This window comes from Vanellus vanellus (assembly GCF_965231255.1).
Source record: "Vanellus vanellus genome assembly, chromosome: 22".
NCBI classification, from domain to species: Eukaryota; Metazoa; Chordata; class Aves; order Charadriiformes; family Charadriidae; genus Vanellus; species Vanellus vanellus.
In genome coordinates this window covers 924,319-1,067,066 of record NC_138927.1, presented here as the reverse complement: position 1 = coordinate 1,067,066, position 142,748 = coordinate 924,319, and the positions used below count along the sequence as shown (strand labels likewise).

The window sequence follows — 142,748 nt, the reverse complement described above, 5'->3', positions numbered from 1 at the left end:
TTGGCTCTGGCTCCTGGTGGCATGAAACACTGTCCCTGAAACCGGCCAGTCTGCAGAGGTGATGGCATTAGGATGAGGTTGGTTGCCCAAGCTCGGGTTGAACGCGCCGGGTGGGCTCTGCAGCGTCTTGAGGCATCGCCTAACAGGCGCTCCCCTCCCTGCTGTCGCTGCTGCAAAGAGGCCCTCGCCTCCCCGCTCCCCTCTCTCGACGGAGCGTGGCCTTTCCTGCCCAAGCAGTGTGCGTAAGGTAGGAGAAACTTCTGCTCTGCGCACACAGAGCGTTATTTAAGTGAAGGCGCGGTGAGCAGGCAGAAGAGCTGGTGAAGTCTGATGTGGACCAGGGAGGAAGTTGCACCAATTCCACTTTCTAAAAATAAGTCGAGCGCATGTTCCCGCAGCCCGGAGGCTGCCGCTCTCTATACACTGAGTTTGTTTGCCTTTTTTTTTTGTGTGTGTCTTGTTCTGGCAAATTTAAAAAAAAAGATGCTACAGTCCATCAAAATACTGCAGTGGTTGTGTGATGAGATACATGCTTATGAAGAAAGTCTTGGTTGTTTCAGTGCTTCTAGAAGTGACCTTGAAGGACTGCCTACACATAATGTTTCCTAGAGGTTTGTCTAAGCTGTTCTTAAAGATTTCCAATGACGGTGATTCAGGCTTTCCTCGGCAATCTACTCCAGTGCCTGACTATTCTGATGATTAAGGAGCTTTGCTTGATTTCAGGCCGGTATTGCTGTACTTCAACCCCGTCATTTTGACATTTCACCTTCTCTCTGGCAGGCTACCAAAGAGAAGAAAAATTCTGTAAATGCAAAAGAAATAATGTGTAGAGCTTGATCTTCCTGTCTACCTTTCCCTTCTGTGTTCAGAGAGTGTCTGCTGGCTCCCATGCACTGCCAGGTATTTAATCACATGTATATGGCTCTGGGAAGCCCTCGTCCCGACTCCTCGTGTTGTGTTGGCCATAACTAACAGTCCTTGATCTGTGCTGATAGCAGTGAAAATGGCTTGAGGTGACATGTGTTTTTTTAAAATTGTGTATCACAAATTCCCCAGTTGTCTCATACTTCTATAGCAAAATGCAGGACTCAAACATCTTACAGAGTTTTTGGTTAGTAATACATTTTACAAAAACCAACAAGATGACATTCCAAGTTATGTTCCTTCAAAACGTGATCTAGAGATGCTGCTGATAAAACTGTTGCTGAGTAGGAAGGAGCAGAATATTGTTCTCTGTCACAGGGTGAGGTTTTGTCTCCTGTGCCTGTGGTTGAATATTTAAGAAATGTGCATTTGCTGTGGAACTTCACGATCTGCAGCTGATTTCCCATCCCTTCCCATGCTGCAATGGGTCTTCCTAATAACTTCAAGGCATTATCGTAACATTTCTTCATTTCAATCATTGATAAAATTGTTATGATGCATTTCAGGGAGAGATCTACAGTTGAAATAGTCTGTGATTTTTTATTTTATTTTTCTGAAAGGGAAAAAAAAAGGGATGAGGCACTCAAATTCTTTCCTGGCATGAGAGTTACTGCCTCATGCAGCGTGGATGGGCTGGGGTGGACTCCTATCCATAAAGCACTAACGATATTGAAGCTGTCTGCATTGCACGAGGATTTCTGTAACACAGTTATCCTGCTTCCTTACTGTATTTTCTACCAACTAGTGTCTGCTAATTGTTATCTCTGGGGCTCATGTGGTTACATGGATTGGGTTTTTGTAGTGGCACCGTGTGACTGTTCGTGCAGCCCTGCAGGGAGAGACTGCAGCAACAAATGTGCGTGCTGCCTTTACGGTGCCCCTGCCCTCCTGTCTGCCCAGTTCCTGGAAATCGTTGCCACTGCAGTTTTTATTCTCATTATGTATTAAACCTCTTAATTTTATTTCCATTTTGCTTCTGCAGAAGTTCTTGGTGAAACTCTTCACTGGCACATGTACCTAGAGCACATTCGTGTTGTCAGGCAGTTGTTTGAATGCGTCTGGATGTCTCCACAGTCTGCTAAGCCATGCTCCTCTGTGTGTGCAGACGCTACGCTCCCCAGACCTGCAAGACTGGTGAATGGTACCTGGCAGGTGGAAAGAGATATTCCCTGCTTTTTGCTGATAGCAATCCCAGTGCAAGGCAGCCCTGGACCGGGAGCCTTGCAGCTGCGTGATGGGCTGCCTTTGGGCTGGGCAGCGGTGTGCTGACGGCAATTGCACAGTTGGAGTTTCTGATATCTGGCGAGCTCGCGCCTGCCTGCAAAAAGGCCGTGGAGACATCCTCGTCATCAGCTCAGGTCCCGAGTTGTTAGTCAGACTCTTAAAGAAAAGAACTCTTGAGGTAGTGCAGCATCATTAAAAGATGTTTTCAGGTGGGGGCTTCCTCATTGAGTGTCAGTTGCGGATGGAAAATTGAAAACTGCTAATGTAGTGATGTGCTATCAGCCACCAAATGTGGCTTCTTGTTATTTTACATCTGTGTTAGTAGTTCTTACTAGTTCAGTAGCAGTGTACTGCATGGGTCCCACGTTGTTCCCTAGGTAGTGGTAGTTTACGTTGTTTTGGTGCTATTAGTATTTTTGTCCTTGTGTGCAGACTGGTTTTGGCAGTGTTAGGTTAATGGGTGGACTCGATGATCTTAAAGGTCCCGTCCAACCTAGACTATTCTATGATTACTCAGTAAAATGATTTTTTTTTTTCCTGTAGCAGAATATCTGCTGTGCCTCATGTTATGTACAGTTGGTGTGACATCATCCAGAAGATATTGGTGACTGATTGGCAACAGGTATCAGCTCTCACCACTGAGGCTACCACCTCACTGCTCGCCTGGAGCCCTTGACTCTTACTCTTACAAGGAAAATAAACCATGGCAGATCCTCCTGGCTTGTCACATGTCTCCAGAGGTGAAGTCCATGTTGTCATTTCCACAGTCCCAAAATGGAGGTTTTTGGGAGACGGTACAATGCCATACGTTCCCTGGCAGGGCAGGAGGTAGCAGCTCGCTTGACGGTGAATTGCCTGTGCCCCAGACAGGGCGGGAGGAACTGATTCCACCTGGGCATTGTCCAAGGGCCTACACTGTAAATCTGGGCAGTCCCGCTGTTGCTCCAGCATTGCAGTGAGGCTGAGGGATGGCTTTGTTATCTTGGCTCCTTTTCCATCACCATGAGCTTTGCTCTCATCTTGTGCATTGCTGGCACGATTTCTAGTTGTGTATGTGGCGGTATATATTTAGCGTTATCCGCTGTGCCTGACCAGAGGACTCAGTCTGTTCTGGGTCTGTTCAGTTATTTCATATTGTTGTCAGCTGGAAAATCTGTAAATGTCCTGTGATATTTTATGGCTTTATAAGCTGTACAAAATGTCCAGCAGGTAGTTTAATGTCTAGCAGATACAGTCTGTAGGAGTGCGTTTTTTTCATTAGCTCGTTGGCAGACACTGAACATACTTTCATAGCTGCAGGATGGACTTTTAGTTGCTTGTGGTCATGGTTTGTTGTTTTTTTTTTTTTATATTGGCGTCTACCGTATGTACATGTTGTTGCCAAAATAAGAGATTTCATAGTGTCTTGTACAGACAACAGTGGAGGGCCTCACAATATATTTTTTAGTTTTCCAAACTCCTGGCCCTTCAGGAATGTAAAGCAGCCTAACAACTTTTTCTTTACATAATTAAAAGCAATCTGTTCAGGGTTTCTTGCAGGAACTGGCTAGTGATTTTTCCTCTCTGGGAGTAATTCTCTTGAGATAGTATTTCTGTGTACTGCTAGATTGCTCTTTCTTTTCTTATTAAAATTTACAGAAGTTTTGATGGGCACTTGTTAGAATTTCTTTGTATTCAGACTTTGCAGCCTGTAGAGGATATTTCACCTATTTCAGTAGATTTACAGTTCTGACTCCTGGGATTTTAGCTCCTCAAGTCACAGACGAGACCAGAGTTATATACAGGATAAAAATAGAAAGCAGTAATTAATATCCATCCTCGGTGAGCCTGGCTCTTCTAGTCTCTCGACATGTTGCACTGCTGCAATTTCCTTTCCTTTTCCTAAGAAATAGATGAATTAATATCTCTCTACATGAGTGAGATAATAAAACCAAGATGCTTGCTTCCTGCCCTGGCTTGCCATTCCCCTTGGGGTACGGTGAGTTTCCGTGAGCTCTCCTCTCCCCTGCAGCCCTTTTCCTCAGCAAGCTGCTGCTGGGCTGGAGGAGGCCAGGCAGAAGAAGTCATGGCACAGCCTCTGCCTTCGCCCTCCCGGCCACTGCTGTCAGGGACTCTGTCTCCATGCTCCAAGCCGCAGAGACCTTTTTAACTCCAGCAGGGGTAAATCCAGGTTTGTGTGGCTCTGCTCCGTACCGTGAGGGTTCAGATATTTTTTTGTCATTTCTTTTGTTGTTCAGCCTGGAGAAGAGAAAGCTCGGGGGAGACCTTATAGTGGCCTTCCAGTACCTAAAGAGGGCCTACAGGAAAGCTGGAGAGGGACTTTTTACAAGGGCATGTAGTGATAGGACTAGAGGGAATAGCTTCAGACTGGAAGAGGGGAGATTTAGGTTACGTATTAGGAAGAAATTTTTCACTCGGAGGGTGGTAAGGCACTGGAACAGGTTGTCCAGAGAAGCTGTGGCTGCCCCATCCCTGGGTTCAAGGCCAGGCTGGACGGGGCTTGGAGCAGCGTGGTCTAGTTGGAGGTGTCCCTGCCCAGGGCAGGGGGTTGGAACTGGATGATCTTTAAGGTCCCTTCCAACCTAAACCATTCTAAGATTTTGCAGGTGGGGCAGATCAGTAGGAAGTTTTCCTCATCTGTCCTCCATTTGCACGAGAAGAATCAGCTGCTGGGAGTGTTGGAGGGAAGAACTTGACTCTGAATCTGGCTGTACTGCTTGGCAGGGGAGACCCTGAGTTTTGTAAGTCTAAGGATATATATACTAAAGGGGCCATCTTACCTTGTCTTCTCTGAGAAAACAGGTTCAAGAGGGCAGAGAGAGATGTATTTGGCAGGTCTGGGAGGGACGGCTGTGGGGATGTTGAGTCAGGGACAGGGTTTTGTATACGAATCTATGAAGAATTCACCCTTGAATGTGACTTGAGTCTCAGCCCCCCAAGTGCTGCTTGCCAGTTGGGACATGACTGTGTTGGTGCTGGACCCCAGGAAGCTAAAACTCCAGAGAAGGTCATTACTTTGTGCTGGATGAAGGAAGAGAGCACTTTACATACTCTAAGTAAGATGCTTAGCAGTTGCTTTGATACCATGTGAGGCTTAAGGATGAAAGTTTTCAGCCTGTGTGTTTTCCCAAGGGTTATCGCTAAGCATTCAATTTAATTGTTAGGATCGGTTATAGAAGGAAAGCAGAAGACAGGAAAATGCAATTATAGGTGTATGTAACCATCATCATCCCCCATGTCTCTAGTATTTTAGCTTATTAGAGTGGTAATTTTGTCCCTTACCTTTTCTTCAGGGCTGGTTTGCTCTTGTCTGCTCCCTGAGCTCTCATCTCTTTCTGCCATTTCAGTGGGAACACCTTGTCCCGTGTGTCTGTCCCTGGAGAGCGTCCCCCTGCCTTGGGCTGGAGTGCTTGCAAGGTACAGGGATGGGGTCATCTCCTTCCCCTCCTTTTCCAAGGCTTTCCTCATTTACATTTCTGTTGTGTCCCCTAATTACCATCCCTTTGTGTTTTTTTTTATTCCACATCAAGCTGCCTTTTCCTGCTTATGATCTCCTGAGGATGTTATGCTGAAACTTTATCAAACTTAGGTTACTGGAAATAGTTAATGCAAAATCTTCTTTCAGGAATTCTCACATCCAGCTTGCAGCATTGTTACACAGTCTGTTGTGACATTTCCAATAGAGACACAACTGGTAGTGAGACCTTCCTTTCTGGATTACCTCCTGTTTCCCCTTGCTAGGGACATGGGTATATATTGTCTTCCTAGAGTTAAGGTTCATTCATTTAATTAATTAGTATTACAAATCATGTATATATTTATCGACCTGATATTTCCTTCCCATCCCATAAAGAGCTTAGTTTTTAATAAGATACAGTCCAGCAGGAATAAATATAAGGTTTATTAAACAGTTTTTTGTAGAATATATATCCCGGGTGTTGAACAGAGACCTATGAAGAGTTTACACATTGGGGCAGATTTCTGGGGCCACATACATCACGTGTGTAATTGCTGTCTGGAAAAACCGTCGTGATTTACTGCGGGAGGGCTGCTGTATTAGCCTGTTGTGTAGCTGGGAGAGAAGGTTGTGCCTCTGTTACAGCCTGGTGATGATATGGAAACCATGCGCTGTTAGGTTGGTTTTTTTTAGGTACTCCCATTTAAATTCTTATTTAAAGACTTTGAAGCATCCTATTGTGTGCTTTTGTATGGGGTGACTTTGTAACCGTCATGGGCAGAATCCCATTTCAAGGTCTTCTGTAAGCCATCTGCTTTCATTAATAGCTTTTGGATTTGGCATGTGGCTCAGTGCAGATTAAAATAGCCACATTGCTGCAAACTTTCTTTACCGCCTGCATCAGTTTGGCCTCCCCGTTGAGCATCCCTGGGCTGGGTGCAACCCTCACGGGAGAGGGTGCTCTGCATTATGCCCTGCTCTGTGTCTGCCCTCCAGCTTGTCCCCCGGTGATGGGGGATGCCTAACCCAGCGTGGAGGCATGTTGGGGCGCACCATGTCTCTGCACCTCTCTATGCTTCCGGGATTGCTTTGAAAGGAAACCCAGGTATGCGCAAAGGCGGCACGTTGCCTGGCTCCCTGCCGTCAGGGTATCAGGATACGCTGGGGTCAGGACCACAGAGTGGGATAAATGTTCTCCTCCACTTTGAGACGACCTCTGTGGGTTGGGTGTTGGGTACACTGGCATGCCACTCTAGATAGCTTCTGCTGCTGTAGCCCAAGCCATTCCTCTTCTAAAGGCAGAAAACTTTAACTTTTGACTGTGGGAGTCCTGCTGACACCAAATAGTTATAACCCAGATAGATCAGTGGCAGAAACATCAGACTAGGGCATTCAGGGTCAATTCCTTGCTTTGGCAAGGAATTTTTTGCACATTCTTCCTATACAGCACTTGGTAAGTCCATCAGTCCCTCAGTTTTCTGCATGTAGAAGGTGTCTCACTGGTTCAAAAAGTCAGTTGTCCATTCTGTTAGAGTGCATCTGGGAGAGTTGCTCTGGAGGTACGGTGGTGGTACGCATCAGAAATATCTCTGCTTAACACCCAGAAACAGACACCTGCTGCTTTACCCAAAGCACCTTCAGAACATTTATGGTGAGCCTCTTGGTGGCCTCATTTATGCTGGGATGTGGTACGTGGGCACTGCTCACCCAAGGAGAAACAATGGCAACACAAAGTCTGAAAGTCAGTTCAGCAGCAGCAGGACCAGCGATAGAGGGATCTGCTGAAATAATTCTGGAGCATAATGAGGCTTCCTTAACCCCAGCTGTAATGACAGGGGTTTGGTTTTGTATGGTTAGCTTAAGTCTATGCCACATCAGCCAGACTTCATGGTGGGCCATTCCCTGTCTCCCTGGCAATGGAAGGCAGCCTGGGTCTTTGCTCCAAGCCTTGAACGTAACGCTGCCTTGGGGAGAAGCAACACAGGGTCCTCTGCTTGTTGTTTATCCCTGCCCACAGCAGGGGGATTTCAACTAGATGATCTTTAAGGTCCCTTCCAACCTAAACCTTTCTATGATTCTATGTTGCCCCGTGTCGTGGTTTGGTTTTACCTCAAACCAGGACACCCTGCATGGGGAGGCTTTAGGTTTTGCAGGTTTTTAGGTTTTAAGAAGCAAAGCAACGCTGGTCTTAAAACAAAAGCGGTTCTGATTTATCAACAATATGTAAATGTCTTAGAGCAGTCAAGCCCCATCTTTCTAAAGAGGATTTGAAGGGCCAGAGGGCTCACTCCCATTGCTACGGAAATGGCAGACGTGGAGCAGGCCAGCTTTAACTCCCAGCTCATCAGCGGAAAAGTCTGTACTGAGAAGATTGAACATGTTAAGGGGCTTCCTCTTAGCAGAGTCAAGCCAGACTACCTCACCTGGCTTTTTTTTTAATGCCCTTTTACCCCCTCTGTTTCTCTCAGCCTGGGTATCCTGTTCCTGGAGTGAGCCAAACATGTAGTTTTTATTGGAACCTCTTGAATCTTCATGGAGAGCAAGGTCTGCTCGCAGCGATACACAGCAAGATGTTTCTATTTTGAGCCAAGGCCCACGCTGGGATTTTTTTTTTCTTTTTTTTTTTTTTTTGAGAGAGAAGGAAACCTTTATTGGAATCCTGCAAGGTTTTATTTCATTTCCTCCGCAGTCGGGAGAGGTGGTAACTCCTGCAGCCTCCCTCATGGTGGTGAGTGATTCCTTCCAGTGGTCCCTGGTTTTCACCCCCACCCTGAGCCGTTGGCTTTCCCTTGAGCTGGACTCAACAGTGTCTGGTGATCCAGCTGACATTTGCTAAGAGGCTGACCCATCTCCTCTCCCCTTCATCCTGAAGGTGTTCAAAAGGAAGTCATAAAGTTGATATTCTCATTGTAGAGACATGGTCTATCCAAGTTTTTTGCATGTTTGTGTCTCTCTTAAAATATGTTTTCCCGTGAGATTTGGCTCGGGGGCTAAGGAAGTGCGTTGCTCAGAATCACATCTTTGAGACACCTCAGTGTCTTAACATCTTTCACAAGAATGTGTTTCTGAAGAGCCAGTCATGAAATCTGGAGTTTATCAGTCCACTTCTTACATGGTAGGAAGATAAAATTAGTTCCAGAGAGGGAGGGATGTTGGAAATGACACAAAATCCTTCTGGTAGAAAGAGGAGTAATGGTTTGCAGCCATCAGATATTTCAGATCACACAAGGGGATCAGTACTCCAGATGGAAATACCAACATTCATTGTTACAGGGTTTCTTTGAAAAATTTCCTAGTATGAACGTAAGGACCCTCGAGACCTAACGAGGAGAGATGCTTTCAGAGGTGCTGTAGCTTCATCAGCCTTCGTTCAGAGCTGCCAAAACATGGCTCTGCACAGACAAGGAGAAATAAAACTCCAGTCTTCTCCAGGACGATGATAACAGGGATGTGGAAGGAAACAAACTCATGGGCCAAGATAAATTCTGACTCACCTCTTCAAAATTTGCAGTTACTCACTCTTGAGAGTTTCTTTCAGGTCCCGTGTAAGCATTTGTTTGTCATTGCGGTTTAGTCCTGCTTGTCAGTCATGGCTGGCTCCGAGGAGGTTGGTGCTCAGGGTGGTGCTGAGAGCTCTCTGCTGGCCATTGGTTTGCACCCAGGAGAGAGGTCAGTCTGGCTCACCAGAGCACGCTTTGAGGGGGAAAACCATGATTTTAGACCAGCAAAAGTTATGGTGTCCGCAGGCAGAAATCTGAGGAGCGTATGTGAAAGTCCAGTGTGAAAACCAGAAGAGGTAAGAAGTGTTCCAGATCGCATGGGGGCAGTCCGCTAATTTCTCAAGTAGGCTAAAAGCTCCTCTCCACCATAGAAATTAAAAATGGCAAAAAAAAAAAAAAAAGATATTAAAGGAGCGGGCTGAGGTGGTCATATGCATGTGCTCATTGTGTCTCTGTGCCTGGTGCAACTGGACACTCCTGTGTAAGCTGTGGTGCACGTATGGGCTTCCAGAACAGTGCTGAAATGGGACCGGCACAGCCTGAGCCCCCCCAGCTGGGAAGGGGGAATGGCAGCACCGCCAGCACCCCTGACAGGCAGGAACCCATAATGCTGCCCTCACATTTCCCAAGGGAATTTGTAAGGGATAGCTCTGTATTGTTGGAAACATTGATAGTGTTTGATGGAAAGATACCCGTGAATAAAAACTCAGTTGAAGCAGAGGTTACGTTGAAGGGATTTTTACTATCTGGACTGGTCGCGGTGCTCAAGACCCATGCTTTTGAGGGGGAAAAAAATCAATGACGGCAGGCATTTTGCATTATGAGATTCTCTTGTCGCTGTCCCATGGGATTTCCAAGAAGCGTCATTCTCACAGTCTTCTGGCAATATGCAGAGTTTTCTTTTTTTTTTCCTTGATCCTAATCTGTGGGGTATGTATCCGACCTAATAAAACCATTTTTCAGCTTCGCTGTTGGTAGTTTTCTTCCTCTTCTTTCTCAAAACATCTTGCCTGCTGGCAAGCGCATTGTCCGAAGAGGTTTGAAGCTTGGCACGCTGTCAACAAAACTTCAGTTACCCTTTCAATCAAACATGGTAGCGCTGTGAGCTGACTTGGCCTCCATCCCAAGGTTCACCATAATCTTCCTCGTATAATGGGAAGTCCAAACAACCCCAGGAAATAATTCAGATGCGAGTGGTGCTTTTAGTGGAATAAAGAAGTGCCTAGAAGAGACATTAAGAACCTCAGCTTTAACTCTTTTCATAATTATGCACTCCGAAGGAGCGGAGGCTTTGTAGATAAAGAGATTACATGCATTTTATGAGGTCTGTATAGCTGTGACAGTATCTTCCACCCACATTTTCTCACTTTTTTGTTTTACTGACATTGCAGTTGCAACATTTAGTGGAAGAATATTGCCGAGCAGGCTACCCTATAACCCTGAAGGTCCCTTCCAATCTGGCACAGGTAAATTGAATCATTTTCCCCTTAGGGATGATAAGGATGAGCTTTTTGTTGGTAAGAGCAGTGGGGGGGAGAACTTAATTAGATTAAGATGCAGTTTGGCAATGTTTGTGCAGAGGGTTGTGCGGTGTGGCTGCCAGAGTGAGTGGCGGTCTGAGCTGGGGATGCTCTTCCCGGCCCTGGCTACCTCTGTGCTGCCTTTATTTTTGAACAAGAAAAAAGGAAAATACATCGGAGGTGTAAATCTCAGTGTAAACCAATGCGGGGGGTCACTGGGCTGCTAACGAAACCACGTCTCAAGCTGGTGTCCTGCCTCGGGCCGTGACCCGCTGCCGGCAGCCTGGCAGCAAGGCAAGTGCTCGGCTTTTCCTTGCCAAAATGCAGCAGCGAAGGCGGTAGTGTGGTGGGCAGGATTCGGCTGGGCACCCCACCCGTCAGTCAGCTTTTGCTTGACTGATGGCCTGTACTTCGTACTTCGGTGCAGTTGTAAATGCTGTTTTGCTTTTGAATGTCTTTGTCCTTTTTTAGTGTTACTTGTCTACTTGTCTTGATAACATCCTCCATGAGGAAGCTGCATGTCAGTTAGTTTCCAATAAACAAAATTTCCTTCTCCCTGGTATACACTTTTTTCTTTTTAGTATTATAGGTTTGCCCTGCTGCACTGTGGAAGGGATGATTTGGAGTCCCCAGTTCACTCCCTTGGTGCTATTCATTATTTTATATACCTCTCCTGTGGTCTCTCTCCTTTTTATTACTAATCAGGTCTAGTCTTTTAAGTCCTTCTTTCTGTGATAGTTTCATTTTACAAAAGCTGAACTAGTTTATATCAATTCAGTTGATGTCATCTTACTTATATCAAAGGTGTTTAACAGCTGCAGTCCCATGTACTCGTTGTGAGCTGAACTTAAATTGTGTCAAGTTCTGCGCTGCTTTGCTACGGCAAGTGGGAATGTTTGTTGCAGCTGTCTTTAAATTTAAATTTGGATGTTTTAAATGAATTAAATATGAACATGAATAATGCAACTGGTAACCTAGCCTTTCTGCAATTAAATGCAAACTTTTTCATTTTGTCTCTATGTTTTCAGGTTTTGATATGCCACAGTATTTGTACTGACTTTGCTGTCTTGTAGGAATGATGGGGAACTAGAGCCCATGACAGTTCAGTGGAGCCGTTGGCACTTTTGATATCTCGGTGAGTGGAAGTTGTTTGAAACTGTGGTAAAGGCACTTTTATCTGCTACAAAAGGCAGCAAATGTGTTGACCTTCTTAGTTTTTAAGGTAGCATTCTGCTGAAATGAATTTGCACATTGATCTGTCCTTTCAGGGTGTAAATTCTGGAAACCAATGCCACGTAAAACTGTGGTCCATGCTCACAACATTATCTTGATATCCACAAGTATGAGAAATACAGCTTTTGAAAAAGAGGGGAGTTTTAACTCTGGTATATAGCTTTGTACAAGTGTCAGGTTCTGGAGATGGAGTGTTGCAGCATGTGCTGGGCTATGTAAATCTCAGATGCTTTCTTTGATGCAAAGTAAGATTGTCTCCTTCATGTCGTTGACCCAGCCGACAGGTTCTCGTCACGGGCATGTTTGTGTCTAAGGTCATTCAGGAAGATCTCTCTGTGTGGAAACCCCCCTTTTCCCCCTTGGATACCAAACTGTAGCTTCTGCTATTTATTACTTTTAGATTATTTTTTTTAGCCTTCATTCCCTGAGCAGTGTAAAGACCACACACATCCGTACTGCGTTTCTCCCTGTCCTGCAGTGCCTGTTACCTTGCCTGTTCTGTAGTTCACTTTCTTCTCTCTAGGCTGAAGTCTGTCTTCTTCACTGGGGTGTTTCAGGCTTGCGAAAACCTCTAGGGCGATTCCGCTTGCCTTCCAACCAGTTGTTAGTGAAATAAAATCATTTCAGGTTGGAAGGAATTGTTGGAGGTTGTCTGGTCCAGCACTGCACGCAGAGCTGGGCTGGCTTTGAACTCGGACTGAGCTTCAAGGTTAGGTCAGGCTGCTCGGGGTGGCAGCCGGTGATGCTTGGAGCATCTCCAAGGATGGGGATTCTACAGCTTCTCTGGGCAACTATAGAATGAAATTACAGCCAGTGGGAATTACCAGTTCCCAGGCCCTATGTTAGCAAAGCCCACCTCACACCAGTTTCAGGAGGGCTGAGGTACACAGGCTGTGTCTCTGTGGCTAAAGAAAAGAGGGCAGGGACCGGTCCCTGTCCTTGGGATGTAGTGAGGCTGGTGGCTGGCATCCATGCGGTGCAGGGCTAGCTGCCACCGGGGCAGGCGGGCTGAAGCCATGCATCGTGGAGTTTGGCTCTGGCTCCTTTCTGAGCACTATGTGGCCCTGAAGCACACTAATTATTTTGCATATTTTACTTCATTTTTATGTTATGATCTTGGAGGATGAAATTGCGTGCTGCTGTCCTGTGGTGTGAGAACGTACAGGGGAGCTGGACGGTGCACAGCCATGGTGGAGGGCTGTGAAGGGTGGTGGGAATCATGCTGGGGCCATCTCATTTGGACAGTTTCTTGGCAGCGTGTTTTGGAGTGCGCTGTCCCCAGGCTGGCACCCACCTGGCTCTCAGCAGAGTGGGAGTCCCCATGCAGCCGAAGTCTTCTCCTGTGGGGAAGAGTCAGCTTTTTCTTTTTCTTTTTTTTTTTTTTTTTAATAGGAGCAACATTTACAATGTCTCATTCTCTTCCATGACATGAGATCTTGCTGCGAGCCACTGCAGTGTTGGCTGAGGGACACCAGCAGTCATCTGTGTGCTTTACAAGTAGTTAGGGTTGCTGCCGTTGCCCTCTGCACGAGGATGGAGGGTGCAGTAGTTTCACCTCTCCTCCTGAGCCGCAGCCTGCCACACATCATGTCTGAGCATCTCCTACACGGTCACCAATTTTTCCTCCAAATATTTCTGCAGGGAAGGGTTAACGCATCCCTGCCGGGTAGGGCTCCGAAGTGCTCAGGCTGTAGCAGCTTTTCAGAAGCCGCCTGAGTGGCACGAGAGCGCCCGGCCCGTGCCAAACACGTGAGATTTATGATTAGTGTTTAGGTACGTCAGAAAGTCCCGCGTCTGGGGGAGCCAAGCAGACAGCGAGGTGGAGAGCCAGAGATGGTGAATGCTTGTCTGGTGCCTTTATATAACACCTTTCACCCTGGGTTTTATGGCTGGGGGACTTTTCCTACCATGACTGCTAGCTTTTAGTAAAAATGACTGAAGAAAATTATGAAAAGAAGCATTAAAAGTTGTAAATAAGCTTTTGCATGTAGATTACCTTCTGCTATTGAAAGGAAAAGAAACTTTACTCCTTTCACAAGTATGCACAAACACACACGCTATTTATGAGAGAGGCAGTGAGACTACTGTGTGCCTTTTGATTTGGATTAAAAAACACCTAGGTTTTTGTTTCCTTTAGTATTTAATATTCCTTTCCTATTTTCCTTCTCAGAGTATTGCTCAATGTTGCAAGCACTGCCCATAAAGTCTGTAGTTTGTAGAGCTTTTATAGAAAATTAAACTCTTAGTTTCTCTTAGGTTTGGAAAAAGCCTGGTTTTCAAAACCAGAACTTCTCGCCAAGTTGGGTCTGTAAATAACCCTTTAAACAGAAACGCGGCGTTGCGTCCTGGGACAGCTTCCTCTTATGTCCTCCAGCCTGACTGCCCCACTGTGAACAAAATGGAGTTATATTGACACAATTAATCTTTCATTAGTTACTGTAGTGTCAAAACATGCTTTTACTAGCTTTCCTAAGGGTTTGTTTGCAGCTCAGCCATTCATTTAGATATTTTCTGTCAGGCCTTGGCAAGGCTCGGTGCGTGCAGGAGGCACTGCCCTGCGACAGCGGCTGTGCGGGAGCGCTGATCTCCATGTACGTGCCCGGCACGCATCTCCCAAGAGCTCCGATTTTCCGTAACGTTTGCTTATACCAAGAATGCAAATGCTCTTTCTTTTGGGGGACAGTCCAGCCAGTTTTCCTCCAACCAGGAAAAAAAAAAAAAAAGCAGCGCAACTTGGACATTCGTTGCAGTACTAATAGCAAAAATATTTCCTGGGTCATTGTCCAATTTCTCATCCTTATTACCCAGAACTGCTGTGAGCAATTTGAATTGCAAGTGGCGAGCTGGGGATTGTGGTGCTGCTTTGCCAGAGTTAATGTTATGTTTCCATGTGTTTCCTTTCATAAATTTCAGCTCTGCCTCCCTTTGTTAGTGAGCAGGAGCAGCCCCTCCTTCCACGCACACGCTCGGGACCCACCGTAGAGTTAGCACGGAGACTGGCATATGCTCCTCTCGCTTATTTATGCCCCTCCCGCTGCCATAAATTTGAAGTTGCCCACATAGTGGAGAAAGACTTGTAGTTTCAGAGGGGTTGAAACGAATTGCCTGTGTTCAATAGGAGATGTTCTGTACAACCCAGGGTGAAAGAGCATCTATTTTCTCCCCGCTGTGTGATTAGTTAACGTTGCAGATGACTCTGTGCTCCAGAATGGGAGAATTTTCTCATGTTTATTTCTTTTGTCCTAGACATCTTCAGTTATCTAAAAGCAAGCCAGTCCCAGGATAAGGACAGCAGCAGGTGATATAATGCGGAAACCAGGCCCTCAAAAAGGTGAGCGGTGATGCTTGGCACAGCCAAAGGCCCGGTAGCGAGCCGGCGCAGACCGAAGGGCCGAGCACATTGGGAGGATGGAGATGGGGTGGGACTATGGGGGACACACTCATTGCACGCTCAAAACGGAGTCGTTCGTTTCTCTGGCAGCGTGCAGAGAAGGCTTCATCCATCCACCCCCAAGACGGGAGAGGAAGAGTCCCTCGCTGGGTGCACCCCCGTGGCTTGTGGGGCACAGTGTCAGGCGGCGAGGGTGCTCTGCGGAGCCCGCGGCACGCACCATCTGCTCGTGCTCCCAGCGTGAGGCAAACTGCTGCTCTGCTGGCATAAGCTTCCCCCTTCTAATGAGGCGTGAAACCAGAGACCAGCCTACCTTGTGGAGATGAAATCTGTTACGGACGCTTACCTCTCGCCGCCCGAGTCTCTTGTCCCGTTACACGCAGCGGCAGCCGTGGTGCTCAGGGCGACCACGTGCATGCTATGCATGTCCTGCTTGCCCCAACAAAACGGGTGAAGTCAGGCAGGCTGCCTGCAGCTGAGCTGCTCGGACTTCTTGTGCTTAACAAAAATATTGATTTCCTTTAGTGTTGTGCCATGCATGTGCGTTCGACTGGAGTGATCTCATCACATGCGCGTCGGAGGGTGGGGGAAGGGAGAAGCGTAGAGGGTAGAGCATCCTCCGCAGTTCTTTGTTCACATCTGCTACGCACTCACAAGGTTTATTGCAGGAGATTTCTATGCTCAATTTCTCTCCTCCCTTTATTTTTTTAAAACGTCTCCTTTGCTTCTCTGGTGGTTCATCTTACAGAAGCATTATCCTCTTCCTAACACTGCTTGTCCTTTAATGAAGTGAAAATAAATGAAGGAAAGCAGGGAATGGGGAGAGCCTGCTGCGAGGCAGCTGGAGGGCTTGGTAATAAAAGAGGCAGGTTGATTAGTCAGCAGCGTGGCCGCAGACCGGGCTGGCTGAATTTAGCCTCTTACACAGCTTGTCCTCCTGCCTCGTGGAGCACGGCACCTCCAGCCAGCGTGGCTGCGTGACCTCTGCTGTGAATGCTGTGCCATAGGTTACAGAAGCAACACCTGCATCGTGCACACGTGGGTTTCTGTCCTACTTACCTGCTTTTTTTAATAATGCATTGAACTTTTCCTTTTTCTTTATTTGCCTGCAGAAATTCTTGCGTTTCTTTCCCTCTCTGCTGCTTTTGCAGCCTGCTTAATGAGGATTTTTGCATGTTAAAGGTTAACAATAAGATGTAACTTCACCTGCAGAGCGTGGTGAGGGGCTACTTTGAGTGCACGGATGCTGTTAGAGAGCTGTTCTGCAACACTGAGGGGAGCATTACCCATCCTGGGGGGCCTTTTTTAGCTCCTGACTTAAATACTTTGTGTCCTTTATTCTTGCTTTCTTAAGGAGATGGCAGAATACTGTCCTTCCTGGGAATACATTTATAGGAAGGGTGCCCTTCCAGCTTTTTCATTCGTTTGTGTCTCTCCAAGGAGACTCGTTGACTGGTCCATGTCTAGTGATGCTGTGGCCGCACTCTGTATGTCTCATGTTCATTTAAGGGATAAAACCTACATGCAGTCCTCCTGTCCACTGTATTGAAAAGAATGTGTCAGGAAGAGAAGATTGCAAAAATAATGGTCCAAAAGCAATTTCAGACATCTTAGGACCCACCAGGCCACTCTGGCAGCAGCTCGTGGCCTGCCTCTTTCAGCTACTTGCCGGGAAATTTTAAAACTTTTCCTGCTTTCTTTTTTCTTCCTTTCACAAGGAACTTATTTTCATGGGGGCAAGGTGCATTTTGTAGAGCACTACCATGTTTTTTTATAACAGCCCTAAAAATGCTTTGTGAAATAAATGAGCTGGACTGCAGCAGCACTGCCAGGGGTGCGTCGGTCAGGCAGCAGCGGGTGGAGGAGCTTGTTCAGGGCAAGCTTTGCCGTGGCACGCTGGCATCCCTCTGTTGGGCTGGAGGCAGCAAGGCAGGGATGGGGCATCCCCTGCTTCTTGCTCTATCACTTTCCAGAGCTGTCTTGGGAATTGTGCAACTCTGAGGCCCAAAACTGTCATGAGCAAAGAGAACTCGGATGAGATGTTCTTCAGAGCTGGTGCTGCTTTGCGGACACAGGGTGGTAACCTGGTGCCGTGCGTGGGAAGGGCAGTTGTGCGGACTTTGGGAGAAGTCCTCTCCCCATCACCAGAGAGGGTCAAAGCTGTTTGTATGAGTGAGGCCAGCTGAAATAACCTGGAGTTGATAAATAAGGAGCAATTGAGGCTCTACTTCTCGACGTACAAGATCCACGTGTGCCATTTTTAGTGGCTTTCGCATTTGTTCCTCTCAAGCCTTGCCAGCTCTTCACATAGTTAAAATGATGAAGCTCTAGCAGTTTGCTGCTTTTTATGTTATTGCTTTCCATTGTGGGAGAACACAAGTTGGTGAGGACTAGGCAGAACTAAAATGCAAATGCAGATACCTCATGTCAGATCTTCTCTGGAGCTGTGTGGAGGAAGGGAGCACGCCTCGTAGATTTAAGCGAATCATCCATGTTACCTGGGGTCATGACAGGGAGGACAGGGAGGTCACTCCTTTCCTCTGAGGTGACTGTAAAGCAGGTGACATGAGCAGATAACGTTGAAGAGTGTGTTGGGCTGTCTTCCTTCACTGGCATAAATGCTTTATTTCTTGTCTCAGGCATAGACTGGAAAGATGGTAAAAAGCACAAGTACGGCCGCCCATCAGAGTCTCCCTCCCAGTACCAAGGTAAGAGAGCTCTGTCCCTCGTCCCTTCTCCGCCCGCCCTTCTCTGCCCTTCTCCTCCCTTCGTTTTTTATTCCCTCTAAAAGTTTTTTGAGTTGCTTGGATGTGGAAAACTGCAACATGCCAAATTAGTTTACAGGTAAAAACTGCTTTTGGACAGTCCTCGTGTGTTTAATTTTGACCACAGTCAAAAATGGCTGAGAAGACACCAGGGCAAGCTCATAGCTGAGCTGGCTTGTTTTTAAATCAGGTAGGATCAAGTAGATCTGTTTCTTACTGCCCAGCCACGAGTGCCAAGGGGTGACTATGACCACCTTTTCACGTGCATCCTGGGCATAAGGAGCTTCTTACTCCTCCACGAGTTCCTCTTCCACATGCACAGCAGAGTCTATCCCAGTCTTTGTTGCTGTAGGGGATACATGGTGGGACCTGCACTCCCATTTCCCCAGCGGTAGGAATTTGGCCCTTAGGCAAGGGCTGCTGGTAGCAGCACAGGAGTAGGTCGCTTCTCGCTCCCTTTGGAGATGAGGTGCCTTGCTGTGCTCGGCAGAGCGGGCTGTGGCCCTTTGCACAGCATCTGCGGGTTGTGTTCGTGAAGCTCAACATGAGCCAGCAATGTGTGATCGCAGCCCAGAAGGCCAACCGTATCCTGCGCTGCATCAAAAGAAGTGTGGCCAGCAGGTCAAAGGAGGTGGTTCTGCCCCTCCGCTCTTGTGAGACCCCACCTGAAGTACTGCATCCAGCTCTGGAGTACCCAACATCAGAAGGACATGGACCTGCTGGAGCGTGTCCAGAAGAGAGCCACAAGGATGATCCGAGGGCTGGAGCACCTCTCCTATGAGGAGAGGCTGAACGAGTTGGGGCTGTTCAGCCTGGAGAAGAGAAGGCTCCGGGGAAATCTTATTGTGGCCTTCCAGTACCTAAAGGGGGCTACAGGAGAGCTGGGAAACGACTTTTTACTGGGGCATGTAGCGATAGGACGAGGGGGAATGGTTTTAAACTGGAAGAGGGCAGGTTTAGATTAAACATTATGAAGAAATTTTTTCACTTTGAGGGCGGTAAGGCGCTGGAACAGGTTGCCCAGAGAGGTTGTTGAGGCCCCATCCCTGGAGGTGTTCAAGGCCAGGCTGGACGTGGCCTTGGGCAACCAGGGCTGGTGAGAGGTGTCCCTGCCTGTGGCAGGGGGGTTGGAACTGGATGATCTTCAAGGTCCTTTCCAACTCTAAACCATTCTGTGATTCATAAAACTGGCAGCTCCTGATATCTCAGGGGGGATGTGAAGGTGACTTCCAACTTCAGGAAGTTTATGTAAGGCTTGTGAAATTTTGTAAAAGATTTTAGGGCCCATATTTTAGTTACAGAGTATAATGATGTCTGTATGTCCTTATATTCCCCATGTCCCCATATTAAGGTGATGTCCATACTTCCCACCAAGTACAGAGAGACAAAAGCGAAATGATTGCCTGATTTAAGCCATTTCTAACAGGAAACGCATGTTTGCCTTTGTGAAAGGCTCACCTGTGTTTCTTAGAGCCCCTGGGATAGCTGAAGTGGCTGCTGTGCTTCAGGGGTTGGTTTTCCTGGGCCCCGAGGTGAGACTCAAGGTGGTGGTTCTCAGGCATGTTGGACTGTGGGCCACCATCAGCCCTCGTCGTTCTCTCTTGGGGCATCTTGTCTGTCCTTGTCTACCCTTATACTGCAGTACTGTGGATCACAGTTTGGGAAGGACCTTCTCCAAGGGGACGAAGTTTATTAGCACCTCCAATAAAGTCCTGGGTCCTCTGTCACCCCATGCTGATCTCCACATGACATTATGGGGCACCATCAAGCTCATGTGGCCTGTGTATAAGGTGTTAAGAGCTCCACTGAAGTTTCGCCTCTGCTCCGCACTGCACCATTTGCAGACGTCAGAGGATTGGCTGTTGTTCAGTGGCAACACCGACCTAAAATGAAGCTTTTTGTGAAATTCAGAGGTGTGCTTTCCCATCGGCGCTGACGGTAACCTGGCACACTGACCTCTGCACCTCACTGCATCCCAGGGAGGAAACACTGACGCTGATGTGCGTGTGTCTGCTCAGCAAGCACGTGGTGTAGCAGTGGGGGATCGGGGATTGCCTCCCTGCAAGAAACTCTGAGCAGCTCATCACTGCCCGAAGCTCGGGTACGCAGCGAGGGGCGGGAAACTGCGGCAGCTTTTCTGGCACAGAGCAGCCCATAGTCCAGGCTGAAAGGATTTCTGCTCAAAGTTAGTGCTGAATTGGGACACCTCTGAGAAGAAGCAAAGCAGACAGCGTGGTAGTGTGTTTTGGCTCGCACGTTCTTGCGTTTCTTCTGAGCAAGCGGGATCACGTTATCAGTTGTAGCCATTACCCATGGAGAATGTGCAGCCGGATTGATGGCTGAGCAAAGTGCCTGGAAATTATAGTGGGTGGGACGTGCAGGAGCTCTGTCATCGCGGTGGGAGAGCTGACCCCTTGGGAGGCTGCGCTCAGACATCAGGGAAGGCCACCGTCGCCTTTGGATCTGCGAGCAGAGACGATATTCTGCTAATTTTCATATCAAGTTGGCTCAAACCGTGCTGCTTTCATGTGCTGCCTTGATGCTCGTTAGCAGACACACATATGGGCTGCAGACTTTAATGGGATGCCTTGATCTGGGTAGGGCACGTTCTCCTTCACAGATGTGACCTGACCTGCACGTGTATCGTTTCAGTTGGATTGATGACCCCTCGGGAACTGAAATGCTAATGGAGCCCAAACCAGACTTTGGTTAAAGATATAAACAGAAACTCCGTCTTCATTTAAATTCTGGGCAAAAGATCAACATTAAATGCAACACGATGAGAATCCAAACACAAGGGTGCGGAGTTGCATTGTTCGCAACTACTGTAGTTTGACCCTTTGGGTGTGTGGAGTGTTTTGTTTGTAGTAAATATTTTTGAAGGTTAAGACATCAGAGCCCAAATCTGACACTCTGCCTGCAAGTAATATCTCCCTTTGGCTCAAGCATGCAGTAAGGAGCTTTCCAAAGGCAAGCAAAAGTGACAGACAGTCACCCTTAGTAGGCATTTTCACAGCCAAGTTACAGGGAGTCATATAGGTTTACAATCCTTGGCTTTTGTTTGGCTCACAGATGTAATTACAAAAACGTGGTGTTTCTCATTAAGCGTCCTTCTCTCATTTCTTCCTGTAAAGATCTGATGATGTATGTTATACGGAGGACCACAGTCTGTTCAAAAGATGATCCTTCCAGTCTGTGGGAGTACGGTGTGCCCTACAAGAGGCGGAGGAATGAAAGAGAAGGCATAGACCAGGCAAAATAAAGGGTGTTTTTAGGGCTGGTAGGACATTTTGCATATTGTACTGGAACCTGCGGGCAGCAGCAGAGTATGCGTTCCCCTTTGCTTTTCAGGGTGAGAGAGGATTTCAGTCCCTACAGTCAGTTCTGTCCTTGGACACTCCTGCTCCATCACCAGCAAAAGGGACACTGTAAGACCAGCTGAAGTGCTGTTTTTTCATGAAGCAAAGTGATTCACTGGGAATTGGAGAAAAGCCACCAGGGTTTTTTGACCAACACTCGGAAACCATTCTCCAGTGTTACCTGCACAGGCCAGATAAGAAACAAGCATCTTGAAGACTAAAATGATCAGTCCCTCTACAGTAGGGCATCCAATTTATTAATATGAATAAGAATATTGAGATAATATAAAATACAAGATAGTCCGTCTGTGCTAGTGAGAAAATGAAGCAAGGTATTCTCAGCGTTACCCTCTGGCGGCATAACCTCGCTACAGAGTGAGACTGGAAAACGGCATCAGCCGGCACCCGGCAGCTTTGGTGTCCTGGCCGGCAGCACGCCTGGCCTGGAGGCTCCGGAGCGGATCTCTTCAAAGCTGAGTGTTGGAAGTGAGTGGGGTTAGTATGGCAAAGAGGATTTGGGCACGGTCCAGAGGAGCCAAAGTCGAGAGGGCCAAGTGTGATGTACCCATCTTCAACTTTACGCGCTCTTTCTCAAGTACAGGGCTCGGGGCTTTTTCTCTACTCCCCTGTTAAAAAAGCCTTAAGTGCCTCCTGTTTTTTTCTATTTTATTGGCAGCTTTCCCTTTGTTGTAAAAAAACCCCAATTTTTGAATTATGCCATTTTCTTCTGATTCTTCCTGCAGTTCTTATGCTGAAGCTGATCATATTTCGTTAGGTTTATGTGTACTTTGAAATTCCTGCTTGATATATTGTGAGCTAAATACTATTACTGAATTCATTTAAAACCACTCCCTATATTCTGTGCAGGGCTTCCTCTCGCGCTAAGGCAACGGTGGCAGCCTCCAATTTCAGTATGCAGTTTCTGTCCTGATTTGAGGGTAGCCCTGAAAAAGAAGCGCAGTCTTTAATCGTCCATGTTGTGCCATCTTTATGTAAAGAAATGGCGAATAGTGAACAGAGAAGGAAGGCAGGCTTAACTCTGTCTTTTCTTAGAGTTTAGAGAAGTCTTTCTGCTGCTCCTGCTTTTCTTTGCAAAATAAGTCACCAAACCATGAGTCGTAAGTAGCTGCAGTTGTAGTGGGGTGTGTGTGTCTTCATATGGTGGTTGGGTCCCAACAGGCTCTAGAATTAATCTCAAATAAGTTCCATGTCCAGACACTATTTTTAGAGGCACGCAGCTGTCTCAGAAATTTACTGCTCCTGCTGGGATCGTGCAGCGTCAATCTCAACTGTGGCGTGAGCTGCTGTGGGGAGCAGAATGGCCTCGCTTGGTTCGGAGTGAGTGAAAAGTGGAAGGATTAAAACCATGACTACTTTTAATAGCGAGGGATTGAAACCAGCTGAGGGGAGGGTAGATTTCTTTTTTAAAATAAAACTGTCAAGCCCAGCTGATCCTTTTTAAGACGCTTGCTCAGGCCCCGGGGCTGTGGCTCGCACTCTTAAGGGCTGTCACCGAGGGCATCCTCTGTGCTCCGTGGACAAGGGCCTCTGAAGGGCCACCCCAGTCTGAGATGAGCTCAAATCAGCAATCAGAGTTAAGGGGTGGGATGCAGCAAGGCATTTCCACGCCAGGAGTGCCTGGGTTTGCTTTGGCTGGATATTTATTACACATCATTCGTACAAAGAGTTTTATTGACGTAACCAAGTGTAAAATTACATCTTCAATTAAAGCAGAAGAATTCTGGTTTTGTGAGAGCATCATTGTAGTGAATCACTGAATGTCTTCATTCATGCCGGTGCGATACTGTTGGCTGAAAAGAAAATGCGTGCCAATGGATGGAAAGGCGTACTCTGAGGAATGAAGAGCTGCTGTCAGAGTCTGTAAACAGAAATATATTCAGGCAGTGTGGCAGCAAAACTGTATTTTTTTCTCTCCATTTCCACTATACTTAACAGTGTGCTAGTCATCTGCATGGGAGGTGGCAAGAAAACAGCGTTTCTTTTATTTATGTGAAGCTAGTAGATTACTGAGCCCTCAAGCCTTCTCTGTGCATGCAAGGCAGAACTAAAGTAATGTGTGCTGACCTTATTGCTTGAATTTTTAGAGGTGTGGTGTACGCTGCAGTAGCTAAAATGGCTCTTAATGTAGCTTTTGTTTTGAAAATAGTCTGATTAAAAACTTGACGTGAATAGGGGAAGCGGTAGCTGACTCTTTAATTGTGCTGCCACCAATGCTCTTGAAATGACTTGAAAGCAGCGGTCTCCCGGGAGCCATTCAGATGAATACAAGCTAATGTCATGCTGGAAGGATCCTTTCCCAGCTGCTCAGTTTAAATGGCAGAAGTCATGATTTGCTCGGATCATGAGAGCTTTTAATTCCTCATTTAATAACAGGTTCCCCTGGATGGCATCTTGCTTTTACCCTTCCTGCTGTACACGGGAAAGGTGCAGGCAAGGATATAATGCGCTTCCCCCAGCAGTGGAAGGGGCTTTGGTGTGGACGTGAGCCTCCCTGTTCAGTAAATCTCCCTTTGGAGGATCTCTGCTTCCATCCTGCCCAAGCTATGGGCTCCGTGTCTGCTTCAGGAAATTAATTGCTGACCTGTCCACTAATTGCTGGGGACCTGCTCCGAGCTGCTGGCTCATGGGGGGCTGTGTGCGTGCCAGACCAGGGGAACCAAGAAGTCAGCAGAGTGCCAAGTTTCCTGTTGACTTGGGCTGCTTTTAGCCAGCAGTGACTTGTTCTTAATCCCCAGACTGAGCAATGTGTTTAACAAATGATTTTTAAGGGGCCGTTGCCTGGAAGACTCCACGGATTCCAATCTGTGCTGGGTATTTTATATTAAGTTGTAGGTTGTTATCCTCACTTTTTGCAGAGCCTCCTTGGCAGCGCAGGGGCAGTGAGATGCCGTAGGCAGCACTGTGCTTTGTTCTGCCTGTCAGCTGCGGTTGTAAATATTCTGTGGCCACAAACATCAGAGGATCTTGATGAAAACATGTTGCCTGTGAGCACCTCCTCTGTGAGAATTGGAGAACTGCCGGTGTTAGGAGTCCAGGCATCTCTTTTTCTGAGATTTTTGCTCGTCAGTTCCCATTTGAATCCTTTGCTTTTCTCTTTTCAGGTCACTTCACCTGGGAGAAATACCTGAAAGAGACATGTGCCATCCCAGCTCCTGCCCATTGCTTCAAGCAGGTAAGAGGGTGAATGAAAACAAGAAAGGCCAAGGGCGATGGTCCATTGGTGACCCAGGAGTTCTGTGCCTGGAATAGGCCCCGTTTTTTGGTAAGGAAGATGCTTAAGGGTATTGGAGACTCAAAAGAAATATAAGTTTGCTGAAGCAAAGATAAAAAGATGCATTCAGGCGCTGCAAATGTTAGAGTAGTTCAGAAGACTTAACTCTCAGATGTGCATAGGTGGGAACACGAGAATGCTTTTTCTCTCTGCGGAGCACAGCATCTTGGAGAAAATGTTCCCAGTAAGCTGTGATCGAGGTTTTGGGGGATCATGCCCAGCAAGGAGATTTTTGTTAGAATTCGCCAGATCTTTGTGAATTGAATAGCATCCCGGCAGGCATCGGGTACTTGAGCATAGAGGTGATAGCGTTGAGGAGAGGGGATACAGAAGCGACTTGGCATGGCACTCCTGGGTCCGGACAGAGGGGCAGCAGCACAGAGGAGTGTCTGTTTGGGTCTTGGCTCGGGTGGGTAATTCTCCTGAGAAGAGGGCTAAGAGAAGAGGGTAGGTCTAGTTGTCTAGATGATGCAGTACTGAAAGACGGTGGTCTAGGTCACAGATCTGCCAGGGCTCACCAAACCTTTACTGCTCTGTGGTGTCTGCTCCTATGCTGTGCTTGGAGAATGCTGTCAGTCTTCAGTAGAATCGGTTTTGATGCTGTTAAGGCTTAAGCTTTATGACTGAGGTGGTGTGTCTATTGGAAATCCTGTCTCTAACTGGATCCCTGTTCTTCTTTGCAGTCATACACTCCACCTGCAAATGAATTCAAGATCAGTATGAAACTAGAAGCCCAGGACCCCAGGAACACCACCTCCACTTGCATTGCCACGGTGGTGGGTCTGACAGGCGCCCGCCTCCGCCTGCGCCTTGATGGCAGCGACAACAAGAATGACTTCTGGCGGCTGGTGGACTCTGCTGAAATCCAGCCCATTGGAAACTGTGAGAAGAATGGGGGGATGCTGCAGCCTCCACTGGGTGAGCTGAAGTTCAGCTGTCCAGCAAGCACCTACATTATCTGCGGGGAAAGCCCTGGGGGCTTTTATATTTCTGTGCTCGCCACAGAGACCCGTGGACTGCTCCTGCCTACCACTGTGATGTAGACCAGCCCTGTTAGCTTGGGCTGTTAAACAGATGTATCCCACACCAGCTCTATATTTCCACGTGGACATTGTGGCATGGATAGGGAGATGTTTTAGAGTGTAGGTGAAAGAGCTCTTTGCACCTAGGTGAGCTGCTTGCACTCTTTGCAGCTCAAGCTAAGGATTAGCGTGTTCTAACCATGCTCCTACACCTTCTGAAATTCTCCCTGTGTACCTCAAAGGAAAACCACGTTTTTTTTGTGTGGAAAAAATGCCAGAGCTACTCCGTTTCCCAGTGGATACACAAGCAATCGAGGGGCAGCCCAAAATCCTGGTGACCCGGGGGTGTGGGCGGTAGCGTTGAAGGCAGAGCGACTGTGATGGCCTTTCCTGGGGGAGTGCCTGTACAAGGGCAGAACCAGTCAGGCTTTTTTTTTTCTGGGGGACACCACACAGTGGCACAGGCAGTGCTGGCCCGTAGCTCTACCCATGGCTTCATCTCTGGCCGTTGCCCTTTGCTTCAGGCTTCTGATCCTGCTTGCAAGCGCTGTCGTCTCAAAGGTGTGCTTGACGTGAAACGGCTGCCATCCGTCAGCGCTTTCCCCTGCGCTCCTCCTTCGAGCTGGGCACAGTACTGGTGTCTGGGTGGAGGTGCTGTGCTGGGGATCGGTAAATCTTGATGTAGAGAATAACCAAGAGAGCAATTAGGGCTGAGGCATCTGCTGTATCGCTGCTAATCCTGACACTGTGATTTCAAAAGCATTTAAATTTTTCATTCATGCTGTCTAAGTGTATTTGTGCCCAAGTGTCTTTAAGGCAATAGCAGGTTACCTGGAGACCATCTGATGGGGAAACATAATGTCTGAAAAGGTTCCCAGTGATTTAAGTCCTGTCTCACGTGAAGAGCTGCTTGCAATATTTCATCTATTTATTTATTTGATTTTGCTTGGCTAGAGCTGTATAGATAACCTGGGCAGTCGAACACTTCCTCCAGCCTTGTTTTCAGTTAAACACACGTCTTTTTCTTCTTTTTTTTTTTGTTTTTTTTTTTTTGACACTGGCCAAATGATGAGCTGATTCACTGCTTCTTTCCTGATTAAGCAGCAAGATTAACCTGCTTTTTCATTCTGCTGCCCTTTATTTTTGAAGTGTCTTCATAAATCTCTCTCTCAGTTGGCAATATCAAGCTAATAATGTCAAGCCGGTCTATAGTGATGCAAGAAGCCTTCAATAGGATACCTTGAGTTAGGAATATTTTTACTTGTGTTTTTTCCTGGAGTACCGTTTGTAAGCTTTGGTGGAAGTGTAGTCTAAATTGCAATGGGACACTTGGGACTGAGCTTTCTGAAGAAGGAAGAAACATCAGCAGGTGCACGTTTTGGCACATCGCACCACACGGAGCTGTGTGTATCTGAGTCTAATTATACTCTTTCCCTTCATAATTGCTATGGACAAAACCTGCTGCGGCTATTAACATTAAAGCTGCCAGTTTTTATGTTGCTTTCATGCATGCTCCTGTCCATTTGCAGACATCTCTTTGAAACCCTGGTCCCAGGGTGCCACGCACAGCGACGGTGCAGCCTGCGCAGCCTGGCCTCGCTGGCAGAGATGGGTTTCTCCTGTGCCTTGTCTGGGATTTGCCAGCAGATGGCAATAAGTGTAGTCGAGTTGCAAAGCAAAACTAATTTCTGAAATTGCCAGAGGAGAGGGTTGGTAGTCTGGAAGAAGTCTGTGTGCCCAGCTCCGATCAGTATCGCCTGCTTAACCTTGGGCCAGACAAGAGTGGTTGTCTTGCAGCCAGCATAAAGACAGGTAACAAAAAGCTAGTTCTGCATTTGTCCTTTCTGCCTGCGGAGTGCAGAAAACATGGCAAGGATTTTCTGTGCTCCTTGTAACATTTTCCATTTGTACACATCTGCTGCTGCTCCCCTTCTTTACATAGATAATTCACGTAAAAGGTTATCTTTGCCTCTCTGGGAGCTCAGCTCTCCCATCCCCTGAGGCTTGTGGCTACCTTGTTCCATGTCCTGGCTGCTTTGACGGAGTTGCGGGGCTGGTGGGGTGGCCTGTACTGAGCTGACTGAATTCTGGTTTTTCGGCCCTGGCAAAGCTTTGCCATGCTAATCATTATGGGATACTCTCCATCTAGGTCGAGCCCCAGGATTCCTTTCAAAACACAGTAAATACAGAAAGTGCAGCGCCGTGTTCAGCCGAGCAGCAGAAATTGCCTGTACAGGAAGATGCACATTTAGCAAAGATGGTGTTTTGTGATACCTGCAGACTTTCATCAGTTGTGCAGTCATACTCAGTGCATGTGAATTTACTTTTTTCTTCCCATAAGGTCCTTCCTGGTTTTTCTCTGCTTGTTTTCACAGAAGATGTTGAGCCAAAACCTGGCATCCTTTCCTGTAATGGTTAAATCTGTTTCCCAGCCTCTTTATTTCTTCAGGTTAGGTTGCCTGCAGCTCACTCTAAAAGGTGGAGGAGGCCACCCAGAAGCTGATATTCCCTGTTGAGGAAGAAATTTCATAGTCTGAGTGTGCACTTGCTGATTCATGTCTCTCCTGTAGTAGGATCACTGAAGCTGCCAGCACTAGCGCTCCACAAAGCGCTCTGCCTGTATGGTCAATGTACAGACTTTTGTTATGATAAGCGAATATTGCAGCCAGGCATCCATTTCCAGATGTTTCTTTTCAACAACATAATGTTTTGCGTTCAGAGTATCTGGAAAAGGTCAAACCCGACTCTCCAGCATGAGGAGGAGGGTGGTGTGGGATCACAACGTGTACCCGCTGCAAAGTTCCCATCAGAGCAGGCATGTGCTGCCGGATCCAGCGACCTCCACAGCCTTAAAGTCTTCATCTCTGCTTCCTTCTCTGCAGGCTTTCGGCTGAATGCCTCCTCTTGGCCCATGTTCCTTCTGAAGACTCTGAATGGAGCAGAGATGGCTCCTGTCCGGATTTTTCACAAGGTATTTCACTGTACTGTTTGTGAAGACATCCTTCTGGCATGTCCCCTTTACTGCAGAGCACCAAAATCACAGCTGGTGTCTGATGTGAGATCTGCTGATCCCAGAGGAGGTGAACATTGCCCAGCTTTGCCACGCTGCTGCTTCTCTAGGACAGATCCATACCTTCTGCTGCTGTGTCGTAGCAGTGTCCAGATGCAGACAGAGGTCTACTAAGAAAGTGGTTTGGGTTTCAGTGCTTGGGCTCGAGAGGTGTGCTTGTTTTTCACTGGGGCTGCAGGTGCTGCTCGGAGCCAGGAATGCAATATGTGAAAGCCAGCACCTCTCTGAAGCTTTTTAATGTACCAGAGCTTGCAAGGAGTGCAAATATTGCTGTGAGGCAACCCTGCAAGTATGATTTCATAGTTTTTATTCTCACACCCTTAGGGAAGTCAGAGAGAGACAGGAGCCAGTCTAGAGGCGTGTGCTGTGGTACGGGATGGCTGGTGTGGCTTTAGTGTATCTCAAGTATAAAAGACCAGGAAGAGCAAGCCTCAGATAAGGATGGGTGGCGGATCTCTCACATGTATAGCAAATCTGAGAGTGGGGCAAGAATGATGGAGGGAGACTCTCATATCTCAGGTTTTCCTGCTCTGAGATAACAAGGTGAGAGTACCCTACAGAGGCTGTTTTCTTTGGAGCTTTATTTTCTGCCTCTGTTGCATGACAGACTTGTCACAGGGTGCAGTGTTAATGTAGCGCTGTCTGGATTTGGTCCAGGAGCTGGGTGATGGCAGAGCAGTTAGTAGTGGACTTTGTTGCCTCTTGACTTAAAGGGCATGTGGCTGCGTAGCGGGGCCAGCACGTGCACACCTACTTGGGGTTCAGATCCAGCCCACTAGCTCCCTTCTTCATCTGCTTGTGGAGGTGAGTTTGCTGATGGAGGGGACAGCCCTAGTCTGGGGAGGCACTGGCATATCCTCTTTGAGCACATTTTCAACTTCTCCTTGTAGGAACCACCATCTCCATCCCAAAACTTCTTCAAGACAGGTATGAAGCTGGAGGCAGTGGACAGGAAGAACCCTCACTTCATCTGCCCGGCCACCATTGGGGAGGTGAGAGGTTCTGAGGTCCTCATAACATTTGATGGCTGGAGAGGTGCCTTCGATTACTGGTGCCGATATGATTCCCGGGACATCTTTCCCGTAGGCTGGTGCTCGCTGACTGGAGATAATCTGCAGCCCCCTGGAACAAAAGGTAAGGCCCACGTTGTTGCTTAGCTGTCTTCCTCCTTCACTCAGCTCTTGAAAAGTAGCAAAGCAGGCAGAGACTAGCAGCAGGGATATCCGAGTGCCCTGTCTGGCTTTCTTACTGCTGCTTCACGTGTGGTAAAGGTACAGATGATCATACCTGTTAGCAGTGTAACAGCCTGGTGTCAAGGTGCTGAGAAACAGCCATCTGTAAACATGGGCAGGATGATGGCTCTTTGGAGGGATGGTGGTGCTGTACAACATTGCTGAGGTCTGCTCCTCTTCAGGAATTTCCTTGGAGTCTTTCCTGCGTCTCTGGAACACACATCCTAGGGACTTTTTCTCAGGGGGGACTGGGCTGTTTGTGGATATAATAAGGGAACAGCAAGAACTATTAAGTTGCAGGATTGTGCGTGTTTGTACTACTGACAGTTATCTTGCTCTGCCTTATGCTGTGATCTATGCTGTGAACATGGAAAAAGCAGGTCTGAACCAGGTCGTGCCTCCCTTGTTTCTTGAGCTGTGATGGTTGGTTAGGAATGGTATTGGGGAACTTGCTGCCTTGCAAAGGTCCGAGTGTTGTCTGTTGAGGTTTTCAGACGTGTCTCTAGCTTGCATTGCAGTTGTGTTTAGGACCAGGGGAGCTGTCATTGTCCTCATGCATGTCCTTCTGGCATTTGCTGGCTGGCAAGTCCAGCACACATCTGTCAATGAGATGAGAAGCAGGAGAGCAACCTCTCTACTGGAGCTGAAGCATTTCTACTGGAGCATTTCTCTGACGAGACTGTTCCTGCTGAAAATCCTGGGTCAGCTTGTGCTAACCCGTCAGGCTGGTGCTTTCCTGCTGTCCCTTGATGTGAGCCTTTTCTGTCCCCCGTGCTGCAAGGCTGGTGTTGGGGGGGATCCCCTGAGGTCGTCTCGCATGGCCTGTCCGCAAGCCAGGCTGCGCGCTCCCCTCGCGTGGGGATGATTTCTGTTATGGCTGGGAACTGAAAGGCGCTCTCGCTGTTTATCTTGGATTTCTGCATTCGGCCTTGATGTTCCCAGCCTCTCCCTCCCTTCCTGCTGTTGGTTTGCGTCCTGCAGGTTCCGCAGAGCTGCTGGGACCTCCCAGCTGGGGGCTGACCTCTCCAGCAGTGCCCTGGAGTCAGAGGCTCTTGCCCAGCATCACCAAGGTCCTTCTCAGGTGCTGCAGGAGTGGCTAAAGACATGTCTTTGTTGGGTGGGAGCTTTCCTGGCAGTAAACTGGGGGTGGAAGGTTTCAAGAGCAAGGTGGAAGCCGCCTTCCCAGGAGAAATGAGAATCTCCGTCTCATCCGTGGCACCTGGTGCAGGCAGCCCTGTTCCTCTCCAGCATCCCTGTGTCAGGGGCTGAAGCTGTGAGCGAGCAGAGCATCCAGAAATAGTGTCCCATGCTGGGGATGCCACCGTGGTAATTTGGAGCCATCCTGAGAACTGTTTGCTTCTTCCCCTTGGCAGGCAGCAGTGACAGGCTCTCCCTCTCGCATTGGCTCTGTCTGCAACGACAGCAGTTCCAGCTCATGTACAAAAATAGTGATCCCCAAAAGTCATGTCTCCCCACTCCTAAGCAGAGGCAGCCCTTGCTCTCAGGCAGATTTCTGCTCTCTTTGCCGTGTTTTTCAAGTACTGGAGCAACAGCAGGGGTTGGCAGAGGTTGTGTGAGCCATACAAAAATGCCATGGAGTCAGGATCAGCCTTGTCTTTGTGGTATTTTACTTTCCTCTCTGTGGCTGCCCCCTCCCTTTCCTGCCGCAGACTTTCCAATTTCCACTTTGTGGGATTAAACCAAAAGAAGGGAGCGCTGGGAACTTTCCTCATCTGTAATTAAATTCCTCCCTCGTTCCTTTACTCCTCAGCCCTGCTGTGGAGGAGGGTTGAGCACAGTCCTCCCAGGACCTGAGAGTGCTGCTCTTGGCAGGGTTGGAAGATGCTTCACCACAGAGGGATCCCCCTTTCCTTCAGCTCCAATAAAGCTTCCCTGTGTGCCAGCCTGGAGCCTGCAGGAGCACGCGATGGAGTCGGGGAGCTTCCCTTTCCTAGTGGGAATTCCCCTTAAGTCAGGGAGACCTGGGGAGATGTGGAGGAGGTCATTGCTAACCGTGGTTATACCGGGCTCTGCTCACATACTGGACTGACCATCTTGCCCTGAGCCGATGGGTACCGGTGGGGTGAGATGCTCGGGGGAGCTGAGAAGTCCTGTGAAGAGTTAACTCCATCGAGACCGATGGCTTCCTGGGGCTGAGCGAAAAGAGGCCTGGAGAAATGAGCTCATGTTCAAGGGAAGCAGAACTTCAAAGAGGCCAGGCATGTTTATTTAATGCTGGTAACTTAATTCAGCTCTAATCTGTCCCTTCTGCTGGTTGCCAGCAGAGGTGGAGGAGTGCGGTTCTTCTCCCAGGCACATCCCCTCTCCGGCTCTGGGGCCTCCCACTCCCACCAGTGTTTGCTTAGCTGGGGCGGCTGGGCAGGGTGCTGGTGGAGCTGGGGCCCGGCCAGCCACGCCGAGGGGAGCTTTCAAGAGGGCACGTGTGTGTGAAGGGAGGAAGGGGAGGTCAAGCGGTGAGGAGGAACAGCTCTCCGCATGCCAGGTGGGTAATTACATCGCTGTCAGGATGCGCGCTCTGTGCGGTGGCCTGCTGGGAGAGCTCGGCCGCGGCCGGCGGCCAGATGGCTGCGGGCTCCCGAGTGTCTCCTGGAGCTCCTCTCTCGATACAGCACAGCTTGGAGCTGAGGGATTCAAATAAACAGGCGCCGCTGGGGAAACATAACTCCAGGGATGCCTCTGCACGCGGTCAGTCCTGATCCTCTCTGCTCCGTGCCAGCCTGGGATCGGAGGTCAATTCTGCAGGGCTTACAGTGCAAGGGACAATGCGGCAGAGCTCGTCATGGGCATCCTCAGCATCTTTGTGCCAGAATGGCAGCAGTCGGGGAAGGCAGGTCTCCATGACCGTCCTGAAGTGAGGGGGGGTTCTGTGGGGGCTCCGCCAGCTTCCCACCCGTGCCGGCTGGGCACGCCACGTCCCTTGGGCAGGAGTCCCCACTCCACTCCTTGCATGTAGTGTACAGCATCTTATATGTCTTTTCATGCCTCTTACCTATGTGTTCTTTTACCCTTAAACACATATCCCGGACTTTTAGCAGTGTAAGGTGAGATGGACTTCTTATTAAACTAAGTGCTGGATGGCAGCTCTGAGCTGTGCTGAAAGGGCAGACTGTCTTCGTGTTAGGTTTTGCAGTTATCCTGCACTGGGGGTGCTCATGACTTGTGGGTTTACTTCAGAGTTTTAGAAATTTAGAAATTCAGAACTTTTTCCAGAAGAGCTGTTTGCACGTCCGTTCTTACTGAGCCAAGCAGTCATCCTAGTGAAATATCGATTGAGAGATATTAATCTATCACAGCACATATACATAAACCAGCTGAATTAAGGTTGCATGGGGCATCAAACCCAAACTTACTACATAGATTTTGGACTTGCCTGTTGCATGGTGGAGTCAGAGTTTCAGAATTATGGCAAAACAGAGGAGAATGGTGTTGCCACATCTTTAGGTATTGCAGCACATGAAAGCGAGGTCAAAATATGTTGCGTGCGCGTTACTAACGACGTGGATTTTTTCAACAGAAGACCCTGAAGGTGTGTTGGGTAGGGAAGGAATCATCCCCATCTGCCAGGCCAGCGTGCTTTTCCGTTTGAGTCATATAGTGACTCAACTGACACTGTAGTAGATGCAGGGCAGGAGGTAGCTGATATTTCTCAAGCTGAGAGCTTCAAGGTTTAGATTGTGACCCACATAAGCAGTGTACGAGTCTGTGCACTGTAGCAATGTTGGGTAGAGATGTAATTTGGGAGGAAAGCAGAGATTGAAGGAGTAAAATCCGTAGGTCACCTGTTGTGGGTTGTCCCGGCGGGCAGCTGAGCCCCCACCAGCCGCTCGCTCACCCCCCAGCAGATTGAGGAGGAGAATCGGAAGGGTAAAGGTGTAAACGGGTGGGTTGAGATCCAGAGAGTTTAATAGGTAAAGCAAAAGCTGCAGGCACGAGGCAAAGCCGGGCACTCGTTCGCTGCCCCCCATCGCAGGTGGGCGTTCAGCCGTCCCCGGGAAAGCAGGGCTCCATCGCGCCTCACGGTGACTTGGGAAGACAAACGCCGTAACTCCCATCCTTCCCCCATCCTCCTCCTTTGCCCCAGCTTCTCTTGCTGAGCACGGCATCGTGCGGTCTGGAATATCCCTTTGGGAGTTGGGGTTGGCTGTCCCGGCTGTGCCCCCTCCCAGCATCTTGTGCACCCCCGGCCCATCGCTGGTGGGCGGTGGGAGGAGCAGAGATGACCTTGGCACTGTGCAGGCCTGGCTCGGCAACAGCTAAAACGTGGGTGTTATCAGCACTGCTTTGGTCACAGATCCAAAACACAGCACCATACGAGCTATTATTAAAGAAAGTTAACTCCAGCCCAGCAAAAAGCAATACAGTGCTTTTGGAAAACTTTTTGCATGCATTTTACTTTTTGTAAACTTTCTCATCTTGAGGAGCCCGTGGGCAACGCAAGCCTTCGTGGCTTTTAAGCAGGACAGAAACAATCCTGCTCTCAGGTCACTGATGTAAGTGGAGCGCAGATTTGGAAAGCTGCTTTGGAGAGTCCCTCTCCGTTATAAGCAGTACAGGAAATCAATATTTAGGATCAGTCTAAAGAACGAGGATTGTTGCTTAGTTACTTTAAATCATGTCTGGGGAGAAAGAGAGCGAGAGATGCACACACAACTGGAGGTGCTGCTGCTAAGGTTCAGGGCAAGACAGATTGAAGAGGGAAATAAGAGACTGTGACAAAAAACACTGAGAAGAAAGAGATAAGAGGCTGGTTAATGATTATAGTTTCCGGGGCCACCTGCCCTCAGCAGGGAGGTGGGATGAGGGAAATTCCCCCTCAGCCAGGGCATGGTCTTGCAGAGAGGAGATGTGTCTGCTCCTGTTACCCATGGGAAATTTGGGGGTTCACAACCGCTCACAGACTAGAGGAAAGTTCACTTCTTGGTAGTCAGGGAAACACACCTTGGAAGAGGATCCATGAGAAGTTATTTTCCTTTCTGAAGTGGTTTGTGGGATGGAGAGCTGTGAGCCCCTGGGGGAAGAGAAACCAAACCGGGGTCTTCTCAGGTACTTCCGCAAGATGCCTTCCAGTTCTGAGCTCTTCACCCGTGGAGGTGATGCACTGAAGAGTCTGTCTATGCCAAGTAAAGGGACACAGGCTGGGAAAAAGGGACTGAGCAGATGGGATTGGGGCTTTCTGCCTGTACGTGCACAGGAATCTAAGATTTTCTGCAAGGTCTAGGTCTTTACACAAGGAAGCATGTAGAACTCCTACTTAAACATTAGATTTAAATTTCAAAGAAGTGCATGCATTTTTCTGGGGTTTATGCTACAGTATCAGGAACTTTAGCTGTGATTTGCCTCAGAAAATGTGAGACCCCCCCAGGAGCCCTGCTTACAGCTGGGCACTGGTGGCTCTCTGCGTGATCCCACCAGTACTGCTGCTGGAAGATGCTGTGGCAGGGACAGTCTTCCCTCACGTTTTGAAAAGCAGCTTGTTTTCCAGGTCCTGAGAAATCCGGATTTAATCCATACCCGCACAAGGACCTTCCGCACACACACAGATGCATACACACACCTCTTCCACTGTAATAGTGTCCCTTAAGTCTGCTCGACCATGTTTAGTACATCACTGCTGGAGGGCAGGAAAATACTGTAACCTTAAAAAGAAGGTTGCAGGGACACACACAGCCCGCAGCAACCACAGTCACAAGTACAGTCGTGAAAGGCTGTAACTCTGTAATTCAGACTATGGGTTGGGCTATGCCTCCCGCTGATGCTGGGTTCCTCTGGAGTTCCCTGGTGGGTTCGTTAACACTCTTTTCCACCCTTCTGGATGCTCCGTAACAGAGAGGGGTGACGCCGTGCTGGCTGTGGAAGAGGGGCAGCAGTGAAAGCGTTAAGGCTGGGCGGGCAGAGCTGGAAGCAGCTCCAGCGCTGGAATTTGGAGGAGTGGAGCTGCAGCCTTGGCACCAGCCCAGCTGGCCGAGAGGCCCAGCGCCCAGCCGGGTCGGGGAGAGCTAATGCGGAGCATGTCCTCCTCCCGCCCTCTGTGCCGAGGCTGATGGGGAGCTGCAGCGAGGGCACAGGAGACCCCGGTGCTCGGGTCTTGACCGCCTTCGCCCTGGGTCTGCTGCGAGCTGTCAGCCTGCTGCTCCCTCTCCCTGGGCTTGGCTGCCTCGAGAGCGTTTCCCTCTGCTCGCAAAGCAAGCAAAAGTTAATAGTTTTAGATAGTTACCATGGGGATATGTTGAAGTGGAGCTCACATCCACTCCTGGACTCGCCATCTGTTGCATGCGTTACACAGCCCGCCCGTACTGCCGAGGAGACCGGAGCGTGCCGGCAGCGCCTGGCCTGCCCTTGCGCGGGCGCTGCACCAGGAGCGACAGCTCCAGGAGGTAACAGAGAGGCACCAAATGCTGACCCTGGATAGAAAGTCCATGAAGTTCCTCGTCTCTCGCCACTGTTGCTGCCGTGTGCTTTATTGGTTAACTGCATGGTGTCTTCAAATGAAGATGATGATCAGATGCTAGATGTTCTGCCAATGTGTGAAGGTAATGTGTGTTTTATGACTATTTTTGATGTTGCTTGGTTTCTCTTCCTCCTTTGGGGTGAGAACACGGCAGTGAGTGGAGGAGCCTCATGAGGAGTAGCTGGCAGGGGGACACTCAGGTGAGCTTCTGTGCTTTACTGCTTGGAGGAGATGGGAAAATATTAATTAGTGTAAGTTAGGACTGAGCTGGGAGTTGGAGCTCGTACATCAAGCTGGGTGGCCTTTGTTTGTGTAGGAGTGGCTGGATTTGGGGCCACACAGGTAGAGCTTATGTACCAACTGCAGGAGAAGGTTACACAAGGAAGTTCAACATTTTCTCTTTTATCCGCGAGTCTAATGCATGTGCAGCCATGGTGCCTTGGTGTTGCAGCCTTTGGGACCGCTGTCAGAAGATCCCAAGAAAAAACTCTTGAGTTGTTTGGAGCACAGAGCCAAGGCGCTTAGCAGTAATCCTGGCTCGGCTTGGATGTGTGTCCTGGAATACGCCTTGGCTTTGGAGGTCTGGGGGCTTGGACAAGAGCAGCCCAGCACTGCAGGAGGGTGTACTGCTCCCCCAACACTCTTTGGATGCTGACGGTGCCTGAGCATGTCAGAGACCTGATGTTACTGTGCCGTGTCTTGGGACTGGCAAGAGCATCTGAGAAGAGGAGCTGCCCTGGGAAAGGCAGAGTTTCCACCATCCCCCAGCGTGTCCTTAATCTCAGTGTCTAGGCCTTCCTCCCAACTTGACTTTTCCTCATCTGTTTTATTCTAAAATATTTCATAATCCAGAGAGACTGGGTTGTATTCAGGACATTTCCTTCCCTTTTCCATCCTGCTTCCTGGCCAGAAACAGGATTTCGACATTCCAGGGCATTCCTGAGTCCTGGCGGGACGTTTCTACAGGACCATCGCTGTTGAAACATTCCTCTCTTCAGGCGAATATCCCTGGGGTCGCCGCTCCGTTTCTGCATGATGTCTGCCCAGTAACAGTGGTTCTGCTGATGGGAGGTGGTGCAGGGCTGTGCTTGTGTAGGCTGAAGGTCCGGGTGCTTTCAGAATGGAACTGGACAGGCTGAAGGAAGAGCAGCAGTCCAGGGCTTTTATTTCTGGGGGTCTAAAAGTGTCTGACTCGGGGTGTGCTGAGCTGCTGGTTACAAGCAGTGCCGGTGTCTCTGCCTAACCCTCCTCTGCTGCCAGCTTTGGAAGCAGAGTTAAAGAAGGTAAAAGTATGCCCAGTGTAACAGTTTGTATATCTTTAGGAGAGCCCCAGGGAGAGCACAGTTTCCCACGTAGATGAAGTGTTTTAAACAGTACTAAGAGGCTTCGCATCGATGATTTAGGGCTCCACACACAGTTTCTGCCTGTCGGCAGCACACATGTGCTAGCCGTTGGTGACAGGAGCTCGGTCCCTTCTAGGGATGCCGCTTCTGATGCGGACGAGTGCTGGAGGAACCAGAATCATCGACCAGGCTCTTCTCGCAAAGGTCTGTAAATTCTGTGCATGGTTAATGGGATGGTTCTGACTGGAGCAGCGTATGCACGTATTGGAGAAATTGGCCTGTTTCGTGGTATTTTTAACATTCGTGTCTCTATGGGACATTACATCATCCTCTCGTGACCTGCTGGGTAGGTTCTTCATTTTTTTGTTTCCTCCCCGTTTTTTGGAGAGGGGAAGTAAATGCTGTTGAGCCCAGCTCTGACCCTGTTTTCGGTGAACAGGTACGTGTTGCTCCGGCATACATTTTATTGTATCTAGGAACTTCATATGGAAGATACGGCCCCACTTGTTATAAAGATCGGACCTTTTGCGGCTCGTCACAGTTCTCCTCTTGATCTTCGGTATTTTTATGACTTCTGAACAGCTTTAAAAAAGAACAAAAGGTGGAATAAACCGCACCCACCTAGCAGTCTCCTTGTTCCTTGTGCACTGATATGTTGAAGGTGTTCTGGTAATATTTAACCAGGAAGCCAAAGCTTAAAAAAAAGAGCTTCAGGGAAGATCGGAACAAGCAGAAACCCCAGGAACAGTCCTGAATAGGCTGAATACGACAAGAGCACAGAAACATTTTGATTCTCAACATGGGGTTTTGGAAACCCGTTGATAATTAACTCTCAGGGGCAGAAGACGTGATCAGTCAGTAGATTGACTGTGGTGGCCTCTCATGCCGTGTATTTTAACTGGATGTGTGTCCTTCAGCTAGCTGGATATAAATAGCAGTATAGCCGTGCCCTCGCAGACCTCCCACGGGCTGTGAATCTGTGAAGAAAGGAGCGATCTCTGTCCTACTCCAGCTGTAGTTCAGGTTGGCTGGGACGTGCCTGCACGAGCTGGAGTCTTTCCCAGTCTGCAGGCTGGTTGCTTCCTAAGACCGTGGCTCTGGGATTTTCTTGAGGACTACTACGTGGACCAGACATGTGTCAGTCATCCCGGGTGCTTTTGGCATCCCTCTGCTGATGGCCTCTCCTGAAGCACTAAGCCTGGAAGAGGTGCAGTACGAGGGTTTTCCTGAAGTGTGGAAATGAGTTTATTTATGTTGTTGGTGTCTTGTTTCAGGACCAAAGGTGCCAGTTCTGCTCATGTACCGTGTGCTGAACAGCTGGGCTCTTGTGGTTGCTGCTGGAGAACTCACCGCGTGTCCACGGGCACTGTCATAGAATCATAGAATGGTTTAGGTTGAAAAGGACCTTGAGGATCATCCAGTTCCAACCCCCCTGCTGTAGGCAGGGACACCTCCCACTAGACCAGGTTGCCCAAGGCCACGTCCAGCCTGGCCTTGAACACCTCCAGGGATGGGGCCTCAACAACCTCTCTGGGCAACCTGTTCCAGAAGGAGATGATCCCAGCCTAGTTTTGGGGTAATCAAATAAAGCTTGAGTATTGAAGTTCAGCTTTTTACTTGATTTTGTTCTGCCTTTGCCAAGAAATACTGGCGCTGCCATTTCTCTTGGCGCTCCCCGATTGCCCCTGTATGTCTTCTCCCACTCGCTGGCGCGTCCCCTCAGTCAGGAGCTTGAGTTTCAACTCTGCTGATGCGTTTCTCACATTGGAGCTGCTCAGCTCAGTTCTCATCTCTCTTTTTGGAGTTCATAATTTCTCTGTTTTAATTCCATAGCTGCTTCACAGGTGATTAAAACAACACACAGTTACAACAACTTTATTTGTGCAGTGGGTGGGAGAAGATGAGACTAACAGGGGGATGACAGCAAGCAAGAACCCAGGTTGTGTTGCAGCCGGTTTATTTGGAATAAGAAGTAGTGGGATGGGGACAGGGGGGAAAACTGCTAATTTGGGATGTGAAGAGGGTGATTGTACAAATTTGGCGTTTGTTTGTCCATTTGCCATTTGAACCATATGCCCCAGTAGGTTCGTTGCAGCTCCTTGTTGTCTGACCTGGTAGCTGGGCTGGGGGAAGGAGCTGTGCTCAGACGGGCTGGGGGAGCGGGTAGCCCGTGGGCTCTCGGCTGCGCCTGCGAAGGAGCATCTGACTGGCCTTGCAGAACCAGAGCCAGAGTTGAGTTGTCCAAGCACTGGAGAAATAAAAGACAACAAAGGTTGTACAGGTTGGTACAGCAAAGGACTGTAAAGATAATTAGGGGACTGGAGCATCTTTCTTATGAGGAAAGGCTGAGGGACGTGGGGCTTTTTAGTCTGGAGAAAAGATGACTGAGAGGGGATCTCATCAATACTTATAAATATATAAAGGGAGGGTGGCAGGGGGATGGGAACAGTGTTTTTTCAGTGGTGCCCAGCTGTGATTCTGTGATGCCGGCACCAAGAGTGCAAGCCAAGGCCACCAGCTTTGCAAAAACGAGCTGCAAAGATCGCTGGACACTGGCTCATACAAGCAGGTATTTCTCTAAGAGTGATGAGCGTACTCCGTATAAAATAAATAACAGCGCTGTTGCAGTGCGGGCTGCAATTGTGTTGAGGGCTTCCTGTGCAATCCAGATCTGCACACTAAATCCCTCGAACCAGCCCCACTGTCCAAAACTGCCATTTTTTTCTGCAGTGTAAATGTCTGTGCCAGGTCCGTTCCCAGCATGGTCTTTCTGCTCCTTTGCTTTGCCTTCTGGGAGCTGGAAGAGGGGATGGCAGGGAAAAGAGGGGCTGAAGGAACTGCTGGAGAGAGTCCAGCGGAGGCTATGAAGATGCTCAGGGGACAGGAGCATCTTTCTGGTGAGGAAAGGCTGAGAGCCCGGGGGCTGTTCAGCCTGGAGAAGAGAAGGCTGAGAGGGGATCTCATCAATGCTCATCAATACCTAAAGGGCGGGTGGCAAGGGGATGGGGCCAGACTCTTTCCAGTGGTTCCCAGTGACAGGACAAGGGGCAATGGGCACAAACTGGAACACGGGAAATTCCATCTGAACATGAGGAAACACTTCTTCCCTGTGATGGTGGCAGAGCCCTGGCACAGGCTGCCCAGAGAGGCTGTGGAGTCTCCTTCTCTGGAGATATTCCAAACCCGCCTGGATGGGATCCTGTGCAACCGCTGTAGGTGACCCTGCCTTGGCAGGGGGGTTGGACTGGATGACCTTTAGCGGTCCCTTCCAACCCCTGCCAGTCTGGGATTCCATGAAGAAATAGGAATGTGCTGCTCCTCCAAGCAAGCTCCAGCCACGTAATTGGCAGCGTGAGATGTTTCTGGCTGGTTGTGCAGATGTTCCACAGCAAACGTGCTGAGAGATGAGGAGCTTATGAGCTGCTATTTGGGGAGACGCTTGCTTGGCTGCTCCAGGGGTGGCAGACATGATTCCAAATGCCACCCTTTGCAGTATTTTATAAAAAAGATACATAATGCAGTTTACCCATTCATTTTATAAAGCTACCCAGTGGATAGAAAGCAGTTAATTTCTTTGCTGTGTGGGGGAGAAAATAAGACCTGGGTTTTGGAACTAAGGAAATCTGCGTGCTCAGCACTAAACTGAAAATGACTTTTGCTGAGGACAACGATTTGGGCATCCTTGCTCTTCACAGCGCTGTCACTGTCTGTCTCTAATCATGAGCCAGTCACTTATCTCTGTTTATTTTGCCATCAGCGGAATGGAGCCTTTGCTGACCCCCAGGGCGTTTTGATGAATAAGTCTATTGTGGTGCACATCCGTAACACTTGTTGTACCGGGTCTCAGAACACTCTCCCCCTGTATTGAGGAATAGCTGCACACACATGTTTATACTCAAAAAATGGTCAATAACCGCTAAGTAATAATAAGAGTAACCGTCTCTGAAATGATGCTGGAATCCGGTTACAAACACTAAAAGATATTTTACATTGTATGCTAAGCAGGAGAGTCGAAGAGGTGTGAAGGAACTCGTGAAAATGCTCAATCTGATCAAAGAGTTTTCTTCATCAGAGCGTTGAAGGGCGGACTCGGGGTGGCTCTCGGCATGCAGCGGGGCAAGGCAGAGCTTAGCCCTGGCTGAAGATCTACCGGAAAGGCTGGAACTCTGTGGAAACGAGACTCCAGGGATCAGCTGCAGGTTTGAGGGCTTTTTGCTTGATTTTCAACCAGTGCAATGAGGATTTCTATTCAGTTGCTTTCTACTGTGCTCTTATTTTTCCAAAGTGGAATCTTTTTCCCTGGCTCTTTATGGCCACTGCTGTGCTTTGAGCTGATGTTCTTGTGTAGTGATCGTTATAGACCAAGTTCGCCCTCCTGAAGGAGCACCAGGCAGCTCGGAGCCCATCATATTGCATCTGAAGGTAGGAGTGGTTTTCTCCATGCTCATTGCTTTATATTTATTGGTGCGACGGTCACCTGCTGTTTTCATGCCCTGGAACTCAGTCTCCTAGCTTATCTCTGGAGCTGCTCACAGGCTGCCACCATCCTGTCTGCCCTGGGATGTGTGAATCATTAGCAAACTTTCTCACCTGGCTTATCCCCTCACCAGGTCACTCATGAATACGTTGAACAGGGCAGATTCCGCTGTGGATCCCTGTGCATTCCACGTAGACCTCTTTCTTCTGTAAGAAAGACTGTTTGCCCCCACCTCTTCTAACCCTTGATTATCCCTATAGAAACCTTCCTTCTCATCCCATGGGTCTTTAGTTTTCATAAAAGCCTCGGGTGAGGATCTCAGAGGCTTTATGGAAAGGCAGGCAGGCTGGGTCACGTTCCTCCACATGGTCCAAACTCTTCCAGGATTGCAAGGCCGGGTTTCTGATAGAGAGGCTGTATTGACGCTGCCCGAGGCAGTCCGATTCATCGTGGGGGCCGTGTTATTGGATAAAGCCTCAGTTTTGTTTCGGAAAATGTTTTAGCTCATTTAGGTAAAATGAGCTACTTGGGATTAGCAAATGACTGGGTGAGTGGGGCGAACGGTGATGCAGAGAAGAAGAGCCGTGGTGATGGATGCAGAGGTCTCTTTGGGGTGAGTTCTGGGGTTTGATCTGTATAAGCAGATCGTGCAGGTCTGGAATAGGGCTTTTCTGGTCTTCAGCTCCAGTAGTGCCCACTGCAATCTTCCGCTGTTCTTTTTTGCCTGTCCATGTGTGGTTACGATGGGAGGTGGGACGTTTGGGATGTTTTGCAGTAGTGTTATGGCTCTGGCACTTCAGGCTGTCAGTGTGTTGCCCAATGTCTCTGAGATGCGTTGCGAGGTGCGGTGAACACCCGGGATGGTTTCTAGGGTCCCTGGCTGCGCTGCCTTCGGAAAGTGCCGAGTGTAATTACCAGTGTGGTTTAGGGTACACAGGAATGCTGCCTTGAGAACTGTAAATGTACGATTTGTGCTAAAAGCAAATAGCAGTTGGGGGTATCACTGGGACTCTTGAGACACTTTGGTTTTTTAGTTGGTTTATATTTGTAAATAAAACAACCATAAAAATGCCACAGCTTGTGCCAGTGGGATGTACAGTGGCATCTGCAGTGCACAGAGCACATCCAAGCGCATGCAAACAATTAAAATAAGAAAACTGCTGCTGCAGACTGTGCAGGTTTGTAAGCCTTTAAGAAATGGGACGCTCATGATGAATGTTCAGAGCCTTTCTCAGGTTCAACAAATGCAAAAGGCATTGCTTTAGTTTTAAGATCTTCATGTGCCTATGGATGTCCTGCTCCAAAACAGACACTAAAATGCAGCCTGGACGTCAGGACGAGCAGGATGGAGATAGTTTTAGGGACCGTGGTTTTGCATTCTTGCGTGTGCTGCCGTGTAAGCACTGGCCAGTGAGGTCTGGGAGGGGATCGGTGAACGAAGAACCTCATGGCTTCCAGCGAAGGCAACAGCAAGTTTCAGTAGTCGAAAGCTGAAACTAGACAAGTCCCGTGTAAAAAGAATATGCGTCTTTGGGAGTTAAGATAACTGATCATGAGAACACCTCGAACATGATGAATCATGCAGCGCTTAGATCCTCTCGCTGTATGATTGTATGAGATATATCCTCTCATCTCTCAGCAGACGTTTTAGGCTGGAGAGCAGGAATCCCTGCAGAAGATAAGGAATTATCAGAATAACTGCATTCTGACTTCTAAATTCCAGGATTTGGAGGATTCTTCTTAATCCCTGTCCTTGCAAGGAGCCCGTGTCTCCCACTCGTGCTCTGACCTTCCCTGCTGTGTTATGTCTACCTCACCTCCCGAGAGCTCAGCATGTAGCAAATACTGAGCCTTCCCAGACCCCTTGTCTAGGTCCCAGTCCTGCGTGTGGTGGCCTGTGATGACGGTCTCTGCTTTGGGAAGAATTGCAGAGGTTTGAAGCTTTTACATCTTACTCTTGGGCAGGCACCGAGCTCTGGTTCCTGTCCAGCTCCAGCCTTCAGGATGTCTCGGCTGGAACTTGCAGCCAGGGAAGGATTCAGCCAGATCACGACAAGATTTCTGTTCTCTGGCAAATTTGCTTATCTTAAACCTGTCTTTCTAACCCACCTCGTTGGGTCGTGCTTCTGACCGTGCAGTGCTGAAGAAGGGGCAAGGGGCAGCTGGAGCACCAAAAAATCACTGGATGAGTGGCCTACAGGGCATTCTTCATTGGTGCTTTAAAATGGATGTGAAGGGGATTTTCAGTTTTCTCAGCACCCACCCGCTGTGTTTTGGGACACTGTCATGGCCGTTACTGGTATCTCTAGAGAGAAGGGGTGTGAGCTACGGTTGCATCTGAGAGTACAGTAGCCCTTAGCACATAATGTAGAGATTTCGGGTTTTGTGGTCCAGCAGCTGTTGGTAAAGGCAGACGGTTGAATAGCTGGTGTATTGGAGAGAAAGGTAAGAAACTGTTCTCCATCTTCAACTCTTCTGTTCCATATTATCCTACATGTTTTGGCTTTGTTGTTCTTATCCCAAGGACATAGTTTTGTCTTCTTCAAGCTGTGGCAAGACTGAGATAAGCAGCTGAGTGACAAATGCTGCTTTCTAGTGTTGGCTAACCCTCAAAGTGGGGACAGCAACTGTGTGTTGGCTGGCAAGGGATGGTTCGGCGTTAGGAAACAGAGCCTGAAGTCTTGAATTCTCTGTCAAGTGTCTTCGTTTCTGCAGGAAGCTCAGAACTCTCGTTTAAACTAATCCTTCAGTGATTAATAGCCCAGTCAGTGGTGTCCGTCCTTTCTTTGGCTCTGAGTTCAGCGATGTTTGATCTTGCATCTTTAGGGTGATGTTTCTCGCTGCAGCCACACTGAGTCGATGCCAGCCGGCCCGTTCCTCTGGCTCTGCCCTCATGCTGGATACCTGTACGACCCAAAACAAGACAGTTCAGCCAGCACAAAACTTCTGTTGTTTAGTTTTCTGTTCCATTAATGAGCTGAAATGATTAACCACGAGTTCAGATCACTGAATAAATCAGGTCGGAAGGGATCTCTGGGGGTTGTGTGACCCAACTCCTTGCTTAAAGCAAGGTCAGCTTTGGGGTTGTCTTAGATTGCTCAGAGCTGGTGTGAGCACCAAAACTGTGGGGCAGAAACACACTGTTTTCCTCAGCAACGGCAAACTTAATTTTTTAAGTAACAGGGTCTCACTTGATTTTCTGGAAATTTGGCCCCTCTCAATGGCTCATGGTGGGGCGAAGACAGTAAGAAGAAGGTGGGGATGTCCCTGACAGATGCTTGCTGTTGGGCTGGCACCATCACCAGCTGAATAACACGCAGTAAATCAAAGCTTTTGGCAGTTAAAGGATATGCGGGCAATGGTTTGCAGCAGGGAGAGAAGCCGGCTTGCCGGGCACAGCCGTCACACTGCTGGAGCTCGTCAGGCACCAGGGGAGGGGGTGGAAGTGGGGCTGAGAGCTCTGCACTGCTCCTTCCCGCAGCAGTCCTCTGCTCCTTGGCCATGGCCTCGTAACATCAGGGGCTGAGATCCTGAAGGAAAGTAACAGGCACCTGGTAAAAACTTTAGGCTCCTTTAGGAATTGGTTATAAATGCCACGGTGAGGAGCCAGCAGCGGGGCTGGCCATAACTCTGTGGTTTCGGGGCTGCGCCGTTGGTGTGCTGGTGGGATGAGTCTGCTCTGAAGTGGTCGGTGTCTCCTCGTCACGCTGATCGCGTGCAGCCCACTAGGTCTGGTAGGGGCAAGAGAAATGAATTAGCACAGGCTGGTGGTTTAGATTCTGGTTCAAATCAAACAAAAAGCCAGGCGGGTCTGCTGAATGGCGCTGGATCGTGGGATGATAAGATTTTGTTTCATTAAATCACTCCGGGTCAGAAAAATGTCTGTGCGTTGTATCAGTCTCATTGAAGCAGCCACAGGAAAAAATATTAGTGCATATTCAGCGATGTGTTCACCGTTGTATTCAGCAATACTGTTAGGCACAAAGCAACAATCTAGGTCGTTTTCTGTCTGTTTATGCCCTGAGCTGGCTGCACGTTTCGATGTAACTTAGCCTGTTTCGTTGAATGGTCTTCTGAGCTGTAGCAGCTCCTCCATCCCTGCGGGAGCCGGGGCTGTGGCAGGGACGACCTGCCAGGGGTGGCAAACCCGCTGAAACTCCTCTGGCGTGGCTGAATGAAATGAGGTTTCCTATCGTGCGATCTTCCCGCACCGAGCTACGGACTTCTGTTGCCCTAAAACGAAAACTGATTCTTTCAGCCTGACAAATTCACGTTACCTATAATATCTTTACGGCTGAAGTGGACAATAGATCTTTCTAGCATTTATTGTACCAAAAGATGAAATCGTTTTTTATTATAAAATTATACAATGAAAGCTCGCACACCAGGAGTTCACCTGACATCAGTCTCCTTTTCCCCGGCACGGGGAATTCTCCGCGATGGGGTTCCAGCCTCGGAACCCAGGGTGCGGGTCAGCAGCTCTGCCTGCTGCATCCCAACTTCCCAAACGCGCCATTTCTGTGGGTTTTGCACTAGGAAAACTGAGATTGTGTATTTGCTTCACAGCTTTTCTGTAGAATCCTCAGTTTCTCTTCCAGTTTAGAGAAACCTCGTTGCAGCACAGCTTGGTTTAGACATTTAGCGTTGGTGCAGACTGCAAACAAAACACCCCCCGCATTGTTTTACACATCCCTTTGATGCTAAAGGGTTCCTTTGAAGTACAGAGCATTTTACCTGTGTTTATCCTTGTTCTATCAACTCGTGGGATTCTAGTAAATCCTTTAATACACATATTTCTCCGCTGAGGTCAGCCGTGCACGCGTAAGGCTGAGGCACAGCGATTCAGTGATCGGAGCCTGTCCTACCTGTGCCATTCCTCTCTGCGATTGCAGCTCGGTGCCAGATGTCACCTGTAGCAGGTGACACTCACTGTCCTGGAAAACCATCAAGTGTAAGAAGCACTTGTGCTATCATATTCCCTTTCTTGCCAGCAAAGTAGTCTTGCTGTTAATATTAACATCTCAAACAAGGAGTAGTAAAACCCTATTTTTGCCATCATTCTCTGTATCTGCCTGACACAAAAAAAGACATTACTTGTAAAGCAGATGGATCCCTGAATGACTGTGTACTTCTCCCCAGCATCTGATACAGAACCCTGATGCGCAAAAGCAATGAAATAAAAAAAAAAAAAAAAAAAAATCCTGAGGGCAGCAGAATTCTTGCCCTGCCCACGTGACAAGAATAACGGGGCTGATTCCTGGATGCACCATGCACCATGTTATTTGCACCGGGGCAAAGGGAGGTTACGGTTTGTGTAAACCACCCGAAGACAACCACAGGACATTCTGCCCTTCACTTTTTGTGCAGGTTACTCATAGAAACACACAGGAGCTCAGTGTGGTAGGGCAGGGACAGCAGAGTTCATCATCTCCCAGCAGCCAGTGGAAGTGTAAACCAGATTTGCCAGTGGCAGCAGTCGTTGCCAGCAGCGGGAGGAGTGCCGCCTGGTGTTCCTGGCCCTTCTCTGCGGTAGCTGCTGACCTCTCTGTCCTAAACGTGCCCCGGCCAGGTCGCCTCGCTGTGACACTGAGCTGGCGGCTGGAGGTCAGCTCCATCTGCCCTCCTGCCCCCTGCACGGCCGCCTTCGGCACTGCCAACGAGACAGAAATGCCCATGTGACCGGAGACTGGGAGCCCCGATGGCAGCTTGGACCTGGAGGAGAGCCTGGCCAGCATGTCTGCCCACGTGAAGTCATCTAATCCTGCCAGGAGATAACACCAGTCCCGGTTTCAAGCTGCCTGAACGAACTCAGGTTTTCTCGGACCTGGCAGCCAGGCTCACGCCCAGTCTCCCATGGAGAGCACAGGGTACCCCAGAGTCGAAGGTGGTGAGTGGAGTCAGACCAGAAGAGCAAAGCAGGATCCTCCACCTCCAGTGGCTCGTTCACATAAGGCCATAATAAGCTGCCACTGATGGGACCTTATAGAGATGTCCCCCTACCAGCCATGCCGTTCACTCCATCTGTGCTCTGGTTAGCAGTGAAGTGGTTAACAGAGCTGTCAGCTCGCTGCCCCATGCCTGGAGTATCTCCTGACTCGGAGCTTGCTGCTGTCAACCTTGCAGCCCACTGATCTTCTCCAGACCCTTAGAAAGTTGGACCCAGCTCAGATCGCTGCTTCTGAGCTGTCGGCAGGAAGCGGTGTCTTTGTGCCAAGGGAATGAGTCCTTCCTCACAGTAACTGCTCATAAAACCCTCGTTAGAAAAACCTTAAAAATCTCTTTGTATACCCACAGTTGTGCCACTGTTAGGGCTGCGTGCCTTCCTGGTATCAATCTTTTATTGCACTCTATTTCCTTTGGCCAAGACTTTCTCCTTAACTATAAAGCCCCTCACTTCAAAAGTGGTTTTTTTTTTCTGAATTCAGAGCCCCCATGTTGAATACACAGTGAGGTTTCCAGGTCTGAGAAACAAGACATGCTAAAGGTGACTGCATTTTTCAAAATCTAGGAGGGATTTGTTTTGTTGCTTTTTACCAGAAGTTTAAAGGAAATACTGGTCTGCTGAGCTGAGCCAGCTCATCTCTAGCCTTCAGCAGGATTTGGGAAAGATGAATGACCAAATTCAGGGGATTTGTGGGCAAATACAGCAGAAACCTGTTTTTGTCATGGAAAGCATGAGAAGATAAGAAGGAACGGGCCCTGTGCTGGCACTTCGCTTACCTCTGGCAGTACGTGAGAGGAGCAGGGCAGCTGATCTAACCGAGATGACCTATTACTCAGGGCCAGGAGCAATAGCCCTTGTAGGCATAGAGGATGGAGCTGGTGCCTTCCCCTGCAGTTCACTGGTAATTTAGGGACAGAGCAAATTTGACTTCTGCCTTGAGAGAGGGGTTTTCCAGCCCAGCACTGGCTCTGTGACTATCAGGCAGGTCTTGACTGATCCTTCCCCTCGGAATGCTTTCAGTGCAGTTTACGTGATCGCTGGCAGGTCACCACTCGCAGAAGGAAGAGGTGTAGGTGCCAGTTATTTTCAGGAAGGAAGGTACGGCTGAAAGCGTGATCCTTCTGGAGTTCAGCCCATCCAGGCTACGCCACAGTGTCCCACAGCTCGAGTGCTGAACCAGGGACCAGTGCGTTTGGTTTTTATTCTGGCATGGAGGGCAGTAGCCTCCATTCAGGGGGCTGTGAATACTCCAGGTTTTTCCATGTGACACTGTTTAAAGATGGAGGCTGCTCTTGTTTTCATTCTCGCCTGATTTAATTATATTTGCTTTTTCTCTTTTTATTTCAGTTGTGATTCCAAAGAGCCCTTTACCTGCCTCCGAAGTAAACTCGGAGAAACCTAGCATGCACAGTAGCACAAAGACTGTTTTGGGGCATCAACAAGGGCAAAGGCGTCGCAAAACAGGGAAGAAGCGTGGTCGAACGACCAAAGCGCTAATCCATCACCCCATGCCTACACCCTCCAAGTCAGTGGAGCCTTTGAAATTCCCCAGAAAGAGAGGTCCCAAGCCTGGCAGTAAGGTAAAAGCTGATGCTGATGCAGGCGGGTGAAAAGCAGGTGCTGCAAGTTCTGCCATGGGATGGTGCATGCGTGTGTTTGTGCACGTTTGTCTCAGCCTCTGGCTGTGTGACTGCAGCAAGTAGGAGACCAAAGGGGTATGTGGGCTGGGAATATCCCTCAGAGTCCAGCCCCAGAGCTGTAGAGAATGTCTGTATCCTAAAGATCATTTCCATCAAGAAACTGTGTCTTTGGAGCTGCATTAGCTGTGAAGTAGCATGGCAGATGCTGTGATCATGACAGGATGGCCAAACGGTGGAATTAGCTCTTCCATCCATCGTGTGTAGCTAGTCTAAGTCAAGCAGAGGTGGCAGATCTCAGGCTTGTTATTTTTTCAGGCTTGTGGTTTATATTGATTACTAGGTTCTTGAGGCTCCCCGTCATCACCATCAGAAGTGTGTCATGTTCCACAGTGCCTTGTCTGTTGGATGCAAAGGAGAGAGTGTAGTGATCATGGGTGGTGAAGGAGAGCAGGGATAAAGGGAGAAATATCTCCTCTTTTTCTGCAGAGGAAACCTAGGACATTGCTGAACCCAGCACCCACCTCTCCAACAACCAGTACCCCAGAACCAGACACAAGCACTGTGCCTCAGGACGCTGCTACAATCCCCAGCTCTGCCATGCAGGCTCCCACAGGTAAGGGTCTCGAACCACATTCTTGACCAGATCGCACAGTTAGGAGCTGCATCAGTCAGACAGCGACACATTCAGACACTCCCGTTTCTTCCTAAACCCGTACACAAGCAAATGTTACCGTTCCAGAAAGGCTGGCCTGATAGAGAGTGGGTCAGGAGGAAAAGAGAGGCACAGGAGTTCAGATCAGCCGTTTGTTTATATCTCTGACAGTTTTGGAAATAATGAAGTCGTAGGAAGATTGCAAGTCTGTCTGGTCAGTGCAGACCCTTTCCGTGAGTTACCATGTGCATGCTATAGTGACTCTGCAGCCCTCGAATGGCACTCCTCGTGTCCCGTCGTGCCCAGAGGCGGTACGGTGTGCAGCACCTCTCGTGAGTCCAGAGCGCGAGCTCTCCCGAATCGTGCTGGGCACAGCTGCTGAAGCTACAGCAACGTGCGGGACAACTGCTGAACAATGGTGGCAATGATCTGTTCAGCTTCAGCCAGGATATTGAGACAAACAGGGACGAGAGGGAGCAGGGAATGAGTAGACGCAGCAGTGCAGAGTATATGCTCTGCTACAGCTGTAGCTGAAGATGAACCTGGGCAGGAAAGTCCAATGCAAAGATGCTTTTTATACGTTCGGTCAAGCACTGGATTTGGGCTGGGCCCTCTGTTTCCCCAGAACATAATTGGCCAATCTTCAGAGGAACCTAAAAAACCCAGTTTCCCAAAAAGTGGGGGCCGCATTCCTTCATCTCCTTTGAACATCGCAGGCACCTTACCTGGCTGGCATGGGAACCACTTTGCAGCCTGCTTTTGGGAGCCTGAGTGCTGGGAAAAGCATAGGAGAGAAACAGCAGGAGCTTGGAAGGTGAGTGTGAGGCAGGAAGATTTTGGAGGTGGTTCCCTTCTACAAGTGGCTCCGCTGTTAGGATGCAGTCAAGGCAGTCGTGGTGGATTCCCCTTTGTGAGCGATTTGAGAGTCTTAAAATCTCAGCGTCTGTCAGGCTGGATTTTTGGCATCTGTTTCTTGCTTTCTTGAGTGGGTTAATGGCAAACACGTTTCTCATCTTGGCAGTTTGCATTTACTTGAACAAGAACGGCAGCACTGGGCCCCACCTAGACAAGAAGAAAGTTCAGCAGCTGCCGGACCATTTTGGACCAGCTCGAGCTTCTGTTGTCCTGCAGCAAGCAGTACAGGCCTGCATTGATTGCGCTTATCATCAGAAAACAGTCTTCTCCTTCTTAAAACAAGGCCACGGAGGAGAGGTCATCTCAGGTGAGAACTGGCCTGCAGCACTTTGCCTTCAGAGATGTCGTTGCAAGAATTTGCTCATTGGAAGATGTCTCTCCTGAAGCTTGGTGCAGTCGTGGGCCAGGGGCGGACAGAAGATTTCTGTCTTCTCGTTCGTGACAAACATCTGTGTCAGCGAAGCAGCAGCTAGCGGCTGGCTCAGAGCAGAGTGGTGTCCTGGTTTGAGCGTGGCCTCCAGGCACAGCTGCTGGAGAAGGCAGCATGCGGCCCTGCTGTCAGCCCGGGCAGCGTTGTGCTTCACCCATCGTCCCCCAGCACTGCCCGAGCCCCCGGGAGGAGGCGAAACGGGTGGGATTGTCAGAACTCCTGATGGAAAGCCAAAGAAATACCCCGGGTTTTAATTTTGCTTTTAAGCCCGTGGTTGCCCGGATGCTCTGGGAGTGCAGACCCCTCCTTGAATGCCTTTCCGTTCCCTCGAACGCGGCTTCTCGGGCACTGCAGCCCCGTACCTGATGCTGGGTGCAGCAGACTGGTTTTAGCCTGTCCCGGGGAAGCGAGCTCGCCAGCGCTCAGCCAGCGGAAGGCAGTGGCTTTTGTTTGCTCTAGTCTAGACCAGCGATGCTGAGATACAGAAGCTGGCTGTGCAGCCCTGGGCGTAGTCTCCTGCCTTTGCTGGGGGTTTACGTGTTGGGCTCTGTTTGTTTCTGTCTCCAGCTGTGTTTGATCGGGAACAGCACACTCTGAACCTGCCAGCAGTAAACAGTATCACCTACGTCCTCCGCTTCCTGGAGAAGCTCTGCCACAATCTCCGCAGTGACAACCTCTTTGGGAACCAGCCTTTCACTCAGAACAGCCACATGCAGCGCTCACACGAGTACGACCACGACAGGTATCTACCAGGTAGGAGCTGGGGCGGGGGCGGCGTTGTAGGGACCCCCGGTGCTCCGTGCCTTAACCCAGATTTTATCTTTATCTCAGGAGGCAGGCTGTGTTTCAGAGCCCTCTCTGCAGGGCTCATTGCATCACACCGAATGTCGTGCACATGCCCGCAGGGCTCTTTTTGCACAGGATTCAAGTTGCTGTATTTTCTGCCTGTCGGTCTGATTTCCATCTCTGCCTGTAGGTTTCCGCTCATCCGTGCTGTCTCCTTGTCTTCCCTCCTCTCCTTGTTCCCCAGACCTTCCCGCTTCCTGTAATCTGATTCTAGCGTCTTCACCCAGTTAGGAATTGAGGTGAAAGACTTTGCATGAGAAATAGAAGAGTGATAACGTGTAGCAGGTAAACCGTAATTAGAAGTGGAATTAAAACCTAGCAGAGTGTTTTCCACAGTGGCTGTGAAGCTGCTGCCAGCAGCCAGAGCATCCAGCCCTCCGTGAAAGCTTAGCCCGTTCAGGGACGCTGGATGCATCCAAGGCATAGGTGGCTTTGTTTATCTTGGCATGGCTAACGCTCCACTGCGTTGAAGCAACACCCCTGGCAAGATAGCTCATGCCACGACGCAAATTGTCAGGCTGCAAAATTGCTCTTAAGCGAAAGCGGTGGAAAACAAGACCAGTAGTTTCCCGTCCCACCCCCCCCTCCAGCCCCGCAGTGCTGCGTAGCAGCAACAACCCCTGGGGCGATAGCTGCCTCCCCGGGCTGGCTGCAGGGCTCTGCCAGAACCACTGCTGCAGGAATGCCAGTCCTGGAGAAGATAAAAGTTACCTGCACCCTCTTTAAGTAGTTGACAAGTGTCTTGTGCTAATCTGCTCTCCTGTCTTGCTTCCTCCGCTACCTTTCTGGCCCTCGAGTCAGCAAATAGCTGTTTGAGGTCTTTCCAGAGTTAATCCTTTGGATAATTATGGCTCTGACGAGAAAAGCAAGAATTTCTACTGTAAAAGGATAAGCACTTAGGAAGAACTGTTTCAGGAAGCTTAGGGGCAACAGCCTAATGCCACAGCGCTTCACTGCATCTCGCAAAGCTCCCATGCTCAGGGGAAGGGATTAGCAGCAGTGTAAAGAGCGGGAGGACCTTGGAGTGACTGTCCTCTGGTTCTTCCGTGGCTGATCTACTGCCTGTGGGCTGGGGCTGTGCAGAGCCGCGCTGGAGCCAGCAATGCCAGGAGCAGGGAGCTGTGCTGTGCTGTAGGAAGAGGAGGTGTAGGAAGTGGGTTGGCTGCTGTGACTGGTACAGGAAGAGCATGTCTAGTTACTGGGACAAGAGGTTACCCCTCTAGGGACCCCCCCGGTTAGAAGAAATCCCCATGTTTCGGTGTGGAAATACCCTGTCGTCATGAGATAGAGCAAAACCAGAATGGGAGGAAGAGGACCCAGGGTGTGGGCATGGTAGCAGGCTTGGATGGAGAGGGTCCTGTAGCTCACACACATGGTTTCCAGCCATTGTGAGATGTCCGTGGTGTCTGTGCTGAGAGTTGAGCTGCCGGGCAGGGTGGAAAAGCATAAAGGGCCAGAATTCAGGGAAACGCAGACAGAACACCAGATATGACATGATGCTGAGACCTGCCCCTCCTGAGCTCTTCATTAGAGTGTTTGCAGGGATTAAAGGAAGATTAACCACAGTCCAGAGAAGTGATAACACCTCTTCCTGTAGTTCATACTGATGTCTCGGGGATTGTTTGGCATCTGGTCATCTAACGTTTTTGTCAAGCACCTGAAAGAAGATGATAAATATTGTTATCTGCACATTACAGTGGCTTCTGGTGAGGGCAAAGAAACAGTACCGGCAATTTTGAGACGTTATGGCCGGTCATGGAAGAATGAGGATGCAGTTGTACATCAGTTTAAATCACACAAAGTGTCAAGGCTGCCATGGTCTTCAGCTCTGTGTGTCCTGCCTTGTTTCCTCTATGGCACAGGTGCTCATGTGCCAGAATGGGGCTGGTTCTTCCAGAAAATGGTCACTGGTTATGACTGGGAGCTGGTCTCAATTCCCAGAACAAGCTCCCTTTACAGGAGCATCACTGTGGATGCCATGGAGAATTCCTGCGTGTCCTTGGGGCAGAAGAAGGAAGGTCTGCAGCAGCCCTTGGGTCAGCTGCATCCTGGCGTTCTGTCTTGCTAAGTAAGGCATAAACATGGAAATCAGGGGAAGCAGATCAAGTTGTACATCAGGGAACAGCAAATTTACAAGAAAACAGGAGGTTGATTGCTGTTAATAGGAACAGGGATGGGCTGTGAAATGTTGTGAACAGGTAGATCTGATCTGAAGCCATCTGAAAACATACTGGAGGGACCTTTGGGACCACTGAGCCTTTGGTCTGCTATTACAGGCACCACAGCATTCGGCGGTGCTTTAATTAACTCTGGAGTTGGAGATTTTGCTTTTCCACTGGAGGCTGCTCCAAGGTTTTTTGCTGAATTTTTAGAAACTGTGTTGTAGTCTCTAGCCCAGATTTATTCTTGGGCAACTTGGTATCCGACTGTCCTTGTCTTTACATTGTCTTGTAGCTTATCTTAGTTCTCCTTCTTCTGGAAGTAGTTAGGGAGCAGTTGTGTCCTTCAGGGGAGCTCGCCTTGTGGCTCCTCTGGTGAGAAAGGCTCTCTGCTCTCCTCGTCTAATGTTGGTTTGAATTAAACTTCACAAGGGTGACCAGAGTGCCACCCAGCACTCACAAGGACCTGGTGCCACAGCACTGGCACCACCATGTTCATGAGAAATGTCTCTGGAAGCTGCTTTTTGTCGCTGTATCCTTGTGGCAGGTGATGATCAACCCATCCTGGTCACGTACCCTGGTCTTCTCCTCCGTTATTGTCAGCTGCAAGTTCCCAGCTCATGGGACAGTGCTTCAAGTGCATATCTGTGTCTTGCTGCTGGATTCACCTTCTTTCTGATACTCCGTTCTATATGTATTTTTTCAGCATAATTTCAAATGCTACTTTATCTGGCCTGACATGGGAAGACATCAGCAGATTTCATCAGTGAATCTCTGCAATTTGTGCAAAGTTATTAATAAAAATATTAAATGACACTGGGCTCAAGAATGATCCTTGAGAAAATTAGTTAGCGATGGCTCTCCAGCCTCAGGTTCTTGCTCAGTGCTCTGCCGACTGCTTTTCCCCTCAAATCAGATGTTTGTGCATATAACAAAGCTTCTGGTGATCCTCATGTTCTCCCTATTGGATGCCTTGCTGAATTCCAGGTAAATGAGATTGACCGCTCTTCCTTTGTCCAATAGATCAGTTGTTTTCCCGTGATGAGGAGACTATGGGGTTAGTCTCTTCTGATGAGCGCCTGATGCAGTATGTGCCATGTGTAACTGCAGTATTTTACTTACCCTTTCTTTCAGAACCTCCTGCAAGCCTTGTGGTACTGCTGAGGTCAGACATGAGCATTTCACTGCCAAAATAGTTTTTGTCCTTCTTTTTGAAGTGTTAGCATCATGTTTCCAGTCACTCTGAGCAGCACGTCACTGCGTTTTGTTAGAATTTGCTGCAGCAGACCCAGGGTTTCACGTGTACCTTCTTTCCTAAGTTACATTTTGGCTTCCTCCGCACCCTCGCATCCCCAGTTTGAGCGCGTTCTGTTACTTGACTTCTACTGCTTAGTCAATGGTGTGTATTTTCATTCCTGTCCCATTTATTTTACCCTTTGAGCCCCGGCGTTCAGCACGGCTGTGACTGGAGGTGAAGGGTGGGATTTGAGTGGACGCAGGTGGATGTCACCTGAGGTAGCTGTGTAGGCACTCTCTGTGCTCGGGGAGGGGGTACCAGTGCAGTCAGTGCAAGTTACAGCATCCTAAAGTGGGGGCCTTGACTTTGTCTTTGACTTGATGAGATGAGGTGAGCAGACTCTGACTGGCTGTAAAGGGGATGGCCAACATCCTGACCAACAACTGCCTGCCTTGGGACGGCCAACAGCACAAACCCAGGCACGGGCAGTTGTGCTCCTCTTCCTCCCCACCACCCTCCCACCATTAGCAGGCAAGGACAACCTTTTTTTCTTTTTTTCTCAATCTTTACCTTTCTGCACAGTATCCTCTCGCTCCGTTCCCATGCATTTGTTACTTCCCTAGCTGAAAACACAGTCCTGTCTTTTCCTTGGCACTGCGTCAAAAAGACAGAAGGAGTTAAAAAAAGTTCACTTCCTCCCGGTTCTCGCCATCCTCTGAGGTATACGTTGCCATGCTGAGCAGGTCCTTTTCATCTCCACTAAATGATCTGCATGTTCTCAGCCTCCTTCTCAAAGTGAACGTTTATGCATTTATTTAGACTGGGGGGGCCTTTCCTCCCAGGTTATTTCCTCACTGATGATACACATTCATGATGTTTATGGCATCTTTGGAACTGAAGGTATTTTCTTTTTTTTCCTGATGATCCACATCATGACTGCTGAGTGCAGCTCTGTGCATGACACTATTTCTTTATTTTTCTTAAAATTTGTCCTTTAAAATCGGAGACCCTAACTACAGACCTACTTTTGGTTTATCCTCCCATTAATTTACACTGACCTAACTTCTGATTCCCTGGGTTATTTTCTACAACCTGACCTGCTGTGTTCGTATTACTTTTAAAATCAACCCAAAACAAAACCTGATAAAAGTGTCTCCTTTTGTTGTGGTTCTGTGACTGTTTGGTGAAGAAGGCCGTGCAGTTTTACATTTAGAGATATCCAGAGACATTACTAAGAGCATTTGTTTCCTGTCTCTGTCTGGGAAATGAATGTTTCTTGTCCTGAGGACAGTATTTGTCTTTTTAATAATGTTACAGTGATTTTTGATCATACTTGTATGGATTCCCAGGGCCTCAGTATAAGCAGCTTATCTTTCATTTCCCCAAAGGATTTGGACAGAACAGATTCTTTTTCTCTACCTTTGCATTTCTCTTTAGTCAACTAAATTGTGACCGTCTGGTGCTTCCCACCCATCTGTACCTTCGTTTCTTTGTTTGGCGTGATGCATCTCCCTTGGTGTCCGGTCCCAGTCGCTCCCCGCCGTATTTTTGTCACCCCTCCAGCCCCCGTCCCTGCCCTGCACCCCCAGCTGGAGCTGCTCCGCACTGTTGTCCAGCTCCCAGCATTTATCTTCGAGCATTTCCCTCCTCTCCCTGCACACCTTCAATGCTGCAAGCTCACACGCGTCGCCCACGCTCGGGGCAGCTGGAAGGAGCCACCCGGGAGCGTTGGTGGCCCACGTGGGCAGGCGGCGGCTGGTGGGGAACCTCTTCGTTGCTTCTCAGTTGACCATGCCTTGTCCAGACGGGGCATGGACTGCCACCCGCTGTATTGCTTGCCTGGCTGCTCTTCCCATCCCTGTTAGCACCTCCATTCTCTGTGTTCATCCACCCACTGACATGTTGTGTGCAGCCTTTAGCCGCCTGCAAAGAGACGTCCCGCAGCCCGGCCTGACGTCCCGTCTGCCGCGTCGAATACGGAGAACCCCGTCGTGGGGAAGCATTTGGAGAAGAGCAGCAGCGACAGCTGGGGCGCTTGAGGGATCCGTTTGGGGAAAGATTGAAAATTTGAGTACGGTTTAATGAAGCACTGTGTATGGCACAGAGCGTTTGCAAATCATCCGAAGGTTGTTTGCAAATCGCCCGAGGGTTACGTGCGTCTGAAAGGGGAAAAGTGGGGAGGAGCAGGAATCGTGCGGGATGAGCCAAGGGGTAGAATGAGGAGAAATGGAATTAAGTCAATCAGAGGTGATATTTGGGGTGAAATATGGCAAAACATGGCTAAGATTCTCCGTTAGGTTTCTCGCCACCCTTTTTCTCTGATAAAAATTGCAGAGGAAGATATAAACTGTTAAGCACCGACAGATGTGCTGGATTGCAGTTTGAACAGGCTGTTGCCGGGCTGGCGATGCATGCGAGTCTCAAGTGACTCTGGCAAGACTGAATTTCCCAGAAAGTCTCCACTCCTAAATAGGGCTTGTTCTCTTTTCCTAGACAGAAGCAGTTCGTTAGACGGCACTCTGCAGGGACCAGGCCGGGGTACAAAGCGGTATTCCCAAGATTCCCCTCCATACAGTGCTCCTCTCTCCCCCAAGTTACCAAAGAATGACCGTCACCCTTTGGAAGGTGAGCACAGCGTCTCTTCCCAAAGCTGGCTGTTTATAGCGACTTGTAACGGATACAGCAGGATTAGATTTGCCGTGCCGAATCGGGCCGTGGGTTTAGGAAGTCTGCTTTGCTTTGTCTCTGGCATGGGTCGGCGCTTGGCGTTTCAGAGAGAAGTGAAGAAACCACTCTATGCCAAGGCAGGTTCCCCAAACAGTTGTGTGAGGCGTGTGGAACACAGGGAGAATTCCTTCTAACCCTGATAGTCATCATCTAATACCATATAATCTGGGATTTAATTACCCGTATTTTAGCTTCCGTTGCTATGCATGGTATTAACGGTCATAAAACTGCCCAGATGCTTCAGTCAATCTTCCCCCAATTTTTTCCATGATGGTTTGCTGCGGTGTATTCTACAGAAGCTGATGTGCAGCTGTACAACCAGGAACCTGCTGCCCTTTCCCAGGATCCCATCTTGTTCCTCGCAATCCTCCCTGAATAGCAGAGAGGGTCTCACTAGCATGTGCTCCACCAGCTAAACCAGATCACATCACATCCCGCAGTGTGCTGCTTCCTGCCGTGTCCACTGGGTAACGCTGCTGCAGATGTGCTGTGCCTCATTCTCAAAAGCAATTGCAGAGATGTCCCCTTTGGTATGTGGTCCGTGGGTGTCCCTTGCATGTGCAGGTGGGAGATTTCCAGGGGTGCACATAGCTGAAGGACTGCCTGAGCCTGAGCAGGAGTCTTCCATAAATACACTTCCACCTTCCCTTTTGTTTTTATCTGCAAACACTCCATCACGTAGACTGAAGATTCAGCCTTACTGAAGCCTTTTAATTAATTGGTGGTGAAATCTGCCAAGGTGTTAGTCTCAATTCTTTGTAATATGTCCCTGAAAAATCACTGGAGGCTGTTGGCTGAGCTTGTAGTTCAGTGGCTTTGTGCTCTGTTGCTGTCCCTTTAGAATCACCATTTCCCCGGTTCTTGCTGAGTTTGCTGGCTTGGGTTGTTGATCCCAGATTGGAGAGAGCACAGCCTCCCATGCGCTGTGGTGTGATTTTAGTCTCCCTCCGTCATTGTGCCCTGTGCTCTTCAGGATTACTGACCCCGTATCTAAGCACAGCTGATCTGAACTTTTACCCTATGATGGACAGTTTCTCATGGCCTTATATCTACATTGATTAAAATTGTAGGTTTGTCACGTAGCTGAAGTGAAAAACAAGGTGACGTGTGGGACTGTCTCATCTGTTCCAGCAGATTGACAAGTCAAAAATTGCTCCCTGAGGCCCAGTCTGTTTCTCACCTCTAGGTACATGTCCTCGCTGCTCTCCTTGACGTTCTCCTCTAATACATCAACCACTGCACTTAGGTAACCTTTAGCAAAGCCTGTTAGCTCCTCCTCTACCGGCAGGAACATGCAGTGTTTGGCCTGTTCTTGAAGCCCAGTGGTGTGTTCTTGAGGTTATGGTGCCTTGGTTAGTTGGTGAGTATCGCACACTCTGTTGTCACTGAAGAAAGGAGGCTTGCATGACGGGTAATTCATAGAATGGTTTGGGTTGGAAGGGACCTTAAAGACCATCTAGTTCCAACCCCCCTGCCCCATGCAGGGACACCTCCCACCAGCCCAGGTTGCTCCAAGCCCCGTCCAACCTGGCCTTGAACACCTCCAGGGATGGGGCAGCCACAGCTTCTCTGGGCAACCTGTGCCAGGGGCTCACCACCCTCAGAGTGAATAATTTCTTCCTGATACCTAACCTAAATCTCCCCTCTTCCAGTCTGAAGCCATTGCCCCTCGTCCCATCCCTACATGCCCTTGTAAAAAGTCCCTCTCCAGCTTTCTTGTAGGCCCTCTTCAGATACTGGAAAGCTGCTATAAGGTCTCCCCAGAGTCTTCTCTTCTCCAGGCCGAGAGGTTCCAGGCTAATTCCAAGGAGGAACCTATGTTAGGTTGTCTACAAAACTGATTGTTAGTCTACTTCAAAGTCTATTCAATTACCTCTTGACCTTTGAATGGGACATGACATATGGATGCCCAGAGTACTCCAGTGTCTTCTGTAGAGAAGTAAAGACAAGTAGGCAGAAAGTGTGCCTTCACGTGAGGGGCATGATCCTGCTGGTGTGTCAGCTTCCTACAGCAACTTGGTCTTGTTCTGTTCTTGGTCCAAGCAGGGGGCGTACAGGGCAGGGAGAAATGAGCTGCAGTTCCAAATTCCATCTACAAATTCATTTTTATCCAGCTAAAAGCCCATTCCTGCCCCTCCACCATCACATTTACGCACAGGCAGGAATATTTGCATTTCTGAGGGTATATTTTAAGAATATGAGCCTGAAATACTCAGATATTGAGTATTTCTCGAGCAAGGAGGCACATCTTCTCTTGGCGATGAACTCCCCAGCAGAGCGTGTTCTGGCTTCAGCAGTATGACAGACAGCAGTACCTGAAGAGTTTCCAGTTTGCCAAATTGAAGGCAGTGAGGAGCAGTGGGAAGTCTTTGTTCGTCGTGCCTTTGGCAAGAAGTCAGAAAGATGAGGTGGGCATCTCATTCTCACATTGTTTTTCCTCTTGCATCCAGTGGCATTTATGTAGCTTTTCGCTAAAAGGCTGCAGTTCCAGCCCAGTGGGGACCTGCTTTTCAAAGACTATCATTTGTTGGAAACAGTGGGTGTTTAGTAGTTGTGCAAATCAGATTTACGCTTGTGGCCAAACTCCATGTTTTAACAGTAAAACGACCCTCTTGAATCTATAGCACTGTTGGTTTAATTAAACTTTAATTAGCTGCTCCCTGCCTCTCCACCAGTAATCGTGGCATGTTTGCCTACAATGCTCCAGTTGCAAGCCTTATTTAAAACTAGCAGTTTGTATAAGAAAATCTGCCTAGGAATTAACCACCTCCTCCTCACGCCAAAGCTAGTTATCGAGGGCGAAAGGATTCTGGATAGCGTATACGCCTGCAGGCGGTCTGTGCCCCGCCACTTGCAGCAGCATGTTGTCTTCTGCCACAGATGATTCACAGGATGAGTAATCATTCCCTTCTTGCCTCGTTCCCCTCTCTCGTTTCTGGAGGTGTTGTTCATTTGAGCAGTTCTCTGTGTGTTTGTATTTTTAAGAGAATCCTAAATCTCTCTTGCATTGACCCTCCCAAGACCCCTCCAGCTCTGCTGCAGGATTTACAGCACGCCCAAGCGCTCACCGGTCTGGAGATGGGTGACCTGAGGGTGAACGTGCAGCTTCAGTTCTACCTCTTGAGCAAAACAGAGTAGTGCTCCCCGGTTGTGTGGCCTCATCCTCTTCCTCGGATGTATGATCGTAAGCACGTGTGAGAACACGAACACATACTTGAAGAGTGCATCACAGCACATTCACATCAGAATAACGACAGTGTGTTAATGATTGAGTTAAATATTTTCTGAGGGTGAGTTTTGGATCCTTAGCGTTGCACCGACGCGCACGTGCTCTCCCAGCCTCCCAAGCTGTAGTCTTTGCGAGCTGAGCCCAGAAATTCTTTCTGCTGACACAGATCCCCTCTGTGTGAGCTTTAGGGTCTTCACGAGCAGTTAGACACACACGTTTGCCTGACCCAGCACATCTGGGGCGAGTGTCCTGGGGATTCCTGGCAAGTTGAGGCTGTGCGTCACCTCGCAGAGGGCGCTGGCTTTCCGTGGAGGCTGGAGATGTGCAGCACAGACCCATTCCCACACCCGCAGCCCCTCTCCTGTCCCAGAGCATCCGGAGCGGTGCGAAGGGCTGTGCCCGCCGACCCTTCTCGTGCCTCTGCACTTTGCCAGGAGCCAGAGGTCATCCTTTTGCACAGATGTCGAATGGGAAGCGGTTTGGGTTTTAAGCAGAACTGTCCTGTTGGAGAGGAAACCAAATGTAGTTGCTATGAAGAAGCTCCTATAAAGCGCCCCTGGTGTGAGTCACATCCACGGTGTGGGTCTGTCTGGGCCTGGAGGGAATCCCTCTCCACCCCTGTGCCAGAGCAGCCAGCTCAGCGCTGGGTCGGCATCCAGTCTTGTGCTTCAATGGGATGGTGGAAGATGGTGCAGGAATGAAGGAGGGGTCCAAAATCACTCAGGAGTAGTCATGAGTCCCAAAGCCTCCTTTTATGCAAAGAGAGCAGGTGAAAACACATCTGCTCGTGTGAGAAACTGGACACGTGGGCCAGCCCACAGCACAGGGCACCGGGGGAATAACAGTCTTTGCATCAGCACTGTTTCTACGTGAGATTTTAAGGACTTGCTGCTGGTTTCTGAGAGTGTCCCGGAGATGTAAAAAGCAAAGAAAGGCAGAAATGCCTCAAGTGCAGAGTAACAAAGCCCAGGAGATGGAGGGTTGCAGTTACACAGGTGATAACCTCACATCTGCTTCCCTGAATTGCCAAACAGCTGGACAAGAGGGATGTTCCCATTTTGTAGCCTTAGGAGATGAAGGCAGGGCTGGGATGGGCTGGCTGCCTCCGGCCGAACTCGCCCCTCAGATCTCTCCTCAAACACAGGCAGCAGAAGCACTGAAACCAGGGGATCCCAGTTCAAAGAGTAGTCCGGTAGTTCATAGAAACCAGATAAAGTGACGTGCCTCCAACAGAGGTTGCCCCATTTGGTGGAGCCCAACCTCTGCAACGCTCAGGTACTGCTTCAGGCTCTGGTGAGCTGCGTCTCCCCTCATTGGAGATGCATGGCAGCATCAGCTTAGCAGGAAAGTTTGGGAAGATCTCAACAACTTTTGGGTCTCACGCGCTGCAGGATCGACTCTGCGCCCTCACCACCATCCTGCTTCAGCACCACCTCGCTGTGCTGCTGGCTTCTCACCTGCTGCTCCTGTGGCCTGGGAGGTCCCAGGGAAGAAGCCCGGGGCCTGGCTGGGGCAGTCGCTCAGGTTTCTTCATCTTTGTCACCTACCGTGGTGTTTAAGTGGCGGGAGCCCAGGACTGTGAGCTGATCTCGGGGTCTCTATGGATGCAGGTCCAGATGTGGCCAGATGTGGTGGCCCAGCCTAAAGTGCGCTGGCAATAGCCCTCATTGTAGGATCTGCTTTCTTCTGCTGCTGTACGAACTTGCTGGGTATTTCCTAATAAAGAACGCAGGTATTTGAGGATGACTCACGAGGCATCAGGTCCACCTGGACTGTGGTTGTGTGTGCCAGAGTAAAACCTACAAACACGTGGTCCTAGGATGTAGCTGTCACGGTATAAGAGCAAAGGGAGACCTTGCTGGCTCAGCCCATACAACGTATCACCCCGGATACTTTCTTCAGCCCCTCCATCCTGACACTGCCATTGACAGATGAAAATTGAATGTGTTTCTGGAAGTGAAGGTGAGGAAGCCAGTCTTGCCCTGGGACCTGTGCCCGGGGAGAGCCCTCTGCCCCGTCCCTCCTGCGCATATCCCAGCAGAGGGTGTTGGTCACCCACTTGGTTAGGCAGGAGGCCCAGCGGGAGGTCAGGAAGGGTGAGCAGCTGGTCATCAGCGCCGTGTTTTCGGGGCTGGAGGATCTGCACGGCGTGAGAGTGTTGCCTGGCCATGGCTGTGCAGCCGAGCTGCTCAGAGGAACCTGCTGCTCCCTCTGCGCCGCATGTGTGCCGCTGTGCGGGCTACAGCGGGAGTCTTACTGAACGTCCCCCGCAATCCCAACCGCCTGGTCCCTTACCTTGCACGCTAATGCCGATAACGTGCAGCGCTTGACCCTGAATCTCAGGGAACCTCCTCTCCCCGCTCAGGGCTCTTGTGTGAGTCCTGTGTCCGTTGGCATCCAGAACGGGCAGCCCTCCGCCGCCTGCCACCGTGGTGTCCCACTGCCACGGAGGAGCCTCTGGAAGCCGCTAGGACACGGGACTGCGAGCCAGAGCTGGTGGTAGCATTAACAGAGCAGCTGCTGCTCCAGTCTGAGCACCAACCATTATCACTGCTGACTGGTGGGACTGGCGTTTGTCAGGCAAACACCAGGCTGCAGCGCTTCAGCAGCGCCTGGTTTCATTTCTGTGCTTTCAAGGCGACTGCCAGCGCGCTGGTTCAACCCTGTTCCCGTCGCCGCGCGCGAGCGCTGCCTTTGCTGCCGTTCTGCTTTCTGCCGCCGAGCGGTAACTTCGGGCTGCGTGGCGTTCGGGTGCACTGACTGCAGCTTGGTGCGTTCCAGGTGAAACCTTTGTTCTGGGAGATGGCCTCCCAGGGCCCTTGGAGCCTCGCCTGGACCCCATGGACTCTGCCTTGAACTCTGTCAATTCATCCAGCCACAGCAGGAGCTCCAGAGACTATCGCCTGCAAGGATACAGGCACCTGCACCAACCCTCTAGCCTCACCCAGGGCAGCACCTCTGCCTTGCGTAGGCTTAGCTCTGGGGGTAAGAGAGTTAAGAAGCCGGCCCTCCGATTGTAAATTTGGCAATAAAGGGCTTTTCTAACTCCAGTTACACCTTTCTAACTTCAGCAAGTACCAGAGACTGGCTTCTACACTGTTAAACAGGTAGTCTGTTAGGTTTAACGGTGGCTCTAGAGACATGGCAGATGGGCGGGTGGAAATACGGAGAGGTGATGCTTGCGGGGTCACCCCTCAGCGTGCTGACGAGGGGGGACCCGGAGGTCGGTGGGTAGGAAGGAGGAGGCAGGAGCTGAAGTCGCGAGCGTGGGCAGGGGGCTGTCGAAGCGATAAATGGGTGTCTGAGTCCGTGAGGATGGCTTGGGAATGGCCAGGGAGTCGAGAACTGCCGGATGAGGCTGGGAGCCGGGGCGGGAGGACGGGTGGATGCGCAAACGGCTCCTGTCTGTGTGGAGGAGTAGGGGCAGGAGAGCTGTTCCTTGCAGTAGATCAGCACATGTCAAATCCAGGTGTTTGCAAAAAAAAGTTATAATTTTAGGTGCGCGGCATCAGTAAAGGCCTCTAAAAAGTTCAGGCTGCTGATGCCTCGATCCGTCTGCCACCCCCCACATCCGCGTGTGCAGGCAGAGAACTGGAACAACGGGCTGTGCCGATGCCGGCACGTTGGGAGCAGGACTTTTGTTAGCTCCGGCAGTGCTTTGGGACAACAGAATTTCGCATATGGGTTCAGTCCATCAGAAAACACATCCGATGAAAACATGAAACAGCTTTGCTGCGTTAAAGTTGCTGAAGGTGGAGTTCGGAGCTGGGAAGTGAGGGCAGAAACGGTGCATGGGGAGAAGCGGGAACAGAGGATTGTTTTCTGCAAAGGTGGGAACCGTCACAGCAGATGGGCAAGGAAGAGTGGGAATGGGGCGACCAAACTCAGCTGAAGGGGGGCCAGGGGAAATGGGGGCTTAGAGTGAGGAAAAGGGCTCAGTATAGACGGCTGCCCCGAAAAGTAACGTCTAAGGAAAGAGAATAAGGCTTCGGTGCTAGACCTGTGCCGCAGGAATCTCTTGGGCACGGCTGGGACGTGCCCTTCACGTTGTCTCTGCCGTGGCTTTGAGAGAGGAGACGGAGTGGTGTAGGCTAAGGGTGAATGAGTGCTGGAGCGACACTGCGGGGACACTTGGAGTAACGGCTGCTGTCTCCCAATGCCCCCCAGGTTCAGAGAGGTACCTCGGATCTCGAGACGTCTCACGGCTCAGCAGCCGCGACCCCTCGTCCTGGACGGTGGAGGAGGTGATGCAGTTCATACGAGAAGCGGATCCACAGCTGGGACCCCACGCTGACCTCTTTCGAAAACATGTAAGTATGTCTGTATATGTATATATGTATGTGTGTGCATATATGTTTGTATATGTATATACTATACGTGGGAGGGGGCAGATCATCACACAAAGAAAATCTAGGCAAGTCAGAAGAATGGCAGGACTTTGTACCATCTGGAGGTTTTGTGCCAAAAAAAAGGTCCTCATAAATCCTGCTTGTATCATGTTCAGGCTTGGGCTCAGGAATCGTCAAGGGGAGGGCACCACAGCCCCACTAAAGCTCCAGGCGCTGCTGCCTCTATGTGTATGGAGAGCTCAGCTCTTAGCTGGATTTGAACCCTAGCGCTGCCGAAAACACAAAACCTGCTTCATCCTCGAGTCTTAATATTCACCTCATAGCAAATTTCTCCTGGCAAGAAACACGTTCCAAGTGGAATTCACGGAGTGCATTGCTGCTAAACTCCCGTTTCCTATGAAAAGGGGTTTCCTAAGGCTCTGGTTCCTGTGCATGTCTTTAAGTATAAAATAGCTGCAGACATACAGCATGGAGTTTGTACAATTAAAGCTACAAAAATTTTGGCAGCTTCACGTCCTTGTTCCTGCCAGATAGTTTGTGTTCCCTCTGCCTTATGATTCAGTCCATGTTCAACCTGGTGGTGCTCGGGCAGTCAGAAGAGCAGGAGGAGAAAATACCCATCTTCCCCAGGCAGGAGAGGCGGATGGGACACTTCTTGCTCTGTGCTGGGCTGAAACAACACTTTTTTTTTTTTTTTTTAATCAGTTCTATTTTATAACCACCAGTAATTGAAAAATGTATTGGTTTAATTATGCAAGAGCATGTTCACCTCCGCTAAGGGATCAAAATCCCCTGTATGGGCAATCCTGGGGAAGTACTGGAGATTACTGGAGATCTTACCCCATGAGACCTAACTGAGCATCGACATAGGACAGGATTTTGTTGTTAGAGGTTGGGATTTTTATTTTTCATTTGTAAGTCCATTAATGTTTTCTCCATGGAAACCTGTCCACTGCAAAGCTCTGGGCCAAGTCAGGACCGGGGCAAGGAAAGGAGTGCAGCAAGGGACTGGAAAACTTCCACTCACAGACGCTAAGTGCAAAGCTGTTCTCTGGTTATTTTGAGCTTTGTGATCCCTCCCCTCCTGAGCCTCAGTGGGGGCACATCTGGCTCAGCTGTAAAGCATCAGATAGTTTTGAAAGCTGTGATGTTGAAATCAGCCGTGCTGGAGATGAGATACTCCGCTGTTGCTGTGCCAGCTGTGAGGACTTTGCTTAGAAACTGCAGGAATTTGCTTTGCATGCAGTGGCAGTCTCTTTGGGTTAACAGGGTCTGGTCTCTTCCCTCCTTCTTCAACCTGGACTTCAGGACTGCGTGTGTCCTGTTAGCAGGACTGCTGTCCACATCGGCACATCCTCTCCCAGGACATTTCCCCTGCAGTGGGATGATGATGCCCTTCAGTGAGAGACTGCTCCCCTGAACTGCCACTGCCTCAGTCGTTCCCTGACCCCACTCTTCCTTCCTCCCTGCCTCCCTTCAGGATATGCTGACCAGCTCACGTGGCTCCTGGGTGTTTATCACCCGGCAGATTTCCCACCGCAGCACGGGGGTCTGGGGCTGAACCCCCGTGCTGCAGGCAGGGCGGGATGCAGGGAAGCCTGTGCGGGGATGCTGCAGTTACCCTGGAATTGTAGAATGGTTTGGGTTGGAAGGGACCTTAAAGACCATCTAGTTCCAACCCCCTGCCATGTGCAGGGACACCTCCCACCAGCCCAGGTTGCTCCAAGCCCCATCCAGCCCGGCCTTGAACACCTCCAGGGATGGGGCAGCCACAGCTTCTCTGGGCAACCTGCACCAGGGGCTCATCACCCTCATAGTGAAAAATTTCTCCTAATATCTAATCTAAATCTCCCCTCTTTCCGTTTAAAACCATTCCCCGTCGTCCCATGGCTCCCCTCCCTGACCAAGAGTCCCTCCCCAGCTCTCCTGGAGCCCCTTTAGGCACTAGAAGGGGCTCTAAGGTCTCCCCAGAGCCTTTTCTTCTCCGGGCTGAACCCCCCAACTCTCCCAGCCTGTCCTCCCAGCAGAGGGCCTCCAGCCCTCCCAGCATCTCCGGGGCCTCCTCTGGCCCCACTCCAGCAGGTCCATGTCCTTCTGCTGTTGGTGGCCTCCAAGCTGGAGGCAGCACTGCAGGGGGGGTCTCCCCAGAGCGCAGCAGAGGGGCACAATCCCCTCCCTTGCCCTGCTTGGGATGCAGCCCGGGATGCTGATGGTTTTCTGGGCTGCCAGCGTGTATTGCTGGTTCTTGTTGAGCTTTTCATCCACCAACACCCCCAGGTCCTTCTCCTCAGGGCTGCTCTCCATCCATTCTCTGCCCAGCCTGGATTTATACATGGGATTACCCCAGCCCATGTGCAGGACCGTGCACATAAGGACCTTATGTGCAACCCACCTCTGCTCTCGCATCCAGCCGTGCTGCTTCAGCCGTCATCATTTTGGGCACGGCCTGGCTCAGCGGGCAGTGTTTGGGCTTACAGGTGTAGTCACAAGTGCTGTTGTTTCCTGTTCTTGCAGGAGATTGACGGGAAAGCCCTGCTTTTGCTGCGGAGTGACATGATGATGAAGTACATGGGGCTGAAGCTGGGGCCAGCCCTGAAGCTCACTTATCACATCGACAAGCTAAAGCAAGGCAAGTTCTGAGAGGACGCTTGGCAGGACGGCTCCTGGAAGCTCTGCTCTTGGCCATCCATACCCGCGCTCGCCTGCCGACAGGTACGCATGCACACACACCCATTTACGCCGCAGAGGGACACCTCGCCGACACCCGGCCCCGCTGCAGGGGTCCAGCCGTCCGCCCATCCCTGCGCTGGTGGGCACTCGGGAGGAAGCTGCTGCACAGTTGGCCCTGGAGCTCCGCGCCAGACTCGAGTCATGGGCGTCCTGTTAGAAGCAGAGGGTCTCTCCCTGCTGCCCAGCCGGCGCTTTGCCACGGGCTCCTGGTCCTGCTTCCCTGGGATGGCGCAGCGGCTCTGGGCAGAGCCTGTGGGGACCGGGCGCTCCCGCCAGCTCGGCTTCTCTCCCCATGGCTCCGCGCTCCCGGCCTTGCTTGCTCAGGGCAGCCCTTGGCTCCTGTCCCCTCGGAGGGGCGGTGGGCTGGGGGTGGGGGGCTGGACGCTTTGCGCTTTGCCAGGCAGCCCGGCTGTGAGGGGGACGGTGCCCCCAACCCACACTCAACATCCCGTAGCACTGCACCGAGCTCAGAGCAACGACTGCCCCCATCCCTGTCTTCCACACCCGGGGGGAGCCCGGTTGCCTGTCCCGGGGCCACTCACCTCCCAACTCTGCCTGCCCCTCAGCTCCCGGCCTTCCTCCGGCTGGGAACGCCGGGTTGGGGATGGAGACCTTCGTATTTATTTCTGACCGGGGAGGCCACGTGGTGGCACGTGGCGCTGCCCAGGAACACGGATCGAGCCGCCAGAGAGCCGAGGAACGTGGCTGGGTCTGGCGTGCCCGTGGCAAGGACTGGCCTGGGTCGGCGCCGGAGGCTGGCTGGATGCTGCAGGACTCGACTGGCCCTTTTCTCTTCTTTTTTTTGAGGGTTTTTTTTTGGTTTTTTTTTTTTTTTTTTTTTTATATGGAGTTGTCTGTTTAAAATGATGAAATGATTTTTCTACCTGTTGTTGAACTTGCAACTCTTGGAGATTTTTAGCCAGAGATGCAAAGGTTCGTCTTCCCAGGGGCCCTCCCGGTCCTCTGGTGTTTCGGTCCGTCCCAGCTCAGCGCGTGGGAGAGGGTGTTGGGTCTGGCAAGTCAGAGGATCCCGGTGTGGTGCCCTGTCCTTGCGCTGCTTTTCCTGCGAGGGCTTTGCCCTACCTGGAGGCACCTGTTTGTTTCAGACAGTCTAATGTATTTATTTTGATGGCACTTGAGCGGTAACCCACTGTCCCAGACACGTTACTGCAGCTGCAAGAGGAGCATCGGAGCGGAGGGCACCCAGCCATGCCACCACGTCCCCCAGGCAGCGGCTGTGGGGCTCGGGGCTGCCTGTGGGGACAGGGGCTGCGCATCCCCCAGAGCATCGCCTGCCCCGGCCTGGGATGAGCTGGGGAAGGGCTGACGGGGAGCGGCGGAGGCGAGGGCTGTCCCAGGCGTGTGCCCACACACGCAGCCACAGCGCACAGCTCCCGCCCACGCTTCCTTTGTGCGGTGACCAAAGGGCTGGGACGGGGCTCTCCACTGCGAGCACTTCGTTCTTCTGTCTTTAGCTCACCCTCTGCATCCAGAGCAACGTCTCACACCCTCGTCCCCACCAGCCTCGAGGGCCCTGGCCAGCAGCAAAAAGGGCCCCCGTGGTGACCACCTCTCCAGTCTCTTGCACTGGGTCAGGTTTACCCCTAAGGGGAAAAGTTGCAAAAAAAAAAAAAAAAAAAGAAAAAAAAAAAAAAAAAAGAAAATACCCCAAAGTAATAAAAAGGCTTTTTGTCTGTGCTGCAGCCCCGGCTGCCGCACCGGTGTGGGCGAGGGAGAGGGGTCCTGGCCACTCGCAGAGCCCCATTGCTCCCAGCATCGGCCCCGGGACGCCCCTCGTGTTCACCCGACGCTGATCCCGCTGCAGACAGGTCCCCGTGCGGGGTCAGCCAGTGCTTTCCTCTGCACTTATTTTACGTTGATTTGTTTATAAATAAAAGGATAACTAAGTTCCTCCCCGCTGGTTGTGTGTGCGCTGATGGCAGTGCTTGGCTGGGCCCCGGCAGCATCTCCCCATGGGCACCCACTGTGGGGGGAGCCGGGGAGGGGGGGCAGGGACAGGCAGCGGGGTGTTGCCTCAGGACAGGCAGACCCCTGCCTGCTCCTGCCCACTCCTCCGGTGCTGTCGGGTGGGAGAAAAAAAACAAAACGACACAAGCACTCTGGTGATGCGATGAACGAGGGGCTGTTAGTGACGACAGCGAGGTGCAGCAGCTTCTGCCCCATCTCCGCTCAGCTCTTCCGACACCCCCCCAGGTTCCGACACCCCCCGGGCTCCCGCTCTTTGCAGCGCTGCCACTGCCTCTCAAAAGCCTCGCGTGTTACTTAGAACCACAGAATCGTTTAGGTTGGAAAAGACCTTTAAGTCCAACCATTAACCCACCACTGCCAAGTCCACCACTAAGCCATGTCCCTCAGCACCACATCTACACGTCTCTTAAATACTCCCAGGTATGGCCAACTCCCCCGGGTAGCCTGTTCCAATGCTTGACAACCCTTTTGGTGAAGAAATTTTTCCTAATGTCCATCCTAAACCTCCCCTCGCGCAACTGAGGCCATTTCCTCTTGTCCCATCGCCTGTTCCTTGGGAGCAGAGCCCGACCCCCCCTCGCTACTCCCTCCTGTCAGGGTGCTGTAGAGAGCGATCAGGTCTCCCCTCAGCCTCCTTTTCTCCAGGCTGAACACCCCCAGGTCCCTCAGCTGCTCCCCATCAGACGTGTCCTCCACACCCCTCACCAGCTCCATTGCTCTTCTCTGGACACGCTCCAGCACCTCAATGTCCTTCTTGTTGTGAGGGGCCCAAAACTGAACGCAGCACTTGAGGTGGGGCCTCACCAGTGCCGAGTACAGGGGGACAATCACTGCCCCAGTCCTGCTGGCCACACCATTCCCGATACAGGCCAGGATGCCATTGGCCTTGGCCAGCTGGGCACACTGCTGGCTCATGTTCAGCCGCGGTCAACCAACACCCCCAGGTCCTTCTCCACTGGGCAGCTTTCCAGCCACTCCGCCCCAAGTCTGTAGCGCTGCATGGGGTTGGTGTGACCCAAGTGCAGGACCCGGCACTTGTCCTGGTTGAACCTCACACCTTTGGCCTCGGCCCATCGATCCAGCCTGTCCAGATCCCTCTGCAGGGCCATCCTGCCCTCCCACAGATCAACACTCCTGCCCAACTCAGTGTCATCTGTAAACTTACTGAGGGTACACTTGATCCCCCCCCTCCCATCCAGGTCATTGATAAAGATATTAAACAGAACTGGCCCCAGTACCAAGCCCTGGGGCACAGCACTTGTGACCGGACACCAACTGGCGTTAGCACCATTCACCACCACTCTTTGGGCCCGGCCAGCCAGTTTTTCAACCAGTGAAGAGTACACCCATCCAAAGCAGCTGGTCTCTGCTCTCCAGGATGTTTTTACCTGAGAACATCCCTGTCAGAGAGGCACTGCAGGTCCCCGCACCACAAGACAGGTACGGTAGAGGGGCTACACAAACACCACCACCTTTCCAGCACTGGTCTGGAGCCCTCTGGCCTCCACGGTTCCTGCTCCAGGAGCGCAGTTGCTCTCAGGGACGGGCAGGATTGGCAGTGGTGTGGCCAGGGGCCTTCACAGTTCCTGCCTGGAGCTTGTGGGGAGCATTGGGGCAGGGACCAGCCCCCAGCTGGAGTCACTGAAACCACCACTGCACAAACGCACCACAAATGCACAGGGCTGCCCCGCCACAGTGCCCTGAGGCAGGTGATGGTGGGCACAAGGTGGGGGGGGACAGCTGAGCCCCCGCCTCCTTGCTTTCCCACACAGACCATTGACGTGACCATGGGCCCCACATCTGGGGAGCCATGGGTCTATGAACTGTCTGGGATGCTCCATCCCACCAGGCAGGGGTTGGGGGCATAGGCTGGGCCACACAGAGGGGCCAGAGACCAAGGGGGCCCCGCCAGGCCCCACACCATGCTTGGGGCATCTGCAGCACATGCTGGAGCTGCTCTGAGCGTTCCCCTGGGCACCAGTGGCATCATGGTGAAGCCAAGGTGGGTCTCATCTTCATGTGCGGTGAATCTGGGGGTTGTGTTCCGGCTGGAGATGTGCCTGGAGCACCTCCTGACATGTCCTGAGGGCCTGGCGGTGAAGGGAGAAACTGGCGGATGGAGAATGCAGGTGGGAGGCACCCAGCCCCAGGTGGGTACTGCTGGGGAGAAGGGGTCTGGGCTGGTCCTGGAGGTTCAGCACCGGGTGGGGTGAGAGGAGCACCCCAGGTATCTCCTGCAGCCTTGGGGCTCCCTGGGCACCTCGGCATCTCTGTTCAGGTGCCTCTGGCCCAAACTCGCCCCTTGGACTGCTTGTTGGCAGCGTGGTGCTCCCAGCCCAGGCTGATGGGGACCTGGGGCTCCAGCATGCCACCACACAGCCCTGTCCCCCTGCAGCCAGCACCTCCTCCTGGGACAGCCCCAGGGCGAGCATGTCCCTGCCCCCAGCCCTGCAGCAGCAGAGTCTGGACAGTGGCTGAATCCCTCCGCTTTTTGGGCTGGAAAGGGGCTGAGCTGTTGGGGCACAGTGGTGCCTTCACCAAGTCCCAGTGACCAGACTCCCGCACCCCAGGGACGAGCCCCGTGGAGGCCCATTTTATTTGTAAAATTTCACTGCATCTTCCTTTCTTTAACTTTAAATGATTGTTTCTGTCACAGCCCCAGCTACGGAGCTAAAATCATAGAATCACAGAATCATTCTGGTTGGAAAAGACCTTCAAGATCATCGAGTCCAACCATTAACACAGCACTGCCAAGTCCACCACTACACCATGTCCCTCAGCACCATGTCTGCCTGTTCTTTTAAATATCTCCAGGGATGGCCACTCCACCACTTACCTGGGCAGCCTGTTCCAGTGCTTGACAACCCTTTTGGGGAAGAAACTTTCCCCAATATCCATCCTAAACCTCCCCTGGCGCAACTTGAGGCCATTTCCTCTTGTCCTGTCGCCTGTTCCTTGGGAGCAGACCGATTTCCCCGGGCTACACCCTCCTTTCAGGGAGCTGTAGAGAGCGAGAAGGTCCTCGCTCAGCCTCCTTTTCTCCAGGCTGAACACCCCCAGTTCCCTCAGCTGATCCTCATGAGACGTGTGCTCCAGACCCCTGCCGCAGCTCGGGGCGTGCATCACAGTGGGCACCAGGTGCCCCATCCCTGGCAGGGCACACAGGCTGCCTCCTCCTGCCCCACCACAGCAGGAGCACAGCTCGGGGGGAGATGGCTTTACCAACGCGGCCATGAGTTGGGCCGTGTCCTCCCTTGGGGCAAGAAGAGAGCAGGGCTGATACCTGGTGCCCAGGAAGGGCTGTGGCATTTGCCCTGGGGGCAGCTGAGCCCTCCTCCCCTCCCCCCCGAGCAGCTCCCCGCTCTCCCAGGGGACAGCCACAGCTCAGGGCACATAGCTCTCCCTTGATGACCGTGTAAGACCTTGTAATTAACACTACTGCATGGCACACACAGCCCGTGGGGCAGCAGAGCACCCAGGTGCCAGCCGGCTGCGCTCAGCACCCATCACCTTGCTGGTCAGGCAGTCCGGAGCCAGCCTGGCCCCCGCGCACCCCCGCAGCGGTGCGGGATGGGGAGCAAAGGGAAAAAGCACTTCCCCACTTCTCCCCAGAGCCCGAGGCTACGGCCTAAGGGCAGTGGCCTCCGTGGGCCTCATGCCCCAGGTGAAGGTGGCCCCAGGCCACTTGCCCCAGGGCAGTTTTGGGAAGGGGGGAGCGCAGCAGTAACAGCCCCACATGGCCACACAGCCCAAAGGCACAGCCCTGGGACACCCCACAGCGGGCACCAGAAAGCAGCTCTCCCAGCTCCGGAGGAAGAGGGAGCAAACCACCCAACAAGCAGCTTGCAGCACAACTCTCAATTAAAAATTGTCATTTTTCCTGCCCTGCATGGGCTGTAGGCTCAGTCCAGCTTCCCCAGGTTTCTCCACTGCTGGGGGAGAAGCCCCATAATTTGGAACTAATGTCTAAAAAGCACTGCAAATAGAGCTAACAAACTTCTTCTAACTCACACTGGATTAATTTAAAATTATACAGTATTATACTTCAGTCCTTTTGCTCCCTCTGACCTATGGAAGTAATATAGCAAGCCTTTGGCTACTTATTCATTTTATTACAAATAAGCATTTAATGACCAAGTCAGTTGCACAGTTTTGGCCAAAAAAAATTTCAGGAGAAAGAAAACAAAGTTGTGCTACAGATAGGGAATGATGGCACTCTGCTAGGGCACCAGCCGCATCAGGGCCACCGTTTGTTCAGTACCGAGCGCATCCCCACGTGGTTGACCGTTTCTGCAGCACTGTTGTAACTGGCACACACGAAGAATGCTCAGAGCTTTCTGGGCTAAAAGCAGCTTTACAGCGTATATGTAAAGTAACTGAGGAATAAAGCAAGAGGGGATGTGGAAAAAGGTCACTTAAGATGAGACAGGACAGTCTGGCATCAGACACCTCAGGAGCGAGTACTCAGCCAGGCTCGAGCCGTACAGCTTTCTCCAAACTTTAATGAACTGAAGAGTTCTGAACATACAACACTTTGGACAACTGAGACACTTTCTTCCTTTCTTCTAAATTACCAAAGACCAAAAACTGTCTCACTTACACAGCAAGAGGCAGGAAAACAACAACAAAAAAAAGCGAGTGCATTTCCCACCCCAGAACTGGAAAGCTGAGCGCGTCACCATAGGACAGCACACACACATGGACTAAACCGAGTAACACTGTAGGCAAACCACGATGCCCCTCCCTCAGGAAACAGCACTTCTGTACTGCATTGGGTGCGGGGCACGCGGCACCGCCGTATAAAAAAAGGCAACAGAAGGCTCCACTTCCCACCAACAAAAAAACAGCACCATGAAGTGTTCAGTCCAGGGCAAATCACAAGGGGAGCGGTTAAAGGCAGCATCTGAAAGTGGTTCACTTTCTTTTCTGTACCTCCCCCTTGATGCAAGGAGTTGAAATTTTCCAGCCCAAGAAGCAGCACCAGCAAACACTGGCATAGAAAGGGCCAACAGTTCTGCCTTGTTTCAGGCAACGATGGGCTCTCCTCACAATTCCCCCCCCTTTCCCCTCCCCCCATGATCCAAGTTAATTGCATCCCTGCAGAGTGACATAGTGACATACCACAGTTAGAGCTGATCATGTTCCAGATTAACTCTACTCCAGGAAGATTTTCCTGGTTAAAAGTTCATTGCCGGCAATGAATGCACCAATACCACCAGCGCCAAATGTTTTTAAATACTACTGAAAAAAACAAAACAGAACAAAAAACCACCCCCTCCCAGGAAAAAAAAAAAACCTGCATAAAGCTGCACAGACCCATCCTCTGCAGCACAGCACAGCTCAATAACTGAGCAAGCCCTCAAAAATCTAGTGTCATCCACATCATTTCACCAATAAGTAATTAAGACTGCTGAGGGAGCAGAAAGGGTGGAGAAAGCAACTCAACTGCCAGTGTCCAAGATATAAACTCACGCCAGCGTTACCATGCATTAGGAAGGAAATGTGCAACTGGATTCTCCCCAGCACATCAAATCCCAAACTCAAAACTTTTTATCTCCAAGACAGCGCTAACTGAAGAAAGTCTAGAGGTGCATGTGCTGCGATGAGCTCTCCTCCATAAACAAACAGAATCTACACAGAAAATAAACAAAGGACAGAAGTGCTGAGGAAATAAAGGGACATGATTTCCTAACGAAAATTGTAAAACCATAACTTAAGAAAGCCCAGAGCTGAGAGTGTTCAAGCTATTGCTGTGAGAGTGCCGGGAAAATCTAATGAAGACTCTTCTCTTCAGCGAAGACACACCTGGAGAAAGAGAGAAAGAAAAGGAGCCGGAATTATTGACAGTGAAGAGCAACAGGCTGGAACTTCACAGCACACTGAAGTCTGACTCTTACATACATCACCCCGGACAAACACAACACGTAGGACCTGCCAACGCTCCTCTTCCCAGCACAGAAGGCGTCTATCAGTTTTACAGGGGCACGATGGCAAAATTAGGACCAGTGTATTACACCCCTGAGAAAGCAAGCTCGTTCTAGAAATCAATGCCCGTGGCTGGTACCAAAGGAAAATCTTCGTTAAGTTGCAGCTATTAACAGAGTTGAGCCGAGATGTGCACTAGCAGGCCACTCACCCGGACAGGGGACACACCTCACGTGCCACTGTCACTTTCCCTACAATTTCATTTGGGGACAGCCTCCAAGCCCTCAGGTACCAACGCAGCACCCAGACTTGTCATATTAGGGAACACACTGGTTACTGTCAGCAAGCCAAAGTTTCAGGATATCTTCAGGAGGATAAAAATTTACAGAGAGGGTTCTTCAGCTTTTCGTTTGCTCGATCTGGAACCAGATCAACAGCCCAACACCCAATGACCCAGCTGTCTTCAGCACTGCAAAGGCCCAGTCCCATGGCCAGGGATGGGGAAGTGCTTCTGTGCTAGACTCAGGCTAACCCTCATCTTCACTCTGCAGTTCATTTTGGAAGTGTCTGTTACATAAGGGAAAGGGGGAGGAAGGAAGAGCCAGACATCCGTGGTCCTCTGGCATTCAGCAATAAGCCCCCACTCTCACTAGACATGCGTGTGCTCAAACACTGCTTAACTTCTCCAAACCCACCACACAAAACCAGGCAGAGCAGTGGGAAAACATGTGACGTCCACAATCGCCTACCGCACAAACAGAGAACTCATTTAAAAATTGTCGACTTTTTTTTGCTGGTGAAGTTTGAATGCCAGGTGTTAGTGCCCCCCTCCCCCCCCACCCCCCCCCCCCAAGACTGGATTATATACATCCAATTTTCACATCCACACAACATCTGCAGCAGCTGTTGCAATTCAGAGCTCAAGAACACTGGTCTGACAGAGAAACTTGCTATTTCAAGAGATGGGGGAGAATGGCTATTTCAAAAATGTTCTTTGGCAAAGGTGAGAGAACGCTCCCAAAATACTAAACCTAAATCCAGTACCCCCTTGCTCAGCTTTGTCTCCATTTTCAGGAATGTGTGCTATATTTGTGCTTTGTTTCTTTATTTGAATTTAATTTCAAACTCCCACATGTATTTTTATACTTTATTATGTGTCAATTTGCTAAGGAAATACCCACCCACATCTGTTACACAGACACGAGGTATTACGCATCCCTCAGCACAGCTGGAACACGTGCGTGAGCACCAGCACTTTTCATGGTGTGCCAGTTTTCTACCAACTGATGTGAAACACTCAAATGCCAGGAGAAAAGACTGGGCAATAATTTTTTTCCATAAGGAAAGAGGTTGAGGTTATGAAAAGTTACCAGGAATCAGTCATGATTTACTGATGGAAACTTCAGCTCCGTTATCTCCAGGTCAGGTGAGCTGCTGCCACTTCTATCGCTGTAGGTGTCCCTGCAGAATTCAGAAAGATTTTGTTTTACAGAGCATAAGTGCTTTATAAACCTAGGTTGCATCAGGAATTGGTAGTAAGTACTGCTAGCTGAAGCTGAAAAGCAGAGCACACAAAATTCCTAGTATAGCCGTCCCTTTGGAAATAAGGCTGAGTCATCATCAATTTTAAGGTTTGTGAATTAAAGTGATTATACATATAACAGGCATTTTATAAGGCCAAGTTATTCTAACTGAAATTCATTAAACAGGAAATAGGAGACTGGTTAACCACCCATAAGCCATTCTATTTCAGCTTCCCAGTAACAGCTGATTGCCTTTAATCTATTAAACAGTCTTTTCAGATTCACAAAATAATGCAGATTGGAAGGGAGCTCAGGACAGCTACATCACAGGGTGGCTGTGAGATCAAACACGGCTGCTCAGGGCTTTATCCAGCCACATTCTGAAACTCTCCAAGGACGGAGACTGCACAGCCTTTCTGGACTACTTGCACCAATGCGTGACTGATCTAATGGTGAAAAAGATTTTCCTTGTATCCCATCAGAACCTCTCTTATTTCAATTTATATCTGTTGCATCTGATCCTCCCACCATGCACTTCTGTAAAGACCCTGTTTTCATCTTCTTGCTAATGTTTTTGTAGGTGCTGGCAGGCTGCTCTTATGTCCCCCATAAAGCCTTCCCTTCTCCAGGCTGAACAAGCCCAGCTCCTTTGGCCTCTCCTCACTAGGCAAGTACTCCAACCTCCTGACCTTCTCCCCAATATATCGATGTTTTACTTGTACTGGGCAACCCCAAACTGCACAGAATATTCTAGATATGGTCTAACAAATACCAAGCGAAGAGACATAATCACTTCTCTCCATCTACTGGCTGTGCTCTTACTCATACAGCCCAGGATGCTGTTCGTCCTTCCTTTGCTGCCAGCACACACTGCTGGTTGATGTTCAGTTTGCTGTTCCCCAAGACCTCGTCAGCAGAGCTGCTCCCCAGCTGCTTGTTCTCCAGCCTGTGTTACTCCAAGGGGTTCCTAGATGCAGGACTCTGCACTTGTCCTTGTTAAACTTTATCAGGTTCCTGTTGGCCCACTGCTCCAGCCCAGGTCCCACCAAACAGTGGTTCCATCCTCAAGTGTATAGTCTGTTCCCGCTAGTTTGGTGTCACATACAAACCTCATGAGAGGGGAATGATGAGACTTATCTGAAAACGTGATGAGAGTTACAAGGGCACAGGAATGGGAGTACAGGCGGGCCTACAACTGCCACCAATATTTTTAGATTACATGCTAACCATGAAACAATTTGCGACCACAATCACAAAAGACTCCAACAGCAGATAATACTAACTTAGGATGCTGCAGTACAGAGGAAACTTCACCTTCTCTGCTGTGAGAAGCCATTTCAAACTCCAATGTACAAAAGCAGGAAATTAAAATATCCCTCAACCCTTGGAAGCATTGAAAGGAAGCATCCTCACATAGAAACTCTCTTCAGAGCAGATCAGTCAGAGCACAACTGACAGCCGTTCTCCAGACAGCAACAGGAATTCCTGTGGTGCAGCTGCATCGCAGCGCAACCCAGAAAGGCCAATACATTCCTTTTGGATTGATTTCGTTGAATACATTCAGTGCTATTTCTCTTTTGTATTTAGTTTGGGGGTTTTGTTTAGTGCAAGTTAGCACTCTAGCTACACAGGCAAATACTCTGTGTTCTCTTCTACAAGGAGGAAAACGGATCACCACCAAAGTGATGTTTATTTGTTGCATATTGCCACATCTGCTGAGCAGAACTGCAGGGCATGAGGGAGCAGCAGAATGAAGTAAATGTGCCATTAAGTCTACCCAAAACACTAGTTGCTTTGCAAACTGAGCTAAATGAAAGCTTAAGTCAGCAGAAAAAAAAATAAAAATATATGAAGCTGCAACCACCAGGGCTCATTCTTTAAACCAGCAACAGGAACAAATTTCTTAAGGAGGAGCCTGTACCTAGGACTTATACAAGGAACACGGGAAAAACCCCACAAGGTCTCCAATCCCCTCAAAGAGCAGGCCCAGCTGCAGTTTCCCAAACACCTCTAACTGACAACAGAAGACTGCAGAGTTCCTCTCCTTGAGTCGGGACCTCACTACAATCAATCTTAAAATGTAAGACAAGAAGTTTCAAAGAAAGAGTGGAAAGAAGAGGTGCTACAAATACCCCCTAGTTAGCGCACAGTAACTTTGTGCCAAGAGGATTCTCCAGTTTATCCTGTAGGAAGAAGCACTGCCCTGTGAAAGGTCTGACTGGTGTCTTCCTTCAACCCACCTAGGTGAGAGCCTGCAGCCCTTTTGTAGATAATGCGTGAGTCTTCCTGCAGATGCCAAGAGAAGGCCGAAGTACGGGGGAGATGGCTTAATTGGTCTAGAGAGGAATTCAGGGTGATACTGCACACCAACGAAGAAAGGATGCTCTGAGAGAAAGAAACAGAAAATATTAATGTCAAATCTTTTAAGCCTGCAGCTCACCTGCAGCTGAAAGCACTGACCACACTGAAGCCTGATAATGGGGAAGAAGTGTCATTTCTGTCCTGCCTTTTGTCCCTGAATTGACAGGCACATGGGATTCTTATTTTAGTGTAATTTTATGGATTGAATAATTCTGAGAGAGCCTGGACTGGTCCCACACAAAAACTTCCTCAATTACTCTCCGAACACTTTCCCTTGTAAATACCTACGCCCACAAACTAATTGCTTAAGTACTCACCTTCCAACTCAACCACTTCCATTCGCTCTCCCTCCTCATCCTGGCCTACAAACTTCAAACCTTGCTCTTCAAAACACTTTTTCAATTCTGGATTGACCTAGAAGGCCAAAAGCAAGAAAACTCATGATCTCTTGTGTTTGGATTACACAGAAAAGCTCAACACCTACAACAGCATTTTTACCTCAAATCTGTGTCTGTGTCTCTCTTCCAAGAAATCGTGATCTCCGTACAGCTTCCCTACACCAACAGGAAGACATTTCTTAGAACAAATGCCAAACAGTTTGCATGATGCCAAGTCTCAACAAGTTCGTATGAATAGCACCCATCAGAACCTGCCACTTCGAGGGGACCAAATTCGTTGATCTCCATTTCACACTCCCAGGTGTCCCTTCCCCACATCCACCATACATGTATGTCATTCCCAGAAAACACTTCCAAAAGAGGTAAGAAATGCCTTACTCATGATTGAATTCTTGGTTTGAAAGAGTGTTCTTCTCTTGCCAAGCCTCATGGTCCCGCCCATTTGCCCAGGATTATGTTCAGGCATGTCTATGACCTGTGAAAAGCATTCCAAGAGGGAGGTGAGAATGAGGGAGGAGTAACAGTCCCAGGCAGACTGTGAAACGTTAGAGGGGAAAAAAAACAACATCCATGCAGAAAACAAGCAAACCACCCCAAGGAACACTGATTTCACAAGGTAGTGCAAAAAAACTAGATTAGTTAGCTGAGTTATTCTAGTAAAGGCTGTACAGAACATATGGAAGGTTTGCAGGTATTCAGGAAGCTTTTACATAGGAAAGGTCTCAGTTAAAATCTACACAGATCCCACACACTAATGCTGTGCTATTCACTGAACTAAACGTAAAACAAACAAACAAGCAAATTTACAAACAAAATCCCCAAATCGGAATCACGTATACTTTGATAAATAACTTCATAACCTGCTTTTTGAAAACTTTTTCCATTTGAGTAGCACTTTAAATTACAGCAGAAGCCCATCACTATTGCCCCAGACAAGGCATGTGGAGCCTGCAGTCTTGAGAAATGCAGGTTCAGAAATCCGTCCACAAATTAATCTCTGTCTACGTTAGTTTCTGAGATCATAATTAAATAGTCATACAGTGGAATCAGGATATCACCAAATCTTTAACTTCTACTCTGTGAATCAGTTAGCTTCCAAACTGCCCTTTAAGAACCTTTTACCTCTTAGAAAACGCCTTGCTTTATGAAAAAGTGTCATTAACAATAAAAATTAAAAAAAATATATTGGTGTTTCACCTGTAATAAACACTGCAATCTTCTAGGAAGCAAAAACTGCCATACATTAACTAGGCAAAGACATTTTCTTTTCAGATTAGTAAATGATGGAAGACAGACTTAAAAGCCACAAGGTGTAATAATCCAAGCTCTTAACTGTACCAACAGGTATGTGCAGAGAAGTCTGGCACAGTGAGGACATTACAAGCAAGTTGCCATGAACTCACCACTGGATGAGCAGTTTTGGGGTCAAATTCTGTTGAGTTAGCATCTGCAATGTTACATTCCTCAATTAGAAACACAAAGTCCCTCACACCACAACATGCATTTACAGAACCTCCCCCAGGTACAGCTGCATCTTGTCCCCGTGCTTCTGGTAAGCAGCAACCTTAACTGTGCCAAGCCACGTGCCTGCACAGAGCTGCCAGCTCAGCTCCCGACAGCAGAAACAGGACTGTCAGCTTTGTTTGATATGAATTTCTGAGGCTGCCTGGAGGTTGCAATCTTAAAGCAACCAGTCTAGTGTAATCACTGATGAAAGAGAAGGTCGTTCAGGAAAAGCACACATTCAACAGCTTAGAATATTTTAAATAAAGCTGGGGCGGGATGGGGGGGGGGGGGGGGGGGGGGGGGGCAGGGAGCAGAAGTACTCCAAGAAACATTCTCCCCTACATTCACTACTAGTGAGACTTGGAATCAGGCTGAGAAACTAAATTTAGCCCTCTGTAAAGGAAGTTTTGACAACAGGGACCTAGTCAATTCACACAGTGGAGCCCAGAAAGCAATTCAGCTAAAGTAGGTGCATCTGCCTGGTTCGCTGAATTGCTTTTTGGTCTTCGTTCCCACTGGCTATAATGGGAGTTTAGGATGTCCAGCACACCTAGGCACAACTCCACTTAGGTGTTTTATTCAGCAGCTGAACCTCGCTCTAAGCAACAGAAAGTTTTCTGTCATTATAGGCATGCCTTACTCTATTGATTTTTACTTGACTAGGATAAGGAAGTTGTTCTTGTTCCTTTGAATTTGCAAAGGAGATCGGGAATTTTACAGGCCTAGAAAAAAATTAAATCTACCTACTAATGAAAAATAAAAAATTATGGGTATTTAAAAAATACCTATAGGTATTACTTAAGCAATCAAAGAAATGACCAAACCCCAGGAAAGGTTTTGTGCAATTACCTTGCCAACCAAGAACACTGCGTGCAAACTCCACAACTGCTAACTGCATTCCCAAACAAACTCCTGCAGAAGGAAAGGCAGAACACAGATCATGTCAGGATAAGGAGCACTGAGCACGTATCACAAAGCACACACGCCTTCACAGAGCAGTCCTGAGTGAGAGGAAAACCTGGATGAGACAGACCTTTGACTTGGATTTAGGGGTCTGTTCACTCTGCACCAAGTAGTTCTGACAAGTTCTACTCCACCCCTCCCTTCCCCATCCACTCTGCTTACACATTTCCAGTCTCACCATGTCCATTTCATTTAAATGCAGTCACATATTTCCTCATGCCAAGATCACCACAGCCTCCTCTGAAACTTCCTCTGGGACTCCTATCCTCTCATTACAGAGATGTCATCACATCCCAGCCAACTCTGACCACTTCAGAGCTAACTACAGATGACAGCTGTGTTACCCAGTTAAGCTGAGCATAGATCGCTGCCTTCCTCAGCCAATTCTCTTCAAAATTGTACATTCCAGATACTAATGAAAATCAGCAAAGCTCTTACTGCAGATGAGTTAGGCTGTTATTCAACCTCCTTCTTTTCTTTATTTCTTCTTATGGATGAAACATGTTTCTCACCTAAGAAGGGTTTTTTCTGTTTTCTTGCCCAGGAAATAGCTTGAATTTTGCCTTCTGTCCCTCGAACACCAAATCCACCAGGAACCAGAACTCCACTGCATGAGGACGAAAAGATTTCATTCACATAGGGCTCACCAGCGTGGTTCCCACCAAACACGTATCACCTCTCTCCCATAAAGTCTCAGACCTGCAAGACCTCACTCCTGAAAAGGCCTTTGAAGTGCCCTAAGTGGCAAGGCCTGTCTGCAGCACAGTTTCCCACGAGCCGTCACATAAAATGTTACAGAATTTTCAGGGAAACCTTTTATAAAAGCGCATTTTACCTTCCCAAAAAATCTCAAATAGGTTACAATACTAGAATGGTTAACATTGCATGACCCACATGCTCTGCACTGAATATGTTTGCAAACATATCACCCATCCAGGCCCATGCTGAGGAAGCTGCTGGATGCAGTAGCAAGTTCTCCTGACCACAGACACCAAATTCTGCAGGAGGTTCTTCATTCTCCTGGTACCACCCAAAGCCTTCTTCCCTGAGGGCTAACAAGCCCCACTTGTTCTTGTTTCCTGGGCTAACTCTTGGCACTCATGGAATCACAGAATTTTCAGAGTTGGAAGGGACCTCTAGAGATCATCCAGTCAACTCCCCTGCTAAAGCAGGATTGCCCAGAGCACATTACTCAGGACTGCATCCAGGTGGGTCTTGAAAATCTCCAGAGAAGGGGACTCCACAACCTCCCTGGGCAGCCTGTGCCAGTGCTCTGTCACCCAAACCATAAAGAAGTTTTTCCGTGTATTTGAACGGAACTTTCTATGTTCCAACTTGTGCCCGTTGCCCCTCGTCCTGTCACTGGGAACCACTGGAAAGAGTCTGGCTCCATCCTCCTTCAACCCACCCTTTAGATATTTGTAAGCAATAATAAGGTCTCCCCTCAGCCTTCTCTTCTCCAGGCTAAAGAGTCCCAGCTCTCTCAGCCTTTCCTCACAAGGGAGATGCTCCAATCCCTCAATCATCTTAGATGCCCTATGCTGGACTCTCTCCAGTAGTTCCCTGTCTCTCTTGAACTGGGGGCCCAGAATTGGACACAGTATTCCAGTTGTGGCCTCAACAGTGAGAGGGGGAGAATTACCTCCTTCGACCTACTGGCCACACTCCTCTGCATCCTAACACTTTTTCCCTTCTCACATTTTCTTCCTAAAGAACTTTATACCACATTTACACCGTTTTCCTCCCTCTTTGGCTTTAATAGCCTTTGCCAGTACCTATCCTTTCCCCTTATTTCCTCTCACCCTGTTTCCCCGCTAAGCCTGTGAACATCCTCATCTGCATGACCATCTCCTCTACTGCTGCCTTTCACAAACTCCTTTGCTTATTTAACAGCTCTCCATTTTACATCTTATCCTAAATTTCATTGAGAGGTATTTGGAGCAATGTCAGCATGTGCCAGTACAGTGCCTAAGAAAATAGTCTCCAGTGAGGCTCTTAATTCCAAAACTGTCAATAGCAGCAAGTTTATCAGACATGCTCCAAAGAAATGGACAGAGTATGTCTTACTCAGCACCACAGAGCTTCTGCCATGCTTCATGGTATCGGACAGGTTCTTCCTGCAAAGTATCTGGCTCCAAGTCAGCAGAGTCAATATACTGGGAAAAAATCCAAAAAAAGTATGTTGAGATACTGCCACAAGAGTGTGCAAGGTCTCCTTTATTCTCATTAAATGAAGATATCATCATTCCTCCTGAAGATCTCTGAATTTGTTTCCTACTAGGTACTTGCTTATGTTTTTTCTGGGCCGATTTCCTATCTGCTAGGCAGCAAAACTGCTTTCCCCCACCATCATACTACAGATGCACAAACGGAAGCCATGTATTTTTATCTCTCCCCGTCTCTGTAGCTCTGCTGTGACATACGTGAAGTCCATGAGACTCAAACTCATTAAATGTGAAGTCTTAACAGAGCACAGTGAGATGGGAACACATGGCTATACAGACAGAAACAACCACACAGCAAGAAAAAACTGAATCACTATCTCATCAAATATACATCATTTAATCTTCTAATGGGACTGAAGAACAAATAGGATATGGTGAAACACGGGTTGTTGTAATTGACTAATGCTACATATGGAAAAAAGCCTGCAAATTTTCCAGTTTCTCATCTCCAGTATTCCAGTATGTCTGAACTTCTGAACACTCTGGCAGTCTGCTAACCCTTCTGAACAACCATTTTTGTCCTTCCCTCTCACCCCCCAAGCTTGGAATACTGCTAAACAGTTCTTTAACGCACCCTAAGATCTCTATGCACAGGGCTCACAGAACACATTCCCCTTCTGAACCACACAAATATATCTGTAGCAGGAACCACCCATATGTGCAGGGTTTACCTTTCACCAGTCTTACTTGTTTTTCTTGTTTTCTTCTCCACTAATTTTATAAGATGAAAGGTAACCCAAACGTGGAACAGTGCTGTTAAAAAACCACCTACTTCCATGACTCACTGGCATCATGAAACCACTGGACATTTAAAAGTATATTTAAGTGAAAGTAAAATTTCTGACAACAGAAATACGTATTTCACCTCTTCAGAGCATCTAGCTACAACCAAGACCTTTAACAGCACCTCTGCAGCCAAACATTAAAACCTTTACTAAAGCCTTAATAAAGCCTGAGGCAGAAGCATCATAAAACCTGCGAGTACCACAAGGATAACAACAACGACCCTAAAAAAGGATCACTTCCAACAACTGTCAGAGAAATTAAAGTCAACAGCGCCTTCTTCAAATATATCTACTGCTCCACCACGGTTCACCATGCAACACTGAGCACTGAAGAGTTCGCATCAATTATAGAGACACCTTGTATATCTTACAGGATGAAAGGCTGATTTGCTTTGAAGCTGGTTTACGCCTGACAACAGATGTTTTGATGCTGTAATCCAAGGACAATTTTAAAGTTCACTGGCTGACTCAACTCTCCCTTACTGTCTGTGGGTTTGTGAAAAACTTAAGATGGGTAGTACTGTATGTGAATATGGGGGGAATTTTTACACATAGACACGCACATACCCCCCTACCTTAATGTCAAGTTTGTGGTTGATAGCCAGTGCTGAATGCTCCAGTGCTTTAATGACAGATGCGTAGGAATCTGAAAACTTGGTGTATTTGCCAACAAGCGCAATAGAACATGTTTCAAGGAGACGGTCATACCTAAACAAAATCAAAACACAAGGGTTATTTCATCATTAACAGGAAATGGGGGCAAGAATCACTTACATTCTATTCAGCTTTTCAAGTAACATAAACAGTTGGGCTCTTGAAAGTCTGTCCAACTAGAGAGATGACAACTTTGGAGGAGACGACCTTTTATAATAATGAAGACTTAAAAACATCAAAGCAAGATTAGAAGAAAGGAAAAAAAATGACAAAGAGTTGCAGAAAGCCATGTATAAATTAACTCATCTCTCCTTACACTGAAAACCCATTTTGAGTAGATCCAAACTGTCTTTTCAGGAAGCTGTATTAGATTCAAAGTCTGCAGTAAACTATTAGGAGAGGGGATCAAAGCACAACTCTGCATATGTTTATACTGTACAGCATCTTCCCACGCTGCTTCTGACTGAGTTCACTTCAGCAGTTAGAAATACAGAAAGGACTTCTGGAGTCCGACGGTTGTACTGCCTACACTTTCAGTCCCCAGCACCTGGCAGCATTCTTGGCTACAGCTAAGAGATTGTTTAAAGTTTATTTCAGAATTGCTAAGTACCTTCAACCAAGCTCATCACTGAGGGCTTTCCCCATCAAAAGGAAATGTTACTGACAGTGGTGGCCTGTGTCGGACATATAAATAAAGGGAAACATTTAGATCTTGAAAATTAATTTCTTATAAGGACAAACATATTTAAGGCTTCAGAAAGGGCCTGAATGCCAACTGAAAAGACTCAGTTCGCAGTTTCCCCATGAACATGGAGTCTATTCCCCACAAGAAAAAAAGCACTGTGCCCTAGAAGTCTCAGACAGAACAGTTACAAAACAGTTGTTTCACTTGCTTGAAAGCATACTCCAAAGATTTTTATTGACACTCCTGATGACTGCTACATCTGCCTACAAAAGGATTTCAACACTTCATAATACCACTGGGTCTTTTTGTATAAAAATGGAGGGCAGAGCTGCCCACTTTTTAATTACGTCAACCTTGTTTTGACATAGACAGTACATTACCAACACAAGATAAGGAACTCAGTAACATTATCTTACAGGATTCTCACATTGAAGAATTTTTTTTTCGAACAGTCAAACATTTAGGAAGAAAATACGTTTTTCTAGTAAAAAAAAAAAAGAAAAATTTGAGCACATAAGAACACTTGAGGAACTTGAAGTAACACTCGACACCTAATAACCAATGACCAAGAAGAGAAACTAATCTGGAGTCTTTAACTATGCCCAGCAGTGCAGCTCACCTGTCAGCCATTTCCTTCCACTTCATGAGCATCCTCCTGGGCTGCCTCTCAATGGGAAGGTCAAGCCTGTGTCTGAAGTAGTCAACAACTCCCTGCTCCTCTAACAACAGAGGAACCCGGTAGATAGAAGAGACATCATGAACACAGATGACCTGTTCATAAAATATGAATGTCATTAAAACAGATCTAAGTGCCTGTGCAATTATTTTTAGACAGCTATTTAGAGAGCTTCTATCTCTAGCAGACAACCATACGATCACCTAAACTTCCAGGAAATAACATCCGTTGAGTAACATAACAACATATGAATAGCTTAATACTAGTTTCCATATACTTGGAAAGCGCATCCTTCAACGCTTCCCAGGTGTTACTGCTCACTGGAGCTCCTTGGGAATGGCTATAACACGATAACCTAGCAGAGAGAAAGTCAGCTGCTATGCAAGTTATGTGAGCAAAGTTCAAAGAACACTTCAAAGAGACTTCTGTGATGAAGCCTTTTTGGTAATCCTGATTGAAAATACACAGCTTTACAGCTAAACTGCCCACAAGCCCAGCTTCCCCATTCCCACTGTCGTTCTTAACCAGGGTTCCCAGTTTGATTAAAGCCCAGGGGAATCTGTGATCTCAACACAGCAATAAATTTCACAGGGCATCCTTCATCAAACTCAGGATTAAACAACTGTGAGGAAAGAATCCTCAGGTCAATGAGGAATATCTGTGCCAACAGTTCTAGTTCACTGAAATGGGCTTCCATAGAAAAGGAAAGATGGCTCTGGACAACTGTCATCTGTCTATCAAGAACGAGACTGTACTTTAAGGATCAAAAATATACTGGCACAACTATTTTTAAATCCTCGTTTCTCCTGACTGAAATGAAAGCAGAGTTCAACCCCTTAGGCTGCAAATTTTCCTCCTTCGTAGCATTTACTTCTCAATTCAAGTGCAACTTGAATTAAAAAAAATTACATTAAACTTCCTGGAAAGTGCTGACTTACCTTCAATTCCTGGCCAACAAGAGGTAGCTATTGTGCTGCTGACACATCAATATTATTGCCAGCTAATTCTGAATGTAATACACGAAACCGCAAGACTAATAAAAATGACTTGACAGAGCCTGGAATTGTGAAGTGATACTCAGTCTTTCACAAAAAGAATTTTTCAAGCTCCAGCTGGATTGGAAAGTGCTAATATTTAGCCTACAGACATTTTGATGATTTCCCAAGGTCTACCTCAGACTATGCTATGCAGAGTAGTCTCAGTATAAAAAGAATCAGGCTAACATGGAATTTTTGCATATCGCGTAACATTCAAGTGAAGCAATGCTTCTCTCAAATACCATTTCAACTTTTCTGTGCAATCCCTCCTCATGCAATCTCGGGCAGAAAAAAATAAATTGTGAAAAAAAAGCGCAGTGTATGAAATACATTAATGGATCCTTTAAACCTAATTTTGGACAACTGCTCTTTGGCCTTTAAATACTGAAAAATCTCATTCTTCTGTATACACAAAGGAATGCAGAAGGATAACTAAGGTCAAAAACAGCTATCAGAAAATACTTTGGATTCCATAGAGTTCTCTAAGCCTACTCTACCTACCTTATACAAAAACCTGCTGCTGGCATAAAAAGGACTATTTTTGTAATGGTTGCATGGGTAAGGCATGTAGGTAAGACAAAGCAGCAAATGAATTATGCAGCTAACAAAAGACACAGCTAGAACACAAAACGCTATGCTCGGATAAAACTCCACTCAGCATTTGACAAACAGCTAGAATATTTATTGCAGGAAGTGCAGACAGCAATCTTTACCTGTTCTGGTTCAACATGACAGAACATGGAAATCTTTTCTTTTACTGAGGTATCCAATGGAGTGGAGCACCTGCAAACAATCTAACGGAACAGCAACATCAAGGTTGTGAAGCAAAACAGAAGTACTCAGACATTCATATAACAAACCTCTAAAAAAGCTGTCTTTCTGCAGTCTCCATGACTTAGGGAAAAAACCTAACTCTGTTAGTTTTACTTGTTTCTTACCAATATGCAAAAGCTCTCAACATAAGCGTTATTTAGACTAGGATGTTGTTGCAACGTGCCAGCACTGCATTTTTAAATTCAAAGCCATGCACAGCAAACCTTACCAAATCTGGTGAGAGACCAAGACCTCTGAGTTCACGAACACTGTTCTGGGTGGGTTTAGTCTTCTGCTCTCCTGTAGAGCTTGGCTGGTCAGAGAAGAGCAGAAGTTGGTATATCAAATTATCATGATACATAGCAGTGATTCATTAGGCTAATCAGGACTCTCCACCCTATTCATCTTGTAAAAACTTTGATAATTCACATGAACTTTAAATACCCCTGTACACTGTAATTTTAATTTCAAAGACTGAAAGCAACTGGCAGAAATCAGAATTCAAGTCTGTACACTAAGTAGGCAAGCATCACAGTGAGGGAGAGAGCAGATATTCTAAGTTCTTTATTCACTGCTCCCTCCAAATACCTAATATTTTGCATTTCTAATTTTTTCCTGGCCTGGACAAAAGGGGAAAGAAATTAAAAAAGAGAAGAGAACAAAGATTGATCTGCACTCCAGTAACTCTGTCAAGTAGCTCTGTCAAACCCATTTCTGAAACAAGGAATACCCATGCTCTCTAGTACTGTTAACATAACAACACAAGAATTTTCTTCAGCAGTGACTCCTGTAGTAGAGGCTTTTGTTGCGTGAAGACTGTAAACTGTCTTCAAAACCAGAGCAGATAATACAGATGAGGCTATATCAGGCATTATATGGCATAAAATACCTTCATATGCTTTTGGTATTAACCTAAGTTCACCTCATCCACTTGGCACATAGGGATATTTTGTTTTTCTTTTGTGATTCCTAATTAACTGATTCTTATCGTAGCACTGCTTCATAATGCCTTTTCTTAGTTGAATCTCTGAACTAAGGGCAACCATCACTCAGATTGTTATGGCTTACATAGCAGTCAGATGTGAGAGCCTATGAAATTACTGTTAAAGATCAAAACACACATTAAAATATTGACTAAGGGGAAAAAAGACTATGTTTCAAAACACAGTATTATGTTTTGAAATTACAAAAGTAACCCAACCTACTTCATAAACTACAGCTAATGTAAATCTTGAAGGGGGTGGGGAGGGCACACAGCAACAGAAATATTAAAGAACTCCAGGAAGAGCTTGGATTATGATATTACTAGTAAGTCCAAATGGCTGTGAAGTCTGGCTACATCACTGAATTTTTTATTAGCTTTGCAGACATGAAAGGCTATGCAAATTAAGGGAAATTGAAAGTTTTCAGCCCTAGAAAGCAAGTTTACCTGCAAAAGCTAGGAGACAATGCCATAAAGAATCATAGAATCATGGAATGGTTTGGGTTGGAAGGGACCTGAAAGACCATCTAGTTCCAACCTCCCACCAGCCCAGGTTGGTGCGCTGCCATGGGCAAGGACACCTCCCACCAGCCCAGGTTGCTCCAAGCCCCATCCAACCTGGCCTTGAACACCTCCAGGGATAGGGCAGCCACAGCTTCTCTGGGCAACCTGCGCCAGGAGCTCACCAACCCTCACAGGGAAAAATTTCTCCCTAATATCTCGTCTAAATCTCCCCTCTTCCGGTCTGAAGCCATTGCCCCTCGTCCCATCCCTACATGCCCTTGTAAAAAGTCCCTCTCCAGCTTTCTTGTAGGCCCCCTTCAGATACTGGAAAGCTGCTATAAGGTCTCCCCGGGGCCTTCTCTTCTCCAGGCTGAACACCCTGAACTCTCTTAACCTGTCCTCACAGCAGAGGGGCTCCAGCCCTCGCTGCATCTTCATGGCCTCCTCTAGCGGCCCCACTCCAACCGGTCCATGTCCTTCTTATATTGAGGGCTCCAGAGCTGGACACAATATTCCAGGTGTGGTGTCCCCAGAGCAGAGCAGAGGGGCAGAATCCCCTCCCTTGTCCTGCTGGCCACGCTGCTGGGGATGCGGCCCAGGATATGGGCAGCTTTCTGCGCTGCCAGTGCACATTGCCAGTTCATGCTGAGCTTCCCATCCACCAACACCCCCAAGTCCTTCTCCTCAGGGCTGCTCTCAACCCATTCTCTGCCCGGCCTGTATTTGTGCCTGGGATTGCCTCAGGCCATGCAATGGCAGTTAAAGATGCAAAACTGCATTTGCTGCAACTCCCAACTATTTATTACAAATTTACACACTTTGAAAAGTTTCTGCTCACTTCTTGTGAACCTTTTTTGACTATTGAACCATATATTCTCTGCATTGCTTCCAGAAGTTTCTATGCATAGAAATGCAAATATAACAGTGCCTATAGATATAGCATTTTGGAAACAGATTTAGAAAGCAAGTTTTGGTTTAGGGAAGCCCCTGAGCACCACAACATTTTAGGTCCTTACCTGGGGAACTAGACTGACATGAATGTTACAAAAATTCTCTCTTTTGGCTTTGAACTGGAACTGGCGGAAGGCTTCAATGAAAGGCATGCTTTCAATATCACCTACTGTCCCACCAAGCTAAAAAAGACAGAGACGTGTAGAATTAAAGTTAGTACCAAAACATCTACTGAATTCGTAGGCTAAAGCGTACTAAAACATACATAAAAGGACATTAAAACATCTCCCCAGCACCTCCCTCCGATTCCGTAAAGAATCATCAACGAAGATGAAAAGAGGGATTTACCTGCTTGTACTACTTCCACAGCCTCTAATCTACCCTAACTATTACTACCTTCATGGTTTCCCCATAAACCAAAAGGCCACAAAAAAAACAGTTTCTCATATGGGCAACACCTCTCCAGGGACCTTAGCTTTGTCTCTATTCTCTCTTCAGGGAAAAAACTTAGGTGTTAAAATTATCATTTATAAACATTAGGGGGCACTGAGAAGCAAAATTTCTGTTAAGTTTTAGTAACTATATAGAGGGGTTTTGGACACATGCTGGAACAGAGACATAAGGCATTATTTGGAGCACAGCTGACAAACTCCCATGCGTTGTCAGACAGTGCCTCCTAGGTACTGCAGGATCCAAGCTTGTGAATCCTGGAACAGAAATTGGCACTCAAGCTGCAGCAAGAGTCCTAAGTCACCATGACCTGGGCACTCTGACAAGCTCCCTCTCGCCTGTATTAGCATACCCTGCCAGCCAGCTCAGCAGCACCATCTCAGAGCCTTTGCCCTACTCTGTCTCCTTTGGCAGCACAACATTCCATACAACGCACAGGAAACCAAACAGGGTTTGTCACCACTAACTTGTGCCATTCGGTTTTCTAGGTCTATGCTTGAACCAGTCACTCCAAGGCTCCCTTTACTGCTAAGGAGGAAAGTCAACTGTTTCCAGAGGTGATTTACCCGCCCTCCCTCTGCCCACCAAGGAAGAAGAGGGCACAGCGTGATTCACTCAGACTTTGGCATATAAAGTTACAAGAGCAAAAATTCATTCTATAGACTAATTCACGTTATACTAGAGAGCAAAGCATCTAAAAAAATGTAACTGTCTAAAACCTAAGCTTTCTACGTGTGGATTCACAGAACATTCAAAAGTTTAGACTGAATAAGTGAGGCGAGTAAGGGGGATTTTTAATCAACTCAAAAACATGCAAAGTTCAACATTGCTGTAAGAAAATTTTACAATGCAAAATACACATATAGGTCAGTTTACTCCACACTAGGCACAAACCCATATTAAGAGCTACAGACCTCAATCACACAAACTTGGGGTTCAATGCCATCTTCATCTACAGGAATGCGTGCCTGCCTCATTACCCATTCTTGTATAGCATCTGTAATGTGGGGAACAACTGAAAAAGAAATCCAGGCAAGGGTTAAAGCCACAACCCATGCACATATCTCCCTCTAACTCACTACAGATCAAATTATTGAAAATAACTAGCCGGAGCTTCCCATATGACTTAAGCACTGATTTCTGTCTTAAAAGAAATATGCATTTTTGAAGTGATTATTCTTGGCTGTGATTTTCAAGAGAAGTGCCTTGGCAGGAAATGTAATCCTGTCTCAATTTAAACACATGTAAGAGACGTTTCCTTTAAGCTGGAAGATTCAAGTACAAACAGTTCTTTGCTTTAAGCAAAGAGAGTTACTCTGTTTTAAACCATCTGTAAAAGTCCTTATCCAAACCAGCTGTGGAGGAGGATTAAAAAGGGAAGGGACTGATCTGATCCTCAAAGATTCTTTGGGTTTTCTAATGACATGACAGTTATCAAACCAATAACCATTTTAACCCCTAACAAATAATCCACAGGAGTCTGAAGTCTGTTCTCATCTAGTACTGGCTACATTAGACAGTTGGACCCAAGTCCAGCATACAGTCCAAACAATAGGCAGTATATTGCTGAGTACTGGAAAGCTTTGAGGGGCTTACAGGTAACCCAATTCAGTATGGCACGCACCACTACACCTGAACTGGTACACCTCCTACTTCCCCTTTTAAAAAACAAACAAAAAACGTCACAAGAACAGCATATAACAAAGACCTCAAGTCAAGATAAAATGCAACAGCATCCAACCAGGACAGAAATACAGAATATATTTCTAAGCATCAGGAATTAAACTTTACATCACCTTGGACAGTTTTACCAAGATAGTCTCCCTTCCTCTCCTTGTTGATGACATACTGGTAGATCTTCCCAGTAGTCAGATTGTTGTCTTTGGTGAGTCGGATATCGAGGAAGCGCTCATAGTTACCAAGGTCCAGGTCCACTTCCCCTCCATCATCTAGCACAAACACCTCCCCTGCAGCACACAGAAAAAGGCACAAGCGCATGTCAAGGGCAAACGGTGCACATCAGCAATTTGCTGGTTTTGCTTGTGACAGCTAGAAGAATTCAATGTAAGGAAACACCTTCTCCCATTGCTACAGCAAGCTTAGGAGTGGCTAATAAAGCAAAAAGCCTTATATAACAAAGAGGACTCCGACATTGAGGACCGAATCCCTCAACCAGGCAGCAGTGACAAAAGACCAGAGAGCACATCTCTGCTGTTTGCCGGTGGCACGATCGGCCCCAGAGCCGCCGACAGGCTCAGCACGCAGGTGCCACACAGGGGACCCGACACAAACTCTTCCACCGTGCAAAGGAGATGGTTCCTCCCAGGCAAAGCCAACCCCGGCACCCACCTGGAAGCCCCCGGCACCCAGCTCAGGGCCGGCCACCCGCCGGCAGCTCGGCCCCGCGGGGCCACTCACCGTGCTCGTACGGGGAGAAGGTGCCAGCGTCGATGTTGATGTAGGGGTCGATCTTGATGGAGGTGACATGCAGCCCGCAGGACTTGAGGATGGTGCCGATGCTGCTGGCGATGATCCCCTTGCCGATGCCCGAGATCACCCCGCCGGTGACCAGGATATACTTCATCTGCCTCGCTGCCTGACACCGACACTGCCTCAGCGAAGGCTCTGCCCCGGGCAGGCGGGGACAGACCCGCTGCCTGCAGGAGCCCCGGGCCCCCGCCATTCCTGTCAGCGTCCCCCCTGTCAACGACCACGTCTCCGTTCCCCCTGTCAGCGACGACCCTCACCATTCCCACCCTGTCAGCGACCACCCCCCGCCGTTCCCCTCTGTCAGCGAGAGCCGGTTCCGCCGGTTCCCCCCCCCTCAGCAATTCCCGCCTTGGCCGCGGCCCCGCCGAGCCATCAGCGCCCCCCCATCCCCCCCCCCCGCCATCCCCTCCGCGTGGTCCCGCCCGCTCCCCGCCCTCCCCCCGCGCCTGCTCACATGGTCCCGTCCTCCACCGCCCCCCCCGCCCGCCCGCCCGCCCCTCACCTGTGCCCGCCGGGGCGGCGCGCGGAGGGTGCGTGGCGGGCGGGGTGAGGGAGGGAGCGCGCGCCGCGCGGCTGCCAGCCGGCTCGGCAGGGGAACGCATGAGGCCGGCGCGCGGCGGGGCGCAGGCGCCGGGGGAGAGCTGCGCCTGCGCAGTGAGAGGCAGGGCGGGAGGCTCCCGCGCTTCAGCGCGGGCGGGGCGTGGTCCCGCTAACGGCCGCCCCTGCCCCGCCCCCGCCCGCCTCAGCGCCCTCCCGGTGCTCCCCCGGGGCCGCGGCGGGAGCGGCTTGGTTCCGTGCGGCTCGCAGGGCCGTAGGCGGGTGTGAGGGACGCGGCTCCGCGGTAACCTGCAGCGTTGCGTCCCTCGGCTCCGACCACGGGGCACGGAAGGGGCTTGGGAGGGTTTGGCCCTGTCAGGAGGAGGAGGAGGAGGAGGAGGAGGAGGAGGAGGAGGAGGAGGAGGATTCGGCCTCCCCTCAGAGCGGGCACCAACAGCTGCTCTTTGTGTGCCAGGGAAACAGGACTGAAAGGAACTCAAAATCGCAGACAAAGGTTCTTTACAGTCATTTTTTGTGCTGTTTTCCAACCAGCTGGCGAGTGGCACCCAGGCAGCCGGGCTCTGCAGGGACAGGAATACACCGAGCTAATGGAGGGGAGGGTGGAGGGAAGCCCTGGCCCTGCCAGAAGTTTTGCCTCGATGGTGGGTAGGGCCGTGTTTTGCGTTCAGCAGGTCAGGGGTGGCATCAGAAATGGAGGGGTTTCTCTTGGCCATTGGACAGACCAACCCACGGCACTGTCAGGGTACTGCTCTGGATGCTCCACACACATTTTCCTCTTTCCACCTGCCCAGTTTCACCTGGTCATAAATTATCCAAAATCACGGATTTTTAATGTGGAGTAATAAGTTGTTGTATGTATGCCTTAATCACCCCGCTTATCTATGGCAAATGTGTACATGGAGGTACAGTCTTAAGAAATAAATCACTAGATCTCTTGGGTTTGCGTTATTACTTAATGCTGCCTCAAGCTGTTTATCTCCTATTTTCTCCTACTTTCTTTGTCATCTTCTTTGCGGTTAGGTCCCTGCGGTTTGAAAAGCATCGCGTCTCACTTGGGTGGCTGTCACTGTGCTCCTCAGCGCTGCAGCCTTTCCGGCTGTTCTGTCACCATTTGTGCTCTTTAATCTTTGTTAAATGGATTACCCCTTCCGTGCAGGTGCTGTGACAACCTTCGCAGCAAGAGGGGTTGTCTGACCGTACAAAAGGCATGTTTGAATGATTTAAGAAAAGAAAAACACCACTTCCTGACCTAAATACTGAGGGGACTTTGCCTCTGAAGAGGTTATTGATGTTTTTGTGGGTGTTGCACACATCGGAAAAACGGCCCGTGTGTGTTCACAGTGAATGGGTTACGGGTGCAATGCATTGCTATTGGCCGTAGCTGAAGTGCCCAGGTTAATTCCCCCACCCAAATCACAGTGCCTAATTACACCCAGCGTTCCCGGGACAGGGAAGGTTACAGCACAAGTACCCCTGGGCAGGGTGGGATCCCCAGACCCTCCGCAGGTGTGTTTTTTCCCCGGGGGTTCTTGTCTGGTGTGGGGAGTGTGAGAACCCCCTCCATTGTGGAGGGAGCGGGTGCAGTGTCTGGTGTGGGTGAGGCACACGCTGGTTTCACAAGCATATATTGTCCTGCCTGGGGACCGAGGTGGGCCCAGGTTGCATCTGGACTCGATGATCTTAAGGGTCTTTTCCCATCTAAATGATTCTACTATTCTGTTCTGGGTCATCTGGTGTTTGTGATGGCGGGCACAGAGCAGCTCCTGTCAGCCTGTGAGGTGGGTTCAGACACAGCGTCATGTCCCTCGGGGGGCTGTGCCAGGAGCTGGGATGCTGTTCAGGCTCTCCTTGCTGGCAGCGTGTCTGTGCTGTGGAAATGTGTGTGTCCGTGGATTCTGTCATTGTCAGTCTTCTCCTCTTCCGGTGTTCATCTGGCCTGCCAGGATGTTTCTCTGTGGACATGTTCTCCTGAACGTTGATCAGGTCTACGGGCAAAGTCGCCTCTTGCCTTCCCCAGGGGCAGGAGGTCTCCCCTCACTGCTGGTGTGCAGTGACCGTGCACAGGAGTAGTGCACGGTGTCCAGTGCCCTTGACAGAACTCTCCGAGAAAGCCTTTGCTTTCAGAATTGCCTGGCAGTGCTGTTTCATTTCTCCACAAAGAGCTCCTCTTGCTTCCTTCTGCTATGCAAGTAGCTCATAAGTGAGAAGAATATTGGCTTCCAACACCATTTTTAAGGAAGGCGCAGTGATGGGTCTGATGAAGGGGTGACAGCGAGTGTGCAGAAATGCAGGGAAGGGTGGGTGGGGGGTGTTTGTGTGCACTGGCTGTGGGTGTCCGGTGGCACATCCCGCTGAGGCACAAGGAGGTTGAGCTGTTGCAGGGCTGGGTCTAGATGTCCCTGCTTTTCCCATATCACGAGTGGGGCATACGATATCTGCCTGTGGCAGGAGCTTTGTGACTGAAGGCAAGTCCTTACAAGAGGTGTACGTAACCTAAATGTGAGGGTCTCCTTTTAGATGCAGAAATCATTTCCTCAGTGCCTAATTGAGGCCTCAGGGGTCGGATATCCAGCGGTGCTTGAGAGATAACTGCACTCAGCGGGAGCTATTGTGAACATGAAATGGTGTGGAATAACAGTGACCCAGAAAAGTCAAATCACAAATATCTCAAGTTATGCAGAATTACATCAACGTTTTAGAGGAATGGGGCAAGAGTGGTGGTGGTGTTTCACCCTTAGTTTTGCCCTTAGTGAATTTTGCGCTTATAATACCTTTTTCTCAGCTCTCAGGAAAATGCAGAATGTGAATATTTTCCTTTCAGAAATGTGAAATGAGATGAAATGGATCCACTCTGTTTATTTAACAGGATTTGATTCACAGCAGATCAAATTAACTGGAATGCATTGCTCAGAGGACTGGCAGAGTTCTGGCGAAAGTTAATGTGTTACTGGGATCGTGCGGGCTAAAAATATAATGGAATCTGCAAATACTCACTTGAACTTCCTGATTGTATAGGTGCCTATTGATGCAGGGAAATGCTTACTATGATATTATATGTATATAATATTAATGATTATGAGAATAACAATAAATTATTGTATATTACTATATTAATATATTGTTTATTATTATATTGCATTATAATCCAAATTACGGGTATTGGGATTTGTATTTTCTCTGAAAGGTACATTTAACTTTTTTTCTTTTCAATTGAGGGATTTTCTTAAGAAATTCAATTTGTTCATCATTGTGTTTGCATTTTTTTCTTTTATTGCCTTAAAATTCCACAGAAAAGTTGATTTTCCCTCATTATAATATCTGCAAGATGCAGGCCCTGATCTACGAGCAAAAGGAGACGTGTCGAACCTGCTTCTGCATGCCCTCATAAATCCACCTGAAGAGTATAAGGGACAATTGTCAGATGAAGAAGAGAAATGTGCATGTACATTTTTAAGCAGCTGATGGCGTTTTATTTGCCATGTTACTGCAAAATATCATATGTTGGTGATGTCTGAGCTCATGTGGTGCACAGACAGTGAAGTCGGCTTAGTGTGGTGAGAGAGGGGGTGTCCTACAAACCTTGGCAGACATGTCAAAGGGATTGATATGAGATGGTGGTGTCTGTAAGGTCACCACTTTGTGTGTACCTCATGACGTTCTCCTTGCCATTTCCAAGGGCTGCCTCCACAGCACTGGAGGTGATGGGAATGTTTTGCTTTTTCACTGTGGCTATGCCTTTGTAGCCTCTATTTCTGCATTCACTAATAATGATCACCATTTAATGCCCACACAGAACAAATTATCTTAAGCTTTCAGGTGTGAGCCAGTTGCCCACTAACCTGAATCACACCGTTGTTCTGTATTCTGAGATCTTGCTTCTAAAACAGAGCTTTTCAACTATGGCTTTGCCTTATTTCTTGGCTCTAGTTCCACCTGAGCAGCAGGAAGCCCCCTCTGCCCAGGTGGCACCATGCAGCAGTTCCTGGGTGGTGTGTGATGAGCAGGCTGTGTTTGTAAGTATTGAAACAAACCTGCGTTTCAAGAGAACAAGCAAGCACAGGTGGCATTACATGTACCTGACATGGTATTTAATGCCTACAGCAGATATGTTCCCCTGAGGTAGTTGTTTATACTCCTGTTACAGGCAGTGGCGAGGCATGCACCTCTCAGAGACTGCCCCGAGAAGGGATGGCTGACATCCAGGAGGCATCTGCTTCTCTAGTAAGGGTGAACACAGTTACTGCAGTCAGGACTTTCAGCTCTGCAGAGAGGGAACTGGAAGTCCTGGTGGATAACAAGCTGACCATGAACCAATGTGCCCTGGTGGCCAAGAAGGCCAATGGTCTTCTGGGGGGCATTAAAAAGAGCATGACCAGCAGGTCAAGGAAGGTCATCCTCCCCCTCTACTCTGCCTTGGGGAGGCCGCATCTGGAGCACTGTGTCCAGTTCTGGGCTCCCCAGGTCAAGAAAGACAGGGATCTGCTGGAGAGAGTCCAGTGGGGGCTACAGAGATGCTCAGGGGACGGGAGCATCTCTCTGGTGAGGAAAGGCTGAGAGCCCGGGGGATGAGAGGGGATCTCATCAATGCTGATCAATACCTAAAGGGCGGGTGGCAAGAGGACGGAACCAAACTCTTTCTAATGGTGCTCAGCAACAGGACAAGGGGCAACGGGCACAAATTGGAACATGGGAAATTCCATCTCAACATGAGGAAAAATGTCTTTACTTTGAGGGTGGCAGAGCCCTGGCACAGGCTGCCCAGAGAAGCTGTGGTGTCTCCTTCTCTGGAGATATTTAAAACCTGCCTGGATGCCATCCTGTGCAACTGCTGTAGGTGACCCTGCTTTGTCAGGGGGGGTGGACTAGATGATCTCTGAAGGTCCCTTCTAACCCCTGCCAGTCTGTGATCCTGTGACTTTTGTAGCCTCTTAGCATGGTCACTCCTGAAGATGAAAATGAGACCTATTGCAACAAGATTTTGAGAACAGGAGATCAGTCCAGGCCAGTAACTCTTCTTTGCTATAACTGGTGAAAGAAGCAGCTAAAGATGGGCCTGAACTGGAGTGTTTCTGACAGTGGTGGGATAGGCAGGAGCTTAGCTGAGACCCTGTGGAGAAGAGTCTGGCAGCTATGTGGGCTCAATGCCACCCCACCACTGAGCAGCACTGCAGAGAAAACATTTTGTCTTTTTGTTATTGGTATTGCATATCACCACACATGTCTGGTATTTACATTTAGCACCTGTATTGGTTGTATCAAATTGAGTGGGTTTGAGCTCATACTCTTCTGACCGTTTACTCCAAGTGCCCTCTACATGCCTCAAATGCAACAGTGTGGGTGAAGACATCCCTGACGCCGTCCCCATCCACCCTGGCCTGTCCCTTGGTGGCAGCAGAGGGCTTTGCAGGAGAAGGCTGGAACCAGCAGGGACAGGCTGTCACTTGCTCCCTGTCCCTTCTGGCTTAGGCCAACAGCTGGCTGTCACCCCAGCGCTCCACCACCTTCTCTGCCCAGCCCGGAGACAGCTCTCATCTGTCCCTAAGAGCTTCATGTAATATCTGGGGTGAGCCAAACCCTCCGAGTCTTGCGAAATCAAGTGCCCTTTTCTTTTGCTTAAAACCCTACCACTTGCCCTTATTGCAGTTTATAAAAGTTTTTAGTCTTTTTTTTTGTCTTTTTTTTTGACTCTGAGTGCAGTTCACAGAAAACTTCAAACATTTACCCCAGTTCACCCTCCCAGGGAGGAAGGCATTGGCACCACCCAGCCGTGCACCAGAACACACATTTACACAGCGCTGGCAGACACTCGGGAGGTGCAGCTCCTCCACCCCCTCTGCTCTCCTCTGCGCCGTGCCGGGCACACCACAGCCGCATCTGCAGAAAGCAGTAATTCACACAGACCCAGCTGGTTTATATGGCATTAACACAGCTATGTGCTGCAAATCGTGAGGAGCAACCTGAAATGCTACGTGGAGAACGTCTCTGAACGCTACCCTTCGCTTGGAGGAGCACACAAACCCTCCTTTCGTAAAGATGAAGCATCTTGCGTGCTGCTGAAGTGCCCTGGACACCTCTGCCTCTGAGTACCTGTGGAAATCATCCTTGGATCTTTTTTAGTATAGAATGTTGCAGGCAGCTAAAAATGAAGACACAAGAGTGATTGCCATCTGCCCTTCTCCAGAGTCACCAGGCAGAGTCACCATCTGCCTTCTCCAGAGTTTTACTCTGTGGCTGCTGAAACGGTGTTGATATAGTTCCTACCGCGATCCAGATGTCTATTAAGAGGCTTCTTCAGTGGTGGAGGTGGCAGTTCTCTCTTAGTAATGGAGGTGTGTACTACCCAAGGTACGGCACTGCTCTTTCTTCTGTAGACAAGACTGCAAAAATCCCAGTTGTTCAGTTCCTCCTGACTAATTCCCATTAACATGGATGAAAGCCGCTGCGGTGGTCAGCCAGGCCTTGGAACACACCGGAGCAGCTCTTCTACATTTGGTTTCCACTGTGTGCTGACCACTGGATTTCACCTGTTTCATTTTCATAAGCTTAGCAGGGGTGATGTGGAGTCACTGGCAAGAGGCAAGCAGACTGTATAGAATATGATTTGGGAAGAAAATCTCCTTTTACGAGTGGAGTCCATCCCCACTTCCACGTAGCAGGACGTTCGCCTTGAGCTCCACAGACAGGATTAATACAGACTTTGTGTAAAGTGTTCAAATACTTTCCTGGTCTACACTTTTGCTCTGAACTTGATCAGGTTTTCACCAAAATGCGAAGTAAACGCATCTGTTACCCTGAGTAACAAAGGGGTTTGGGCAGATCTTATGAAAGATGCAAAATATTGTAGGAACAAGAGCTGTGTGAGGAAGGTACATACTGTACTGCAAGTTGTGTGATAGCTCTTTTCCTCTCGCCTTGCCCAGCGGGTGGCTGCGTTGTGTCTTCTCCAGAAATGTCCACTAGATGGTGGAATTGAACAGTGAAAGAAGAGTTTCTGAAGTAACAAAGAGACGTGGCCAGGCAGTGGTGACACGCGTGGGGACCTCAGAGCTCCTCTGGGACCAACTACTGGAGCACCCACCACATGCGCCCTTCGAGTTAGATGGCATTTGGCAGCGCCCTTCTGGGTCAGCCTCTGCGGTGCCGTCTCAAACTAGCTGTAGTTTGCCCCACTGGGACTGGGGAATTTTGATCCTTCCTGGTAGGTCTTTATTCTTTCAGGCAGGATTTCTTCACCTTCAGGACTCTTCCCATCTACTTCTTTTTCTCCATGAAAAAAAAAAGAATTTCTGTGAAAAAGAAGAGTCTCTTTCCTAGTAAGCAAGGAGTGAACCCACTGAGGTGCTGCAGGGCTCATCCATGCTAGGAAGGAAATGTTTTGATCGGGACTCTGACCTAACAAGAAGAGAGGAGTGAGCAGGGCTGGCTAAGAACAGGGACCACATCACCAGAAAGGGTGTGGGTAGGAAGAAAAAGTTTTGCAAATGCAGAGGGCAGCGTGTGCTGGGTGAGGATTAAAGCTCTTGGCTCTGTATGATGAAGCCTGTGCTGCCTTCGGACAGAGCGCTGGACTGAGACCACCTCTCCGTCCTCACTCCTGGGAGGTCGTGTCACGTTTCCGCACCTCAGTTTATGCTGTGTAAGGTGGAGTCAAGGAGTCTCACCCTTTTGGGACAGTCTTTTGATATCTACAGTGAAAAGGGCATTAGAGCTTTGTGTTTTCATTAATGACTCTGCTGGTGACCTCTGAGTCTGTGTCCTCCCTACGTGGACCCACAAAGAGGTGACGCTTTAGCCCCACTCATGAGACCGGCCAGCCTGGGGACCTGAGCATGCACTGTCTTGTTTCCCTCATTTCGATTAGGGTCGCAGCTCCTACATAACGCAGACTATCATCTGCCAAAGCCAGTTGCTATTCAAGGGGTGGTAGATGCTGATTGAGCGCTGGTCACTGTTTGGCCGGTCTGGTGAGGGTGCAGTCTGCAGGCTGTCACGTTTGCGGCAAGTCGCATGCAGATTTCACGCATGGAGAAGTTGCAGACCCAGGAGAAGACATTTTCCTTTGAAAAAGTGACGTTTCCTTCTCTGAGAGGTGCTGTGCTGGTGAGAGCTTTGCTGGACACCTTCTTTCTGAGGAGAGAAAGTGGACAGACCATCTGAAGCCTAAGGGGTGTACTCCTCCTCCAGCGTTCTGGGTTTCCAGCTCGTGCACTCTAGAGAGGCAAGGCCAGCTGCCACGCAGTCTGTTAGAGGCGTGCAAGGACAAGAGGCAAGATTATCAAGAGCTGCTTCTCTACCTGCATGACTGAGCAAAATTGCATTACGTATGCTCCCAGGAGAGCCGGCTGGTCCTTGTACTGAACCATGCGATTTAGCTTTCCTAACAACCCGCAGTGCTGCGACAGTTCTGCCAGTCCTCTGCCCTGGTAAGTTGCCTCTAGTAGTGACCAGGGAAAGCTGGAACAAGGACTTCGTAGTGAGTCGTTCACGAAAAAGAATGGTATAGGGAAAGGAGACTTGCTACCCCCAGGCAACATGCTGGTTGGATTTTGCCGTGAATCATGTGTCTTTAATGTTTTTAGCCTGTCATATTGCCATGCAGCCATTTACATTTGCCTCTTTACTGTTATGAGCTTGACCACCTGGGGGATTTTTCTGGTGCCTCCAGGCCAGCATCCAAATCCTCATGCACTGACTGTTGCTTTTGTATTTTCAAGACTTAAATTTTATCTGCTGTCAGATAATACCTGCTGTTCTGATTGACCATGGAGACCAATGGTTCCCTTTCCTCTTAGTAGCAACAGGTAGTCGTTTTAAAATTATCTCACAGAGCTGCTCATCAGACATGGTCATGGTAATGAGAAGAGTTTTGAAGAGGCTTGGTACAGAGAGGTGAAAGATCTGCAGGAACATTTGTGGAGGTGACTTCACCCTGGGATGCCAAGGTGTGCTAGCAGGTTCCACAAGCAAACACGAGCCATCCCTGCTACTTGTGCGTTTGTCAGTCACGCATGACTTGCCATTGTGATAAAGTACAGGAAAGGTGGTCTGTCGAGGTGTTCGATAAATGGGCAGAATTCGCTGTGATGTGACCTTCTGCATGGGGAGGAAAAGGTCTTTGCCAGCCACAGAGTGGGGGGACTCGGTGCTGTACAAGATAATGCGATTGCTCAGTGAAAGCTCAGATTTAGAAAACCTGAAGCATGACCTCTGCGGAGCAGGGCAGGAACATTCAGCAAAGCAGCGAGGTGCCAAGAGGCAAAACTGGTTTTGGTCTCATTATTTGCAATATACAATACATAAACAGAGTGTGACCAAGGTTTATTTTAATGTCTGTTCTTTGTGCTAGCCAGGTGTGGCAAGGCCCAGAGGAGGATGTGAGGCACTGTGCAGGCACACGTTGAGAGGTCACTTCTCTCCCAAAAAATTCACATCCTCAACTGAAAAGTCAGAGAAAAGAATGAGTGTGATTGTGTGTCATGTTTTGCCTTGAATTAAAATATACACCAGGCTCATTGTTCCCCCAGCAGCTTTTTGGCTACCGTCACATCTAAACTCTGATTCAAGAAGGGCATTTTCAGGTTTTTGCTTGTAGAAAGCTTGTTTGTCCGAATGTGTGTTTCTATGCAGTATATTCAGTAGCGTATGACAAAGTCAAGGCCAGAAGCTGAGCCCTCTTCTCACACTGGGTCAGTGTGCCATCATGGCCAGGACTGGGCTGCCACACACAAAGGCCATCGCTGCTGTTAACTTAGGTGGGACAGGTCCATAGGAGACTTGTGTGTCACAGGAAACCACTGCAAGGAAACACCAGAATCCCAGAGGAGGTTTGGGGATGTGAAGTTACACTTGTCCCTAATTCAGGATGCTTTTGTGGATGTGCCAAAACCCGAAATTTTATTTAGATACTGGTACCATGACATGTGTAAGTGTCCCAACAGCTCATTTACCACAGAAAACAACCCATCTGCAGCTAATTTAAAGCTCTATTAACACGCTTCATTATTTCTGTACCTGTCTTTAAACCCATACTGACAATATTTGCATTGTAATGATTGAACTCTCTGTTTTCACCTCAACATTTGCCTGGTAGTAAAGGTGGTTTCTGGATAACAGGAGAACATTGAGCCTTCCCATTTCTCTGGGAGCCGTCTCACCTCAGTGCAGGATTCAGCTCTATCCAAGACATAAGGGAGCTGCTCTTTCCCAGCAGCGCAGGGGAAGGTTTAGAGCTACAAACGGGAGCCGAGGCACAAGAAATACCTTTTAGAAAGTAGCATCAGCCGGGCAGCTCTGGGAAAAAGTTGAGTTCTCCCACAAGTTTGTAGGTGCCTCTTTGAAGATGGTAATCTAGGGATGAAGGCGCTTGGTGTTTTGCTGAAGGTCACATAGGATTTCTGGCAGAGTTAAGGGGTGAGACCGGATCTCCATGTTTCACTCCGCAACATAAATCGCTCTCTCGCGCAGAGAACAGATGACACAGACTCTCACCCGGGTGTCACTTTCCCTCAGGTTCTTTTGCCGGTAAAAAAGGTAGCATCCTCCTTCCATTTTAGGAGCAGAGCATATCTGATCATCAGCAGGAGAGAGTATACTACTAGCACAGCAATGTGCAGGAGCCGTGGGGACCTGACCTTGGCTAGAGGACAGCAACGCACAGCTCAGCACCTGCAGAAGGAACTCCACTGACAAAATGCACAGCAAACAGAGGAACTGGTGTGAAAGGACACCGGCACGAGCAGAGGGTGTGAGAAATCAAGTGAGTGTATGTACAGACAGAAGAGTTTTCAGGCCAGCGTGGCTTGCTGAGAAAGACCAGGTCACACAGTGATGCTCTTGTGAGTCTCCTCCTGGCAAGGCAAGCGAGGAGAGGAGAGGCATAAAGGCTCCAGGAAATGAAGCAAATTCAGAATGAAGAAAATTCAGGTTGACACGCATTGAACCCTGAGAGGGGAAGACTGCCCCGGGGGGACTCTTGGATGGAATTCTGTAGAGGTGAAGCTGACTTAGTAGGGAAACCTCACAGAGGCAGCTGGGCTCATGTTCTGCCCAAGTAAGTCATCTACGGGTCTGCTGTCCCGCACTGCTGTCCCGCTGCTCCATGGGCACATCCATGGGGTCAGTGTCAGGTGGGGTATTTTTGGTCAGTGCCCAAAGTCAAGGAAATCCAACAAAAGGCTTTGCTTCTAACAACCAGCCTCTCTGGCTGCAGCAGGTAACAGGAATAGAACATCAGAAGAACTGGTATTGTTGTTTTGGGAACTGGATGGCCTTTAAGCCACCAGATATAACACCCTCTTAATAAACTCCTGAGTGCCTGCAAAACCTTTGGCTGTGTGAATCACAGGTATAGTACTACACGCATTATGTCTGAGCAGAAGACCCCATGAAGAGCTTGTCACCATCAGCGACACCCCTGTACCCACCCTGAAGGGTGATAGCAGCTCCGCAGTGCAGTCATTTAAGGGACACCTGCCAGTCTGAAATGTTTTTCGCTCTCTTACACCGATTTTTTTGGACTCCTACACTTCAAACCTGACTCTGCAGGTGGCCTCTTCCTCCTCCTCTGCCATTTAGTTTCTAATTTTTAAGAGGCAAAAAAGTTGAGGGATTTCAGTTCCTTTCCAAATGCACTCGTGCCAGCTTTCTTGGTTGTCAATGAGTGTATCACACAAACAGTGTGGGATCTCTCAGAACGGACTGCATAGAAAAGGACAAATCACTCATAGTTTATACAGTCTTATAGGCAGCAAAACCCTGCTGTAAGTACTCTTTAAAATCTTAGGTGATTGGATTATTCATCTTTATGAAATGTGTGAGAAATACAGCGAGTTTCAGTTAATTCAATTGCAGGATAATTTGAACATCTATTTAATTCAATCAAAACTCCTGAAATAAAACCATTTGCATTCTTGAAACAAACCCATTTGCACTCTATTTCTACCAGACTGATGTAGCTGTAATGGGTTTTTCATTTAGAGGCCACTTCACAGCTAATTTTTATACCGTTTTTGCTTAACTGTCAATGAAGAAATATTCACACACTTGTGCTACTAATTTCTGCCTAAATTTATAACATTTCCCTGCGCAAAGTGAGTCATTATAGAAGAAACCCCCAAGTGCAGTCAAAGGATTTTGGTGCGCTTTCCTGCTGAGCTGCAGTCAAGCTAATGCTTCCAGCTCATTTTGTTAAACATTCCTTCGAACTCCACTCCGTGCCGGCAGATAAGACAGGCTGTTAAGCACGAGCAGGTTACAAACCCGAATCCTTGCTGAGAAGAGACCAACATTATGAAAGACGCGAAAGAATAAAGAGCTCAGAGGGAATGAAGGTGTGAAAAGACAGGCAACGCGTGCGTGCTGAGCTACCCACACCTCGGCACGGATACTGCGAGAGCAGCTGCGAGCTGTACCACCCGCGAGGCGCTGGCTGAGGATGCAGGGGTAACAAGATTTATTTGTTTCAGTCGGGAGGAGTGGAAGAAACTGGGGCAGGAGGAGAGGAAGGCTCTGCACAAGCACACCTGGGTTGTTTTCAGATATAAATGAGCGCCGTTCGTCGCCTTTGTTTTGGGAGAAAGGGAACAGCGAGCGGTCCTGCAAACAGCCCGACCAGGTGGCGGGAGCATCAGGAGTGTCAACTCAGCAATATTCACCCCACGGTGAAACAGTTGGCATTTTTATTTGATCTCTCCCTCTTGATCTCTCTAGCATAAGGCTGAGCGCGGTTTAAAGAGTCCGGCAGTGAGCAGGAGATGTGCCACAAGAGCAGATCAGAGAGCGGGCTTTTGTCCCTGCCATCCCCCCAGGGCTGCAGCCCTGCTGTGTTTGCAGAGGGGCAATCTGGATGGGCCAGAGGAATTTTAATCCTGAATGATTTCCACATTCCTTCCAGCCTGGCAAAGGATTCTGCTGAGGCATCAACTGCCTTGTCCAGCTCAGCCTGTCCTACATCTGATAAGTTAATTGAGGATTTAATTGAGGAATTAATTGAGGCATTCTGCTGGTTACCGCAACATAATCAGTCAGCTTCCCAGAGTCAGAGCTTTCCAGTCCATTTGGACTCAGTCCTGTAAACAACTAAATACCATCAACCTCCTCCGAAATCCCTGGAGCGCTAGGCGCTGGAAACTTCAGCGATCAGTATCCTTTTTGCAGGCCTTTGAGCTCTTTTTGGTCTCGTGGCGCTCGCCTAATGGCTTCACCGTGTTGTGTTGCCTGCAGCTCAAGGGAGAAAGTTCACTTAGGAAGCAGAACTGCTGAAAAGTCTTTTTTCCCTTCGTGTACTAGTTCTGCAGCTGCAGCTGATTGTGCTGTTTATTAGATCTGATTCTGGCGTTTGTCTTAGCATCCCAGGAAGATGTTTAGCTTTTGTTCTCAAAATGATACAATACCCAGAGAGATTTCTATCTTCATGCAGTGCATTTGTGCAAATTGTAGCTGTAATATGTAATGCAGCTGCAAGGTAATAACTGCACTTTGATTAAATTTGAGTTCCTGAACATGTAAAACCAAAAACTTGAAGGATTATCTCTAAACCTTAGGGGCTCATTCTGGTTTTATTCAAATCAGTGTAAATGGGAATAAGGTAATGGGATAATCACAGGACAGGGGGGCAGAAGCAGGGCTGCACTTTCTTCCCTTTATTATATATTTGTAGGCAACTGCAGAATTTTGTGCAAAGCAATTTTTAAGTCTTTGTTTTCCTTTTCTTTCCTCGTCCCTATATTATAAATAGTGTACTCCAAGGAACCTGAAACAAGGAGCAGGCACTTGGAACTTACCAGATCTCTGCCATGGTAACTTGCCTGTTTAAGATGAAGATTTCTACAAGCCGATACCATGGGCGTTTTGTTAGCATTAACAAAAAAACCTCATGTCCTTGTAGACAGTACGTTATTCAAGCTGTTAACAAGCTTTTTCGTACCTAGAGCTGTGCTGTCCTTCTAACAGCACAAAGGTCTTGCCGCTCCTGCCATGGATTCAGACACCATCCCCAGCTATATGAATTTGGATGATCCAAACCCATTTTGTATCCCAGAAAGTGATAAATTAAAACCTCAAAAGAATGTTTGTGGGCTCTTACTGTGAGCCTCAGCTCAGGTTTTGGCCTTGATGGTTTCTAAGGGAGTGACATAGGACTTGGCTCTTAGCTACTGAGAGTGAGACCAAACTTCTCGCCAAGTCTCAAAGCTGAAGCTCTGCATCTCTGTCTCCACTATCGTGGAGACAAATGCACTATTGTGCGTGTTGGCACAGTCCCTGGGTGATGGGAACCTGAGATTGCATGAGCCCCCCAAGCATCACTGGAGCTTAATCACAATACTGCTTTTTCTGTCTCCCCATCTCAAGACAAATCAGGGTTTTTCAGGATTATAGGAACTAAAAAGCCTCATTCTTCCAGGTTTCTGTGCTATGGTCCTGACTACATTTTATTGAAATAACAGCCCATTTCCTCCATGTCCGTGGGGTGCTGGCACTGCATATCAACCGGCCCTTGCTGTGACCCCGGGCCATGCCACTGTGCCCCTGTCCCTCTGGGTGCCCAGACACAATTCCCTCAGCTCCCTGCCCAGTCTCCTGTACCACAGGGGTACCACCCTGTCCCACCCAGGGCCCTTGAGCCCCCTCACTGTGCTATGACCACTTCTCACCTACCATAATTCACCTGCTGAGTAGGTCAGTGGCCTCATGTGTGGCTGCCCCAAGGCTACACGTGTGATTACACACCGTGTGGTATATGTGTGTTGGTTGACCTGCAGACTGTTGCCCAGCAGAATGCAAAGTCTTCAAGATGGGATGCTTGTGGGAAGCCAGTTGTTGGGTTTTGTATTTACACAAAGCTAGGAGTTTTGAGACCTCTAGCTCTCTGACAAAATCCATAGAAATTTCTCAGCCTGTCAATTGTGACTGACAGACATCCCCTGGAGTACTCCCATGGTTCTACATACATCTTGGTACTGTAAAGTTTTTACTCTACTTCTGCCTTTCCAAAGGTGGTCTACAAAGGGAAATGCAGGTCTGTGTTCCCTGAGCAGGGAACGAGTTTTCCTGTTTGGTGTGGACCACTTGCAGAGGTCCATGAGGTTTTGTCCCGTTGTTCAGTACTGAAGACACAGCTGTCCTCCCTGATGGTGAGGGAGAAGATGTGCTGGCTCATGTTCTGTGCAATGGGGGTCCAGGAGGAGGGGGATCAGAAGCAGAAAGGCAACCTCAGGATGGGAAAGGTGATTTCCAGAGAGATGTGTGCCAGTCTGACCTGTACTTGACATAAAGATGACCTTGATTAGCCATGATACAAGCACCAGTTCTTTGTGTTGGATGGTCAGTCAACAATGTGGTTCTGAAGGATCTCAACCCAGCTGTCTCCCAGCTCTTTCTGAGGTGTTGAGTAGACCAAATACATATTGTCCTTTCCACCTCCCATACAACAACATGAAGGAGTATCCCTCCATCCTGCTTTGTGGGCTGCTGTAGTACTTCTCCCAACACTGGCAGGGTGCCCCAGTTTTCTACAATTCTTGTCTGGCAAAACCATACACCAAGGGAGTATGTGCCTGCTACTAAGCCCATCAACAGAGTCACAGTGTCAGCCTTCCAGCGGTAGTTACCTCCTGAATCATCCCAGACACATCATCACAGAGAGACATACCGTTGTGTCCGATCTCAGTACAGAGCTGCACTTATAGTCTCAGTCACCTTGTTCTATCAGACATGTTTGCCAATTTACAAGTCAATCTAAATATATGGTGTCTCTTTCCTCCTGAAATGTAGGCACTCACTGGATGGGCTGTTTCTCTTCTCAGGGGGTAGTAAGCCAGTGGCATACTGGGGTGGGTCACCCAAGAGGTGTGCAGTCTATCTGCAGTGTGGTGACAGGCTCCATAATTTAGTGGAAAATGATCAGAACTGCACAAATGAGAGATGGAGCCTTGATGGATGGACAGTGAAGCTGAATGGAGTCTCTGAGGCAATCCAAGAAGGAAATTCCCCAAAATGGAATCATACACCAGGAAAGTTAACCTCAGCAAATACAGGGTGAGATGACAGATTTGTAGAAAGACAGTGCTCCAACACCTCTACGTGGCTGAATTTCATGAGAGTCAACATTTCAGGTTGAGTCTCACTGTCAATATTTTCCCTCCTTTCTTCACTTATAACTAACTTAATGTATTTGTAACCACATTGTAACATGTACTTGTTGCTCCGAAACATAAAAGCATGACTATGCACCCCTCTGCTCCAGGACTCTTCTCTCTCCACAGCTTACTCCCAACGTTTTCAGGGGGCAGACCCTACACACAAGCTGTTGGGTCCTTTGCTCCCAAGGCTTAATCCTCTGTACTTTCCAGCTTTGTCACACAGGAGCTTTGCTCAGACACCCAGATTTTGGACTTTTCCCCAACAATATGAATGAAAACTTTTCCAGCTATCTGAGTAAAGTACAAGACTTTATGAAAAGTCTAATCCATAAAACAAGGCCACACGGTTCATTTATTTACAAGGACTGAGTATGTCCAACTTTTTACATATATTTGCAGCAATACAAAGGTTTGAAATTAAGATTTGAAACCAGGACTGTGGGTTCTCAAGAGAAGCTCCATGCTGAGCTGTAAAGTGCTCCCTGCAGTCTGCCTCTGGAGAAGAGGGACATCTGCAGGAGCTGTGGGAGATGGGAGGTGTCTTCTTGTACTGAGTGATGAAGTGGCTGTGGTAGGAAATGGGCTGTTGTACGGGGCTGGTGGAGCTCCAAGAGTAAGAGAGCATTGCTGGCACAAACTTTTTGTGTTCACTGGTTGCTGCCTTCCCTTACCACAGGTCTGCATCATTTCTGCTGTGGTAACCAGTGGTGTCTGCTGTGCGTTAAGCTTACCTTGTCTGGCTTCACCCCATGGAAATGCGTATGAGCATCACTATGTTCTTACTCCTCAGTGCAGCTCTTTCTCCATGAGTGCCTAGTTGTCACCAACTTTTCAAGCTGTGGCACACAACCAGGCCCTTGGTTATCTTGCTGCATTCATGGGTGGCCAGATAATAATATGGAAAAATACCCTAGAGGTAGAGAAGGTGCAGAGAAGTGCAACAAAAATGGTAAAAGGTCTGGAGTGTCTTCCATCTGAGGAGCCTGGGTCAGACAAGCACCCATCGTCCTTGAAAAGAGGCATGGAAAAGGATAAGAGATCTCTAAACTGAGTGACCTGGAGAGGATGAGTAGGGAATGACCATCCATTGTTCCTTGTGATACACAAAGAAATTGAATTATGCCATTGAATTATGGCAAGTTCAGATCCAACACAAGCGGTATTTCCTTACTATTCTGTACTTTAACTGGAGAAACTTGTCAGAATGATCAGTTGCAGCTGTTTCGCAAGCCTGATCTCCCAAGAAAACTGGACTAACAGTCTTGTAGAGACAGAACAAAAGTAACAGAAATGGATGTGACTTTGTTTACAAGCCCAGTCACTTAACATAGCAATTATGGGCATCATAACTTTTATCTTGACAAATAATAAACAATCACATACTCCTCATCAAGGATGCCCCATCACAACAACCTACACCAGTCTCTGGATTGCCATTCTCTTCCATTTTTCTGTTATTTGGTGTCAAGAGAGCCAAGACATGGGCAAATGGGACCAGACAGACCAGATCTGCTCTGTCAGGTTTTAAGCCTCAAAAGCAGCTCTGAACCTACTGAAACAGAGAAGGTGGGACCTCAATATTTCACACTGTAATGAGCTGGTTTTGTTATATGTAATGCGTTTAATATGTGTACAACGTACTGGGTGAAAGGTTGATAAATACTGCTTCCTGAGAACAATTTTAATGACAGTTAGAAAGAAAAAAAAATGTGTAGTTTTCAAGGTTTGCCCATTCTTATATCTTTAGAAAATAAATAGCAAGTCTTGACATAGTATTCTTAAATCAAAGAACTGGTTCTGGCAAGGCAACTCCTACAGAGTCATCTTTCCATACAGAGTTGACGAAAAGTGACTTCCACTCTCCAGCAAATACGAAGTACCAATAAATTCCTAGGAGGGTCAACTCCAAGCAGAGGCAGGGATCTAGATTGCTGTTCACCATGCAGATCTGGGTACAAGGGTCCAGCTGGCCCAGAAGTTAAAACACCTGGATCTGTCCCATATTGATAGATGATGCCGTGTCATTTCCCATTTCCCATATCTGCCTTTCCCAGTGGCGACGTGTGGGTTTTTTTATGCAGCACCTTTATAAAAGCCCTTGAGATCCACTGATGAAAGGCTGTGCCAAGTCCATTACTGTTAACATTGGCTGTTACTGGCAGGGATATTACACATGGTCCCTACCTGAGTCATCTAGGGAGGGGTACAGCCCCTCCAGGAGGAACAGAGCGGAAGGTCACGGGAAGGTGTCAGCAGAAACAATGACCCTGGGAGATGTTATCAGGAGATCTCTAGTTCAACCTCCTGCTCAGAGCGTGGTCAGCTACAAGATGAACAAAGTGTCCACAGGTGCCTGTGTGTGGCAGAGAGCAGATGGCCAGAGACCAGTGATCCCAGTCACGTGCCCAACCAGCAGTGAGCAAATCTGGATTCATAGTAACTCTGAGATGCACAGGAGCTCTCTGCCTGTGGTCCCTGACTGAACAGATGCTTCGTTACACCCATGTAGTTGTGCTGGGTGTAACCAAAAGTTTCTCTTAAGATCCTCTTTCCCTAGCAAAGAACAGAAGGTGCCCAGGAAAGTGTGTAAAGACAAATGACCTCAGAACGCTCCAGCCTCCCACAGTTTGTAGTTCAGGAAGATATTAGCTTTCTCTGGTAGCTACGACTATTACCGCTTCAGTTGAAAAGTTAAACTAAGTGTATTATTTCCTCTGAAAGGAAGTGAGACAAGTGGTGGCATGCCAGAGAATCCAAGCTTACACTGTGAATGCTCCAGCCATGGTAAAAGTTTCACAATCCTACTATATAAGACATCTGAGAATCCAACAGTAAGCCACACTGTTTCAGAAACCAGATGTTCCTACAACAGTGTGAGTTAGACAGTCAGAGTTCAACATGTAGCTATGGATCCTCAGCAACTTTAGCTGGATACCATGTGGTGGTTTTCCTGTTGCCCCTCGTAATATCACTTGCCACCAGCAAAAAGATTTTGGTTTTGTAACTGCAATTCAAGTACCTCCAGACTGCCATCAGATTGTCCCTTACCCTCTCTGCTGGACTAACCCAACCTCCTTGGCCTCTCCTTGTTGGTCGTGTGCCCCAGGCCCCTGATCATTGTGGTCTCCCTTTACTGGCCCCACTCTGGTTTCCTCACATTCCTCTCAACGTGGGAGTCCAATGCCAGATGCAGTGTTTCAGGTGTGGCTTCAGCAGTGCTGAGGAAGAAAGATGGTTGCTGGGCTCCATCTGATGTGCTGGCCGTGTTGCCACCAGGGAAGCACCATGGTTCCCTTATCTGCAATGAGAGCACACTCCTACAGAGTCACACTGAGCCTTGTGCCCACTGTAACACCCAGATCCCTCCCAGCCAGGCTGCCACTCAGCCAGTTGGGTCCAGACTGGACCGATACATGGGATTATTCTGCCCCATGTGTAGGACTTTTGCACTTCTCCTTAGTGAACTCACTCTAAGATCCAGTTTCCAAGGTCCCTGTGGATTGATGTCGTCTCATTTGACACAACAGCCTCTCCCCCTAATTGTGTATCATGCGTTTGCTGAGGGTGAGCTCTCTGTCATTGTCCAGATCTTGTGTGAACCCCAACATCACCCTGGGGACACTCACGCATTATTGCCCAACAGCCCACAGTCAGTCTATTGCTGATGACTGTTAAGTGCAGGGGTCTGGCCGGTTTTCAACCACCTCAGCGTAGGTTTGCCCAGCCTGTACTGTCGTAGAAGGCAATGAGATTGCCTGAGTGTGATTTGCCCTTGGTAAACCCACTCTGACTCTTTCTGGTTGCTTCCTCATCCTTCACCGGTTTGGATAAGGACTCCAAGAGGACATGCTCCATGACCTGTCTGGGCACGGACGTGAGACTGAGTGGCTCACAGTTCCCAGTCCTCTTCTTGCCCCAGCTGATGCAAATTCAACAGGAATGTAAAATCCTGCCTAACTCTCTGACCCTAAGTGTTTCTTCTGGCTTCAAATTTAAAGTAATGCCACAGATTAATACAGGCAGAGTATGGCCCCAAGTTTGCAAAGCTCTTCTGGGTTGGAGGTGCTTTTCAAACTACCAGTCCTGTTGTTGTCTCTTTTTCTCTTCAGCTGAGCAGCTGCTTCAGCTGTACTTGTTCCAAATTGCAGCATGATGTTAATTTTCTAAGATCTGTCTATCGAGGAGGATTTCATTGCAGTTGGCAAAAGACAATGCTCTGAAACAACTACAGCTGAGACAAAGACAGAAATTAACATTTGTAAAGGGAGAAAGGGACAAAAGAAATGTTGGTGACAAGGAAGAAAGTGAAACAAAAATTAAATCGTTGTCATTATCTGACTACAAAGGGGAAGGATGCTCTTCCAGAGATGAAGGTTCCTGCCATGCCAGCCTGATGCCTGGGACCCACTCCAGAAGGGGAAGCAGTTTGCCCACATCCATCTAGGAACAGGGCACGGCTGTGAGCGTAGAGGGCTGAGTCGCCCACTGTCAGTCCTGGAGAAGCGATTGCTTAAGTGGTCCATTCCCATGGTATTCGCCATCAGAGCTGTGCACAGCCATTTGTTAGGCAGGTTGTTTTAAAATGTTCCGCCAAGAAGAGGGAAGATCCCCCAGATGACTGCACAAGTTGGGTCGCAAACTCCCAACTGATCCTTAATCTTCACTTGTTGCTGGGAGGCAGTGAATGAGTCAGGAGCAGTCCCAACCCAAGGGCTGGGAGAAGGTTACTCCTACCTTGCAATGCTGTGTAGTGAAAACACACATTCCTCCTCCTTTTCTTTCCAGGGGCTCTCAGAGAGGACTGTGGTCCCAGCTGATGTCCCTACAGTCATATCCATGGCAGCCAGCCATGATGGCACACACACGAGGCACTCTGTCGACATCCTGGCACGATGGATGCTCTCTTGCAGGTTGGCAGTTATGGCCCTTGTATTGGCGCAGGTGAGAACCTCTGTCTGGAATCAGAAAACAGTCAGTTTGGACAAGTTTTAGCAAAAATGCAGGTACCAAGCCTGGGAGCATGTGAGTCTCTATACATGCAGGTATTAGCTTAAGTGAACTCCTGGCTGGGGGTTGACGGGTGGGCTAACACCCTGTGAGCAATGTTGTCCTGATTGCGAAGGCTGTAGACACACAACACACTTGCTGAATGCCTTCCTTGGAATGGCAAACGCTCTTCTGGAAGTATTCAACTGTTTCCTAAATGCTTGCATGGCTCAATTCTCACCCTCTCAGGGCAGGAACTCTCCTGTCTTCAGACTCCCAGTGCCTGGCTGGTGCCCTACCAGTGCCGGGCATGCCCCATGCTCATGCTTTCTGTAGGGTACATTTGCATCTGAGGACCTTCCATAAGGTGATTTGCTCTGTATTTATGCCTCTGAGAAGACTGAGATGAGCCCAGGGAAGCTGATCCAAGGAGTCCTGCTTTGTGTTGGTTTGTGTCTTGTGTATGAGCTCTCTGCAGTGTTCAACATTGCCATAAGGAGTATGTGCTCCGTACCCCAACTGCCTCATTCTCCAGAAAATTCCCAGAGGGGAACAGGACACCAGCCACAGTCACAGTTGGAGGGGGGCATCCTAATTGCAGCTCTTGCCATAGTAATGTCCTCCCCAGGGAGCAGGGAAAGGTCTGTGAGGTGTCGGGACTGTGTCCTGGGATTGAGCCCTAGAGACCAGGAGCAGTGATGATCTGGGACCTGCCCACAGCCACACAGGTTCCCAGGACAGGAATTTGGGGCACATGGAGCTGACTGTGCCTGTCCTGCAATGGATGAGTCACACAAATCCTGGTGAGACTTTTCCCACTCAGAATGTGGTGACTGGTCAGAAGAAGCCAATTCTTGGTGGCCTGCCCTGTTGCAGCCTGCTCCGCCGTCCTGGGTGGCAGGAGCTTGCTGTACACACAGTCCTGGAGCAGGTGCTTCATCTGTTCTAGAAGAAACACCCTGAAATTTGGGGGTTTCATTGCAAGCTGCAACAAAATTCATTCTCCCAGTCTGGGATGGTTATTCTCTGTCCATCTCAGGTGCTAAGAAATCATTGCTCTGGTTCAGAGGTGATTTAGTAGCCATCTTAAATGGCTGTTCCCAGAGACACGATCAAGATGTCCCTGGGCACTGGTTGTGTTTTAGTCAAGGGGAACAGTTCTGGGCCAGGTTCCACGCTGGACATGGGTGGACTGCTGAGGAGATCATGGTGAAGTGCAATTACACTGTTTCTCTATAGGTTTTATTCCCACGGTCCCCGTCTGGAGATGACTCGAGGCCCTGCCCTGGAGCTGTTGCACAGTGGGGAACTCACTTCACAGTCCCAGAGTCAATAGAAAGTTTGGGACCTCCAAAAAAAAAAAGTCGCTTTTTCAAGAAGATGAAACAATTCTTCAAATCACAGTTCCTACCTGTAACTCAGCGACAGTTTCCCCAGTAGCAGGCGCACGCATTAACAGGGAAAGCTCAGCCAAAGGACAGATCTGAGGATTTTTGTGTTGCTGGGAATCAGCTTTACCGGGGAACCACAGGGACTCATTTACAAGTAATGAATCATGAAACAGCAGGAAGCTAGCTAGCCAAGAAAAAGTGTGAGCTCTGCAATTAACTATGGAGTGCTTAGGTGAATAACAAAGGGATGTGATACTAAGGCAGAAAGCAGGTCTCAGAGCAGGCAGAGCTGGGAGTGTTGCAAGACTGATTTCTATAAGCCACGGTTTTCCCAAACAACATTTAGTCGAAGAAATTGCTACTTTCTCTTGAACTGAAACAAATCCCGTGTGCATGTAATTATCAGGCAAAACAGGTGACAGCTTTTAACTCATGTTTAAATTTACGAGTGACCCAGATCAGCAAAAACAAGGAAACCATCTCCTTGAAGAGGTCCGCTCTTAACTCCTGCCGTGGAGCCAAGGCAAGGCAGCAGGTATCAGATAAGGCCAATGGAGCAGGTGAAGGAAGGGTTTCCAGGACGTAAGAGACACTTGTGGGTTATCACTTTACAATGCAGATGAGAGTGGGACGAAGGCAACAGCGTGTTATTGATTATCCCCTGGCTATGGGGAGGGTTTGGAGGTTCAAGGCGAGAAGGTGAGAGGCCCATGGCAGCACAACATGTGTGCGGCAGAGCCACCACGAACAGGACCCAGAGCTGGTGCACAGGATGGCATATGCTATTCCCAGCTCAGTTATGGACACACGGGGTTACATGCTGTCCTGGGAAATGAGAGCTGTCTTTGTCTGAAGCTTGGAGATAGAGACAAAACTGCTATTTCAGGACAATTATCTATTATTAATGTCACCCAAGTCCCAGTAAATCCATCCTCCTCTTTGTCTGGGGCACTGTGCCAGGAGCAACTGTGTCACAGCAGCTGGCGCCTCTGCAATTCCAGATGCAGTCGTGGGGAAGTGAGGAGACTTCTTCAGAAAACATTAATTTCAGCTGATAAGCCTATGTTTTGTATCCTTCTCTCTCATTTCATGTAACTCCAGAAATACTGATTAGTACAAACCAAGCTGATACCTCTCCTGGGCAGGGGACTCTGTGTTAAAGCTCAGTGTTACCAAAATCGTCTCTGGGAGGAGGAACCAGAAACCATCACTCTATGGACAAAGGGATGGAGACCAGTTGGGACTCCACAGCCTTACTGGAGCCAATGAAGATCTGACAGATCCTGGAGAGTGCACCCCGGCCGTCAGTCCAGACATGGACCAGGCCTTTACCTGCTGTCCCTCTCCTCCTGGTCTGTGTCCACGAAGTTTGGGTCACCCTGGCCCTTCCTGTGCCTCGGTCACCTCTTGGTGAGGTGGCAACCACGGAAGGAGATGCTCTCCTTTCTCCTGTGCCTCTCAAGTGGAATAACTGAAGCAGAAGCAGGAAGAGCAGAGACTGTTTCTTTTTGTGTCACCTTTGAGAGACGTCACTTCAATGTGCAGCTCTGATATGTGCCTAAGCACGGTGAATAACCGCGAATGCCGGTTTGCTGGAATAATTCCTTCCAAGCATGCAAAGGAAGGAAGGTACAGCCAGAGGCACAGCTGAAGACTTGGTGGGAATAAGCATTCAAGAGACCTGAGCAGAAACCCCGAGTGGACTCAGCGCTTGCGGCCTGGGCTGTACGGGGAAAGCAGAATTGTCACACCGAGTTCGTCATATCGGCTCATGATGGTCTTTCACTGTCTCTCTGCCCCCATTGATCCCACTACGCTCACGCCCGATCCAGTGCCTATAGCAGCTACAGGAGAAGCGCTGGGGGTGGGAGATACCTCTCTTCCCTCTTGTTTCGGGTCACTTCCAAAGTGGCATTTACGGAAAGCAGTGATGTCCCGCGTCTGGCATACAGAGACCATCTCATTCCTTTGCATTTCTTTCCTCACTCTGCTTCTTCTCTGACCTCTTTTTGTTTTCTTTGCACCCTTTGCTGGTTTCCCAGGCCCATGAGGTGAGCAGTCAAACAGACGGATGCTCTGGGCTTGTCTCCCGAGGGTTGGGAACGCTGAGTTAGGCAGAGCAGGGAAGGTAGTGCCACTGAGTGTAAGTCAGCAAACCTCTGTGCAGATGCTGTCACCGAGAAGTAAAGCAGCCCTCGCTCCCTGTAGCTTAATCCTCTGACCTCAGACCTGTATCACTCCAGCCGGAGGAGTAATTCTTAGTGTTTACATGGGTCAGCAGCTAGACAAGGACTTGACTTAGATTTTCCCAGGGGGTCACACGTCTATTTGCTAATCAGTGGTAGCATAAACACTGCCAGGATCCTTATGGGTCACTTGCGAGGGACAAGCTAAACAAACCATCACCAGATGAAAAGCAGCATGGGCGAGTGGATGAGATTTGAAACAACTGTATTGGAGTCCTGAGTCTGTGCCTGGAGGGGCTTCAGGACCTGTGAAATGCAGAGGTAGTTCGCTGGGAGGCTGGGGTCTCAGCCGCAGTCTTTGCAGGGACAGGAGAGTGCACACGTGAGCTTGAACGCACTGGGGATGGGGGAGAGCCTCTGGCCCATTGTGTCTTGCAGTGCTCTAGGGAGATTGTGATGGCCACATTACAATAACTGGCCTGGTTTTCCCCCGTCACGTGTATCTGTTTACCTGGAGATATGAACCCTCCATAGAAATCCCACCTCTGCTGCCCTGGCAGTGGGCAGCAGTTGTAGAGGTGTGAACTACACACAGAAGCAGCACAGAGGAGACCTGATCTCCCGGCTGGAAGCCGCAGAAGATAATGTTTGTGGTTCTCGATGTATCACTTCCTTCCATCCACGTCCTCAACCATGGCACAGCTAAATATGGAAATTATCCCGGACAGAGCCACCAAGCCATGCAGAAAGCATGGCAACTGTTGAGACGGGGTGACCCTACTGACTCACCTTGCTGTCCTGTTAGTGAGCACGGGGAAAGCATGACAGAGGCACAGCCTGGGGCCGGGAGTACGTAAGATTTCTTTCTAAAGGATCTGGAAAGGTGAGGCGCCAGCAAAGTTTGCGTTGTCCATTCCAGTATCATGCAAACGAGACTTTTATGAAATCAAAGTATTAAACTGTTATTCACACTTACTAATCAGCAGAATAGGGAGCTCTGGCTCCGTTAGCAAAGTTACCTCGTTCTGTCAGCGCATCCAGCAGCTGCTCCGCTTGGAGGCAGGCACGCATGCCTGTGTTTGTTTCCTCCCGTGGGATTCCTGGGGAGAAGTACTCGCAGACCAAAGTGGGGAGGGTTGGCCACAAACTGTCCACAGCGAGAGCTGTGTAACAGCATAATAATGATCCATTTTCTCCTTGCAGCTGGCGTGCAAGTTTCCAAGGAGATTAAAGAATATTGAAATCTCAGCTGCACAAAAAAGTAATTTTTGCACTACAGTCTGGAGCAACAGCATCTGTATTTTAGACCAGGAATTTCTTTTTAATAATCCAGCCTCCAAAAGCAGTGGCATAATTTTTCCTCAATTTTTGCAGACACTTTGCCATCAAATTAAGTCTGGCTTTTTTCAAACCAAAACAGCTCACCAAGCTGTGGTGATTACAACTCTGTAGCCCAAGGCAGAAGTTGATAGCAACGACAGCCATTGCTCTCTCCAGCTCATGGGGGTTAATCCGCATTAGTGCGGTACCTGCTGGTTCACTGCCGGCACAAGTAGGGCTGGTGGGGTGCTGCAGGGCTGCTTGCTGATAATGTCAAGGCTGGAGGGATCAGCAACCATCTCATTAGGCTCTTGTAGGGTTTCTGGCTTGTCCCTGCTCCCTCTCCTGCCTGCCAGGGCAGGAGCAAAGAGGAAGGAAGGGTGGAGAGAAGGTGGGGAGTGGATTTCTTGCAGTGGGGAGGTAGAAGGGAAAGGGGATGGTCCCCGCAGGGTGACTCGCTGGGCATTGCTGGAAGAGATCTGTGTGTCCTGCCTGGAGCAGAGAGGGGAGAGAGCATCAGTGCGAGCACCCAAGGTGCCAGCCTTTCCCACGGGCATCCTGCTGCGACCGGGAGGGAACCAGACTTGTTCTCCAGCGAGGGAGGCAAGACAGGGCAGCAAAGCTCTGGCACACTCTCCTCACCCTGGAGCTGAGTCCCGAGGGCTGTCCCGCAGGCTGTCTGCAGGCAGGGGCAGGGCAGCGGGTTGGCGAGGGAGGAATCCGCCGTCCCATCCCCACTCCCCACTGCCAGCCCAGAGAGGAAGAAATTCAGGATTGAAAAGTCCGGAGAGTAAGGGAGTAAAAATGAAGAGCTCAGTGAAGAAAGGGCTCTCTGGTGAAGGGTAAGTCCTGCCTTCCCTCTCCCACCTCTCCCTTTTTGTGGAAGGAGTAAGATGCTGTTGCCATTAGCCCTGGGGCAATGTGCAGTGTGGCAGAAAGCAAGAAGCAGAACCGTGCATGAAATTGTCCTGGAGGAGAGGGATAGCAGATGAGGCAGTGCATGATGATGCCACCTGCCATCACTTCAGAGTGACAGAGATGACAAAAGGACATGTGCTCCTGCCCAAACAGCAGTCACCCTGCCCACGGGCTGAGCCTACATGGCTGGGGGGAGCCGGAGGGCTCCTGCCTTGACCCCCACAAGTTTTGACAGCACCTGTGCCGTGTTTCTCACTAACAGCCGACACAACCAAGCTGGCTGGGAAGAAAACCAGCTCCTGATTTCCAAAGTGAGCACCTTTGATCTGGAAGAGTCAAAGGGACGCTGCCAGCTTCCCAGGATGTCATTTGCATGGAGACGCTCTGACGGCACTCGGCAAGCCCAGTAAAGGAGTGAACCTCTTACAGGAATCAACCTCCATTAGTCCCCAGGTTAGGTGCCACAGAGGGTGACCTGATAAAGCGGGAGATAATGACAGCATAACCCAAACATAGCATGGGAAATGCTGAAGGGATGACATGTTTCTACAGGAATAGCTGTCACACAGGAGGACCTTTCTGGTGCCACAAGGTGACCCACTTGGCCAGCGTCTGCTGAAATAGGAGGAGAGGATGGCTTTGTGTGCACGTGTGCGTGAGACGTGCAGAGAGACGAGGCAGGTGATCAGGATCCACTCTCTGCGGTGATTTATCTGGGTGGTATCAGCAATTGGTTCCTTTTTCCCCCATGGAAACAGCGTTGTGCTGCACTTGCCCAAGGGTTTGTCACCTTCTGGGTTGGACAGCCTCCTAAATAGGACTGCTTAGAGCTGCCTGTTTGTCATGAACTTGTCCTTCACCAAAACAGATCAGGGAGCCACTGCCATCCCAATCGTTAAATATGACGCTATTATGGACATAGGAACCAACAGATTTTATCAAAGCTGTGTCCAGTGACTGACCAGTTCTGCTCTCCACTGTAATCCAGAGTAGCCACAAAGGATTTCACGTGGTCAGCAATGTAATAATGCCTCTAAGAAATAATTTCCCATCTTCTTCCCTTTGCAAGCTGCTTCAGACCTTGGTACCCAAGGATTCAGGGCTTATGTTTATATATTGCTGTGAAATAAAATTATGCCCCATGTTCTGGCTGTGTTACATCTGGATTTTATCTTTTTCTTTCTGCAGAATTCCAGGGATGGGTGGTGGTGGGTGGTGATGGCTCTTTTTGCTCTCTCTTCCATGCTGACCCCTTTCTGGCTTGTCCTGGTTTTGCTGCATTTCTCAGCACACTGTTTTGATTTGTAGCTCAGTGTTTCCCAACTGAGAGCAAACACAGAAGCAAAATGCCCCAAAAGTTCAGGTTTTTGGAGATGATCCCTAAGAACTTTCTCAGAATATCTGTGCTATGAAAGAAACACAGACCAATGAAAAACTCATAGATGAAAAACGCTGTGGCTGAAAACAGCCTTGTGAGCTCTGGACACTGCTGGCAGCGAGGTGGGAAAAGCAGTCCCTGTTACGCACAGCATTAGTTAGACTTGTAAATGCGGGGTTTTTTTAAAGTCATATCTGTTTTGCCTTCCAGTCAATTTGCCAGCGTGGGGCTGAGGAAGTGGTGGCATTGTTCTGCCACGAGGTTGGGGGTGAAAAGCCGTTTAAATCAGGCAGGTATCAAAGGGCAGAGCACACTGAGCACTCTGCACAAAGCCATGAACTGACCGTCCCAGCCCGGCAGCCCAGGACCTGCTCCCTCCCGTCTGCCGGGACCCTGCGATGTGGAGCACAGGCAGACCGCAGGTTTCCAGGATGAATCTACAAGGCCAACATTGACCTAATTAGTCTCTGAAACAAACGGGAGAGAAAGACTTGCCGCTGTATGTTACAGCAAGAAATCCTCTCCCTCTCCTTTCGCTCTCCTGGCCCCGGGGATTCATCCCGGGCAGGTGCTTCTTTGATTGCAGCAGGTTTTGAATCCTCTTCCCTCTCCTCGCGGGGATGCCACATGCTGTCTTCTGACCTCGTTAGCTTCTCCTCCTGTTCCACTTCCCCGCTCTGCACTCCCAGCCCCATCGATGCACTAATTACTACAAAGCAATCTGCAGGAATGCGCTCCTCTGAGCGGGGCGAGGGGAGCGGGGAGAGGAGGGAGAGATGCTGTCAGAGCATCGTGGGGGATGGAGAAAACTGAGTGAGCGGGGCCCTTGGTTTAGCAATGTCTGAGCTCGCACCAGGCTCTTCCCCTGTACAGGTCAGTGCCAGGCGTGACACGTGAGCGTGCAAGAAGCAAGGTGGTCCCACGGGTCTGCAGAGTGGGCTGTGCTGCCCACCCACAGGCCAGCTAATGTGGGGTCCCCACATCACCCCAGTGGATCGCGTGGTCGTGGGACCCGGTGTGCCTCAGCTGCATCCAGGGCACTGATGGGCTGTGCGGAAATAACGTGAATCTCCAAGGCTGATCTTCACTGATTAACCGTCTTCACTCAGCTCCAGGTTCCCCTTGGATGGATTCATGCAGGAAGACAAGGCATGTCTGCACGTCTCTCCATAGGCACAGACGTCCTGCGAGGTCCCTTTGCCCGTGCTCTGGACAGGGCGGACATGAGGCGGCTCTGTAGGAGAGCTGTGGAGCTGAGGGCAGTGCACTGCTGCTCCCACAGTCATGCTGTGGTGGAAAGGTGAGGTGTTTGCTGCCAGAGTACATCCCGTGCAAACACAGTTAGTGGACTTCCAGTTTGAAGCTGACCTGTGCTTAAACAGGAAGAGCTAGTGTGTTCTCGGAGCATGGGCAGAGGTCCACGTGGAGGTCCTCTCCAGCACTGGTTGAAAATGAGGAAACTGAAGGGGGCTGGAGTTAGGGTTAATTTTGTCCATCTGGAATGACAAGATTTTCCTCTTCTTCCTTAATCAGTGGGAGACAGTTGAAAACGGAGAGAGGAAAAACAATAATACAGGAAAGAACCAGATCCTGCTTCCCGTTGCCTTGCTGTAAATCTAAAGCCAACCCATTAAGGCTGGTGGAACCATATTTATATTGAGCTGGTGTGAGTGAAATTAACGTTAGCTTCACTAAACTAAAAGCAAGACAAAGCAGAGAAAAGCCAGTTCCTCTAACTATGGCTAATGGGTGAATCCATGGAGAGAGACAGGAGGGTGACTCTTAGGAAAGGGTATCTTCATGGTTTGAGAGTGAGGGAAGCAATAAGGTGCCACCTCACCCAAGTGCAAGGCCATGCTGTCATTGAGGATGGTGCCCCTGGGGTCTGACCATTCCTGCACATTCCCATGACTTGTATGATCCCAACTGATCCTGATTTCAGACATCATCAGGATCTGGGTTATAAGCAAGGCATCAAGCACCTGAAGAAAAACCACAGGACTCGGTTGAGGGCTCACGTTTTCCTGGTGCTCCTTGGGTTTAATACTCGTGTCATGTTTTGACTGCAGAAGCTCTTAGATTAATCCAACCTCCCCTGTGGTTCCTCCCTGAATTCATCTGATGGTGCATTTTGACGCAGGGACTCATCAGACCTAGGGGCCTGTGTTTGCCCTTCAGGAGTGAAACACCTTTGGTAGAGTTTGCAGAAAGTGCCCTATCTCTCTGCTGCTATTCAGTATCCTCGTCTTTCAAAACTTCCCATTGTTCTCTTTCTTCCCTTTTTGCTTCTATTTTAATCATTTGGTTAATGCCCCCCCCTCCCCCGCCCCCCCCCAGCCTCTACCCTTCTTAGAATTTTTTGCATATCACATTATGTGAAAAGCAAAGGTTGCTCTGTCTGCTCACATTCACTTCTCACCTCATTTATTTCGGATCTTGTTTTCTCCCCGTTCATTTTATATTCTCTTCTGTAACTTCAGAATTGTGGGCCACATCTGACGGTGATAGAAACCAAGTATGATTCTCTGGTGTACAGTTGCTGGAAACCTGGCGCTGTGTGCTGGTTCTCAGGCTTTGCTTTTCTTGCATCATTTATATTCTGCAAAATAGTCTATCGTTTGTGTCAGCCTGCTCGCCTGAGATCTAAGCCTAAGACTACTGGCAATAATTCACAGTGGAGGCTTAAAAGGGCTTAAGTGACTGTTATACTCTTGACTCTTTTTGCTCCTCTCAAGAGCCATTCAGCTACATCTTCTCCCAGAGACCAGCTCAGAGGTCGCTGAGGACATTGTATCTCTTCATCATGGTATTTTCTTTCCATTCTTAGCAATGTCGGTACACAAAGGCAACCAAGAAAATGCTACAGGTTGTACTGGAGTAGTGTGGGAGGCCAAACTGCACATCACATCTCTCCAGTGACAGGTCATCATATAGAAAAGCCTACCGGAGTCATTAAATACATCCCCATGTGCTGTGTCTGTGTCCATCAGCACGTTCAATTGCTCAGATGGAGCATGCTCTCTCCTGTAGGCCATGTAGGCTGCTTCCAGCCTGAGCCCTGACTCATGGCACAGGCAGTGCTGCCTTTTGTTCCAGCCCAGGATTTCTCTCATGTTCCTCAACACGCCCCTGGCAGAGGTGTCCTGGTAGGGCTGCTAAACTCAGTGTATCAGTATTTTCCTCAGTAAACCTACAGACCACTTCTAGGGGTATTGTCCAGGATGCTTCCAGTGATGTGCCTGCACAGTGGAGGCTTTTCCTGGACAAGAAGTTCAAGCTCTTCAAAAAGCCTTGAAGAAGCTGTGTCCGCAGAGCAAAGCCATCAGGAAGGTGAGCTGGAAGCACCTCCGCAGATGCAGCAGTGGAAATGCACAGGCTATTCAAACCTTGGAAAAACATCCCCGTGTCCTTTGACAGACAGCATCTACATCTCTGAGCTGTGTCCTCTTCATCTCGGGGCATTTGTCTCCTCCCAGTCACCGGGACTCCCCTGCAGCAGGAGATGGGTTTGCTCCTAACCTGAGGTGTCTCTGACCAAGCGGTCGGTGCTTCTGGCAGCTTTCTCTAGAGGCTGGAGTGGCTGAGAAGGGCAAGGAGGCAGGGCTGTCAGTCTGAACCAGCCCTGGTGTTCATCTGGTTGTGGCCTTCCAGGTGAGCCAAGGCTTCCACTGGGCGCATCAGACACCCCAGAGACGATTGTTGACTTGGAACCGGTCTCAGCAGCACTGGCTCCATGTTCATTTTAGTCCCACTGCTTCCCTGATGCTTGAAGAACCCCTATTAACCCTTTCAGGTTGAGAGAGTCTGAGATCCTGCAGGTCTGCTTTCCATGGCCACCCACGCTGGTCTGAGACCATGCGGGGCTGTGGCTGCCCACCTCTGTGCTGGCTCTGCCTCCCAAAGCTGATGGGAAGGTGCATGGAGACCCACGGCCAGTGGTGCCGGTGCACCAGCCCCAGCTCCGAGACACCCCTGCAGCCTGAGTCATCCCCCCAAAGCACAGCCAGGTAGAAACAACTTCTGGAGGGGGCACTGGGTGCAAAACGCACTTACGTGGAAGGTGTAAAAATGTCTCACTTTCTCGTGATGTTTGAGGAGGAGGTGCTGCTGCAACACTGATATTTTTGGCATGGTATAGATTTAATTTTCTTTCCTACCAGCTCATAATGGCTCAATTTTTGAAGTCCACACTGTGCTGTTCTTTTGTGGGGCTTGCAATGGCCCTGGCAGAGGAAGGGGAGTGTGAGACCTACCAAGGCGTTTTTCATGCTCTCCACCCTGAAGACAACAGCACAGGGTGGGATTGCACCACCGCTGATCATCACCACTCCATCCCGCAGCGGGGATAGTGCCTGTATCTCTCCTTACAGGCTCTGGAAAGGACCCAAATTCCAAACTATGTGATCACTAGTTAGGTGGGACAAATGCCACCTACACCTTAGTTTTGCTCCCACCAAAATGTTTATCTAATAGGCAGCTCTGGAGTTGTTTCATAGACATTTTGGTATTTGGATGCACATGAACGGGAGGTGAGTCAGCTCTTCCTCCCCAGTCTGTTTGCAAAGGACACATCTACAGTGTGATCGAATTGTGCGTTGACAAGTTGACGATCAACCCTCCAGGCCTCTGTAGGACATGGTGCTTCTAAATGCTTCTAAATCACGTCCACATGCTGCGCGAGGGCAGGAGGCTCATGAATGGGTATCTGACTAAGTGAACTATGAAGACTGGGTGGCAGATACCTTCAGGGGGATGTTTGCATGTTCTGCCATGTAAAGATCCACACAGAGATGCTCTGTGCCACTCAGCAGGTTCTGTTCCAGAAAGCCAGAACCTCAGTGGGCTTGTCTGAGGAGACCTGCCCACTTGTGATAAACAGAAATGAAGCCTTTTGTTTCTAAGATGCTACCTTCCCCTTGGGAGGCCAAGGTCACCTGTGGTGGTATGTCAGAGCCAGCAGCCTCTGTAGATCCTGGAGGACTCTTCTGCTTCAAGGGCTTCAGGTGCAAACCCCTGATGCTGATCCCCAGTTAAGAACTCCAGCCCTTCTTGGAGGTCTGAAAGTTTCAACAGGGCAGCAGTGCAAGGCAGAGAGCCATGGCCATGGCACAGTAGGTGTGCGAGCCTTTGTGAGCACGCAAAATGTCCTGACCACAGCATGAGGTGCTGCCAACCAGAACTCATCCCGCACAAAATGGCAGAGCTTGGTGGGCATCGTGGCCTCCACTCTCAGGCAACTGCTGCATGCAGATGGGGTCACACATCTGGTGACGCTGACAACATTGAAACCCACTGAAGACCACACCTGTAGACATCAGTAGGCACGGGGCTCACGTGAAGTGTCTTCATTGCCCTGACTGCTCTGCATGTCCCTCGTGGGATGGGACAACGGTTTCTCCACCTGGCTCAGATTTCCTCTCCCAGCCAGGGGAGCAAGCCCAGCAGAGCATGTGCTTCACCATCAGCCTGACCTTTGTGAAAATGCTCCAGTTAATGCACACACAAACACATGCAGAAGCTTCTCTCCACACTGGCCAAAACAGTCATCCGAGGATATGTGTACTGTTTTTTGCTGGGCTGGAGTTAACTTTCTTTAATAATAGGTCGTATGGTGCTGTGTTTTGGATGTGTGACCGAAGCAGTGTTGATATCGCCCACGTTTTAGCTGTTGCCGAGCCAGGCCTGCACAGTGCCAAGGTCATCTCTGCTCCTCCCACCGCCCACCAGCGATGGGCCGGGGGTGCACAAGATGCTGGGAGGGGGCACAGCCGGGACAGCCGACCCCAACTCCCAAAGGGACATTCCAGACCGCACGACGCCGTGCTCAGCAAGAGAAGCTGGGGCAAAGGAGGAGGATGGGGGAAGGATGGGAGTTACGGCATTTGTCTTCCCAAGTCACCGTGAGGCGCGATGGAGCCCTGCTTTCCCGGGGACGGCTGAACGCCCACCTGCGATGGGGGGCAGCGAACGAGTGCCCGGCTTTGCCTCGTGCCTGCAGCTTTTGCTTTACCTATTAAACTCTCTGGATCTCAACCCACCCGTTTACACCTTTACCCTTCCGATTCTCCTCCTCAATCTGCTGGGGGGTGAGCGAGCGGCTGGTGGGGGCTCAGCTGCCCGCCGGGACAACCCACACCAGAATGGATTTTCAGCTCCCTCGACAGGGCCCTGGACGTGCTGACTCCATGTGTAGCAATTACGGGGTGCTGACAACACCCTCCGATTTTTATGTGCACACAGCTGCATTTAAAAACATTTCTTCTTCTTGTCTTCCCCTTGTCGGTTTTTCTTTTCAAATATCCATTTAATCTTCCTTTTCTTTTCCAACCACCCTGTTTCAAGGCATGGATAAGTATTTCCATGGTTTCCCTGTGACAGTGCTGGAGACAGGCACTCCCGAACTGGAGCCTGTCCCTGCCTTTTTGTCATTTGTCCCAGACCTGTGTGCAAGATAGAAAATGAGTGACAACTGTGTTGCTAGAAATTGGGGAGATCACAATGCTGTTTTTTCCCCATCTATTCTAAGATTTCCTTGGATTTCTCTGCCGAAGACCTGGGCTTTCAAAAATCCCTAAATGAGAAACTCACAGCAGATCCTTTTATAAATGGACAATGGGTTTCAGTTAAAAGCAGGAGGCTGAACCAATTTGCTGAAAGGAAAACAATGGGAACTGAAGTGTGCAGAGTAGACGCTAATGTTTGAAAAGCACCTAAAAGATGCAGAAGCCTTAAACTTGTCACTGTGCAAACACTCAGACCCAGATACTCCAGGACAAGGAGGTGAGTAATTCCCGCTTGGCACCACCGCACTCAGTGGGACTCAATTCCCAGGACAGCTGTTGTCTCTAACACTCATGTTCTTTGCCACCACATCCGTGCTAGCACATTTCCACCCGTGGAAGAGCCATGATTTACAACAACAAAAAATCAAGCCTTGAGCAACTGAAAGCATTGCTGGTGTCAGGACTGGAGCCTTGGTGGTAGCCAGAGGCACCCAGGGGAAGGATTTGGCAGCGAGAAATCGATTACCTGGAAATCTCTTGACACTTCTCCCTTCTGCACTGAGGCTCGGTGGTGGCGCTGCCAGATGGTAGAATTAAGTGTCTGCCCTCCCCTCGGACTGTCTTCGCTGCTGTTTGGCTTCCAGACAAGTTAAGCTGTTCTCTTTTTTTTTTTTGTGACACTTTTGCTACTTCAAGATTACAAACTTTAATGACTTTCAATTCAGGATCACTGGCCTAGAAGCCAATTCAACTGCCAACTCTCCTCTGAGGAGTCTGTGGCTCTGTGTGACTTCTCCAGTTAATCCCAGGGACTGTTACCGCTGGCGTGTGCTGGAGCAGACACAGGCTCTCGGCCGCCCCATCGCACACCCTTTCGCCAGAGCCCAGGCTCCAGTGCCACGCAGAGATTTGTACACCTGGTTGTGTCGTCCTGCAGTGGAAGAAGCACAGGGTTCCACTGCAAAAAGGAGGTGCCAGGGAGCAGAGAGGCACAAGTGTCCAAAAGGCCACAGAGTGTGGAGGAGCAAGGTGTCAGTGCCTTCAGCACCTTTCCTTCCTGGGGGTTTGGCTGCTCGGGCCAGTTTGGCAAGAGCACAGATGGTGACCTTGAAGAAAGCTGTTGGGAAGAAAGCTAGAGGCTTCAGCGATGGCTGAGCACCTTCCCTCAGGACCTGCCATCAAGCTGGGGCTCTCACACTGGTCCACAGCCTGAACCACAACACAGCTTTTCAGACTTCCAGAATTTAATTATACAGGTTTACATTTTTACAAATTTGCGTTTAATTTTACAGATTTACTTTTTCAAACTTTAACACATGGAGATGTCCACAGAAGATAGGTTTTTCTAGATTCTGATGTTGAAAGGCTCTAAAATTGGTTTCTTATTATTAGACAGCATTGCTTTATATTCACCGAGCCTTGCCCAGTCATCGTTTTGCTTTTTTAAAGGATAACAAAGATAGGGATGATGGAGTCTGGTTTTCAGGGAGCGATGTAGTTTTCCTTGAGTATGTTGCAGTTCAAACTCCTGGTCTTCCCATTTCTTTTTACACAGGGAGCTTCTTATGTCCCTTTTTATCTCAATGCGGGGTGGAAATGACACTCCCTTGTCAGGAATGTAGACCTGCTCAGTGGTGGGTTCAGCTAACACCAAGATACAAATCAGACATGAACCCACCCTGTAGTGTGGAGTTCTATGAATTAGCTGAAAAATAAAGGTGTCCCAAAATGTAACAAAACTGACAATAAAGGAATACAAAATTTACATGTATTTAAAGGAATACATCAAAGCCTGTCATAACTGAATTGCATTTTAGGCCAGTGGCGATGTATAGTTGAGGGAATACCATGTGCTGCGTTAGGGATTTTTTCTCCTCCACAATATCTCATGGAGAGAAGAGGCAGCACTTACTCTCCTTGCCATTCTCTTATTCCAAGGGATATTGAAAGATACATTGATTTTTTGAGCAAATATTTTACTCCTGACACATTCCTGACCCAGAAGAGAAAATGTCACCTCTAAAGAGCTCAAGACTTATTTACAATCGCCGGCTCTGTTTCAGGCAGGGAGAAGACTCCTGGTCTGCCCCAGCAAGGAGAGTCGCTTGCCCAGCTGTCCTTTGCAGGGTCCCAGAGACATCGAGGTACACCTGGCTTGTAGCTGCTCCTTTCTGCCCCTGCTCGGCACCAGGTTTTATCCAAGAAAACACTCAACTTTATCTCCATGGCACTTCTGTGACTGGTGGAGAGAGTCTCTGCTGCATAATACCTGCAGAAACTGCTGTCAAAGCAGCAATATGCTGCTGACAAAACCGATCCCATCCCGTAATGGCCTTCGTAGGTATCAAAGGATGCTTTTTTCACAGACCAAAATCATTCTCTTGGGCCCAGAAGCAATGAAAGAAATGGCAGAACTGTGTACCCCAAGAGAAGGTCGCGCTGAATAGCTCATCGTGCTCAATGACTCGTTAATCACTTCCAGCTCTTCCAGAGGATCTTAGACCTTCCTCACTTATACCCGATCTCCCTGATATGATTTCTCTGACCTTCAATGTGGTTCCTCCTCCTCTACACAGGTGTTATACCATCTTTGCCACAACTCTTTGCCACCAGCCATGGTTGCTCCCCAGCTTTAAGCTCCAAGGAGCTTTTGAAGGTGCAAGGCAAGCATCAGTCCCCCAGGTGGTTTTGGAAATGCCCCTCCCAAAGTTTGTGCAGACTGCAACATGCACTGTCCTGCTGTAGAAGGCCCAAATTCCACCCATCAGCTGAACATCAGGAGGAGGAGAAATTGTCTAGATAGGGCAAAGGATCTTAGAGTATCAGGGAAAAGCAGCACAGAATCTAACGGGGTTCAAGCCTGCCATCCTCAATGCCCAGCTCCATCTCTTGTCCCTGTGGCTCTCATCTAGCAGGCTACAGGTTTTCTACAGAACCTACTACGGACCGCACATATCCATTGGGATGTCTGGGTTGCATGGGGAGATCTAACCGTGGTGGTGGTGCTGGATGGCAGCAACACTCAGAAACACCGTGTGGTCTATCAGCAAGAACCCATCGCAGGAGGACACAAAGCTGGAGCAGCCAGTGACACCTGTGATAAAAATCTTCAAAATGAAATAATGCATCGGGCTGACAGGAATAATCCACATCTTCTCTCCCAGGCGGGTGAGGCTCAGCATGAACTCCTAGCCTTTCCTCCCTCTGAAACACACAGGGCATCACTGCGCTCCTCACATCTGTCCTGAGCTCTGTGCACCGCATCCCGTTGGGCTGAGGCTGAGCTCCATCATCGCTGGGTCAGTGTGTCTGTCCTTCCCGAGAGCCAGCACCAGGTTCAAATGCTGCAGGGAGGTTAATCAGCAACTGCAGAGGGAGTACTAAGGAAAAAAACACGTCCCTTTCAATTATGTTTGCTCAAATCCACTGCAATGAGCGGAGGGCTGTAACACTCAATTATTCCCAGCAATCAAATTAAATTTATGCTCGTCATTAAAGAGTCACCATTTGCCCATGGCTGCCTCGTCAGGAGCTCTGGTCACCGCTGTGTTATCATTGGGGGGTGGTGAATGAATTCTTGTGCATGCTTTATCCTCAGTCAATCTTTGAGGATGCCATTTGCTTGCTTTTTAAAGTCATTCTTCTCATAGTATTTGGAAAATACCCCCCAGTTTTATGTATTGTAAAAGTGACTTAGTGCATAATGTGATTTTTAGTCCAGAGAAGAAAAATCAAAGCACTCCAGCCTGTTTCCTCCTTTTAAAGCCAAACCCAGCACCTTCAAGTGGGCAGGAAGGTCTGAGCAGACGGCAGCCTGGGGATGGCACCTCAATGGCCCCCAGGAGCTCGGAGGCAATTCTTTGTGTGACGCTGCACATGCGGTCAGGGCTGAGATTTCAACACCTCCTGGTTCCTGAGCTGGGCAAAACGTCAGGCTGAAACTTTTAGAAAGAAAATACAGACTCAGCAACACAAATTGTTTGAGGATTTGTCTTATTTTCGCCAAGTTCATGTTCATATTTAAAAAATGATAGCCCTGATGTCCCAAGGAGTTGATTTTGTGCAGTAGTGTTGTATCTCTGCCTCTTGTCTTTGTTCATATAGTAACACTGGAAGCTTTTGGCTAACATTGATCATATTACATAGAGAAATTAAGGTCCAAAACGTATTAAATTCTTGCACATTTCATGAAAATTAGTATCTGGAAGAGCAGAGTACCCACCAATATTCCTTCAGTAAAGGTTACAGATCAAACAGACATTCATTAACACGTTAAATTACTGCAACAACAGTTAATGGTCCATTTCCTTCTGTTTTCCCATTAAATTAATCCAGAAGTTATAGTAAATGCTTTAGAAGTTGCAAAATGTCTATTATTCATGGGAAACATTAATTTAACCACCATCCAACAGATTACAGGACAAAAGAGTTAGAGATGATAACTCTGTACCTGACAGGGCTTGTGGAAAACGCCTTCCCTTGCTGATGAAGGAGGCGAGTACTGTTTAACATTGTCATTGCCTGGATGGCAACAAGCTGCGGGGGAGCAGCTGATGTCCTGGGCTACTGTTCGGAGGGACATGGGCAAGCTGGAGGGATTGGCCAAGAGGAGGATTTGGGATGGGTCACATGAAGTTCAGCGAGGAACACGAATTTCTGGAGCAGAGTGACCCCTTGCACAGGTGCAGGCTGAGGACTGAGCAACCAGGGAGCAGCTCTGCAGAGAAGGATCTGGAGATTCTGGCCAACAAGCTGAACATGGGTCAGCTGTGTGCCCATGCTGTGCTGAAGGCCAACCACAGAATGGGCTGTATGAGCAAGCCTGTATCCAGCAAGGCAAGGGAAGAGTATTCTCCTCTCATGAGACGATATCTGGAGTATTGTGACCATGTCAGGGTCCTCCAGTGTAAGAAAGATATTGATAAATGGGAGATTTCACAGTGTGGGAGCCAGCAAAATGAAAGAACAGGAGGCAACAGGCACAGATTGCAACAGAGGAAATCCCTTGTGGATATAAGGATTCTCCACAGGAGTGGCTGAGCCCAGAGGTGGTGGAGTCTCCATCCTTGGAGGTTTTCAACACTTGACTAGACAAGACCTTAAACAACCTGCTCCAACTTTGAAGCCAGCCCTGCTTGGAGCAGAAGGCTGGACTAGGTAACTTCCAAAGGTCTCTGCCAGCTGAAGTCTTTTATGGTTGGTTTTCCATTCAAACCATGATTCTCTCAGGCATGCGATTTGACTACAAATCATAGAATCATAGAATGGTTTAGGTTGGAAAGGACCTTGAAGATCATCCAGTTCCCACCCCCCTGCCATAGGCAGGGACACCTCCCACTAGACCAGGTTGCCCAAGGCCACGTCCAGCCTGGCCTTGAACATCTCCATGGATGGGGCCTCAACAACCTCTCTGGGCAACCTCTTCCAGTGCCTTACCACCCTCAAAGTGAAAAATTTCTTCCTAATGTTTAATCTAAACCTGCCCTCTTCCAGTTTAAAGCCATTCCCCCTCATCCTATCGCTACATGCCCCAGTAAAAAGTCCTTCCCCAGCTCTCCTGTAGCCCCCTTTAGGTACTGGAAGGCCATAATAAGATCTCCCCGGAGCCTTCTCTTCTCCAGGCTGAACAGCCCCAACTCCTTCAGCCTCTCCTCATAGGAGAGGTGCTCCAGCCCTCGGATCATACTCATGGCTCTCCTCTGGACATGCTCCAGCAGGTCCATGTCCTTCTTATGTTGGGTACTCCAGACCTGGATGCAGTACTCCAGGTGGGGTCTCACAAGAGTGGAATAGAGGGGCAGAATCACCTCCTTTGACCTGCTGGCCACACTTCTGATGCAGCCCAGGATACAGTTGGCCTTCTGGGCTGCGATCACACACTGCTGGCTCATGTTTAGCTTCTTGTCAATCAGCACCCCCAGGTCCTTCTCCTCAGGGCTGCTCTCCATCCATTCCCTGCCGAGCCTGTATTTGTGCTTGGGCTTGCCCCGACCCAGATGTAGGACCTTGCACTTGGCCTTGTTGAACTGCATGGGCTTGGGCCCACCTCTGCAGCCTGTCCAGGTCCCTCTGGATGGCATCCCTCCCCTCCAGCGTGTCTACCTTGCCAAACAGCTTGGTATCATCAACAAATGTGCTGAGGGTGCGCTCGACCCCACTGTCCATGTCACTGACAAAGATGTTGAACAGTACAGGCCCCAGTACTGACCCCTGAGGAAGGCCACTCGTCACTGCTCTCCACTTGGACATTGAGCCGTTGACTGCAACCCTTTGAGTGTGCCCGTCCAGCCAGTTCTTTATCCACTGAGTGGTCCATTTGTCGAATCCATGTCTCTTCAATTTAGAGACCAGGATATCGTGTGGGACAATGTCAAATGCTTTGCACAAGTCCAGGTAGATGACATCATTTGATCTTCCCTTATCCACTGCCGCTGTAACCCCTTCGTAGAAGGCCACCAAATTTGTTAGGCAAATCCATCTTGTTAGTCACCTGGTCTCCCAGGACATTTAATATAGCTCTGTAGTTTGGTGCAGCTGACAGGGGATGACGGCCTCATGTGGGACCCATCCCCTGAGACCTTCCAATGCTGGTGCTCAGGGTGTTCTCGGACAACATCTTTCCCCTGGGAGGATCTGGGTCCTGGCTGATCCCGTCTCCCAGGGAGTGCATGTCCCTGTGGCACCACAGACAGTTTTGAATCAGGAAGGTTGGTGGTTTCCATGGCCCAGACCACCCTCCAGCCAGGGGGTAGGATGCTACTTGCACTGCCTGTGTGACACTCAGGACATTGCAGCGCCAGTTCAGAGATCAGTCCATTTTATTAACTATTATTAGCAAATGCTCATCGTTAACCATTATTAATCTAATCGTACATGGCAAAGTCTGCCTCTGCTGAGGCCGGTGGACAGAAAGAAGCATATGATTTGTGGACCCTGTACGAAGCCTTCCTAGAGCGTGAAAGTGCCAAACCACAATGGCTGAGCTTGGCGCTGATCTATCCTAGTTTGACGGGACACCCAAGATCTCCTGTGTCAGCGTGCCTCAAACAGCAACTGCAAGTGAATCTGGATATGTCAAACTCTTGCATTTCCTCAGTGGCATGGGAAGTAGATTTAATCGTTGCCTTACGTGATATCGTAAGCTTTCTGCAGCTCACGCTGTGGGGACGTGTTTGCAGCAGAGAGAAAGCCAATATTGACAGTGCAACTGCCTGGCTTTGGGGGTAGCACGTCTGGGTGATAAACAGAGAGGAACAGGAGGATTTATGCATTTATGCATTAATGTTATTGCTATTGTTTGGCTGGAAAAGATTATCTTCTCTGTGTCTGGACTAGTCTAATGCTGGCCTGATCCTGTTAACCAGCTACCGCAGATGTTTAGACAAACACACCCATAATCTCAAAATGAAATATGAAAGAAACTCAAATAGGTTTTCAACGGAGGCTTGAGCAACACTGAAGACAAGCACAGGAAAGCAGGCCAGTGTGTTTTGTTTGGATTTCTTTTTAATGTATTTTTGTTTTCTCTTTATACAAAGTGGTTATGTTCACACAGACAGTTCACCTACCACATTTTAATATACGTTAGGTCACCTGGCACGCAGAGGAAAAAATCTTTAGCATGATGAAATTAGAGCTGAAATTCTGCCTTGCCTGGGAGAGTGGGCCAAGATTGAATCCAAAGTCCCAGCCCGCCTCATCTGGCAGAATGGCAGGATTGGAGTCAGAGCACGGGATAACTGCAGGGCTTGCAGGGCTGAGCGCATGATCCCCTCCGTCCCCGCTTCCCTGACTTCTTTACTTGCATTCAGAAAAGGTCTAAACTGCCCCAAGTTTTCCTGAACTCTGCTAACCTCTGAAATTTTTCAGCCTGCCTTCTTCCTTCTCCCTGGAAGAGCCCAGCTGCCCCATCACTGACGTGAGCGTGGAGCAGAGTATGCTTCCAGAGAGAGAGCCAAGAACCTGCTCACTTTGGGAGCTTACCTCTAAGTACTAAAAGGAAAAGAAAGAAGTGTGGGGAGAAGGTTAAAAAATGACACCAGATTCTTCCAAGGCTAGGAAACATAATGTGACTCATTGATCCTCCACCCAAACCAGAAACAGAATGGGAAAAGATGTTTTTCATAGACATCCACGAGGTCTGGAGAGGTCTCATGTGAAGTGGGTCTGAAAACTAATGGAGCCAGATCAGAGTGAAATCTCATTTCCAGAGTAGATGGGGCCATTTGGCTGGAATCAGCACAGCACAGTGCACTTCAGCTGTCTGTACAAGCAAAAAAAGACCACTTTCTTCAGAACAAGTTTCTAGCTGCATAGCCTGGACCAAAATCTGGCTAAAAGGGACCATGAGCATTTCCTGGCATGTCCCTGTTAGCCCTTTGCTGTTATACAGTCATTTAAATAGACACACACCCACATGATCATAATTTACTCTGGGGTTTATCAATACTAAATTTGGTCATTACTGAATTCTGACAGCAAAATTGCAGTCGTATTTAAGAATTGAATTTTAGGGACCTTGGAAAACCAGTTATGTTTAAACAAGATAATAGAAACTGTATGCTGTTGAGGAAAAAGGTGACTGAAAAGCACTAGTACGGACCCCTGTTGTGCTGGATGTTGCACAGGCGTGTGGTTAAGGAACGCCTGGCTGAAGACTTCTTAGTGAGATAGCAAAGAAATGGCCATTTGTGAGACAGAAAAAGTGAGTCTAAGGGAAGTTCAAGGGGCCTGCCCATGACCACAGAGAAAGGCTGAGCAGCGCCTGGACTGCATGGGTGTAGAGGACAGGTCAGTGTCCTGCTTGTGCCATTGACAGTCAAAATTAAAATATGTCATAGGTGTGGGTTGTTAAAACAAATGTAAACCAAACTCATGGTCAGTACCACTTAGTGGCTGATGTAGGAATCAACTAGTCTTACTGGCTGAGCGGGTCTTCCAGGCCTTGTGTTTTATTCTCCCCTACTTCCACGTCATGTCTCTTGGGATCAATCTGAAATTGTACAGACCACGCGGCTCTGGACTGGAGAAGGAAGATCTGACTCTGACTCTGTGGACCTCCTGTGTGCGTCTGGAAGCAGAGCTGTTCTCCATCAGACTCTTCCCCTGACCTCAGCAGTGCGGGTGGAGGATTTCCATGCAGCCCAGCAATATGATACCCATCAGGGCTTCATGTCCCATCCCATTGGGATGAGATTTTGTGGAAGCTGTGGGGAAAACCACTGCAGGAGCTGAGCTGCCCAGGTCCTAGAATCAGAGTGGGGCAGCACTGATGACAAAGACAGAAGGGGGTATCCAGTCCAACCTACCACTTGGACCAGAACAGCCCCAAAAATAAATCAGGTTTGCTACGGTTTTGCTGAACCAAACCTAAAAAACCTCCAAGAATGGAGACCTCCTGCCTCTCCTGTGACTTGAACCAGGACTGTACCATCATCCTGGTGAGGCAAGCTTCCCTAATGGCCGTCCTGAACCTCCTGAGCCTGAATCTATGGCTCCTGTCCCAGTTACTTCGCCTAATGATATTGAGAAGAGTTTGGCTCCAACGCCTTTGTAATTCCCTTTCAAGTAATTGTAGGCTGCTACCATATCACCTCTTCACCAGCTGAACCCAGTCCAGCTCCCTCAACCTCTCCTTGTTGGTTGCGTGCCCCAGGTTCCTGACCATCTTGGTCACTCTTTACTGGCCCCTCTCTGGTTTACCCACATCTCTCTCAATGTAGGAATCCAATACCAGAAGCAGTGTTGGTGTGGCCTCTGTTGACCCACTCTAAGGATCCAGTTTCCAAGGTCCCCATGGATTAATGTCCTGCCATCTTGCACATCATCCACCCACCACCCCCTAATTTTGTACCATGTGTGCATTTGCTGAGGGTGAGCTCTGTCTCATTGCCCAGATATTGAATGATGTGAACCCCAATATCACCCTGGGGTGGGCACTCATTACCAGTCCCGAAGCAGACATCAGTCTGTCACTCGCTGCCATTTGAGCCTATTTCCAACCACCAAAGAGCTTGTTTGCCCAGACCATTCTGCCTCAGCTTCCAAATGAAAATGCTGTGAGAGATCATCTTGTGTTATCTTTTTGACCAGAATTGCAAACACCCTTATATCTACAAATGTGCTCTGACACTGCAATCACTCCATAGGTTCCCCATGAGCATCATTTTAGCTCCTGAAAATGGATTTGGGATGCTTTTCACTGTAAATAACTGGTATCATCCTCCTATTTTCCGAAGTAAATCTACCCACTGATTTTACTTCAGATGCACACAATCATTTTTCTTTCCCTGAAGTCCTACTCTTGGGAGTGAATTTAATATTTTTAGAATGCAGTATTTGTAATTTGATTGAACGTTCTTAACGTGGTACTTGTGAAGCCAGCTTTAGTCACAGTAAAAGAAGATGCACAGCTCACTTTTTGCTCCCTTAGAAAGCAAACAGGAAACCTTCAGAATGTTTTTTCCACCTTATGTGTTTTCTCATAAAAATACATATTCATGGTAGTTTGATATATGAGCTCACATGGGTAAATATATTTGCATAAACATTCAGATGAGAATATTTGTACGAGTAATTAGGACATGTTTGTTTTTCGCAAGTGTTTATTTGGAAGGAACTGTTTTTCTACCAAATATTCATGAATAAAAGAGGTCACGAATGCAAACGAAGCGATTCATGGGGATTAGTCTGCAAGAAGATTTCCCTGTGTGTCTGTAATATTTCCACTCACCTCTGGTTGCTATGTAGCCAGTCATCTGCAAAACCTGATGAGCTCTGACAAGGCCTTTCCGAGTATGCGGGATCATCTGGAGCACTGATGGAGGCATTACTGTTGGTTCCCTAAAGCACTGAGCTTCAGCCAGTAATTAACAATAATAAGAAATAAGAATATTAATTATAATAAAATAATCCTTGCCCGGCATGAGACCCTGAGTCTGGGCTGACACCTGTTCTTTATCCTCAAGATGCCATTCCCAGATAATGCTGCCTGAGCCCATTAAATTGAATCCAAAAGACAGGGCGCAATAGCCGTTCTTATAAACCCAGGAGACTTCCTGCAAAGATGGTGCTTAAGTCTTCTCTTCTACTTAAAAGCATGCCTTGATTCCAGAGCTTCCTGACGTGCTCCTCCCACTTCATGTAGGAGCATGGCTCAACCTCTACGGCACGGCGCTATGCTGATGGAGCCGGGTGCTCAAGGCGGTGGGGCTGGTTCCAGGGTGGTCACAGCACTGCTCGTTCTCGCCCATGCTTTTGAGGTCTCATATGCAGTGTCAGCGTCAGCTGGGTTCTGCTGTGTTGATTCCAGCCTCT

General features: G+C 48.9%; 2 protein-coding genes across 3 annotated transcripts; one reads left to right on the top strand and one right to left on the bottom strand.

The window, feature by feature from the left end:
- Positions 1-25,390: 25,390 nt before the first annotated feature.
- Positions 25,391-71,112, top strand: SCMH1 (Scm polycomb group protein homolog 1). The gene is given in 12 exon segments (XM_082494131.1): positions 25,391-25,575; positions 25,578-25,583; positions 28,570-28,658; positions 29,648-29,891; positions 49,570-49,802; positions 50,349-50,475; positions 51,536-51,736; positions 52,427-52,612; positions 58,595-58,726; positions 64,839-65,042; positions 66,225-66,367; positions 68,921-71,112. Coding segments are annotated over 12 exon segments (1,788 nt in total). The 5' UTR covers positions 25,391-25,478; the 3' UTR covers positions 69,047-71,112.
- Positions 71,113-75,222: 4,110 nt separating this feature from the next.
- Positions 75,223-96,147, bottom strand: CTPS1 (CTP synthase 1; the record flags this gene model as incomplete). 2 transcript variants are annotated; one of them, XM_082494189.1, is made up of 18 exons in its annotated part: positions 75,223-76,930; positions 78,421-78,511; positions 80,814-80,958; positions 81,252-81,348; positions 81,433-81,488; positions 81,711-81,807; positions 82,736-82,779; positions 83,688-83,750; positions 84,314-84,408; positions 85,869-85,957; positions 87,387-87,519; positions 88,770-88,921; positions 90,577-90,657; positions 90,906-90,989; positions 93,179-93,295; positions 94,478-94,578; positions 95,360-95,530; positions 95,982-96,147. In XM_082494189.1, 17 exons carry the CDS (start codon positions 96,145-96,147, stop codon positions 78,427-78,429), a joined length of 1,776 nt encoding a protein of 591 aa, XP_082350315.1. In that variant the 3' UTR covers positions 75,223-76,930; positions 78,421-78,426. The 2 variants fall into 2 exon arrangements, with proteins under 2 accessions (XP_082350315.1, XP_082350314.1); XM_082494188.1 differs by lacking the exon at positions 75,223-76,930 and having other exon boundaries at positions 78,210-78,511.
- Positions 96,148-142,748: the final 46,601 nt, after the last annotated feature.